We start from the raw sequence: 110905 nt of genomic DNA on the forward strand, positions 1-110905 counted from the left end.
AGTGCCTGGCTTGATCTGCCTCACTGCCCAGCAAGACCCCAAGGAAGGGCCCTCCTATGGTGCCTCAAGGACGGTCAGGGCCTTGGGTGAGAGACTGCCCACAGACCTGTGAGCAGACTCCTCATCTCTCAGCTGTACACTTCCCTTTGGGAGGTCATTCCCCTGCTCAGTCTTGAAGACAGAATGCTGATGGCCTGAGGTTTTGTCTTGAGAGAAGTCAGGAGCGGAAAGCTTAGCACCACCTTTTGACGGCCCAGGTGCCAACTAGAGATGGTATCTTGGAAGCTCAACGGGCTGGGACACCCTGAAGCTAATTTATATTCTTTGACAGGAGTTTGCCAGAGCCAAAGTAGTGCAGGCTTAGAGGGATCTCACATTAATCACTGACTCCTACCTTGAGGACTGCAGTGGATGGGCTGCTAGGTCTGCCCTGCATACCATCTGTGGGCTCTGATCTTTAGGGAATGGTGACCTTCACTGAAGTGAAAGTGGCAAGAAAGGGACCTCCTGCCTTAGCCTGGACAGGCTTCCCTAGCCCAAACTTTTGTCTTAATCACACTTGGGTTTGCAGGCGCTCTCCAACTCGGCACACAGCTATCTAAAAAGTAGGCAGTCTTGTATGCTGCTTATATAGCCTTGCTCCCGTCAGCAACCCCAACAGTTTGTGGGCCCCTCCTCATAAGGTGCAGGCCTCACAGGGCCCTTGTGCTGACTAGTTTTTGGTTTTTTTTTTTTTCCTTTATGTTTATGTCAACTTGACAAAGGCTAGCGTTAAATGAAAGGAGAATCTTGACTAAGAAAATGTCTGTTAAGATTGGCCCGACCACATATGGTGGCTCACACCTTTAGTCCCAACACTTGGGAGGCAGAGGCAGGCAGATCCCTCTCTCTGAATTTGAGGTCAGCTGGTTCTACACAGAGTTTGGAGACAGCCAGGGCTACAAAAGAGAGGTCCTGCCTTTAAAAAAAAAAAAAAAAAAAAAAAAAAAGCAGGCTGAGCAAGCCACAAGGAACAACTCAACCAACAGCACTCTTTCATGGCCTATGCTTAATTTCCTGCCTTGAGTTTTTGCCCCAACTCCCCTCAGTGGAGTGTGGTCTGAGACTTTTAAGCTGAAACAGACCCATTCCTCTTCAACTTTCTTTTGGTTATAGTGTTTTGGTTATAGTGTTTTATCACAGCAATCGACGCCCTAAGACAGAAACTGGTGCTGTGAGTGTGATATTCTATGTGTTTTAGGAAAGACTGTGGAAGGACATTGGAACTTGGGGCTAGAAAAGCCACTGAGCGCTCTGAGCTTAGTGAGCTACTGTAACTTACAAGATAATGTTGAGGGCAGTAGATGATGGAGGTATCTGGCTTGTAAAGTTTCAGAGGGAAGTTTGAGCATCCCTTAGGCCTATTTATCAGAGCTATTTGCTATTCTGAATTAAGAATCTGTGGTCTGAGCCGGGCAGTGTGCACGCCTTTAATCCCAGCACTCGGGAGGCAGAGGCAGGCGGATCTCTGAGTTCAAGGCCAGCCTGGTCTACAAGAGCTAGTTCCAGGACAGGCTCTAGAAACTACAGGGAAACCCTGTCTCGAAAAAAACAAAAACAAAAAAAAATCTGTGGTCTGGTCAGCTAGGGCTGTTGTTATTAACACTAAATTGAAATCTTTCTTCACTGGGATAACTAATACAGGTCAGCTAGGGCTAAAGAATCAGTTGTGATTAACAGACTGTTACTGAGGGAAAACCTTTTCAAAAGCATTTCCTCAGGGTCAGCACACCGAAGCTCTGATACCCAGTTGAACTTGGTAATATATGAGTTTCGCCAGGTGATATTGGTTATGAAGGCATGAAGGGTCATGAAAAGCAGCCGAGGCCGGGCACCTGAAAGGTCAGGAGATGCCTGCCACTGGTGAAAATGCGGCCTCAGCTGCAGTGAAAGCTCCAGGACTGAAGGGGTCAGAGAGAGAGGTTGAGGACTGTAACATGCAGCTCCCCAGAGAGCCCAGGAGAGGCTGCTAATGAGGTACAGCCCAGCTGCAGCAGAGAACCCAGCATTCGGGAGATACCAGGGCCATAGGATTATCACCACGGGCAGCAACAGGTGTGGAGGCCAGCCTGCGCCTGTGACACACGTAGCTGCGTGTGCTACGGATGGCAAAACCAGAAGGGGACTTGCCAAGACCCTTCCCAGACATGAAGCACTGAACTTTTTATACTCGTGGACTTTGCTTTTGCTTTGACTGAACCCTAGTTCTTTTCTCTTGAAATAACAAAGTATTTAACTTGCCTTTTGATTTTACAGAAACCCACAATTATGAGGTCTTGGATATTTTAGAGAAATTTTGAACTTTTTAAAAAAAAATGTATTATGTATATAGTGTTCTTCCAGCATGGATGCCTACATACCAGAAGAGGACAGCAGATCTCATTATGGATGATTGTGAGCCACCATGTGGTTGCTGGGAATTGAGCTCAGGACCTCTGGAAGAGCAGTCAGTGCTCTTAACCTCTGAGCCATCTCTCCAGCACCCCCCCCCCCCAAATTGGAACTTTAAAAGAGACTTTGAATTTTTGTTTTGTTTTTTGAGACAGGGTTTCTCTGTGTATCCCTGGCTGTCCTGAAACTCAGAGATCACCTGTCTCTGCCAAGGTCAACTCAGTCTCCCGCTCACAACTGGAAATCTGTCTAGAGACCTTGTGAGGGGATTTCACTCTGGTCCCTTCTTCGAGGCTACACTCCGTTCTGGGATCGCATTCCGACAATCTGCTTGCTGTACATCTCCCGTACCAACACAATAACCAGACAGCACCCAAGAGTGATGGGGAAATCTGGAGCTCTTTATTGTTCTGACAATTCCTAACTGGGTAGCAGTCCTTTGTAGTTCCTCTAAGAAGCAAGGCGCTGGCTCCTCAATCGTTTCTTCAGCTCCCCTATGTACCCAAAAGCAGTCCAGAGAAACTGGAGCTGTTCTGGATGGTGAGGACTGCCCCAGAGCTGTTGTCCACAAACACGGAGACATACTGTCCAGACTGAAGACATTACAGTGGGCATCATTACAAGTGGGTGGCCCCAGCCCAAAGATTTACCCACCCATGGGGATAGCATTTGGAGCCAATATTCCCACCCATACAGATCTAAAATCTTCCTGAGCAGGCAGCATCCTCCTAGGCACAAGGGTTCAGAGGTCCTGAGCAACTACTTGCACAAGGCTGTAAGACCCTCCCAGGCTAGAAGCCCACCCGCCTGTTCCCTGAGCCTACACCCTTACCTGTAGCTGCAACAGCCCCTGAACCTGCACTGTGAAGACCCTGCTGTTGCTCTCCAGACCTGATACAGCCTCCAGGGACCTAGGCATAGCACCACAGGGCAACAGTGTAGGGGCCACTGGCCCATGGTGCTCAGATACCCCTCAAGGTGGCTACTTTTGATCTCAGTCCAAGGACAGACCCCAGAGGACCACTGTGGGCAGCAGGACTGACTCACGTGTGTTGATGACACAGGGACTCAATACAGATGAGGACACGGATAGTGTCCCGGGTACGCAACCGGCCTCTGCCCTGTAGCTCACTGTGGTCTGTGGAGAGAGCGGTAGGCAGGGGCCTTCTGGACACTGCCTAGAACAGACTCGAGTGTCTGCCAGGGAGGAGGGTGGGTGGCATCTCTGAGGTACCCGTCACCCACACTGCACATACAAGCTGGCTCACCAATGTGCAGGCTGGCAGAAAACTGGAAGATGGCAGAGACCGGTGCTGTGAATCGGCCCAAGGCCAGGCTCAGGCCAGATCCCCGCAGGAAGGCACCCTGGGCAGTAGGCTGTAGAGATTAGGAGGTGACTGGCTGAATTTCAGGGCCTGGACCCTCACCATAAATACTCTAGCCAAGGGAAGTAGCTATAGCCCAACCCCAGATGGGTCTTTTCTGGGCCGCGTTCTCTTTGTGGAAAGGACAGGCCTGATCTGTGTGTCTACACCCATGTGGGCCTTAGAGCAACGGTTCTAGGTTCCAGGGAATAAACAGGACCCCAAAAGCTATCAAAGGAAGTGGCAACTCTAGGCCCCACTTCTGACTTAGTATAAGGTGAGGAACATTCAAACTCCTCACTGGCAAACGCTGGCCCGGATCCTCTACAATAGTATCACTAGGAACCAATACGGGCATGTGTCCAGCAAGTGTCCAGTGGTGTCTGTAGGCCCATCTTGCCAGTAGGTGCCCACCTCTATATCCCATCTCCTTGGTAGAGAAGCCCCAAAGATACAAGGACCACTTTGGCCCAGGCCCCCACTCACGGTCTGGAATCCTTGCAGCTCCACCAGTGTCTTCTTGTCCACCAGCACGGGACCTTTCAGGCGGCAGTGGAAGGCCTCAACCACCAGCTGATGGCTGGGTTCTTGGGGTAACAATGTATCTGGTAGCCCTGAGAATCGAAGTTTCGTGGCCTCTGTGGGGAGGGCCACTTTGGGTCAGGCCCCTTCTAGCCCTGAAAGAGCCTCCTGGCTTCTGAAAGAGGTAGGGTGCAGGACGCGGTCCTACCTTTCAGCATCTCCTGAAATTCCTGCAGCAGGACCTCTGGGGTGACTTCCATACCAGGGGAACCAGGGGGCCCAGGAGGGCCAGGGGGTCCCGGGGGCCCTGGGAGACCCGAGAGGCCTCGCTAGAAGAGGTAACAGAAAGTGAATCTAAGTAGGACCCCTAGTCACCCCTTTCCCTGGGCTTAGAACTTGAAGGGAACCCATAAGGGCAGGTTCCACTGCAGCTCAGGGGCTTACCGACTTCTTATTCCGGCCACGGCACCGTTTCCTAGAGGCCCCATCATCTGGCCGGCGGACAAAGTTCAGCCATGTCATGTGGGCATCTGAGAGTTCAGGTCCAGACACCTCTGGTGGCTGAAAATCCAGAGAAGCAAGGCTAGTGTATTGACTACCAGGCCCTTGGGTCTCTGTCCTGACATACTCCAAAGATATTTATGAACTACAGGTTAGTGGGGGGGAATTGGGGTACACAGTAAGATTTCACAGCATAACTCAAGCCACAGTCCAAAGGGACCATCCCTGGTGATCAAAACCTGGATGTCCCCATGGGTAGGGGATGGGGATAGGCAAGGTGAAGTCTGCGGCCTCTGAAAAAGCAGGAACCTGATGTTAAGAAGGACAGGCAAACACTGCTTCCCCCTTGGGTGCCACCCAGGGACAGAGACAAGAACATCTGGATACACTACAATTCTCTGTCCCCCCTGGAACTAAGGGTCACACACAGCTAAACCAGGGCAAAGGCTGCAGGGAGATGTGGAACAAGACCACCCCCAGCACCAACGTGTCTAATGAGGACTACTTAGGACTGCAGGAACTCCCACTATAAGGGGAACCAGCGTATGCCCAGGAACCAGCGTATGGCTTACACTCCCTCAGTTCTGCTCAGCCTATTAGGAAAATGGGGCCTTAGGCTTGAGATGTGTCGATGTGGACTGAGAGGCAACCAAACAGAGAGACACCCTAGGAAGGAGAGATGCAAGGGTCAAAGACTCAGAGCCAGAGGTTCCTGTTTGAGTAAAGGCTGTTTCCCTTCCTGTCCTGGGGGCCCCCAGGATGGCAGCAGTAGAAGCTTTGAGACTAATGCTCAGGAGAGATCCCTGTCCCTAGAGGACTCAAAGGACAGGGCGCGTTCTTGCCTGCAAGAAGCCCCAGCAGATGGGACTACCACAGGACCCCTGGGAAGCACAGGGGACAGGCTGGTCCAGGCGCACCATTTACCAGTCTGCCTAAAGTCCTTCCCCCACCCTCAACCTGAAACGGCAATTATACCTAATGGCATCCGATTACTGAGAAGCATCCTGAGGCTTCAAACAGTTAACTGTAGCCCCACCAGGCATGGTAGAGGGGGGCTCCCCACAGGCCAGCCCTTGTGCTGTCTGCAGCAAACTCTAAGCCAGGACCAGCAGTCAAGGTCACAGGCCGTGCTCAGGTTCTTCCCCGGGAAGAAAAGGAGAAGAGCTGTTGAGGTAGGGGGACAATCTAAGCTTTGAAGCTGTACTCACGCACCCATATGCGCCCCAGCACGCACCTACCTTGAAGGAGCCTGGCAATCCCTCGTGGTTGGGTGTGGTGATATTAGGGGACTCCACATGAATGGCCAGCTGCTGAGTCCTCCTGGGTTCCTGCCGTGACCCCGCTCCTGCAGTCTGCAGCCAGAGGAGGGCTGCTGTGGCCCAAGCCCAGGACCACATGGCTCGGTTTCCGCAGTCAAAGGCTTACAGATAGGAGCCCGGGCCAGTGCTCTCATGGGGGCGGCCGCATTCAAAGCCCCTGCGCGGGGGCGAGGCTCAAAAACGAGCCCGGCTGCCGCTGGTGCATGTCTGCAGGATGAGCCAGAGCACGGCAGAGAGCTACTGTCTCCACCAACCTCCCCTCCTGCATAGTACCCCTGCCGGTGCCCCACCACCAAATGAGCCCTCCCTCCTTTCTAAGCCTCTCAGGCTCCAAGGGGAGGGTTCACACAGGGCTCTGGAAGGCGGGGCAGGGCAAGGGCGGGACCCCCGTGACCAGTGATTCAATCACCCCTTTTAAAGAAGTAGGGAGGAGCAGGGCTGCATCTCCCCTGCACAAACAGTTCCCTGGCCTCTTTTCTGCAAGATTTTTATTTAGTTAAGCTAGGGGTGGGGGTAGGGATGCTGTCAGCATCAACTCTGTGGCATCTTTCATACCTTCAGGGCAGTGAATCCCAAGTGATTCATTCACTTCAGGAAGCTTTCTACAAATCTCCCAAACCTCCTCACACACTTCACCAGATGCAGCCCCTACTCTAAACCCCCAACACAGGGCATTGGAGGAGAGCATCCACCACCTGGTTGTCTGCCCCTCCCAGCCAGTGATCCTCCTCTACTTACATGAGGCCTACTGGGCTGATCTCTGCAAAAGCAGAGCAAGTAGAGGCTGCTGGTCTAACTTGTCTATACCGTCTGTCCCCAGGCCTCTCTCCTAAGTTAGCACAGGCACAGGTCATTCTGACCAGTGGAATTTCCCCCTCTAGTACCTGTGATACAGTGGCAGGTTCCCAGAGGAAGAGGTCTTCTGAATCACCTTCAGACTGCAAGTTGGTTAGCTGAGGCCAAGCCAAGTCAATGGTACCTTCACTTGAGTGACTGACCATGAGGTAGTGGCCCTTGTGAGACTGGGCCAGGAGTCCCAGTAGCCAGATGACCTTCCACTGGTAAAAGCTGTGGCTAAGAACAGTCACAGCCAGTGGATCTAACTGCTCTATAAAGAAAAGGAGCTGCATCCCCAACCCACACTGGTTCCAGTGGGTTTGGGTCCTGGTAATCAGAACAGAATGTTCTAGAATAGTGCCCCCTCAACTCCCACACCAAAAAAAGGTGAAAGGTAGCCACGCAAGCAAACACAGCTCCAGGCCACACCCAGTCAGAGAAGCCTAACAAAGCTAGGGTGGGGGAATGTAAAGGAAGTGCCTATCCCTCCTGTTTCCAGCCCCCAGGCAAATCGTCCTCTCCAGGAACAGCAGAGGTTAATCTTGAGTGTTAATATGAGTTTCACACATTACCGTCAATGCCTCAAGCCCTCAAAAGTGCCTTTGGCCCTCATATTTATTGGTGAGATTACTCTGAATGATGAGGAAGTGCCAGCATTCGAACTTGCAATGACCCGTACCTAGTATACACCTGTATGCCAAGAAAGACAGCCTCTATGGCCAGGGTCAAAGCTCAGGGTTGGGGGAGGGCAAGGGACCCCCTCATCAGATGAAGCACACTGCTCTCCTGGTTCACCTATACCCTGGTGGCCTAGCCCTTCTCAGTGTGACTGGTAAAAACTCCGAGTATAAACTCTGCCTTGCAGTTTATAGCAGGTAGGCTAGGAGGCAAGACTTGGCCTGTCACAGGGATACCACAGTAAGGACTTCATTTTATGGCTTCAATTTCTCCCTGTCACAAACAACTTGGAAAATAACCAAAAGGATTCTACTTTGGTTTACAAAAACCCTGACCAAGATGACCAAGGCAACTTCTGGCTCTCAACCCCCAAGCCCTGGAGAAAACAGCTTGACAGGAACCTACTGGCTCACTACACAAGGAGATTGCTCCCTCCCACCCATTCTATAATGACATTTCCAAAGGTCAGCCAGGCCTATAATCCCAGTACCTAGGAGGCTGCCTCTGCTACATAGTAAATTCAGGCCAGCCTGAGCTACATGAAACCCTATTAAAAAAGAAATTCCCAAAGGTTGCCTGGGAATTGTTTTTTTCTCAGGAGAGGAACAAGAGGTAGCAGAGCTGAGATGTTCCCTCCCAAGGGACCTCTCCCTAAACATCAATAGGACATGAGCTTTGTGAGAGGCTTTTCACCTGTACCAGGATCTAATGGAAGGCAGTCCAGGATGCCAACTGGCCCCTCCAGTGACTACTGCCAAGAAGGGTAACACACAAACAAGGCTAGACATGCTTGGTCCAATGGAACAAAGGCCATCTTTTATTTGGGGTCAGTGCAGGAACTCACTGTGGATACAGGGTCCTCTAGCACTCAAAGGAGCTGGGAGAAGGGCGAAGTCTTGGGGCTAATCTATCAAGCCTTCTCAGCAGGCAACTGCTACACTAAGTGCGACCCCTTGTGGTCAGAGAATAGGTTGACTTCTTCTACTTTAATAACAGCACTAAGATTTTCTTTCATTCTGGGCTGCCAAGAATTGAGATTTCAGCCAAACAGTGGTGGTGCCAGCTCTCAGGAGACAGAGGCAGGCAGATCTCTGAGCTTGAGGACAGCCTGGTCTACAGAGTGAGTTCCAGGACAGCCAGGGCTACACAAAGAAACCTTGTCTCAAAAAAATAAATAAATAAAATAAAATAAAATAAAGATTTCACATACAGAGAACACTACATGTTAAGTAAACTAACATTCTGCCTTATAAGAACTTCAGGAAACAAGGAGACTTTGGAACTGATGTTAAACAGTTACCCAGGTGCAACAGAGTACTACACAACCAGGGAAGAACTAAGGTCTAGTGCTAAAGGAAGTTCAAGTCTACAGGGCTCCACCTACTGCCACCATGCCATGCATAGACACATCTCAGCCAATAGCCGCAGGTTTCACAGGCCCAGGCCCAGGCTCGCCATGGATTATCAATCCACCTTTTGGCAACAGCAACATACCCTTCCCCCAAGCCAGCCGTGACTCTTGCTCAGTCTACCAGGGAAGAACATTAACACAGGCAGCATGGCGTTCAAGAATGAAGGCATAACTAAAACCTTTTCAGGAGAGGGTATATACTAATTGCAAATTACAGAACTAAACCAAAATGATCACACAGGTTACACCTCAGCTTCACCACTGGTCTCTAGTCCCCTGGTGATGACTGATGTCCTATACAATGTCACTGCCTCCATCTGGTACCTTACAGATAACAGCTTCCCACACAACTACTGCAGATACATTAAACACAAACATTTAAAAGGCAAGATGTTGGCCATAAGGGAGTCAAGCATCTAAAAACTAACAGGTATTAAGGTTGACAGTAACACCAGGACCATCCCCCACCCGCCCAAGCCTTCACTGTAGTCCTCAGCCACTGTTTTGAGGTCAGGGAGAGCAAGCTGACTCTTCTACCTTGACAAGAACAGAACAAGCATTTTCTAAAGTATTTTTCCCGTTCATAAGCAGAGTTTCTCTCCTAGACCGCAACTAGGGCTGTTCCCAGCCAGCCCGGCTCAGCCCGCTGGAGATGTGCAGCACGGCCCGTCATGAAGCCTTCACTCCTCCACTAAGAACACACAGAGTATTTATTTGATAGGCATTAAAGTTTTATATTTTTTAAGTGACGAAATCTAATAAAATGGAAAACAAAACAAACAAAAAAAAACAGGTTTACTAAACAGGTCCAAAAGACAACACAGGAGATAAGCAATAAAACCAAAGCGTGATTGGCCCTTGCCCACATCAGCCTTTGGAGGGAGGCAAGAACCTCCAATCTCCAAATCACACATTTTGGTTTTTGCTTTCTTTTTAAGGTTTTTAAAAAGTGAAGCCCAGGAGTCCAGCAGGCCATCCTGTGCTCAGCAGCATGTCCATTCCGCCTGCACCAAGCTCTGGCCCCTGCGTCCCTCAGCAGCAGCTGTCGACTGCGGCTCGAGCCTCACTCCTGTGCTATGCTTCTCAGCACATACTTGACCGTGTAGGCAAAGGCCGCAAACCCAACTATAACAAACAAGTTCGCCAAAGCGCCGCCCAGGAGTCCGTGATGCCTGTTGGCCTGTGGGAGCCCAGCGAGGTTCGGGACGGCAGCAGGTGCATGCCCGTTGAGGAGCTGGATCCCATTCTGGCCACGGTGCATCTCCCCATCAGGAACCACGTCTGGCAAGGGAAGGTTCTGGGGCCTGCTACTTAGTTCATCTTGTGCTTTCTGTTTCTGTTTAATTTCCTGAGAGAAAAACACAAGAACCCTCAGTTGTCTTAACAAACCTATTCCTTTGGGAGCAGCACTCGAGTTTTTATGAACCAGAGCTACCACCCAGAACACAGGTCAGCATTCCCCTGCAGCAGATCCTCACCCAATAGAGGATAGTTCCTGGTCCCAACTTTACAGGTGAGGAAAGAAAAAAAAAAAAAAAAACAAGATATCAAAATTACTATTCTGTGCCTGCACCAGGAGTAACAATGAGCCATCAAGTACTACACCACTGTCCAACCTGGTGCTTCTGCTCACTGTCATGGTCTCAACTCCAGGCCAAATCAGGGAACACTTAACTCCACATACCCATGTACCTCCTAGCCACAGCTGGTGGATCACCTGAGGGATGGCCTCTGATTGGCAACTTTCATGCCTCTGTAAGGACACTCAGTCCCCAACATTTATACATGTCTCCTAGGGTCTCCCCCATCCCTGGGCTCTGTCTTTCCTACACTGTAAGGACCTGGAGAAGAGGCATAGCCAACACAGACCCCTCCATGTCCTGCAACAACATGGAGGGCTGCAATTCCTCTCCATCTACAGGGAAACAGCGGTAGGCACACAGACACAGATTTTCTTTGGAAACAATTAAATCATAAGTGTTTTTAACATAGGGGAAGACAAAAACTGAGTTCCAACTTTTGCTTTCTTACCTCCACAACTTCAGGAAATAATTCACAAAAGACTTTATCTTTTAAATTAAACACTAAACTCTGTGCTGCCAGCTGTCTTTTCTAGGAAGAAAGAGAAGGGAAATATCAGCCAGAAAGCTAATTTTAATTTTTCTGTTGTTTTGTTTTTTTTGAGGCAGGATTTTTCTGTGTAGTCTTGGTTGTCCTGTAACTCACTCTGTAGGCCAGGCTATCCTCAAACCCAGAGAGATCCACCTGCCTCTGCCTCCCAAGAGCTGGGATTAAAGGTGTAAGCCACTACTGCCTGGCTAACTTTAATTAAAGAGGAGGAGGAGGAGGAGGAGAAGGAGGAGGAGGAAAAGAAGGAGAAGGGGAGGAGAAGGAGGAGGAAGAGGTTGGTGTTCTTGCTGGGCAGTGCATGCCTTTAATCCTAGAAGAGGTAGGTGGATCTCTCTGAGTTTGAGGCCAGCCTGGTCTACAAAGGGAGTTCCAGGACAGCCAGAGCAGTTACATGGAGCTCTGTCTGGGGGTTAAAAAAAAAAATTCTTAAAAAAAGAGATAGATATGATGGTTCACACCTGTAATCTCAGCATTCAGGAGGCCGAGGTAAGAGGATCACTACAGATTCAATAACAGCCTGCCCTACATAGTGAGTTCCAGACCACCATATGCTAATAATGAGACCCTAATGGCAAACAAAACAAAACCTCAAAACAGACTCCTGCAGAGTCAAGGATTATAGAAAGCATCCAAAATGCTTTCTCTTCTCAAAAATTATGTCTTATGAAGGCTTATTTATCTTTTTGTTACCAATTAACATCACACAATCATGATTCCTATCATCTAAACAGAGAACTGAAATGAGCAGGGAACAGGTGCTGTGCAGCCCCTTCTCAAGTCTTACAAAGTCTCCTGAGTGTCAGGGATTCTTAGCAAGGACACAAGCAGAGCTGGAGACAGAGATGGGCAGTGAGGCCATGGGCCATGTTCTGAGGCAGCCAAAGCAGAGATTTCTACAATGTGGCCAGAAACAGGGCAGAACCAGGATGAGAGATTGGAGAGCACGGTGCCACAAGGCCCCAGGCGAGGCGCTGCCACACCTCACCGTGAAGTCCGATGTCTCTATGCTGCCCAGGGTTGGGCCCTTCTCCACCATGAAGCTCAGAAGCCCTGTTAAAATGGTGGAGACAGACCATGCCGGATTCCATGTGTCTGGGTGGAAATCTGTGATGGAGAGACACAGCCTGAAAGAAAATGACTTTTGTAAGGAAGAATGTACATTTCCCATGTCCACAGACAGCTCAGAGCACTGCATCACCAGGAAGCTTACCTTGTGTTGCACTTAAACCTTCCATTGGGGGTTATCATGTAAATACTTGGAGGTTTAAATGGAAATTCTCTGGGAAAAATTAGTTTTCCATGATAATAGCCACCTATATCAAAAGAAAAATAGCCTTATTAGCCTTGTTAAGAGCCAGTGTGACTACTTTTCAACTCTTACCACCTTATCCAGTTTCCAGCTGGCTTCCTGAGCCAACAGTATCCCACTGCTCTCTCCATGCTGACTCACAGACTCAACCCACTACTACAGCCTGTCCCCCAGCTTCTGACTCTCCATCCATTACAACTGTGCCCACAGGAGTCTGTAACGATCACTTGCTCACTACAGCTACAGAACACCCCCTTCTCTCTCCAGACTCTTTATGTTCCTCCCTGACTGAGAACTGAGCCTCCTCCACTATTTGGTTCCTAGCACCAGCATTTGTGTGCAGGAAGAAAAAAAGACCCACTTGCATTTCAAAGAAAAGAGTCACATGAATGGATGTCAGGCATGAGCTAGGTGAAAGAGGAATCTATATAACATAGTGCAAATTATATAGGAAAACAGCAAGCTACTGGACATCAGTTAACTACTTGCGTTAAAGAACACATAAATGAGCCAGGCGTGGTGATGCACACCTTTAATTCCAGCATTTGGGAAGCAGAGGCAGGTGGATCTCTATGAGCTCCAGGTCAGCCTGGTGTACAAAGTAAGTTCTCAAAAAACCATAAATTTAAAACAAAACAAAACAAAACAAAGCCAAAAACAAAAAACAAAACAAATAAATGAAGGCTGGAGAGATGGATCAACATTTAGGAGCCTGCTACGCAAACATGAAGAGTCTGGATTCTAGAACCCATGAAACAAGACGTCCCATGCGTGGCTACAACTCTAACAGTGAGGGGAGGGAGAGATGATCACTGGAGCTTGTTGGCTGCAAGTCCAGGTTCACTGCTTCAATGGAACAGGGAGAACTGACACCCTCTTCTAGCTTAGCACACATATGTGCACACCCCTACCCCCACCCCCACTGAAATGTGATTTTTTGTGTATAAGTACACATTATTGACTGATTGGTTGTGCTGGGGATTAGACCTAGGGCCTTGCACATGCTAAGCACTCTACCACTGATCTCTATCCCTAATTCCAAGACACAGGTTAAAGAATACTCAGTGTTTGTGGGCGGGTCTCACCCTCAAAGCATGAAGATATGCCTGCCAGAGGAATGCTTTTACCAAAATGACTACAGCAAGACAGACCCTCTCCCCTGCAACCAAAGTCAGTTCTTGCCATGGAACACAATCAGCAAAAGGCTCCTCTACAAACCTAACCAAGAGCACAGAGAAAAGTCTATGATGAATGGGCCACAAGCATAACCTTGGCCAAAGTCCAGGGACAGAAACCCGGACAACAAAGCTAAACTATTTTGTCAGGCTATGTTTCCCTGCTGGTTTGTGCTCTGCTGACACCGACTGACCTGGTGATATGTTCTGTTTCTGGGCTCTACATCATGCTCTACCATCTGTTTTCCTGTACCACTGCTTGTCCCTCACTGCTAGAGCCACATAATGTACGGGAAACAGTGGCTCTTCCATTTAATTCTCCTTTCAAAGCATTTTTTTTTTTTAAATCTACTTTAGGTCCTCTGTCCTTTCATGTAAATTTTAGAGTAAGTCCTAACATTCCTAAAACACAAATAAGATCATATTAAATCCACAATTAGTGGTAAATTAGCAAACTTTCCATAGGAAGTCAGGCTTTTACTCTTAGGATGAGTGTGTCCAAGCGTACTAGGAACAGGACTGTCACCGAGCTCAAAATGAGGAGCTGCAGAGGAGCCATTAAGAAGGCCAGGAGGAAGGGCCAGGCTACCTCACACATAATAAATAAAGAGGAAGAGCACAGGAAAGTGGCCATCAACAGCATCATATACTAGAGGATAAAAACGAAGGACTAGCTGGTTGGTAGTGGTGCACGCCTTTAACTCTGTGAGTTTGAGGCCAGCCTGGTCTACAGAGTGAGTTCCAGGACAGGCTCCAAATCTATACAGAGAAATCCTGTCTCGAAATACAAAAACAAAAATAACAACAACAAAATAGAAACTGAGGACTGAAGAAATCCCTTAGACAAGACAATTTAGAGGATTCCTTATAGACTCTTGGAGAATATTATCCACAGCTACCAATGGCTAAGTCTGATTGAGTAGCAACAGCTGAGGAGAGGCAGTAAAGAGGGGATGACAAGGGTTCAGTAAATTGGCAGCTTGAGGGACAGGACCCACAGAACAACACAGAGGAGGATAAGGAGATGGAAGAACAGAGGATACCAGCACGAATGGATAAGACACTGGAGTTATACGTTAGGAAATAGGAACGGCTGAAAGCAAAGTGACAAGATCAGGGTTGAGTCTCAGGACTCTGCTCATATGCCCTTCAGGGCGACCCTCTTCTCGCCCCGTGTCCAGCCCATCCATCCCACATCAACAAACCTCAGCTGACTGAGTGCTAGGTGAGGTCTTGTCACACAGTGTTCAAACGCTCACAATTTAAAATTTAAAATCAGAATGGAGAGGTTCAGAAATTAGGAGCAACTGTTGCCTTTGCAGAGGACCTGAGGTTTGCTTCCAAGCATCCATATGACTACTCAAACTGTCTGTAACTCTAGTTACAGAGGATCCAACACCTCTATTGACCTCTACTAGCTCCTACATACACACGGTGCCACATACATATATGTGCACACATACACATATTTAAAAATTCAAAACAACAGCTAGGCTTTAGTGGTGCATGCATTTAATTCCAGTACTCGGGAGGCAAAGGCAGGTGAGGTGGATTTCTGTGAATTTAAGGCCAGCCTGATCTACAGAGCAAGTTTCAGGACAGGCTCCAAAGCTACACAGATAAACTCTGTCTCAAAAAACAAACAAAAATTAAAAACAAATACCAAAACCCAAAATAACTTCAAAACTTAAAATAGTTCAAGTACATCAAACACACAAAGTGTCTTTTGTTTTTTTGTTTTTTCTTTGTTTTTTTGTTTTTCAAGACAGGGTTTCCCTGTAGTTTCTAGAACCTGTCCTGGAACTAGCTCTTGTAGACCAGGCTGGCCTAGAACTCAGAGATCCGCCTGCCTCTGCCTCCCGAGTGCTGGGATTAAAGGCGTGCGCCACCACCGCCCAGCTCACAAAGTGTTTTCATATTATTTTTACCAACTGTTTGGAAGCCCATCTTTCACATCTATTAGGGACTAACCAAAAGAAGTATGAAGGGCTCTTCAAGACAAACAGCCTGTATGCCTCCCCTCTTTCACCACACCCTGCTGCTGTAAGGCTCAGACAAGTTTCTGGTGTCTGGTACTGCACACACCATCATCATGACGTGCACACACATTTATCTCCACCCCGCCCCAATAGACCCTGCACTCGTTATCCAAAACAAATCAACCCAAAACTTAGGATCTCTGGGTCAAAGAATAACCTGTTTAAAAAAAAGTATCAGTCAGGGCTGGAGAGATGGCTCAGTGGTTAAGAGCACTGGCTGTTCTCCAGAGGACCTAAGTTCAATTCCCAGCACCCACATGGTGGCTCACAACAATCTGAAATGAGATCTGGCGCCCTCTTCTGGCCCGCGGGCATACATGGAGGCAGGATGTTATATACATAATAAATAAATAAAATCTTAAAAAAAAAAACTTATTTAAAAAAAGTATCAGTCGGGCTGGAAAGATGGCTCAGTGGTTAAGAGCACTGGCTGCTCTTCCAAAGGTCCTGAGTTCAATTCCCAGCAACCACATGGTGGCTCACAACCATCTATAAGATCTGGAGCCCTCCTCTGGCGTGCAGGTATACATGGAGGCAGAATGTTGTATACATAATAAATAAATCTTTAACAAAAAAAAAAAACTTTAAAAAAAAAGTATCAGTCAAACTACCTGCAAAAGTTTGCCCTTTTTATTCTCAACCACGCAAGCTCTCAAACAAAGATGCCAAACAATACTCTTTATGCTGAGGGTGGAACCCAGTGCCTCACAGAACCACTAGCATCTCCTCTCTGAAGTGTTCCACACTAAAGTTAGGCCTGATGGTTGGAAGCAGAGGCACTGCCTACCTGGCCAATGCTCTGCCCTGGGCTTAACTGTGAGATGGTGTCAATCTTGTCATAGGACCCTAAAAATCTGTTGACAGTTCTAAGAACTAATTTGCCAAAATCACTGAGGGCCCTAGTAGTATCTGGTTACCTGAGGGATCGGGACACCAGGTCAACACTAGCAAGCAGTAAAGAAAGGTAAGAACCTGTTAAGTCCCATATCCTTCCTAAGTCTTACGTGCCTCCACTTAGCTTGGAAACAATTCTGAAGACACTAAAAGTACCTTGCACTAGCCAGGAGGTAGTGGCACACAACCTTTAATCCCAGCACTCAGGAGGCAGAGGCAGGCAGATTTATGAGTTCAAGGTCAGCCTGGTCTACAAGAGCTAGTTCCAGGACAAGTTCTAAGCTATGGAGAAACCCTGTCTCAAAACAAACAAACAAACAAACAAACAAACAAACAAAAACAAAAAAACATAAAACAAAAAGAAAAAAAAAGTACCCAGCACCAATTTTTTGACAATATTCCCTTTGGCCTTAGAAAGAGAAGAATGTTTTACTATTTATTCCAATCTGTTTTCCCCTGGGCTGGAAAGATGGCTCAGCAGTTAAGAGCACTTGCTGATCTTGCAAGAGGACCCAGGTTCAATTCCCAGCACTCACTCGGTGGCTCACAATCGTCTGTAACTGCAGGGTCTGACCCCCTCTTCTGTAGGCACCAGGCATACATGTGGTACACAGACATAAAGACAAGCAAATACCCAGACACACAAAATAAAATTTTAAAAAATCTTTTCCCCATCTCTAATCAACATAAGAGGCTGGGGGAATGTAGGTGATTAATTACAAACAGTCCAGAAATACCAAAATTAGCAAATATTTCTAGGACTTAAAGACTTACTAGGATGAGGTTCAGGTAAATCTGATTTAACTACTATATATCCAAACAGAAAGACTATTATTTACATTGACAGGAATGATTCATGTGTTTTTCTACTCACCTTCATAAGGAGTCATCTCAGGACCTCGGACAACGTAATGCCTGAGAGAGAGAAGCAAATTACTTGATCTGTAAACCACGTTAACTCTCTAAAACTATAAAGTTCTCACAAAAGGCCTGACTCTGCTGTTTGGGCAATACTCACCACTCTAAACAAAAAGGGGACGGACACACACATCATGGCTCATGCTAAATCCTTCTCTCCTAGGAGTTTGGTGTTTCAATGGGTGGCAGGCACAGGAGCCTAATGGCCACTCAAACAGAGCCTGGCACCAAGTATCTGACTGTCCAAGCTCACTGTTGGGGAGCTAAGGGTCCTCTGAGCAAACACCCAGTGCCAGGAATCTAGTTGCTTCTTTCTGCATTTCTGTGGACTTCACCCCATCTACCTCTTCCCTTTGATGCTTTTGGGTTTCCATTCTAGCAGATAGTGAGTGAGAGCTGGTGAGGAGGGTTAGTGAGCAAAGCACACAATCTGACGACCCGAGTTCAGTCCTAGGATCCCCTATGGTGGAAGAAAAGAACTGACTCCCAAAATTGTCTTCTGACCTCCGCATATACGTGGTGGCACACATGCACCCACTCCACAAACATAAAAAACACAATTAAAAAAACTACATTAATTTCAATCTCAAGCAAGTCCTTCCTAGAACATAATCAAATCAAAGGGTGAACCTACAGCCCTCTAACCAGCACATAATAAAGAGGAGTTTCCCACAAACCGGAAAAAGGTAAGCAAGCCCCTCCATGAATCTAGTCCCCACAGCAGCCAACTATACCCCAGGAACCACATCTGACTTTCATCACTGGAACAGGGTTCCTTCTGACACCAAAGAGGCCCCTCATGTGTTTCTTCTGTTAACAACATCTAATCTGCAAAATACTTTTTATTTTTAATTCAGGAAAATCTTCTCAAGATTTCGAAACCTCTAAAAGTAGTAATGTCTTTGTTTTTCGAGACAGGGTTTCTCTGTGTAGCCCTGGCTGTCCTAGAACTTTCTTTGTAGACCAGGCTGGCCTCAAACTCAGAGATCTGCCTGCCTCTGCCTCCCGAGTGCTGGGATTAAAGACACGTGCTACCACCGCCCAGCAGGAATACAGAATCTTACCATTCAAGAATATTTGAAGGGAGGGGCTCAGCACAGATGTAAGGCACCGGGTCTTTCTTAATTCGAAGGTAGTCCTGTTTCAACCTTTGTGTTGCTGTTGTTGGAGCTCTCTTATTGCTGTTATTGCTCATCTATTTAAAAGAAAAAGAAAAGCCATCTCTATTTACAGAGAACAGAAGAACACCGACAACTGCTGCCCCCACCACGCCCTCCCCGTCTCTTCTGTGCACCCCACTTGGTGCACACCATCACCACTACCACGCCCTCCCGTCTCTTCTGTGCACCCCACTTGGTGCACACCATCACCACTACCACGCCCTCCCGTCTCTTCTGTGCACCCCACCACCATCACCACTCTCATTTACCCACGTGATACAGATGCAAGGCAGGAAGACCCATGAAGCTGCACTTTATCCTCAAAGAATTTACAGACTCATTTACTCAAGTGGGATCTGGGTAGGCATGAAGTCAGGCTGTACCGGCTCCAAAGAGCAACTCCTCAGTAATGGGCATTTCACAACAGGAAAGCCACGGCCCTCTCCTGGCTTCGAAGTCTGTTTTTTTATCATCACTCACAAGTAACAGCAGTGGGAACAAAGAAATGATGTGATGTTTTCAGAGAATTAGATACATGTACTAGGCTGAAGGCATGTTCAGGGGAACACACTGGTTACCATGTCAGGCAGGAGCTCAAACACAGCGAAGGACAAAGAACAAGATTAGCCAGAGAGACAAAGCCAAATTTCTAGAATCCCAAAGTTTTAGACCCCAGCCCTAGGGTATACATGGTGGTTTGCGTAAGAACGGCCGCCACAGGCCCACTGCAAGCGGCACCATTAGCAGGTCTGGCCTTGCTGGAGGAAGTGGATCACTGCGGGGACAAGCTTGAAAGTCTCAGATGCTCATGCTAGGCCTAGAGAAGCATTCACTTCTGCTGCCTGTGGATATAGATTTAGAACTCTCAGCTCCTTCTCCAGCACCATGTCTGTCTGCATGCCACCATGCTTCCCACCATGACAATGGACTAAACCTCTGAAACTGTGAGCCAGCCCCAATTACATGTTTTGTTTATGAGAGTCGTCATGGTCATGGTGTCTCTGCACAGCAACAGAAACCCTAAGATATTACGTCAGGAACTTCTACTAGGAAGGTCTCTCTGGGGCCTCAACATAAGGCAACAGTGAAGGACACACACAGGCAGTGAGACCACAACAATGCTAAGAAGGGACTAGGGCTTTTGAGATGTCTCGGTGAGCAGGTAAAAATGCATGCCAAACAAGACTGCCAATGGCGTTCTGCTGTGTGATGATGCTCTTGTACACTGCAATGATTTGGCACTCGATTGCCCCCCCCCTTATTAGTTTAATAAAATGCTGACTGGCCAGTAGCCGGGCAAAAAGTATAGATGGGACAAACAGATTAGAATTCTGGGAAGAGGAAAAGCAGAGACATAGTCACAAGTCGGAGACAGAGTAAGCAAGATGAGAATGCCATACTGAGAAAAGATACCAAGTAACATGGCTAAGCATAGACAAGAATTATAGGTTAATTTAAGTTGTAAGAGCTATTTACTTTTTCTTTTGGTTTTTCAAGACAGGGTTTCTCTGTAGCTTTGGGGCCTGACCTGGAACTCTCTCGGTAGACCAGGCTGGCCTTGAGCTCACAGAGATCCGCCTGCCTCAGCCTCCCTGATGGGATTAAAGGCATGTGCCACCACTGCCCAGCTAAGAGCTAATTAATAAAAAGTCTGAGCTAACAGGCCAAACAGTTTATAATTAATATAAGCCTCTGTGTGTTTTTTTGCGACTGAATGGCTGCGAGACCCAGCAGGACAGAAACTTACATCTACAGAGTTTGATCATCAGAATCCAGATAGTGGAAGAAAAAGAACTATCTGCTTCAAGATGTCCTCTGACCTCCACAAACAAGCCCACATACGTGCACACTTATACACAAGCATGCATGCATTCACAAACAATAAATACATATAACATAAAAACTTTTACACATCTTTAATCACAGCACTTGGGAAGCAAAGGCAGGTAAAACTCTTGAGTTTGAAGCCAGCCCAGTCTACATAGTGAGACTCTGTCTCAGAAAAAGAACTGAATGAGGGACTCAGACCACTTAGCTCTACTCCAGAAGGAGGCAGTGATGGAGAGAATAGTGTTTCCACTGCCAGAGGTGTCAGAAGAGCTCCTACTTGTTCTCTTTTCTCATGATTTAAGACAGAAACACACTAACACAAATCTACAACTAAAAATAAAGTCTGAATACTAGTTGTCTAAAATACAATTGAGGGGCCACTTGGGGATATACAAATCAGAGAGATGATAACGGGCTGGTGATATGGTTCAGTGGATAGATATTTGTTGCCAAGTTTGATGACCTGAATTCAATTCCCAGGAACTATATGACAGGAGAGAACTATCACACACTGTTCTCTGACCTGCATGCACATGCTACAGCACACACCTCCCCACTACCAAAAATAAATAAATATATTTATTTTAAGTTCAGATGAAAAAAAGCAGGAAATGAGCTTGGCTACAAAAAGAGCAGGCTAGACATGGGCAGTTACAGATGGCCATATCTTATGATACTGAAGATCCAGGGTTTGCCCAGCACAGCCTCCACTTCTTCCTACCACTATCCCTAAACCATCTCAGAGTGCTGTCTGGTCACTTCAACCATGACCTAGACATCAGCGAACATCAAACATCAAAGCTGTGATTTCCCCATTCTAACTTCCCAAACTAGATAAATTTAAAGTCAACCCTACCCTAGTCTTGTCTGACTTATTCCCCGCAGACAGCCCAAGTTCTTTCATTCTCTTCAGTATTTGCATATTACTTGAGAGTTATCGACTTTTAGCCTTTGGCCTGGCTAATTTCTTGGTAGACACAATCACCTCAGACCTCTGCATTTGCCTCCTCTACCAGTATTGATACCTCAGGACAACCAGGGCTTGGTATGTACTTACTCTCTACCCTCAGGGCCTGCAGAGGGATAGTTCAGCCAGGGTATCCACCACAATCCTCTCATGTGGCTTCTCATTTGGGGAAGTGGGGATAAACCCTAGTCCACGTATTACTTGTTCACTTCCTTCCAATTCCAACAACCATAATGCAGAAACACATTACTTTCCTGTCAACCACAAGAACCGCCAATCTCTTCACACTTCAGCTCGTCGTGCACCAACTCAAGGCAGCTTAACCATCCACTCCCCACCAGAGACAGCAGATAATGGCAACAGCTTCTTCATCTGCCACACCCATGGAACAGCCCATCTAGACCCAGCTCTCACAGTACCTAAGACAGCCCAACCTTCCCAGCCCAGTTTGGACTGGTAGGAAACACACCTACATCCATCAGGGTCCTCACTGACTTCCCTAGTCAAATCAACACCTCCTTTTCTGTCCTTCTCAACCACACCACCACCACCACCATCACCACCCCCATGGTCTAAGAGTATAGTGCACAGAACCTTTCTGGCAGAATCAAGGGCTTTTGCCTGATGCTTCCAAGAATGCTCACACCAGGAACAAGGTTACAGTCCAGCATGGCCAAGAAATGCTTCCAGAAAGCATTGTCCCCAAGTTCTTGGCTTCAGAAGCCATGTGGGCCAGAGAGCTCAACTTGCCCAGCACCTAGTAAGAAACAAAGCAATAGCCAATGATCTACAAGCAGAACCACAAGACTTGTTCTTTCCCTTATGTTCACCCTTGAAGTTAATACTCCAACATATACAAAATTATTTCAGTGGGTAATTCCAAAACAACTGATTTAGATTCAGCTAAGTGATCAGATAGGATGCATAACCAAAGTCAGTGGACACACAGGAAACTAGCAAGGTTAGTTGTGCCAGGCTATAAATGTAACTCAGTTGGTTAAGTGCTTGCCTAGCATGCATGAAGCCTTGTGTTTGATTCCTGCACCACATTAAACAGAGCATGGTGGTGTGTATCTGTACTCCTACAACTGGATAGGTAGAGGTAAAGAATCATAAGTTCAAAGTCATCCTAGGCTATATAGCTTAGAATACCATAAGATCCTGTCTTTTAAAAAAAGAAAAGAAAAAAAAGTCAGGTGTGGTAACACACATCTTTAATTCTGGTACTTGGGAGGCATAGACAGGCATCTACAGAGTGAGGTCCAAGATAGCCAGAGCTACTAAGATACTCCAAAAAAAAAAAAAACCAATCTTTTTGTTTTGTTTTTCGAGACAGGGTTTCTCTGTAGCTTTGGAACCTGTCCTGGAACTAGCTCTTGTAGACCAGGATGGTCTTGAACTCACAGAGATCCGCCTGCCTCTGCCTCCCGAGTGCAGGGATTAAAGGCGTGCACCACCACCGCCCGGCTTCTGAAAACCAATCTTATCTAGTCAGTCACAAGACCAAGGTCCGTCTCATACTTGTTTTTGGTTTTGGTTTTGGTTGGGGGAGGGGGGGAATGTGAGACAAGGTCTCACTGTATTGCTCTGGCTGTCCTGTCCTGGAATACACCTTGTAGACCAGACTGACCTCAAGCTCGAAGATCCCCCAAGCCTCTCCCTCAAGTGCTGATATTAACGGAATGTGTCACTATGACTGGTTTTAACTTTTCTTTCTTTTCAGCACTGGAAATTAACCTAGAGCCTCACAGGAGCGAGGGAGGCAAGAGTTATATCACTGAGCTGCGTGCCCAGCTTCAAACTTGCTTTTAAACACAAAATCATACTTATGACTCCTCCGTTGCCCCAACTACTCCTTTGCCTCATTCTGAACAACACTTTCTTTCATGATTCTCCTAGGGGACTGCAGGTGACAGGAAGCAGCCAGTCACTAGCAAAGTAAGTCTCTTTTTCTCCCACATCACTGTGTCTCTTGGACATCTCTCCCACACTAGTACAGACAGGTCAGGTGATGGTGTGGAATGAGACCTTGGCCTGACACACCCAAGGCCAGGCAAGGGTTTCCAAGGAGCCAGGGGCTCACAGTAGCAGCCCGACGGCCACTTCCCCACACACACCTGAGCAGGGGGCTGACACTGAGTTCAGGAACACAGTGATGTGCAGACGAATGAGTGCGAGTCCTAGCACCTAGACCTAGCTCTGCCGGAAGCTCATACACAGGACTTTCCAATTAAATAAAATCCTAACTTTTTTTTGCTTAAGCAAAATTATCATTTCACACGCCTGGAATGAATAAAGCCTGTACCACTGCTTACAAAAAAGGCTACTTCTCTGCACTTGTTCGCTTACAATGGACCGTGGCCTTGCCTTATTTCTTCCTAGCTGTCTATCTGGAACTGAGAACTGGACTAAGCAATTAGGAGGCGAGGTCATCGGTTGAGGGTCTACAGTTAAAGTAAACAGTATCCCCACTGTCCTCACCCCGCCCCCCGCACAGGGCAGGGTCTCTTGTTCGGGGTCCAAGTCCCACTCTGACTTTCCCCGTGTTCTGTTACCTCCAAGGGCATAACGGTGGCCACGTTCGCTTCTGTCGGGGTTTACTAAGCAAGTCTGAGGTTCTAACGGCTGCCACCCCACCGCACGAACTTCCCGGAAACGCTTTTAAAGGTCGACCCTGGCTACTCCTGGAAGTATTTATTCCGAGTGCACCAACCAACAGGCCTCTCCGTGGGAGATGGTGCCGCGTGGCAAAACCCCATCTCTACCCTGCCCAAGGCACCAACCCCAGCTGGGAACCCCAGGGTGCCCTCAGTCACCGACCTCGTGTCCGCGAAGGGACGCTCCGGTCCGGGTCGGGGCACAGCAGGCGACGTAACGAACGGGACCCGCCGTGCGGAGTCCCCCGAGTCCCCGCCCGCCGCTGCGGCCGGCTCCGGCGGGGCGAACGAGCGGGCCCGAGGCCCCGCGCAGCCCGCGAGCGAGCGCTCAGCACCTCTCCCTGAGGCCGCCGCCGCGTTCAGCTTCGCCGTGGTCGACGCCAGAGCAGGGTGCGGAACAGTGGGGGCCGTTCTGGGAGCCGCACCCGCGCCGGGACTCGGCCCCACCGCACCTGCCGCAGCTTCTCGGCTGCTACCGCCGCTCGGCTTCCAAGATGGCCGCTCGAGGAGGGGGAGGTGGCCGGGGCGCCGCTTCCGCTTCCGGTGCGCCGTTTGCTAGGGGAAGCGCTTCTCTAGGCAGCTCGGTGAAGGGCTCTACTGTCCGTTCCCGGGTGTCCCGGGTGTCTCCTCTCAGTCTCGGAGTAAGTACGCCCCGCCGCGGCGCAAAGAGTTGCTGGCGCGTGCGCACTGGGAAATAGCTGGGGCGGGGGGCGGGGCGGGGGCGGGGCGAGGGTGGGGCGGGGCGGGGACGGGCGGGGACGGACGTGGCTCCTTTCTGTCTCAGAGACTTGGGCTGGTTGCTTGACTCGTCCAGGACGCTCCCTAGACAGGATACTGTCTGGCTGGCACCCCAGGAACAATAAGTGGCTGCAGGAATCCCCGCAGTGCTCCCGTCCACCAAATCTCGGGCCAGTCCGGGACGGGGACCCGTGAGTTCACCACGATCTGAGACGGCCACCGATCACCTGCCTGAGGATCCACTCGTCTGCTCTTAACGCGAGGGTTCCTTAAAGGTCATCCCGCTTGCTCTCGCTACCCCTCTAGCCATGAAGATCCCTGTGTACAGCGCAACTCATGATCACAGGCTTAGCCAACCCTGCGACAGCCTCCTAGCCCTGAGGACAGCCGTCCTCATAAAAAATAGTCCCTGTGTTTTTGTACCAAGCTTTCCATCCAGCTCCATGAATACCATCATTATGCTCGAGGACATTTCTCTAAGACGTGTTTTCCTCTCCCACGGTCTCCTTCCAGGCCCAGGGGAGGGGAGGTGTCACAGCTTGGTCACTTAGCCAGATTATCTGGCTGGGGCTGAGGCATGAGGCTGCCAGTGAGGATGTTCTGGGTACGAGTTCGGATCCTGGCAGCTGGAGAAGCTGGGCAGAGAGGCTGATAGATGTCCAGACTTCCTAGTCCCTCATGCTCACCTTCCTGCCTCACCATTGCATTCCTGGGATGCTCAAGTTTGTTCTTAGGTTGGTGGTATATTTGTCACACACATCCCATGTTCTTGACCCAGCACCTTCCCATTCCATTTGCCTGTGAACCCAGTGTGTGTAGGTTCCAGGAAACCAAGCTGGATATGGCAAGTGTTGGGACTCCACCTTGCAGGGCAAGGAAGGGCTGGGATCTGAAGAAAAGGACCCAGATGGTCTCACATCCTCTTTGGTCACTTGAGAAGCAGATGAAGACTGGACTAAGTGTCCAGTCCTTAGGGTGTCTTCAAGCTGTTCCAGGGATGCAAGTTTGGGCTGCAGAGAAGAAGCAGTCATTGGCAGTGCCTGGCCAACCAGATATGTAGGGCAGAACTGCTGTTCAACTTTAAGGCCTTGTCCTTCACCATGACCCTGACTTCTTCTGAGCATCAGCAGTGGGCTCACTGATTATTGACAATTGGTGGCTGAGATTCAGCACCATGAATCCAGCAGTGGCCATTGATTCATAATGCAGGTGGTAGATGAGCCCACCCACCTGAGTTGTGATTTGGGCTGCTGCAGCTCTGGGGAGTGTCCTGTCGGTCAGCCCACTGTGGCAAGTTAGCATTGGGAGATCAGTGGCTTCTCCCACTGTCCAACTCAGAAAGCACATCAGCATAGACTCTGCCTCTTCCTTCCCCAAGGTTCTGTGGTCCCTAATCAAGGTAATTTAGGCCACTTTTGTTGTTTTGTAGACAAGCCTGTCATGCATTTTCTTAATTTGTGATTGATATGGAAGGGCCTAGGCCATTGTGGGGTGTAGTCACCCCTGGGCTGGTGGTTCTCGGTTCTATAAGAAAGCAGGCTGATGCTGGGCAGAGTGATGTTTGCCTTTAATCCCAGCACTCAGGAGGCAGAGGCAGGTAGATCTGAGTTCCAGGCCAGCCTGGTCTACAGAGTGAGGTCCAAGACAGCCAGGGTTACACAGAGAAACTTTATCTCAACAAACAAAGAAAGCAGACTGAGCAAGCAGTAAGGAGCAAATCAGTAAGCAGAATCCTCTATGGCCTCTGCATCAGCTCCTGCCTCCAGGTTCCTGTCCAGCTTGAGCTCCTGCCCTGACTTCCTTCAGTGATGAACAGTGATGTGAGAGTGTGAGCCGAATAAATCCTCTTGTTGTGGTTTGACTAGGAATGACCCCATAGATTTATATATTTGAATGATCGGTTATTAAGAGGTGTATGTCCTTGTTGGGGTAGATGTGACTTTGTTGGAGGAAGTGTGTCACTGGGGGTGGACTTTGGCTCTCTCTCTCTCTCTCTCTCTCTCTCTCTCTCTCTCTCTCTCTCTCCCTGCTGCCTGCCAGATGTAGAACTCTTGGCTCCTTCTCCAGCACCATGTCTGCCTGCATGCCACCATTACTGTGGTCATGGTTTCTCATCACAGCAATAGAAACTCTAACTAGGACACCTTTCCTCACCAAATTGCTTGTTTTGCTTGTTTTTCCTGGTGTTTCATTACAGTAATAGTAACCCTAAGATAATTCGAATGCAAACAACAGCCAGAGTTTGGGTCATAGCCATTCTCCAACTCGCTTGTCCTTGTTGGAAGCACCAACATACCTACCAGGGTAGCGTGAATACCTAGTGCTCTTAATCACCCGAGTCATCTTTCCAACCCCTTTCGGTCTCTCTCAATAAGTAGTTAGTGAATAGTGACCACAGGGGCCTCTTGTCAATAATAGGGGACATTCTTACGCTACCCCAGCCGGCCTCCCCTTCACAGGACCAGGAGCACCTGGGGAAGCGAGTGTGGGACAGGCCAAGAAGGAAAGACATACACTCTGAGGCCCAGATCAAGAGTAAAACATGAAGCTGAACTTCATTGACGTAGGAGTGTTTCTATCTATCTGCTGTTTCATTGGTTAATTAATAAAGAAACTGCTTGGCCTGATAGGTTAAAACATAGGTGGGTGGAGTAGACAGAACAGGATGCTGGGAAGAGGGAAGTGAGGCAGATGCCTTGGGCAATTGCCCTGCCTCTCTTCTCTGGGACAGTTGTTGCCTTGAAGCCAGCTACCAGGTCAGACATGCTGAATCTTTCCCGGTAAGACACCACTTCTTAGTGCTACACAGATTATTAGAAATGGGTTAATCAAGATGTGAGAATTAGACAATAAGAGGCTGGAACTAATGGGCCAGGCAGTGTTTAAATGAATACAGTTTGTGTGTTATTTCTGGGGCTAAGCTAGCTATGCGGGAGCTGAGTGGGATGAAAAGCAGGCCTGCCTGCAGCCCCTCACTACACTTCATAGTGCCAGAAATTAGCTGTCCCTTCAGGCTTTCCCAGGAAGATGTGAAAGAGGCTGAATTAGAGGCCAGTCAGTGTTCCTTCATTCTTTTCTTCCTCCCTCCCTCCCTCCCTCCCTCCCTCCTTCCCTCCCTCCCTCCCTCCTTCCTTTCCTCCCTCCCTCCTTCCTTTCCTCCCTCCCTCCTTTCCTCCCTCTCTCTCTCCTTTCCTCCCTCCCTCTCTCCTTTCCTTCCTTCCTATCTACTATCTATCTATCTATCTATCTATCTATCTATCTATCTATCTATCTATCTGCCTTTCTTTCTTCCTTTCTCCAGCCCCAGCAATTCTGGGAGATATGAGTTGCTCTAGTTCAGACAACTTAACCCAGGCTCTTCCTCCTGCTGCTGAATGTCCATTCCCACTCCTCCCAAGGAACACTGCTGAGGTGTGGAATGCCACTGCCCACAGTACTATCTGCCTTGTCTGTTCCTGCCAGAACCTAATTAAGTCAGTATCCTGGGGGATGCCACTCCTGGGTGCCCTGGAGGTGCTCTGCTGGCAGCTTGTGATTCTATTAAAGCAGTATTGGAGCTACCTAGTCACCATGGCAGTGCCCATGCACTCTGAGTGCAAATTCTCCCATCTGTCACTCTATGTGACATGAACCCACATTGGTGGAGGTCTGGGTATTGTCAGTCTTGGGTATGGGCTCCCCAACATTTATTTCAGCCTGGGATGTCTTCCTGGGTTTGGTCTCAGATGATACCTCATGATGTCATTTCTCCTAATCCCTGTCAGGACCTAGTCAGGACTTCTCAGATCTCTCAGTGTCACTGCTAAAGGAACAACCAGACACTACTAGGAGCCCAGGGTTATGAGGTAAAAGGGAACTTTATAGGTCAGTTGTAAGCTTGGTTGTAGGGCACCTCAGGAGGAAGGGCCAAGTAGAATTCCAGGTAAGGAGTGGCTATGAGCCTGTCATGAGGTCATGTGACCCTGGAAACAGCCAGGCTGGGGACTTGACCTCAACTCTGAAGTTATGAGAGTTGACAGACCCAGCTTCTAAAAAAAATCTCTTTTTTAGAAGGGGAACAGACTTCTGTCTTCATTGGACACACAGGGACACTGAAGTCACATAGTGCTGGATCACCCGGATCCTTGTCATGGGGAACCCTACAATGATCTACCCTGCCTCCAGAACAAATGCCATACCCCAACATCTGAAAGTATGTGATGCATTTGCCTGGGAGAACACCTATGCTCTCACAGATTCAACATTAGTGAGGGCTGGGATGCCTGCTTTGCTAAAATACTCAGTTGTAAGCCCCACTTCCAGCTGGACCGTGGGCTTCATTTGCAGAATCTGAGTCATCTGGACATCCAGTACAAAGTGGACTTCAGACTGGTGAGTTCTGGGACTTAAGGAGGTGAGGGTACTGGTATGCTTCTGTGCTTCAGAAGGCTTTTCTAGCAGGGAGAAACAGTGGGCTGTGTCTGACCTAACCGTGTACTCTCGGTGTGATAGTATCGGTGACGACTGCTTCTTCTACTGTGCCTGCTCCTCGGGTATACCGGCTGCTCAGAAACGATATTTCTGCTACATGGACACCTCGGTCCTATTCCCCACTGCCTGGGGGTGACCTGGTGACCACTTTGTCTTGTCCTATCACTATGACAGTGAGGAGGTCCGGGATGGGTAAGCAGGCAGGATTGGTGGGCTGCTCCCCTCTATCCCACCAGCAGAGTGGCTTTATCCTGGGGTCAGGAGTTAGCTGCCCAACGCTGGCTACAGACAACTCATTGCACAATAGACAGGCCATGGCCCCTCAGGGCACACATGCCAGGGTAGAAAGTGACAAGTATCTAAGCCTGGCCTTGGGTTTCTGGCACTTCCCGAAGTCCCACCAGACCTATGGTAACTGCTATACCTTTAAGGATGCTGGGCTGCAGAGCCCCTGCCATCATAAATGGTGAGTGCTAATCCCCAGCAGGCATCTGCATGTTAACTATAAAGTGAGTTGGGCAGGTGTCCTCAACATCTCTTTCTTGGCTTCCTCAGGGATCAGCCTAGTCCTCAGGGAGAAAAGGCAAGATCATCTCCTTGGAAGGATTTCAGACCTTGGAGACTGGAATCAAGGTCATGGTTCACAACTACACACACCCTTCTAGAATGCAGTGGCTTCGGTTTCTGACCAGGGACACAGAATACCATTGGAATTTGAGAGGTAAGCAGGGTTATTGGACTTCCTGTCCAACCCAGGCACTGGGATAAGGCAGGGCCTCAAGATGCAGTGAGCATAATTGAGGCCCCTTTTCCCCAAGACAAGGTGCATTGGCTTGGAAGTCCCTTTGTCCTCTGCACGGACAGTGCTAAGGGCATGGATGCTATATAACACCCCAGACCCCATGCAGGGGAATGGGTGGCAAAGAGAGTCCCTGAACCGTGTGCAGGTAGGGCCCTCAGCTTAAGTCCTTGCTGTCTCTTCAGGCATGCCTGGTGGCCTGCTTCAGCAGCTTGTGACGGAGATCTGCTCCAGCTAGAACCCGGCTCTGCAGCCACAAGTGACACCCAGCGTTGGGGTGAGCCTGTCAGGGCTCTGAGGCAGTGACTCCTAATGGGCCCCGTCAGCAACCCCTCAGGTCACTGCTCCTACCCAGCCTACCAGCACCTGGAAACCCAACCCACTGGTTTTCTTTTATCTCCCACTGCCCCAGGCCTTGTAGGCCAGAGAGGATAATGGGGTTGGGAGTTAGGCATCAGTCTCCAAAGCACTACAGGATGACCACTGGTGCCGTCCCTCCCAGGGTGTCTGTACAGATTCTTCGCAGGAGCCAAGTCATGTGGGGTGGACTAGCCAGTGTCCCTGGTGCTCTTCACATTCCACTGTGGTACTGGAGCAGGGAGCATGTAGCTCTGCAAGTCCCTGTGCTGTGCTGTGCTGTGCTGTGTTGTGCTGTGCTGTGCTCAGAGAGTAAGAGACCCATGGAGCTAAGGCTAGAGCCAGAGCCGGAGGTGGGCGCACCCCCCCCACCCCCAGGGACACATCCTGCATCTCTTTTGCCAACACCCTTATACCTCTGCCCCTACCCTAGAAGCAGTGTGGCCAAGGTGAACATTCTCTTATCAGGAGCTTAAATACCATATTGAGGATGAAGCAACAGTATACTCAGAGTGGATAGACACAGGATGAGGGCTGGGTAGAGGCAGTCCCCTCCACATTCCTGTGTATAGGTGGGATACAGGAGGCCCTGCTGGACTTACTGCCCATCTGCCCACAGGTTCCACAGCCGTTGTGCCATAGGCAGCCTGTGGAGACTGTGGTTCAGCTCATCTGTCTCGTCCGTGCTGGAGCTGCTACTGGATGTCTCTGCCCTTGCCCGGCTGCTACTGGGTTTTCACTGGCTCTGCTGGGGGAAGCTGTCCTAGCTGGGAGTCGATACTGCTTCGGGGCAGTCCCACACCATATCAGAGGCCAGCCAGAGACCTCCACCCCAAGCTCCAGGGGATGATGCCAGAGGCCCAGAAGGAGATAACCCCACAGAGGTGCTCTCGGGGTCTTTGGAGGAAGTTTCAGTGTAAGAATTGGGCTAAATTCCAGGCCCTTGAGATTTTGTTTGTTTTTCGAGAGAGGGTTTCTCTGTAGCCCTGGCTATCCTGATACTTGCTCTGTATAGACCAAGCTGGCCTCGAACCCTAGATCCCCCGCCTCTGCCTCCCAAGTGCTAGGATTAAAGGAAAGTGCCACCACTTCCTGACTGATTTCTGAGACAGAGTTTCTCTGTGTAGTCCTGGAACTAGATATGTAAACCAGACTGGCCTCAAACTCTGAGATTCTCCTACCTCTGCCTCCCAAGTTCTGGGATTAAAGGCATGCACCACCATCCCTGGCACTATCTTGAGATCTTGACAACTGAAGTAACCCCAGCAGAGCTATCTGATCCCTCGGTCTAATGTTGGGAGCTGTAGTAGCAGTCAGTGAGCTCCCTAGTTGCCCAGAGTATACCAGACTAGCCATTTGAGGATCCAGAAAGCAGTACCATCTGACCCATGCAGAAACCAAGTATATCCAACACACCAGAGACTCTCTACCCACCTATCCCACCAGGCAGTGGCCTCTTGGGTTGAAGGGGATCCCAGGACATGGCTGGGTAGTATCCCCTCTCTAGACTCCTGGACTCTGGATATGGGCATGCGTGTAGAAGGTACTTCTACACAGTGGAGTCTATTTGGTTATCACATTTGTCTGTGCGTGTTTCTGACACATGTCTATATACATACATATATACACACACATTCATACACATATGTGTATATGAATGTGTGTGTGTGTATATATATATATATATATATATGTATGTATATGTATATACACATATCAGACAGAGCCTGCACTGGTTTTAAGGCAGCCTCTAGGTAAGCAGGAATAAAGGTAAATCCAAGCCAAGACACCCACTGACCTTGGGCTGTTCTACAGTAACGTCAGCCATTCAGTCTACATAGATGTGTCTCCCCAGTCACCTACATCAGGGTGAGCAGCAAACCTCAGAATCTAACTCAATGCCGCCTTGAAACAGAGCACAGCAAACACACTATGGGTGAGGGACACTGGGGGCAGATTGGGGACACCAGCCCCAGCTATTCTCACTGTGGTTATTCTTATTCCTGTCAAGGGATACAGTCTAATTCAGAGATGGACAGAGAGGAGAGGCCAGGGAACAGGAGCTAAGGATGTCAGGTGTCAGTTTTTCTCAAAGCACCGGGCCCCTGGTGGCCGGGTTATATCCTCTTGGGAAGGGACAACGTTGGGACTCTGCTTCAGGCTGCTCCCAGACAAACCTTCAGCTGAGAAAGAGCCAAGCAAGGCTTGATACAGCAACAAGCAGGCAGTGGATGCAAGCGGCAGAGGTTTATTAAGTGAGAGTGATCAGAGCAGGAAGGAAGTGGGATCCTGCCAGCCCGGAGGTGGCAGGGTAGGTGGTGGGCAGAGCTCAAGCAGGAGGAAGAAGCTAATTCTGCTCTTTAGGGCCGCAGCCATCAAGCAAGGGAGTCAGAAGCCCTGATCTAGTGCCTACCTTACTGCCCATGGATGCTCCCAGGGCAGTATTTGCATAGTGACCTAGCCAAGGGCTCCATAGTATGCAGAGGGGCCCAGCCTCTATCCTGGAACTCCTCCAAAGAAAAGGAAATTGAAGGCATTGGTGGGCCCCCCAAAGAAGGGACCACTGGACCTATCAGAGGCCCAGCCCAAGGACTGAAGCTTGGGGGCGGGGCAGGGGAGATCTATGTGGGCCTCTCCAGCCTCAGGAAGAGCTGGGATCAGGATGGTCCTTGAGAGTCCACAGAAAAAAAGACGCAGACAAAGTCAGAATGAGGTCGCTGTAGAAAATCCTCTCAGTCATTAACAAAGGACATTGGGCACACGGTGGAAAGTGCCAGTTGCTTTAGTTAGGCATGGGCTCTGGCCCAGGTAAACCAGACAGTGCCTCTGGAGAAGGCAGGGATGGAGTTAGGCCCTCAGGCACCAGGACCCAAGTGGCCAGCCACATGGCCTTAGGACGCCTGCGTCCAGCCTGGGTGGAAGGCCTGGGCCAAAGTTCCACCTCCCAGCACCGTCAAAGCCCAACCTGGATGCTGGGGTCACTGAGCGAGGTACTCAGGTTGATTCCCTGGGTGGGCTGCCGCTCCTGCCAGGGAAGGTGCTGGTGGCCAGCCACCAGCCCCAGGCTGGAGGGAGGGCTCTGGGGGTATGTAGGAAGGACCTAGCTAGCAGGTCAGTGTTCTGGGGCAGTAAACATAGGGGCACAAGGTGAAATAGGCCCTGAGGGCAGAGGGGTATAAGGTGACATGGACCTCGAGAGTGGTTTGTCCCATGGACAGCCCAGACCCCTGAAGAAAGGACCACCTGAAGACAGAGGTTCCCCAGGTGAGATGAGGGGCAACAGATGATGCAGCACCCCATCCCCCAAATGTGGGGCTTCAAAAAATTCAGTGCTTGGGTCCCTGTCCTCTGGCTGAGCATTAAAGTAGCCAGAAGGAGGGACGAGCAGGAAAGTGGGGACTCCAGAAATACCAAGGTACTGGGCTGTAGGGATGAGCCCACAGTTGTCACAGGCAGGGCTGTGGCTAGATGAGGGGCTAGGGTCTTCAGGGACATGCAGGATTTCTGGGCCGGGTAGGCTGGGGTCAAGGTAGGGGTCCCTCAGCTGCCCGGCCTGCCAGGCCCTAGCTTTCCTCCAAGTGGAGGCCAATGAACTCCTGGATGCACCTGCGGTACTGCAGCTCGGTAGGACTGCTTCCTGGCAGGGGGCCTGGCTGGCCAGGGGACGCCTCAGCTTCTCTCATCTCTTCAGCCATGCGGGCCAGGCGGAGTCTGGGGATGGGGAACAGTGTGAGGTGACTCTGTCCCCACATAGTCTGTGTCCCTTTGACAGTGACTACATTCCCAGGACCCTGCCCAACTCACAGTGTGACAATGTCAGCGTTCGCCGCTTGAATTGCGATGGTCAGCGGATCCTGTTGCTCCTGGTCCAGGGCATGCTGGTCAGCCCCCCGCTTCAGGAATAGACAGACCTGGCTGAGGGTAGAGGAGCTTATTGAGAAGGCCCCAAGGTGAGGGGATGGTAGCACGAGAGAGACCCATGGAACTCACCCAGTGCGGCCCAAGAGTGTCGCATGGTGCAAGGGTGCCCGGCCAAGGCTGTCTCTTTGGTTCACATCAGCTCCATTTTGCAGAAGGAACTCACAGACAATCAAGGAACCCTAGGGATCCAGGGAAATCACACTGAGCCAAGACAGGACATTGGCAGGGCCCATGTACCCTGACCTCCTGCCATGAGCACCCCCAAAACAGGATCAAGCCTGTCTCTAGAACAACAGAATGAACATGTAGGCATGCAGTCTTGTGTGTAGACGCCCGTGTGTGCTCACCCCTAACACAGCCTGTACCAGTGGCGTCTTGCCCTCATCTGCTGCATCAGCCCAGTTGACTTCAGCTCCGTGGGCCAGTGCTGCAGCCAGTGCAGGGAGATCACGAGTCCGTGCTGCTTGGTGTGCCAGTAGCCCAGGGTGCAGTTCACGCACATCTGCCAGGCTCCAGGCCTCCGCGTCTCCATCTGCCTCACTGTTGGACTCCTCGGACTCAGCACCCTCTGTGGGAAGGTGCAGGATAGGGAGTTGAGACCCTCAAAGGTGCTGGGATGACGGGCTACGTGGAGGCAGGGAGGCACACACCTACCTTCCTCGGTGACACTGTCCACCACGGAACCTGTGCCAAAGGCCAGGACATCTGAACTGCCATCAGAGCTGCCTCCGAGACCACTGTCACTGCTTAGACCTGCAGGGCCACAGGAAGGGAATCTTTAGCACTGGGGGTCCCAGAACACCAGAAGAAAGCTGGAGCCTGACCCACTCTTCAGTGAATTCTCCCCTTCAGGAGCAGGACTAGCCCTTACTAGGGGACACCATGGGATATTGCCCAGGCTGAAAGGAAAGGAAACCAAACAATATCTCAGAGGCACAGGAGGAGCCCTCTATGTCCAGACCTGGAGTGACCCCTCCCAGCCCTCTAGGCTTTAAAGTCTTCGCCCTGAAGTCACAGACCGGGCAGCAAAGGAAGGAGCCCGAGAGCCTGGCTTACGGCCAATACTACAGCGCCATCTGCTGTCATTCAATCTCATTCGTGCAGGGACACACAATTGTTCCCTACCTACATTCGCATCTGTGTGCATACACCCCACACTTTACACTATTTTTCCTGACACACCATTGTTCCCTACCTACATACGCATCTGTGTGTATACACCCCACACTTCACACTATTTTTCCTGGGTCTTACAAACGTACCCAGGCTGACCTTGAACTCACTATGTAGTATAGGATGGCCTTGAATACATTATAATCCTCCTGCCTCTGCCTGTGTGTGCTGGGGTTATAGGTATAAACCATTATTCCTGGCTTCCACATGGTACTCTTGACAGCTGTGTTCTCAGGCCTAGGTTGGTGGTCAAGATAACTCCAGCCCAGTGGTTCTCAACCTTCCTAATGCTGCAACCCTTTAATACAATTCCTCATATTGTAGGGATCCCCAACCATAGAAATATCTTGTTGCTATTTCATAATTGTAATTTTGCTACTGTAATGCACTGTAATGTAAATATCTTATATGCAGGATATCTGATATGCAACCCCAAAAAGGGGTCAAGACCCACAGGTTGAGAACTGCTCTCTAGACCCTTTGGATATTTTTCCAGTCTTGACCCTTCTGTGGCATCACCACCCTGTCCCAGTCTCTTCTTCAGGTTCTTCAGCAGGTGGCATCCCCGTTGTCTGCACTCCAGAGGAGCCTGAACTGGGACACAGAGAGCATGGGAAGGGGATCTGTCCTAGCACTCACTGCGTGGTCCAGCCCCAGCAGCCCCTGCATCAAAATAGGAGAAGAGGGAGTCCAGCTCATCTGGGCAGAAGAGGGAGTCTCGGCGGAACTTGCGCTCCACAGTGCCAGCTGCAGGAAACAAGGCACATGTTCAGATGGAGAAACCGAGACTTGGGATGGAAAGGCCTCGGGTTATTTAGAGTCAGTTGGAGCTCCGAGGTGCTCCTATAAAGCCCTGCCTCCAGCCTACCCAACACCACTGTAACAGAGGGTTGGTGGCTCCTCCCAGGGCTGCAGTGAGCCTGTTCCCAAACCTGCCCAAGTACATGAGCTCAGGTGCAGCTGCTGGCAGCCCTCCCACCTGAGGACAAAGCAGCGATGGAGGGCAGGACAGGCTCAAGCCGGACCTTGCGGCGGGTAGTAGGGGCGTGGGGGGAGCTTTGAGGGCGCTGGCACTTCTGTGCCCTCCAGCGTCTTGGGGCTTCTCGGGTTGGTGCAGAGGTCAGCTTCCTCAGAAATTTCTTTTCAACATATTTGTCCTTAATCCATGCCTCTTTGTCCTGTCTGGACCAGAGGTGAACATGAGACAGCATCCACAGACTGGGCTCCCATGGCTGAGCTGGCTGACCACACCTTACCTGGAACTGCTGGCTGTGGGTTTTCTAATGCCTGAGCCCTCACACTGGGCCTCATAGATCTGGTTCATGGTACTATTTCCAAGCTCACACATCAGCTGTGGGGTGCAGTGTATGTGTATGTTAGTCCAAGTTCAAAGACCTAGATCCCACCCTGCCTCTCTGGGGCTCCAGTGGGCTTCGTCTTCAGCCCTTTTACATACCTTTAGCAGCTCTGGCTCCCAGGAATCCAGTGTCAGGGACCGTACCTTAGAGCAGTGAACACCCAAGCTCCTGGAAAGAAAGGGACAGAGATGGACAGAGGCATGACTCTATCCAGAACCTCAGCCAGCCCTGTCTAGCCAGAGTCGAGAAGGACTACCTGTGGATGCCTGAGCACTCAATACAGAGCAGCACACCCAGGTTGATGCTGGCCCAGCGAGGGTCTGGCTGGCCACAGTCGCCACACTGGCTGTTGCCAGCCACGCTCTGAACACGCTGCAGCACGCTCTCGCCCTTGACTCCACGTTCCCGAGAGTCCGTGGTGGAATCAATGCTGCTTGTTGACGGTGATGCTGTGCGGTCCAGCCTCTGGTGAATGGTGGGAGGAGCCACTCAGCCCTTCAGGAGCTTGTCTCAACTCCCCAGAAGAACTCCAGTTAAGAAAAGTCAGCATAGACTGGGGCCCCTCAAACACAATTCTGCATGCATGTACACGTGCACACACTAGCTGCACAGGCATGAACACAGCCTACAGGATTGTTCTGGGGACACACAGATAGGTACATGTGGGAGGAGGAGCAGCGCACCTCACTATAGCAGCTGTCTGGACTTTCCCGGTAGGCGGAGGCAATGCTGGCCTGCACAGCTTGAACCCAAGCCTGTCTCAGCTTCTCAGAGTCAGCCTGTAGCATGCAGCTCCTACAGGGAGGAGCTGGTCAGCCTGGGTAAGTAGGGCTTTCCCCGACCCTTCCCGGGACTGGGCCTCCTCACTTGGTAGGTGACACAACTTCAAAGCAGAACCTCCGTTCAGTGTCCTCACATGGCTTCACAGAGCACAGACGCAGGTCGTCTACCACCACAGTGAGCGCATCCTGTCAGCGGACAGACTTGCCACTCTCATGTCCACCTTCTCCTTTCTCTTAGACTCAAGCAGCGTGTTTCTAACTCCCTGCTCCCCTGACCTTTTGCACTTTGGTGCCTGTCTGGGTCCTCAGCCCTGTGCCAACATCCACTAAGGAGCCCAACCCATAGTCTAGATGGGAAGGAGTCTGGCCAAGGGTGGCCCTGTCCCCCAGCACACCTTGAGTTTCTTCTGGTAGACCAGCTGGCTGTTCTGAATGGAGAACCATCGTCTAGGTGAGAAAAAAGGGGAGACAAGCGGTTAGGCAGAGCTTGCTCCACGTCTACTCCGCCCTCAGCCCTGCCTGAGGGGGGTCCTTACCGGTTCCACGTCTTGAAGGCATTGCTGGCTCTCTTAAAGAGGTAGCCCTCCATTACCACGCCACTTGGTGCATCCACATCAAACTCCACTTTTGGCTCATCGTAGGAAAAGTCCTAAGGGTAGAGCTGGCCCTTGGGCAGTGCCCATCCTTGAAGGGTCCCATCCCCTCTCAGGCATCCCCCAAACGAAAGCTAAGGTGAGGCACATGCTCGGGGAACCTCTGCCCGCCACAATTTCCTGACCAAGCAAGGCCCTTTGTCTAAAGACCCTATGGGAAGATCCCTTGTGTTCACAGCTGGTCCCGTGTACTCTGGCCCCCACGACTAGGCTTGCAGAAACAAGCAGGCTATGATCAGGAAGGAAACTGCACTCCCTGTCTACCCCCCACCCCATCCTGAGTGTTTCATGCACTTTGCCAGCTGGGCCTTCTCCAGCTGTCTGACAGAGCTCTATTCAGAAGCCAGAGAGCCTTGGGTGTCCTGTGTGTCCTGCTGTCTGACAGGCCAGGCCAGTAGAGAGCCTTGGGTGTCTGTGTGTCCTGCTGTCTGACAGGCCAGGCCAGTAGAGAGCCTTGGGTGTCCTGTGTGTCCTGTCGTCTGACAGGCCAGGCCAGTAGAGAGCCTTGGGTGTCTGTGTGTCCTGCTGTCTGACAGGCCAGGCCAGTAGAGAGCCTTGGGTGTCCTGTGTGTCCTGTCGTCTGACAAGTCAGGCCAGTAGAGAGCCTTGGGTGTCTTGTGTGTCCTGCTGTCTGACAGGCAAGGCCAATAGAGGGAAGAAGGCCTTACCACCTGCTCTCAGTCTGAGCAGGGGAAGGAAGACACACTGCCACCACTCCTGTAGGGGGACTGGCCAGATTCATCTTGCTGGTGCTACCAACTAGCTGGCCTACAGGTTCTTCCCAAAGGGCAGCAGGAGCACTGAGATGGGGAGGTGTACTCAGTGTTAAAAGACCCCAGAAAGATAGCATCTGAATAGCTCCATGAGTCTACCCCAGAATGCAACTCTCTTACCTGCAGCAGTGTCTGCAGCCCAATCAGGAAGGAGGGGAAAAGAGAAGAAAAAGGGAGCCAGTGAATGATGACGCTGCTCCCCAACACTGCCAGGCTCTTTTATCCCACCTGCAGCCAATCTCTGCCCCCGGAGGGGGGGAGGGGAAATGATGGATGGGACCACTGTCCAGCAGTCGAGCAAAGACTCCAGAAGGAACCCATGATTAGCTATAGGGGTAACCACAGCCTCTAAGGCAATGGTTCTCAATCTGTGGATCATTACCCCTTTGGAGGTTGTATATCCTGCTTATCAGATATTTACATTACAGTTTACAACAATAGCAAAATTACAGTTACGAAGTAGCAACAAAATACCTTTATGGTTGAGAGTCAACCATAAACATGAGGAATTGCATTCAAGGGTCGCAGTATTAGGAAGGTGGAGAACTACTGTTCTAAGGAGTGAAGTTCCAGGTCACAGCTCTGGCCCTTCCGTACATATATTAGGCTCACTCTATCTGAGAGTCAGCCTGCAGCATACAGCTTTGTAGGGAGGTGCTGGTCAGTCTGGGTAAGCTACGTTGCCCCTCCCTCTGCTGCAGACTAAGACGGCAATTGTTACAAGGCCTACTGGGTAATAAGTGGACAGACTTGGGAAGAGGGGTGGAGTTGGTGGATGTGTCTACTGGGGACCCAGGTCAGAGCTGTGGAGTGGTGATGAGGGAGTAACGCCCTTGACTGACATCCCCGCCTGTTCAGGGAGACGGGGCTGCAGGGCCTCACCCGTTGCTGAATGGCAGCATGCTTGCGTTCCATCTCACGCTTCTCCACGGCGGAGTCGATCACAAGCTGGTCCAGCTGTGGGGAGGGCATCACAGGAAGGCAGTAGACCCCTTCCCAAGCCCTGAACCAGGAGCCCCCACTGAAAGCTCAGACCCCAAGTCACTCCTGTAGGCTCACCTCAGCTGCCAGCTTCTTCATGTAGGGATCCAGCTGGTGGAGAAGACTGTATCCCTGCTGGAAGAAACTATACTGGGCATGCATAAAAGACAGCATCTGTGGGTGAGAGCAGAGCCCAAGTGAGACCCAGATCCCATCGTTCAAACCGTGCCCATGGGTACCTCCCCACACAAGCACTCACAGAATCTAAGATCTCAAACTTCTTCTTGGCCTGGAGGACATTGATCTGCCAGAGGAAGAGCAAACAGATGAGGTGTCCGAACCCAGAAGCCCATGGTCATCTATCTGGACTGCTTATAGTTCTAAGACACCCAGGTACTTTTTAGGTCTCTGTATGTTATTAGCTCCATCCTCCCCTGGGTCCAGTCTTTCCCCTTGTCTGAATATGAGGTTGCATCTGGATGAAACCAAGAATCATCATCCTTGCTTATGTCCCTAGAGGCTTCCTGTATAAGATCAAGGCATCCACCCCTACTGCTTATCTGCCTCCAGGCCTTTGCAGGAGGTCATTCCTACCCACTGGAGAAGATATATCTCCATTGCCCCACAGCTAACCTGGAGCACATAGTCCAGCGCCAAGTGGCGGAAGCACTTCCGGGTGAGGGTGAGGGCACCTGTGGCCTCCTCTACTTCATGGGGCCGGTGCCTTGGGGCTTGAGCATTCCTCACCAAGGACAACTCCATGTCCTCCCGCACTTTGTCAAACTGCTTCTTTGTCTCTTTGAACTTGCGCACATCCCTAAGTGCCAGCCGACGAGGGTGCCAAGAGCCAGAGGTCAGAACGAGAGTGAATGCACAGTAGGTTTCAGATATCCTGGGACACCACCCCGCACTGGCTCCTGAGAAGGGTCTTTTTTCTTAACTCCCTATCCGGGACACTATCTTACTTTTTCCTCCCTCCTCTCTGACCTAGGACCTCCAAACCTTCACAAGTTCACTCTACATCCGGACACAGCCTAGACCCCAGCCTTATCCCCACCTCCAGACCCATGTGGCAAATGTCAGCCTAGGACACGAGGATAAACTGCTTCCTCCACCCTACCCCGTCTGTCCCATCTCCTAGCCTTTGCCCCTGTAGCTTGAACCTCCTTTAAAAGGGCAAAGCCCTCTCACAGCCTGAAGCCTCAGCCAAGGACCTGCTGCCCTTCTTATCCGGAAGATGGAATATGGAATTCGGCTTCCACCATGGCGCTTAGCTATAGGGCTGGGCGCTTGGCTGGTGGCTCTGGTCACTCACTCTTTGACAAAGTTGTGGAGCTGCTGCCGCACCGATCTCTGGGCCTGGTCAAACAGGATCTGGGATGGAGGCAGGGTGGGGGTTATTAGGGTCACTGTTGACTGACAGGACAAAGACAAAGTCCAGTCCCCTACCAGGTGAGAACTGGGATCCCTGCCCATCTCTTTCTGGGCCCCAGCGCCCTCTACAAAGGACACTAGCTACGGAGCTTGTCATGTACTAGGGGGGCCTCTTGGGAGCCAGGGGCAACAGCTGTGGCCACCTGCTCATCTTCCTACCTGGCTCTTCGCCAGTCTGGAGGTCAATATGATGGCAGGCCTCTAAACTCCACCCTCACCATCTGCGTGGGCTACTTCAGGCCCATTGCTATCGGCAAGAGCAGGGAGTTGCCGCAGGCCCTGGCCTGGGGAAGGTGGTGGCTGACCGCTGGGAACTGGTCTAATTTTCACCCGCCATACACACCCCTGACCCACAGTGACACAGGGAGGAGGGATGAGCCAAGCCAGGGGTAGAGAGACAGACTAGCAGCTGCCAGGATGGGCCATCCCAAGCTGGTTTATGTCTGAGCTTTCCCTGGTCTGGCCGAGTAGGAACCCCTGTTTAGTCTGGGACTCTGACTCCACTGAGACTTGGCCTGTTCTTTGTGTCTGTCCACATCAGTATGGGGCTTTACGAGTCTACCAAGCCCTGCCTGGAAGGCAGTGAGGCTGTTACCCAGAAATAAGTTGGCCCAGGGCTGGGGGTAAGCTCTGCCCAGCTTTGGAGAGAGAAGAAACTTCCAAGGTTTCCTCACCTCAAGACACTGCTGCCCTCAGGTCTGAGCTGTGTGTTGCCTCCTCTGCCCCAGGATTTAGTCTAGCCACAGCCATAGACAGGGCAGTTCCCCCTGGAAATATCCCTCATGTTGCAGTGACTCATAGACTGGAGTGGCTACGATTTCCTTAGATTAAAGGAGCGGAACATAGCCTTTCTCACTCATGGCCACCAGTTCGACGCCCCGAGAGCCAGTCAACTTTGTTCTGCTCTGGGTAGGGTTCAGGAGAAGAAGTGAGGTGTGAACTCAGATGAAAGTAGAGACCCCACCTACCCCATGGAGCTCACCGTGTGGTAGTTGACCATCTCCTGCAGGCTGTCTCCAAACCTCTGCAAGCATTCCTGAAGAAAAGCATGGGGAAGACCACACTAAGGTGAGCAGTGGTCTGAGGATCTCCTTCAAGTCCATAAAGACTCCTCCCTGCCCTCGGGTTAGGGTTAGGTGTACTGAAGCAGAGTGCAGACACCCAGTGTTCGTGGTCCAGACACCCTTTGGGGGGCTTCCTCCCTTCCCCCAGTCCCACAGTGGCCCCTCACCGAAATGACGGTGTCACCCTGGCACTGCAGGGACAGGTCTCGGACGCCGCTCACGAAGAGCCTGTTGGTGGTTACATACGCCTTGCCAGCTTCGATCATGCCGCTGCACAGTTTGACCAGCTGCAAGTGGGACAGAGTGGGCAGGATGAGGGCCTGACAGTTTCTCTAAGCTGGTCACTCAGATCGGCCACAAGGCCAGGCCATACAGGATACACTTCCAGCCACGGGCAGCCAAAATTCAGTTCAGGCCCATTAGCATCCAGACATAGCTGCCCTGCTTCAGTTCAGGACTAGGGACAGATTATAGATTATCTGGAAGGAGAGGCAAGTGCCAGCTGAGCTTCAGCTCTGGACTGAAGGACTGGCAGGACAGAAAAACCTCAAGTAGAGCATACAGTGCTGGAGTATGGCCCCACAGGGTCAGAGGGTCAGGCAGCACATAGCCCCTGCCTCCCCGGCTGTGACGCTCCTTTTCCCCTTCCCTGTCCTTGTCCTTGGCCCCTACCCCAGTCACACTAGGCACAGAAAGAACAGCAGCTGTATCCCAACCAATAGGCATCTCCGACAGAGGCAGATACAGACTGGGCTTGGAGTGGGCCAACAATGCTGGGCCCTTTATGGACCATCAGGTCTGTCTCTTACCTTGTCCAGTTTAGCTTCGATCTCAACCACATCAGTTTCTACCTCATCAATGGTTGCCCTATAACAAGAATTGGGCAGTTAGGTCAACTGGAGTTTCATCTCCTGTTGCGTCTCCCCAGGGGTTTTGCTGCCAGAAGGGGGCCCCAGGAAACTGAGACTGAGAGGGGCAAGCACCCTGCCTGATGGGCAGAACTGGGACCCAGGTCCAATACTTTGGAGCTACCCAGAGTCCACCAGACAGGCTGAAGTCACCTAGCCATATCACTATCACATGGGCTGTCATGCCTCTCTCTCTCTCTCTCTCTCTCTCTCTCTCTCTCTCTCTCTCTCTCTCTCTCTCACACACACACACACACACACACACACACACCCTATAATAAGCAAGCATAGCTGTGATGTTAGTGCCCATGACAGTCCTCTCTGGGGGGATCAGAGTTGAACTTGGACACCACTTGGAGAGCCAGCCCCTCCTCAACTGGAAAGAGTCTGTCCCCTCACTCCTTTGGCCCAACTCTAGGTCACTTTGGCCTGCAGCTAAATGACACTAAGGAAGGCTGGTTGTGAACCAGCAGTTAAGGGACAACGCCTCAAACCAGCGAGGGACAGGCCTTCCATCTCCCTCAACCTCAAGACTCCCGGCTAGCTCAGTTCAGCTGGAAGGAGAGGTGGGTCAGGTCTCTTTAGAACCCATTCCCACCAATCCAGCCTGATAAAAAAGATGCCCTGGGGAGGGAGGAGTTAATGGTGACATCACCAGGAGAAGCCAGGGAGAATCCCGGAAGCCAAAGACAGATGGACCAGGCACGTGCCCCCCCCCCCCCCCAAACTCCAACTTGGGAACAGGAAATAAGGAAATAAGGGCAGGCTCCCAGCAGTCCCCACCTCAAACAATCAGCTCAGCTGGTGAGCTACGCCCTTCTGGCCTGTGTGAACATAATAGGCCAAGGGTTTAGACAGATCTGGCTTGGGGTGGGGTATCAGAGGGGATATATAGCCATATAGTTTAGCAGCTCCTTACCCCCTTTCTGCCCTGCTCTCTAGAAGGATAAGGAGAAAGATCTGTTCTAGGGTTTCTCCAGAGTAAAGGGCTTGAGAAACACACAGGACATAATTCAGTGTGGCCTCAATTAGGACCCTCAAAGGGTCTGGCCATCAGCCTCATCCCTTCCTGGGGAACAAGGCACTATGAATCCTAAAGCAGAGAAGAGGCAAGAATAGAGTGCAGCAGCTGATTAAATCGTTGGCAGCATGCCTCCAAAGGATACCCCACGGCCTGACCTGCTTAGGGAAAATGCCCTTTAGCTATGAGCCTAACACAGGCCACCACAGGAAGCTCTGATCCAGAAGTTCCCAGAACACAGATGTAACTATCTGCATAGGAAAGCACAATTCAGGGCATCCCCAAGCAGGCCCAACAGCCCAGACAGCTGCATGGAGAATTGCAGCTGGCCAGGGAGCTGGGAACGGGAGGAGCTGCACCAGCAGCTGACATACATACTCCTAGGGACGTGGGAACATGGTGGGCACTTAGCAGAGGCTCAGGGAGCCAACACTCTGTCCTAGGAGTCTCTCTGCACTCCCTTCCTCAGCCAAGGACTTGAGGCATCCTCTTCCTGCCCTATGCCTGTCTGGCCAGCCAGGGACTTCCTCAGCAGCTTGGAGGTTGGGGAGGAGCCCCCTCACCAAAGCCATGACTCAGCGCTTGAAGCCCCACCCAGGGCAGGGCTTGCAACCAAGGCTGGGCGGCTTCTCTTCCGGGGCTCCCCTGCACCCCCACCCACAGCTTCAGGGACTATGAGACATTCCTGAGGCTGCTGTCATAAGCCCTTATCCTAGGCTAAGAGCCCCAAAACAAAATTCCCACCATTTCCAGGTTAGGGTCTAGGCTTCGCCTCACTTCCACATCCTTCTGCCAGGCCCACCCTCCCCTATCCAAAGGTTCTTGCCCAGAAAGATCAAGTTATAACCTCAGTAACACCTTAGAGTAGACAAGGCACTCTTCAAACCCATCAAATCACAGCCCACCCAAAACCACCAAGCCAGGTTTCCATGGCACCAGAACCAAAGTCCAGAAAGTCATCTCCCACATCAACACCCCCTACACATGCACCAAAAGAAGCGATGTTAAGCCTAGCCAGCTGCCACACCTACTGCAGCCCACAAGTCCAACTGGCTGGCTATAGCAAAGAAGGCCCGGAAGTGAATGGATTTCTGCTAAGGCCCAAACCCCTCACACAGCAGAGTGGAGCCAGAGCTTCTCAGAAAGGGGTCAGGGGGCTTCAGCTGAGGCCAAGTGCCCGACACTGAGGCCTTGGCCATGCTTCCTATCAAGTCTGGATACAGAATTGTGGGGTATCTGAGTCACTCGATCATTCAGCGATAGAAAATAGGAACGCACAGATGAAGATTGCCTCAAGTTTCCTGCCTACAGTCGGTGGACACTCTTGGCTAACCAACGCGCCAAGGCTTCTTGTTGACTCTCTCGCACGGTGGTTTTGAAAAGAGCTGAACTGGAGCAGGCCCCCAGAGATCCAGCATGCATGTACAAATGTGGTCAAGCACATATGTGCAAAGGCACACATAGATATTTATACATAAATATGCATGCATGCACGCATGTAGTAGCACTGGGCACACAGACATGTGTGTTCCATGGGCACAGTGAACACATTGCATGGGCATGTGCACCCATGTTAAAACACACACCTGCATACATGAACATGTATCTATTAGCATGACAAACAAGGTTCATGAGTCCACAGAGAGGTGGCACATGCACATACATGTGTGCACCCTCACCAGGCTATGTGCATGCATCAAGCACACCAACCCCATGTGGCAGCTCACCTACACATTCATGTGCATGGACTGGCACCTCCTCAAAGGAGGGGCAGAGTGGCAGAACATGTTCCCCTGTGTATATGCACACACAGAAGTAGGGGATCTCATGAAGGTATGCAATTTCAAAGGGCACACAGGAGGTACTTCATTACTGTTTGCCAAATGTCACCCAGTGAAACAGATGTATATCTGTGTGGCCATGTGGTTCACACAGACGTGCACGACTGTACGTCCAGGAACAATAAAAGAAACAAACTCATAAGTGAACAAGGTCCATACCCTCCCACCTAAACCTGACAACTCCCGCCCCTCCAGGAGCCCGGGGTCACTCATACCACCCTTCACTTTCCCCAAGGTGTCCATCTCAGGCTCTGATTGCTCCAGCTGGCTGCACCCATACACTGCTCTGGACATATGGGCCAAGACAGAAACCAGGGACAGGCGAAGCAGGGCGCTAGACAATCCTAGCCAGAACTGGACTACAGGGCCCACGGGGAAGCTCAGTACTAGTGACATACGAAAGCACAAACACAAAGGAGAGTGGACAGTTCTAGAGGTGGCACTGAATGCGAATGCCCGGTGATACACGGCTGCCCAAGGCAGTCCGAGCACTCACCCCCCCACTCCCCGCGCGGGAGGTGATCAGCACAGACAGGGGCGTCTTTTGTTCCAGTCCCCCGAGGCCGGAGGCGGAGCTGCGCGGCTTGGGGACCGCGACTCCCACTCCGGCCGGTTTATCCAGGCCAGGTCTTCTGCTCCGTCCAGGTGGACTCGGAGCGGTCACGATGCTGGGCATCCCTTCCCCGCCCCCGGCACAAAGGCGGCTCCCCATCCCTGACGGTGCCCTATCCCAGGCCCACAGCACACCTAAAGCGCGGCGAGTCCTTGATGCATTCCTCGAACTCTACCGTCATGGCTGCGGCGAGCGGCGCTCACTGAACCGAGAACCACGACACGTCGAGCGGCATCCCCGGCCGGTGGACGGTCCGTCGCGCCCGCGCAGCGCTCCGCGCCCGCCCGCCCGCCCGCCTCGGAATGAGGCCGGCGCGCCGCTGCCCCGCCCCGCCTGTCACCGCCAGGGAGCGTCGCCAAAGTCCGCTGCCGCCTGCACCACCCGCTGTCACCTCCAGGGAGCGTCGCTAAAGTGCGCCGCTGCACCCCGTTGCCTGTCACCGTCCTCTGTCCTCAGCCACCGGGGTCAGGGAGCCGGGCCGGCCGCGGCGGTTGGGATTCGGAGAGGTCGGCCCGGCTGCGGGAAAGGGAAGGGCGCGGTTGTCTCACTTCGGGCATCCCTGTCTTGGTTAAACTCAGGGAATTTACAAAAAAAAAAAAAAATTTGGGAGCGCTCGGTCAGAACGCGTAGACAGACACATTCCGGGAGGACGGGACGGTGGCGGGGAGATCGGGAGTGAAGGGGTGAACAAATTAAGGAGGACACTCGTGCTGAAACAACCCGTCGCCGCGCCCTGTGAGGCCGAGAACAGTAAGCCCCGTCGGGCCCGGAGGACGGCACTTTGCACCCGCTCCCTAAGCTTGGCCCCGCCTCCGTTGCTCGGTCCCGGAGGCCGGGCGGGGTGAGCCGAGTGAGTGCGCAGGCGCCTCGCGGCGGGGCAGGGCGGACCGCGGGCCACGTGCAACGGCCCCGCCCACCAGCTACTCCACCATGGGTTCCTGCGGGACTGTGGGTCCTGTGCGCGCGCGCTACCTCGTGTTCTTCCAGTATTTGGGCACGGACTTCAAGTACGTTTCCCTGTCATCACCTCCGGTGTCTCCACTCGGGCTCGCGAGGGGGTGCGCGTCCAGGCCGGACAGCTCCCGCAGACGCTACCGATAAATAACTCCCTGCTGTATCTCTCCGCAGTGGGGTCGCCGCCGTGAGGGGTAACCATCGCGCTGTTGGGGTGCAGAACTTCCTGGAGGTGAGCTGTTTTCTCTCGGCTTGGGGACAATGGGGGGGAGAAGCAGCCGACAGCCCCAATCCCTGCCCGCACCCATTCTTGCCTGCCCGCACCCTGTCCCTGCAGGAGGCCGCCAAGCGCCTGAACTCCGTGGAGCCCATCAGGTTTACTGTCTCCAGCCGCACTGATGCCGGAGTGCATGCCCTGAGCAACGCGGCGCACCTGGACATCTGTCGCCGCTCAGGCCTGCCGCCTTACTCCCCGGAGGTCGTGACCCAGGCCCTCAACACCCACCTGAAGCACCGCGACATTCGGTGAGCCAGGAATTGAGTATGGTTCTGGTCTTTGTTCTTTTTACTAAAGTACCCCACACCCCACTGTGAAGGAAGTCTGAGGCCCAGAAAGACATTGTATTCTGGGCAACTTAGGAGTGGGAGATTTCCCGGGATGAGCCAGATCTGTTTGCCACAGAGTACTGAAGGCCTTCCGAGTGCCCAATGACTTCCATGCTCGCCGTGCGGCCACCTCCAGAACCTACCTATACCGTCTGGCCACAGGCTGCTCCTGGCCTCATCAGCTGCCTGTGTTTGAGCAGAATGTATGCTGGGCTCTCCAGACGAAGTGAGTGAAGAAAGAATGGGAAGAAAATGTTCACCATCATCTGGCTGGGCCCTCCTCAAAGCTTATCTGCCTCTTCAGATGCCTGGATATGGCTGCCATGCAGGAGGCTGCCCAGCACCTCGTTGGGACACATGATTTCAGTGCTTTCCAGTCTGCCGGCAGCCCAACCACAAATCCCGTGCGCACACTACAAAGAGTCTCTGTGTCTTCTGGTCCAGCCAGCCCATTTGTCCTCCCCCAGGAGAGCAGGTGAGAAGAGTGCTTTGCACTATGGTCTGCTGCTGATCTAGAGGCCACCAGGGTTAAATTAGTCCTCATAATAATCCCATAAAAGTGGGATGATGCCCTGGGTGGTGGTGGTGCACTCCTTTGATCCCAGCACTTGGGAGGCAGAGGCAGGCTGATCTCTGTGAATTTGAGGCCAGCTCCATTTACAGATCTAGTTCCTAGACAGTCAGAGCTACAAAGAGAAACAGAGAAACCCTGTCTTGAAAAAAACAAAACAGTAAAAACAGCAGGCTGATGCTAAACTGGTATACTGGTCATCCATAAGGCCTGAAGGGTGGAAGGTGCTGGCCACTTAAGAGATGAACTGGTAGCTTTCCTGTCTGAGGACCCTGCCATGCCCATAGCTCTTTGTAGCAGACAGATTTGGCAGTCACTGAAAAGGTTTCGTTGGAGCTGGTAGTTCCAGTCCAGTTTGACAGACTGTAAGTTTTCTGCTTTCCACCGGAAACCAACTGCTAACCTTGAGAACACTGCAGCTAACGCCAGCCTCCAGGAGAGGCGGGACTTGGCCAGGGTTCCTGTCTTGATTGGTGGGCTGGCTCTGTCCTACCTCCACACCCATACTGTGGCCTCTCCACATGAAGGAAAGCTCAAAGCCATTGCTATCTCCTGTGCACAGGCTGATGACTCTTACATAGTTGTTTGCTTATTTGGCTTATACAGACTCCAGGAAAAGTCATGCAGTACCCACTCGATCTCTGGAACTGGTGGTCAACTAGGCAAGAACCCACCCTGGATGGATGAGCCCTTAAACCAGAACTTCAATCTTTATCTTGTCTGAGGCCACATGGTGGGCTAGGATGGCTGGGGTTGGCCTGTAGCTTGGACATCAAAGCCCTTTGTGTTCCTAGGAAGCTGCAGTTCTGGACACTGGAGTTTGAAAGCCGGTCTTTTCTGTATCGACAGGTAGGCTGTACTAGACCCTCCCAAGATGCATCAGATAGACACCTGTGACCATCTCAGCTCTCTACTGCAGGTACGGAGGATGACGGCTGTGCTGGTGGCTGTGGGGCAAGGGATTCTGACACCTACACAGGTGAAAGCCATTCTGGAGAGTCAAGATCCCTTGGGCAAGTATCAGACTCGAGTTGCCCCAGCCCGTGGCTTGTTCTTGAAGTCAGTGCTATATGATTTCGGTAAGAGGGGATGGGATGGGAAAGACCTGGGTCCTCACTGAGGGGAGGGGCCTTTTAGAGGCAGTCAGACTCCCCCCACACCGTACTAGATGAGAATCATAGCACCTAGTGGGGAAACCAGTGACTTCAGTTGGGGGCCAGTGACCAAAAAGCATGGTGGCCTAGGTTGAGTGATCCGCAGGTGGGGTCTCTGGATGCAACTGTAGGCGTTCTGCTCTGACTGAGAGTCTATCTATAGGTCCTACATCCTGAGCCCTGTAAGGTCCAATGTGGAAACCAGCTGACTGTACCCTCAGTGGAGGCGAAGAGCCACACAGCAGACTGTCTGGCCGTCACTCAGCAGAGACTAACCCACAGCTCTGTGGGGCTCTGGTAGTCCCGCCTACCTTCCTGCAGCTCCTACCTCCCCAATCTGTCCACCGTGACATCCCTTTGTCACTAATGATGGGGTGCCAGGCAGGAAACAGCTGTAAGCACCCAGGTAGCTTCTGCTTTCCTGGGAGCCCCATCCTCTAGGGACAAGGGAGTAGGAATAAAAGGCATAGAGTAAAAAAGGCCTGTTTATTACTGTAGCCAGCCTATGACTCTAATCTTGTCCCTAGGATAATGAATCTGTCTCAGGGCACCCACTTCCCAAAGCCAAAGTCCTGATCCTTCTGCTGGGCAAACAGACAGAGTGGTGGGTTGCTGAGGTTGCAGGTCAGCTGGGCGCCTGGGGAAGGCCATTCTTGAGCAGTGCTGTGAGGAAGCTTCCCAGCTCTTCATCCTAGAAGAAAGGGAAGCACAGTTACCCACGGACAACCTAATGCCAAGGAAGTGAGGCCCCAGGCAAACCACTGACGCCCATCCTCCTTACCTGGTAGGTCCAGGAGACCAATAGTACCTTAGTACCAGGGTCCTCCGAGTGAGCAGCAGCCTGGATCAGAATGGACTCCACGGTCACAGAGCCATCAGGGAGGTGCTGTACACAGTGGTCCTTGAGGGTGCTGTAGAGAGGCATAGTAAGATCCCTGCCTCAGCCTGTCTGTAGGGTGGGGGCAAGGCCAAGGCGCACCTCTTGAGATGACTGTACACACGTAGGGCTGTTTCTTGCTCCTTGCGTGTGTCCTGCAGGTGCACACGACAGGTGAAGCGCAGTTGGTGCTCAGCCAGGCCCAGCTCTTTGAGGGCTTGCTCCGAGGATACCAGCCGGAAACTCTGTGAGGCAAGGGCAAGCTGGTCAGAGGAAGGAACGAATGCCCCCACCACCACTCTTTACACACTTACACTGTCTTTCATAATTAGTGTGCCATGCAAGAGCCGAGGTCTTTTGGCCTCAGGGAGCAGTCCTGTAAGGAAAGGAATACTGCAGTCAACACAAGCACCACCTACCTGCCTCCCTCGGTCCGTGCCCCAGTCTCCCCTTCATACCCTGCACCATCTCCCGCTTCAGCAGCCCCAGGGAGATGCCTACAGGAATGCTGGGGCTCGTGGGCAGTGTCACTGTCTCGCCATTGGCTGGCATGTAGCAGCTGACTCCTGAGGAAAGTGATACAGAGTCTCAGTCTAGGCTGTCAGCCTTGCCTGTACCACCCCACAGGCCATCCCTGACCACCAGCTGCCTACGAAATTCCTGCTCAATCTTCTGCCTCAAGAACTCCATCTTCTTGGCCTCGCCATGCACCAGCAGCACACTCTCCGGCTCTGCTTGTCCCACCAGCTGCATGATGCCCTTGGCATCAGCATGAGCACTGAATGACATGTATTCCACTTGCATCTTTACTTCCAGCTGTGGTGTCACAAGATGCAGGCAGTTAGCAGCAGCAGTAAAAGCCTGGGAGCCCTGCTGAGCCCAGGACAGGGAGGTACTCACCACCTGACGCCCTTCCATCTCCAGTTTTCTTTGACCACTAAGGATCTTGTGGCCCACGGTGCCTTGCACACAGTAGCCAGGCATGATGACCTGAAAGCAGAGGTGACCTCCCAACATAAACATTTCCTCTTGGGACAACCCCTGACCTGAATACTCAGGAGGCTAAGGGGCTGTCTGTGTTAGCAGGCCAGTCGCTCAGTCTGGGCTGCTGCTAGTAGAACACAGCAGCAACAAAGTCATTATGGGATTAAGAAACAGAAAGTTGAAGGGCCAGTCCTTCTGTACTCCAGTTCCCCAAGACAAGCCCCATCCACTGGGGACTGGCCCCAAGCCCTTACCATGTTCTTCTCATTTCCTGCCCACTTTCGGAAGATCTGCAGAGATTGGCCAGCATGCAGCATCCCAGGTGTGGCAAACACAACCTGCAGGATTGACAAGGGTCAGAAGAGCAGACCTTTCCTCCCAGGGCTGCAATAAGCACCAGGTTATTGCAGGAAAGAGGCTCTTTCCTGAAAACCCACGGGCAGGGATCCTTGAAGGCCAGATGAGAAGCTGCATTGGTAGGGCCTTACCATGGGACCTGGGTTGTCAGCAAATGTCCGGTCAAAGGCTTTGATGTGCTTAAACTCAAACATGTTCCTCTGGACAAAAGTCTTGCGTATCTTCTGGTTGGTCCAGGTGATAAAGAGCTTATAGTAGTGGTTGGCCTTCTCTGTCAGGCCCGTAGAGAAGTAGATGGGCACCTTCAGGTTCATGCGTTCCCTGTGTGTCCACCAGCCCAGTCAGTGCAGGGAGGACAGAGTTAGCCTGCAACTTGTAGCCCTGTGCCTTCCACTGCTATGGCCAGGGCTGAGTTCAATGTCCCTTGAACTCAACCCTGTGCTGTCTCTACCCTTATGACCACCAGGCCAGACCTCTCAGCTTATATCCTATAAAACAAACATGGGAGTGGTAGGGTTCCCCAGAGCTCATGTAAGGAGACTCAGTAGTCCATCCAGTGACAAATACAGCCCGCAGCTAATGTGATGTCCCAGTACATGCACAGCTCCACCCAGGACAGCAGGGCCAACAGTACTGTATCCTGGACATACAGTACCCAGTGGTAGTCACTGCTGCCTTGACTTCTCCACAGTTCCACTGTGCCTGGCAGTAAGAGGAATCATCTATGCAGAGCCTGTTCCATGCCTTCCTGCCCACCTTGGAATATTCCTGTTTGTACCTACCAGAAGGTCTCCAGCAGGATGCACAGCTCTTGTGCTCGGCCCAGCGCAAACACAGGGATCAGCACCTGAGGGCAGGTGAGGCTGATTCAGGTGGGAGCTACTAGCCACACTACCCTGAACACAGCAAGTAGCAATGCTCACTATATACACCCTTGCTGGCAGGCTGAATAATAGCATTTAGATACCATTACTGCAAAGGAATAGCCAGACATTTAAGAACTACAGGGTTTTACACACACACACACACACACACACACACCCCACACGTAGAGACAGCAGGAACTGTGAGAGGCTCCTGAACAGCTGTTCATGGAATACAAACATGAGAGAATAGAAGACTCTGGAATCTGTCATCTCAGCACCAAATAAACAGTAACCCCCACACCCAGAGACCCTGACCACATGGAGGGCAGTAAAGCCTGCTGGGAGACCATACTATGTGGCCAGAGCAGGCACACACCCAGAGCCAGCTACAGTCAGTACCTTCCCACCTCGCTCCACAGTCTCATGAACTTTCTTCAGGAAATCTCGCTCTCTGCAGCGTTTGGAATCCCGGATAGTTGTGGCATACGTGGATTCTGTGATGAGCAAGTTGGGGCGACACTTGTCAATCCATGCAGCCCTAAAACAGATAGAAATAGGCATGGTGAGTTGCTCATGGCTGCATTATTGGGAACAAATTGGACTGTAGTCCCATTACAGCATATTTCTAGATCACCCTGACATGAGCCCTCTACACGGCCCGTCAAACATCATGACAGCATACTCTTAGGGAGACAACAGGAGAAAAGAGCCTCTAGCCTAGAGGTACTTCCATATTGCATGGGAGGACCATGGAGATGCTGAGCATTTAAATGACCACTATGATGCCTCTTAGATTCCAGGAAGTTCCCACGGGGTGAAACACAGGCCTACTCACCCCAAATGCCGGTCTGGAGTCATGTTATAGTCACCCTGGCAAAGAAAATGACAATGAGGAAGGTGTCTTTCTGCCCAGCAGCTTCACTCAAGCCAAGGACTTCCACTGACCGTGTAGACCACAGACTCTGAGCCCACTTTAATCTGGAACATGGCTGCCCCCAGTACATGGCCTGCATAGTATGCTTTGATTTCCAGTTCATCATCCACCTGCAGAAGAAAAAATGGTCTCAGGCCTGCAAGGCAGGGAGGAAGCAGGAAGTAGATGATTACCTTAAGCCTATCCAGTCCATTCCTGTTTCTCACAAGTCTGGGGCTTAACCAAAAGCAACCACTCCTAGGGGTTGTAGCACAGTAAAAACAAAACCAGGTAAGTAAGGATCTAGAAGCCATTCCTCGACTAGACTAAGTATAGATAAAGCCACAAACACTACAAAAAAATTCTAAAACTAGGAACTACAGTAACCCAAATTAATTCAGTAGGTATGCACACCTTTAATCCCAGCACTTGGGAAGCAGAGGCAGGTAGATCAAGGCCAGCCTGGTCTACAAAGCGAGTTCCAGGACAGCCAGTGCTAAACAGAGGAACCCTGCCTTGAAAATCAAAACAAAACAAACAAGCAAAAAAAAAAAAAAAATTCAAGCCAGGCGGTGGTGGCGCACGCCTTTAAATCCCAGCACTCGGGAGGCAGAGGCAGGCGGATCTCTGTGAGTTCGAGACCAGCCTGGTCTACAAGAGCTAGCTCCAGGACAGGCTCTAAAGCTGCAGAGAAACCCTGTCTCGAAAAAAACAAACAAACAAAAATTCAATAGGTCAAGGTGGGTATTGTGGTACAAGCCTGTAATCCCAGCACTCTGAAAGCTAGGCAGGAGGACAGTATGAATTCAAGGCTAGTCTGGACTACACAGCAAAGTCCTACCTCAAAAACAGAAAAGAACTGAAATAGGATTTAAAACAGTGAATAAAGTCAAGATAATAAATGACTAAAATGTTGAGGAACTGCACATGGTTGCATACAACTGTTATCTCAGTTCTTGAGTTCTTGGCAGGCTGAAGCAGGAGGATGGAGAGTTTGAATCCAGCCTGGGCTGTGCAGTGAGACTGCTTCAAGAAAACTTCTTTTTAAAATCCAGTATGAAGCATAACACAAAGAGGGCAGTGGGGGACTTACAGTGAGAAGATCTAAAGTTACTCAGAGCCCAGGAACATAGGCAGCAAGAATCAGATACCAAGCTCCAGTACTATGCCAGAAAGTGGACTCAGTTTGTCCTGCATTTCAAAGCTGGTGGGGAGTGTCTTTTTGTATTTGTGGAAGAGGCAGTAAAACCATGAGAGTCACAGCATAAACTGCAGGGTGGCTGAAGAGTAGACTGACCAAGGTCCATCACAGCACAACCTGCCAAGGCCAAGGGAAAGCAGCCTAAACAAAAGGAGCAGAGAGTATCCCAAACGATATAGATAAGATAACTAGCATCCTGGAACTCTGCATCTCATGAAAAATGATCATGGAAGAGCTTCAGGGAAGACAAGACCACAGGAAGCAGAGGAAAGGGGGCTATGTTGGAGGGCATGTTCTTTGGAATTGGAACATTCCCTCCAGATTGAAACATTTGCTCCAGGAAAGATGAGCAGGCTCAGAGCCTCGTGGGTAAACAGGAGGTAATGAAGGATCACATTCTAGAAGAAGACAAGCCTGGAAGATTCTTTAAACCCCCCACCGACAGTGTAAAGGGGAGTGAACAGTTGCTGGGATTAGAGATTCACACTTTAATCCCAGCACTTGGGAGGCAGAGATAGATAGCACGTCTCTGACTTCCAGCCAATGTTTTTTGGGTACCGGCCCTCAGGGCATGGTGGGAGCTGATCAGCTGGAAGAAGCTGCTTGCTCTCTTGCTCTGGCTCTTGTTTGGCATGAGGGGAGACCAGGAACAGTGGAGAGACAGCGTGAGATCAGCGACGGTTTAGCCTTTCTCTGTATTTTGTGAGTTTGTCCCTTTTCATTGCAGCCGCTTAGGAAGTCAGCTCTATTTACCTCTGTGTGCTCACACATTACCGTCTACAGAGAGACTTCCAAGACAGACAGGACTACATAGAGAAACTCCGTATCAAAGAACAAACAGACAAACAAAAAACAGAAAAACACAGAAATCCCAGATGGATGAAAGAACAGAACCCAGTTTCTAAAATTCCAAAGGTGAAGCTGCCTGACCCTCAGCAGCATGCAGCTGGCTTAGCCCCAGCAGGCTTGGCTCCCATAAGGTCAGCAGCAGGGACAGCTGGTATCACCAGAAGGCCAAGACTTGGGGCAGCAGTTAGAATATATACTCCTGGAAGGAATAACTCAAAACATGATGGGACCAGTTCCTGGTCTGTGGGCCCCAGTAAAACCTCTGCCCATACCAGACACCCAGGCAAACATCCTGGCAGTTAGACCATAAAAATAATGTATGTAGGGGCTGGAGGGATGGCTCAGCGGTTAAGAGCATTGTCCGTTCTTCCAAAGGTCCTGAGTTCAATTCCCAGCAACCACATGATGGCTCACAACCATCTGTAATGAGGTCTGGTGCCCTCTTCTGGCCTGCAGGCACACACGCAGACTGAATATTGTATACATAATAAATAAATAAATAAATATTAAAAAAATAATAATGTATGTATCTCCAATCACCTCTAGGACTGTCAAAGGAGTTCTTACAGGAAAGTTACCATAGAAGGCAGTGTTTCCGTCAGCAGATTAGAATAAGAAAAGTTAACTGGAATGGTAGACACTTATAGTCCTAATACCCAAGAGACTAATATAGGAAGGAACATCACAAGTTTGAGGTCAGCCTCAACAATATAGTAAACCCTGGTCTGAAAAACACACCACCCACCGCCCCCACAAAGGAAAAGAAAAGGGAGAAAATTAATCACCAGGAAATCCACTGGCAGAGGAGAAAAGACCCCAAATAAAAAGTGAAAAACTGACCCTGTGGTAGTGGTGCACACCTTTAATCCCAGCACTGGGGAGGCAGAGGCAGGTGACCTCTGAGTTTGATGCCAGCCTGGTCTATAAAGCAAGTTCCAGAACAGAGCTATACTGAGAAACACTTCAGGAAGCAGAAGCTCAACAGAAGAATAAATTTATAGATAACGATATGCAGACATTGACTGCACCAAACATGAAAAATGGATTTATATCAGGGTTAAAAATACACTGATAATTCAAAGCTGACAAGATGTTCAGCAAGTAAAGGAGTTTGCTGATACCAAGCCTAGCGATCTGAGTTCTACCTCTAGTGTCCACACGGCAGAAGGCGAGAACTGACCCCATAAGTGGTCCTCTGACCTCTATGTGCTGTGGCAATGCTGCCCCCCATAATAAAAACTATTAAAAAGTTTATCTACCTGCCTGCTTCCATACCTAATGTCTTGGTTGGATTTTTTTGTCAACTTGACCCAAGCTAGTCATCTGAAAACCCTGTGGGTGCTGGGAATCAAACCCAGGTTCTGTGGGAGATCAGCCAGTGCTGTCTTACAGCTGAGCCTTCTCTCTAACCCCACTGTTTACTTGACTAATGACGGAAGTGGGGTGATGGGTCAGCCCACTATGGGTGGTGCCACCGCTGGGTTGTATTGAGAAAACAGGCAGCCAGGCAATGGCGGCACATACCTTTAATCCAAGCACTCCAGAGACAGAGGGATCTCTGTGAGTCTGAGGCCAGCCTGGTCTACAAAATGAGTTCCAGGGCAGGCTCCAAAGCTACAGAGAAACCTGTCTCAAAAAAGCCGGGCGGTGGTAGCACACACCTTTAATCCCAGCACTCGGGAGGCAGAGGCAGGTGGATCTCTGTGAGTTCGAGGCCAGCCTGCTCTATAAGAGCTAGTTCCAGGACAGGCTACAGAGAAACCCTATCTCAAAAAAAAAAAAGGATGGATGGTAACATATAAAGCAAACAAAAATTCTAATAAGAAACAGATAGGGCTGGAGAGATGGCTCAGAGGTTAAGAGCACTGCCTGCTCTTCCAAAGGTCCTGAGTTCAATTCCCAGCAACCACATGGTGGCTCACAACCATCTGTAATGGGGTCTGGTGCCCTTTTCTGGCCTGCAGGCATACACACAGACAGAATATTGTATACATAATAAATAAATAAATATTTTTTAAAAAAGAAAAATAGACAAATCCACTATTTCTGGGGAATTTTGCTAAATTAAACCAGTCACTTGGCCTTCATTCCTCCCTTGACCCATACATATATTACCGTCTGGTACTGGGTACTCAACCAGACAGGTCCATCTTGTCCTGTCTCTGCCTCCTTACCAAATGACAGGCCAAGATATCCAACAAGTTGCATACACCTCAGATCTCCCCCTTGGGAGGGGAGAGGGCAGGCTGGCTTATGGAACATTGCTTGGGCAGAGTCAGGTGGGAAAAAGCCAGCCTTGATTACATAGCTATGTGCACAAACATACAGACATACCACATATATTCTCCCAAGCTAAATGCCAGATATGGCCAGACACTCGCCCACTGCTGTTTCTTGGTGACTCCACACAGCTAGACAGAACAGTGAGTTGAGGTGGCCTGGGACCAAGGCCCTAAGGCCTTCCAGACTATGTGGAGAAAGGGCCAGGGATCCTGACCTGAACCGTCTGGTGCAGGTGAACAGCTACCACCTTCTTCATACAATCTTTGATCATCTGAGAAGTGAAGAAATTTGCCTCGCCCTTCTTGTCCACTGCGATCTTGCGGTAGTCTTCCAACAGGATGGGGCAGATGGCCTGGGTGGGGTGGGTCATATAGATGGGCCCATCGTAGCCCACCATCTCACTGAAGTAGGGGAGTGCCCCACAGTGGTCCAGGTGGAAATGGCTGGGGGAATGCGACACTAGTGAGCCTGGGGCCGCTCTCCCAGCCAGCCCACTTCTCAGCCCTGTGCTCATGGTCCACCCACTGACTGAGACCTAACATAGATCACTATCGTAAGATCTAAGATATAGATCACTATCGTATAGATCACTATCGTAAGTACAAGAGTCAGAAATGAATAAAACACAAAATCTACAGTGTCCTAAATGAGCAGTCTAAACACCCAGCAAAGCAATATGAAAATTAGTAATTAAACCTGAATCAGAATAGGCATGGTGCACATGTATGTAATCTGAGCACTTGGGAAGTGTAGGCAGCATTAGGAGTTCAAGCCAGCCTCTGCTACAGGAGACTCTGCCTTAAATTTAAAAAAAAAAAACAAAAAACAAAAAACAAAAAAACAAAAACAAAAACAAAACAGTCAGGTAATGGTGGTGCACGCCTTTAATCCCAGCACTCAGGAGGCAGAGGCAGGCAGATCTCTGTGAGTTTGAGGCCAGCCTGGTCTACAGAACAAGTTCCAGTGCAGCCAATGCTATACAGAGAAACCCTGTCTCAAAAACAAAAACAAACAAAGCAGCCAAGCAGTGGTGGTACAGGCCTTTAATCCTAACACTTGGGAGATCTCTCAGTTTGAGGCCAGTCTGGCCTCCATAGTGAGATCTGAGACAGCTGGAGCTAGTGAGACCATCTTGAAAACAAACAAATCTTAAATCAATCAATCAGTCAATCAGATGTTGGCAATTGAAACAAACAATAACAAAGGGTTGGGAGATTACTCAGTTGCTAAAGTGTCTGCCTCATAAACAAAGGACCTGAGTTTGATTCCTAGCACCCACATAAAAAGCTGGACATAGTAGCACATGTGCTTACACTACCTGTGCTGGGGAGGTGAAGACAGATACATCCCTAGGGCTTGCTGGCAGCAATCCTGGCCTAATTAGTGAACTCAGGTCTAGTAAGAGAGCTTATCTCAAAAAAAAAAAAAAAAAAAAAAAAAAAAAACCCACAAGGGCTAGCCAGGCATGGTGGTGCACACCTTTAATCCCAGAACTCAGAAGGCAGAGACAGGCAGATCTCTGAGTTTGAAGCCAGCCTTGTCTACATAGAGAGTTCCAGGACAATTAGGGCTGACACACAGAGAAATCCTGTCTTGGAAAAAGAAAAGAAGAAAAAACAAAAACAAAAAAACCACAAGGGGGAATAACATGTGAGATTGTCTCTAGCCTCCTGTAAATACATACACAAACACATCATCTGAATCAGACAGTGGCAAGTTGGTAAGTAAATAAAAGGCAGGCCAACAAATACCATACTAGGAAAAGAGCCACTATCTGTCAGGTAGTCAGGAAATCTTCCTAGTGGAGGCAAGAGAGAACTGAGACAGCTCAGGGCAAAGCCTGGGAATACCCTTCCAGAAAGAGTGGGCCTGTCAACCCAAAGCAGGCAGGTAGTAAGTGATCCATGTCTAGAAGGGACTAAACACTAGAGCCTGAGTTACCCAGGACACAGCTTACCAAGTCAGGCTGCTGTAGGCCAAAGGACACCCTGGCTAATGGCTGTAGGGTGGGTGTTGAGAGGGAAGCACTATAGTCAGAGGGCCCACTCGACTGTGAGTGACAACAGGGACTGCAAAAGGGATGGCCACTCGACTGTGAGTGACAACAGGGACTGCGGAAGGGATGGCCACTCGACTGTGAGTGACAACAGGGACTGTGGAAGGGATGGCCACTCGACTGTGAGTGACAACAGGGACTGCAGAAGGGATGGCCACTCGACTGTGAGTGACAACAGGGACTGCGGAAGGGATGGCCACTCGACTGTGAGTGACAACAGGGACTGCAGAAGGGATGGGCCTGGGAGCAGCTGGCAGTCATCTGGACAGACATAAAAATGGGAGCCAAGGAGCAAAGAAAGATGTCTACCCTTGCTCAGCTCTACCAGAAAGAGGTAGTAGCAATCTGGGGCTAGGACATCAGTAACGGCCAGTGAGTAACAGGGATTTGCACTCTTGTGACAGCAAAGAAACAAGAGAAAACAAAGTTTGGGAGACCAGAGTTAGAGGCTGGAAGGGGAGCAGAGCAGAAATACAGCAGATGTACTTAGCTAGTCAAACGGAGGAACTAGTGAGAGGGTGTGATCACTGCTGTGGGTGCTGCTGGGAAAAGGTCTCACAGGGTCTTCTAGGCCCCACACTTGGAAGGTGAAGGGCACATCTTGGCACTGACTACCCTGGCTAGGTCTCTACTTCCTGAGGCACCTACCAGGCTTTAATTCACGAGACTCAAGGGCACAGACTGCATGCACAATTATCTTTCTGGCTCTGAGGCAATAACGGCCACTTTGCAGAATGAGCCACAATGCAGCTTGGTTGTTAGCACAGTCTCTACAATAGGGTGTAAGGAAGGACATCACAATCCTGAAGAACCTACCTGATGATTACGCAGTCTAGAAAATCAGTCAGCCGGCCACTCTGGGTAATGTAGGAAAAGTCTGGGAAGCGCCTCTGATGAAACAAGAGAAGAGTTGGAACACAGCAGGCTACCCAGGGTCTCCACGTAGCAAGAGTAGTGCACCCCAGGGAGTGACCCCAGCAAACCCTTACATCAGTGGGTTTATTACTGGCCATTTGTAACCTCGTGGAAAGGTCAAGCTACTAGCTGACCTCACAAACAAATAGCAAGTAGTTAAGCCTAAAAGATCCAACAATCACCAGCCTCGAGGAACCTCAAGAGGCTCATCTCAGCTGGCCCTACTTTTCAAGCACCATGTGACAGGGCCACCTGTCCCCACCCAGCATGAGTATATCTGCCCAGCAATCCCCCCACTGCCCACCTGCCCCATTTGTCCCTCTCTAAGGTCCCAGGAGTCACATGGCTAGCTAGAACATGACTAGTAAGTAGGTTGTGGCCCTTGCTGCCCTCCGAACCCCCCCAAGTACTCACGTCATCATTGTAGCCCATGTGCATCCCACAGTCCAACATGACATTCTTGCCGGAAATGGAGACCAAGATGCAGCTGCGGCCCACATCCTGGCCAGCCCCTGCTCAAGAAGGGCAAGTGAGAGACAAGGCCAATGTCCCTCTCTCTTTTTCCCCAAGTTTCCTTCCCACACTATTGAAAGGACTGACCCCAACTGAACTACTTACTACCTTGGACTCTGCAGGCCCTAAGATACATGGAAACAGGCACTTTCCCGCGCAGGTACGGGGACTGCACAGTGGGGAGACACTCCCTTCACCATGCTTTCCTGCACAGCTCAAGGCTGTAACAAACTGCTAGCAGAGCAGTCAGCACTGGCTGTGGTCCCCAACACTGAACAGAAGCAGCCACTACTCTGTGGAATATCACCGCTGTTTCCCCAGACCTCAGTCCAGGCTGCAAATCAATGAGACTTTCTTCTCCTGCATTTCTTCCTGAAGAGGCTGTGGCCTGAATCCTGAGTTTTAGTGTTGCATGGTGCCATACCCATAGGGCCTCAGTCCAGTCATAAAGAATCATGACTCTGACCAATAACTGACCTGGCACAGATAGCCCACTTTAGTCAGTGGGCAGCAGAGGCCCCACACCACTGACCCCCTAGCTCAGCCTCAAGGGGTCTTGATGACTAAGTAACTTTCCCAACCGTTCAGCCCACGATACTGACCACACTGGACACAGCTATCTCCCCCACTTAATTGTTATCTCCCTCGAATTGGTTCATAAGGAGAGAGATAAGATCCACGTCTCAACAGGGGTCTGAGAACAACCAACAGTCTTGTTCCCATCTTGGATTCTAGAGTCTCCATCTGCCAATTTCAGGCACCAAGCACTATCAGTACCACAAACATCGGCCATGGTCCAGTCTTTTCCTTTTGTAGCCAGACACAATGAGGCTGGGGAGGAGTTGGTCTCAGGTTCTCCTGCAAGCCCATTCCTACCCCCTCAAAATGTGTAATCCCTGAGGGAAAGATCTTAGGGTCCCTCCCCTTAATACCTCCAGCCCTGAAGTTGTCCTAGACCCTGAGGCCCTTGAACATTTATAGCAGGGGAATGGCTGCCCCCTTACAGGGAAAACCTGACACCAAAGGAATCCACAATCACACAAAGAATGCTACCAGAGTATGCATTTTGAAATTATAAAGCCCAGTTCTCGGGCACTGGCAAATGTTCTTCCCAAAGCGACTTATGATCCCAGGAAAGAACAGAAGCCTACACTACAGAGTTGTCAGGCAGCAGAGGAGACAAAACAGAATAAAACAACAGATACTGCCTTGTCCGTACATCTCTGCACAGTGCAGACTTGCATCCTAGGGGAACGAGGCAACTAAGCATGGAGTATTTTAGGTGGAGATTAAACAAATGTGCCAGAAAACAAAATAAAAACTTCCCAGTGGGGGGTAGGAGTCAGGGAGCCAGATCTATGAACATGCTTGATCTTGTTTGATCATGTAATCTAGTTAGTTCTTAGAAGGGATGGGGTAGTCAGGATGAGAGGTTTGGGGAAACGAAGTTCTAACCAAGATGACCTAGGGATATGGATCATAGAATGAGAAGGTGCTTCCAGCACCCTGGCAACACATGCATGAAGAAAAGCCCAGGGACATTCAGGGAGGTTCTGGAATCCCAGATTTCAAATGGTTGTTTGTTTCCTCCTACACATCATACGCTGCTGTTAAGACTCTTAGGAACCTAGATTTTTATTTTCTACGATGAACAAACATACTTTCTAAAATTCGGGATAAACCAGACACAAAGACTGAACTGAAGGATGATAGCAAGCAATCGGGCACCATAAGCAGGTCGGGGAGGTGAAAAGAAAACCAGAAGGTGAGGAAGAAGCCCGAGCACAGGAGTCTTGAAGCAGCAATCCACACGCAGGACAGAAAAATCTCCAGGACGAGACCTGGGGCTGAATTTTAACACCACTGACAAGCTAAATACAAAGGCAATAATCAATGCCTGCCCATTTCACCTCACAGCCACCTTCAGCTTCTGGGTCTCATTCACGTCTCACTGCTAGAAGCCTAAGTACATAAGCTGGCCCTCCGCAACTCATATCGAACCCTAGGACCAGGAATCAACCCCAATCTCTCCAACCCCGCGTCAGGCAGACCTTGGGCGCACAGCTGATGGAGCTGATCGCTGGCTGTATTGCTACACTGCTATGTGGAGACCGGCCCGACTCGCCGGACGCCGCAGAAAACGATCAGACCCGGACTCACCCAAGGGCGTGACTCTTATTTCAGGCATCGTTCCCACAGCCCGCGTGCACCGCCCGCAGGGAGGCCTGAGAGCTCCGCGCGCTCGGTTTGGCGTCTCCGACCAGGCCTCCGCGCAGGCGCAACCGCCAAGACGCCGGCTTCCTGTCCTCGCGCCGGAAACGCGGGTCGGTCCGTCGGGTTCTAATTGGACGACCAGCAACCAATTGGGATGGCGCGGCAGAGAAGGGCGGGGTAGGGGCTGAGCCCCTGGGGCTGCAACTCAGGACTTGTGCCCAACCGCAGTCTTCGAGCTGCTTCCTAACAGGCTGCGGGCGTGGGACAAGCATGGGGACGCCCACCTGACACGATCCAGGCCGCGGAGTGCATCTCCATAGACAGCCGGAAGGGACGGGCAAAGACTTGGCTCCCACCGCAGCCTCATTGTAGCTTTCGTCAACCCTCTCCATCACCGGCCTCGGTCCCCCGCCACAGGAACCAGGTGAGATTTGCGGGCCTCTCTGAACGGCCCTAGCTCCCTACTACGCCTGGGTGTGTTTGCTGTGTGCTTGCTTATGGGGCCTTCTGCCGGGCTATCCACCCTGTCTAGCTTGATCTTCTGTAGAAGGCTTAGATGTGCCCTGCTTCACCTTCCGGAAACTGATGAGTCTCCCTCCATTCCCGTTCTTTCCAATGTACCACGGACAGCTCTAAGGGGCTACTTGGCTTCTGATTTAGGCTCCGGGCAAGAAGGCCTGGCTGTAGGATCGTTAGATGACCAAGAGATGAACTGTAGGGCGCCTCAGAGACTGTCTGCTCAGTGGACAGTGCAGACGCTAAGAGAGAGGTGTGTGGCAAGACTCTGGCTGTCGCCATCTTTCTGAGGCTGTCCCTGACACCTGAACACAAGGTGAGTCTATTTCCGGGCTCAGGGTCTGGAACTTGTGTCGGGCATCCAGTCCAACCCATGGGGTCATATCACCACTCTGACAGCCTCGCTCATGGACCGGGAGACATGCGGACCACATTCCCAGGACTGAGTCATAGGACTGTGTGGAGGAAAAAGGAAACTTGCACACAAATACCCCTGATAAGGATGGGGTTTTTTGTTTTGTTTTGTTTGCGGGAGGTGGGGGATGCTGATGGTACAGCGGTTAGGGCAGGGATCCAGCACTAAGGGACACAGGAACCGCCAGAACTGGTGGTGAGTGTTCACGCAGGACGTAGGTGAGATGCGACCACGTCTCACAGGGCTGGTCCTGGACACCAAGACAATGTTCTTAGGGTACCAGGGAAGGTGAGGGCTGGATGCTTGGAGTTATCCATTCAAGGTATGAGCACAAAAGGAGCATGGGGCACAGGCTTGTAGTTCTAGCTACTCAGGAAGCAGGAAGATTGAAAGTTAAAGGCTTGCTTGCCTAAGTTATTCTCTGCCCAGCATACAAGAAGCTCTTAAGCTCAGTCCCCACAACTGAAGATAAATGTGGGAACTATAATGTTTGCGGGGTGACTATTAAAAAGCCTGCAGAATCCAGAGCTCCCCCTTGCCTTAAGGCCTCTATCCTGGATCCCTTCTAGAATGTTCTCTGAAGCTAGTGGGAGGACCGATAGCAATCCTTCAGGTGTGGTAAGACCTTTGCCCCAGCTACCCTGTTGTTCAGGGATTACATACCATTTCAACATCAGAAGTGTCCGTCTGCCTAGCAGATGCCAGCCCACAGCCTCCGCTTTAATTTGGGAGATAAAACCTTAATGAAGGAAGGGAAAGCCCTGTCCAGCCACCCTTCCCACTCTCCATAGGAAAGAATCGCTTGCTTTTTAGAGTCCCAGTTTTTGTTTTGGTACAACTTCCCACCAGAATGCTGCCCTGATACAGTGAAGTCCAGGTGTGGCCAGGAGGACTGTGCCTACCTTTTGGCAACATTCCTTTAATGCGTGAAACAGGTGCTCTAGAAAGAGAAGAAACAGAAAAGCAAGAAGCAGTAGGAGCTGCAAACAGTGCGGCCAAGGAGTCTCAGGTCAGGAACTGACCAAATTACTAGCTGAAGGGCAAGGAACAGCTATGTCAAGATCTGTGGGTACAGGATCCATCAAGGGCACAACAAGGTCAGATTGGCTTACAGGAGGGCTGTCAGCTCCTGAGGAAGGCACTCAGGTAAAGGGGTGATTCTCAGCAAGCCGTTTCAGCACCTCACTTCTTCTTTCAAGTCTTCCCAACCCCTTCTTGAGAAAATGAGCCACACTGAGATAACCCAGCATGATGACTACACGTTCTGTGTAAAACTATTTCAGCTCGATAGAAGATGGGTGACCCAGAGTCAGATTTCAACCTTAAAGTTGTCCTGGTCAGCTTCAAGCAGTGTCTTACTGAAGACGGGCAAGTGCTGATGGACCATTACATCACCAGCTGGAAGGGGCTAGTCAGGTGCGTTTCCACGTGGGACCCCTGCATCCCACAGGGACAGGGACGTGGGCACAGTCAGCAGACAGTTTCCATAGCCTTCCTGCCCCGGTCTCCAGACAAACAAGCACTCTAGCACATCCAAGGTAACGTCTCCTGCACTACAAGCTGGCTGGCCTTCTAGGTAGGGCCTCACATTTATACTTCCTTGCACAGGTTTCTGAACAGCCTGGGAACCATCTTCTCATTCATCTCCAAGGACGTGGTCTCAAAGCTGCAGATAATGGAAGGTCTGAGGAACAGCCCACAGTGTGAGCACTACACCAGCTTACAGTCCATGGTCGCCTACGAGGTGGGCAACAAGCTGGTAGACATAGATCGCCGCTCCCGGCCCCGATACCCTAACTCAGGCTGCCGGACTGTGCTGCGCCTGCACCGTGCTCTGCGCTGGCTGCAGCTGTTCCTCGAAGGCCTGCGCACCAGCCCCGAGGATGCTCGTACCTCCACGCTCTGCAGTGATGCCTATAACACCACACTGGCTACCTATCACTCCTGGATCGTACGTCAAGCTGTCACTGTGGCCTTCTGCGCCCTGCCCACACGCAAGGTCTTCCTCGAGGCCATGAATGTGGGCTCTTCTGAGCAAGCAGTGGAGATGCTGGGAGAGGCCCTGCCCTTCATTGAGAATGTGTATGACATCTCCCAGAAGCTCTACGCTGAGCACTCCCTGCTAGATCTGCCCTAAGGGTGCTTCCCCTACTCAGGACTGGGCTTGGGGAACCTGGGACCTCTCCCACAGCAGTGCTTTCCGGATGCTGCTGTCCCCCTGAAAGCTGGGCTTGTCGAGGGCCACGGGCTGTGAAGAGAAAGGCAGCGGCGGCTGAACCAAGTGAGGTGGGTGGTGGCTGTGCTCTTGGTCCAGGACAAGACCATTGAACTCCATTTTCGCCCTCTGCTTCAGTTATGTGTGTGTTCAGTCAGGCCTTGTTGAAGGTAGATGGCACATGGAGACGGTGGGGGAGGAGGGCCGTGTTCTACCTCCCATGTGTGGAATCTGAATGGTATAAGGGCACAGGACCCTGGAACTGAGGTTCTGTCTCCCCCACAGTCAATATGCCCGGTTGATGCGTATCCTTCCTGTGCCCATCTTGAACCTAAGACATGGCATCCGTGCCAGACAAACAGCTCTGGGCCTACATGCCTGGGTCCCCTTCATATTCCAGAAGCTGTCCTTGGGTAAGAGGAGGCTCCTTTGGCAGTGACGTGAACACCGAAGACCCCTTTCCTTGCCCTTCACCTGCCTCCTTGTTAGCCTCTCTGCGTATCAAACAGGCCCTTGTCTCCTTGGAAATGGAGACCACTGAAACTGCTAGCTGAGACTCCCCAGGAAAGCGTGCTCCTGTCAGTGCAGCCTGCTTCACAGCTTCTGAAATACAGTATCAGCCTTCAGAAGGTGGCCTCCCCTAAGACTCTAAAATAAAATGTCAGTACGAATTGGCCAAACCACACCTCTCTCTAGCCAGCTTGCTGCTCCCGTCACCATGGTACTCAGGTGACTTAGATAGGACATGACTTGTGGAAGGGACTGGGCCACCTTGTCTAGCTGACAGATGGCCATACCCAGCATGGTTGACACCCAGTGCATAAGACCCTAACCTCTCTCCCACTGGGTCTTAATGTTAAACCCTAGGACAGTGTTCCCAGTATAGGTGATGTCTGTAAATGCAAACTTTAGGACCTATCTCTTTCCTCAAGAACTATGATATATGTAGTACTTACAAGATAAATTACACCTACATGATTGGGTATGGAATTCTAGGATGGGTCACAGGTGTGCCAGGTGCCTGATTACGTGGGGAGGAACCTAAAAGTACCTACCCATACGGGTGGGGAGGGACCAGACGGACTGAGGGCTCAAAGGGCAATGTGAACCAGGAAAGCATGGCACATGTCTAGCCAGCAGCCAGAACCACAGAAACTGCCATGCATTTGTCCCTGGTGGATCTTAGCTTGATCACACACATACGCTGAGATCTGTATTATCTCCATTTTACAGGTAAGAAAAGAAACACTTGGGTCATTCACCTTGAGGAGCTAGACTGAGAAAGTTCTGGAGATACCCAGGCACTGTGTGACAAAGCTGGAGAAAACTAGAGCTCCTTTGTACACAGTAGCCACCTAAATAAAGGGTACATGATGAGTGGTATCTTCCCGGTACGCCACCATACCACTCATCATACACTCATCTGCTTAGGCTGTGTGTTTTCCAGCTATGTCACACAGTGCTAGCCAAGGCTGATGGCTCAGCGGCTACGAGCACTGCTGCTCTTCCAGAGGACCTGGGTTCATCTCCCAGCACCCACACGGCGGCTCACAGCCGTCTGTAATTACAGTTCCAGGGGATTCAGCGCCCTCACTCAGACGCATATGTAGGTAAACACCATTGCAAATGAATCATTAAAAAGATTTCAAGAGACTGGCCAGAAAATAAGGATATAATAGCAGATGTATGTGTCACATACAGATTCATAGTATACATGTGTGTTCAGTATGTACGTGTGCTTTGTGGACATCCTTACAGGGCAGCAGGGAAATGCAAAGGTAATTTCCATAACATCTGCTGGATGCCATACGACATTAAGATTACCCAGGCACCTATTCAAACAAGAGTCAACAGCCTCCCCCATGTTCGGATGCTGGAAACCTGCTGTGTTAGCAATAGCTCCTTCACACCAGACTAAGTGGGGATGTCTTAGTCAGGGTTCCTACTGCTGGGATGAAACACTATGACCAAGGCAACTTGGGGAGGAAAGGGTTTGTTTAAAAGGCTTACACTTCACTTTCATATCACTGTTCATCGAAGGAAGTCAGGGCAGGAACCTGGAGGCAGAAACTGATGCACGGGTCATGAAGGGGTGCTGTTTACTGGCTTGCTCAGCCTGTTTTCTTAAAGACTCCAGGACCACCAGCCCAAGGATGACACCACCTACAATGAGCTGGTCCTCCCCCCATTAATTGCTAATTAAGAAAATGCTCTCCAGCCAGATTATATGGAGGAATTGAGGTTCCTTCCTTTCAGCTTGTGTCAAGTTGACATAAAACTAGTCAGAACAAGGGAAGCGTCTAAGAAGGAACTAGTGACTGCATACAGACACACACCTGGCCCTGGCAGCTGCAGGAACCTATTTGTTTATGGCCTCTTCTAATTTTCATGGGCCAGCTGCGAGCACTCTGCTGCAGGAGGTACCTACACGCCTGCCAAAGCAGGAGTGCTTGCTTACTCCAAGGATCAGCAGAAAGGGCAAGGGTCTCTACAGCTCTCAGAACCCCAGCAGGAAAGCTGGAACCCTCAATGAGTCTGCCCCAGGACCGAGACAGGTTAGCACACCCAGGAAACTCAGCTCCAGCTCTCCCTACCCCACCTGAAGGTTAGGGCCCTGGCTGACCAGCTGTCTACTGACACTGAGGGACTACCTCTGCAGCCCCTGCCTATTGACAGTACTGCCTCAAGTCAGAAGCCAGAAGATAAAAGGTGTCTCTGTGCCTACAAGTATAACCCTAGTGCCACTCTTATTCCAGTCAAGGGAAACCCTGGGACCCTGAATGCTTGCTTCTCCACCTTCCCTTTTACAATCTGTCCGGCTGCTCTAGGAAAGAAGGGTGCCGAGGGGCTTGGGCATAGGCAAGTGACAAGAGCACAGTCGGTGGTCACAGTTGGCATGCTGGGGCTCTCTTGAACAGACAGCACATTAATGCTATAAAGATGAGTCCAGTATGCACAAACTATCAGGTCTGAGCTATTGAGCATATCACCGGAGCCCCTTGGGGGCTTGGCAGCCAAGCAGAGCAGAAGTTTTGCTAAACAAATTCTCTGCTCTCTCCCCCTGGACTCAGTATATCTGGGGCTCCAGCACACCCTACGGTCTCTACTGGAAGTCTCTACCTACCACCATGCCACACCTGGTTGCTCTATGCCTCAGCCTGGCTGCTCTCCCGGGCCTTGGGATGGGGGCCTCCTTGTGCCTGTCACAGCAATTCAAGGCAAAAGGGGACTACATACTTGGTGGGCTATTTCCCCTGGGCTTAACTGAGGATGACACCCTCAACCAGAGAACACAACCCAATAGCATCTTGTGCACCAGGTATGGAGGATAGCAGCTGAGGTGGGGGTGGGCTTAATGCTTGGCAGACATGGGCCTGTGGTACTCCCAAGCTTGGGTTAAGGTGCTGAGCACCTGCAATCCCATGTGGCTTCAGGTTCTCACCCCTTGGTCTGTTTCTGGTCATGGCTATGAAGATGGCTGTGGAGGAGATCAACAATGGATCTGCCTTGCTCCCTGGGTTGCGCCTGGGTTATGACCTATTTGACACATGCTCAGAGCCTGTGGTCACCATGAAGCCCAGTCTCATGTTCATGGCAAAGGTGGGCAGTCACAGCATCGCTGCCTACTGCAACTACACACAGTACCAGCCGCGTGTGCTGGCCGTCATTGGCCCCCACTCATCAGAGCTTGCCCTGATTACAGGCAAGTTCTTCAGCTTCTTCCTCATGCCACAGGTGAGCCCACACCCTTTGCCTCCCCTCAGCCAACTGTGTCCTTGAGCTCTCACGGCAGGAGGTGCTTCTCCATCACCACAGGTCAGCTATAGCGCCAGCATGGATCGGCTCAGTGACCGAGAAACATTTCCATCCTTCTTCCGCACAGTGCCCAGTGACCGGGTGCAGCTGCAGGCTGTTGTGGCTCTGCTGCTGAATTTCAGCTGGAACTGGGTAGCTGCCTTAGGTAGTGACGATGACTATGGTCGGGAAGGTCTGAGCATCTTCTCTAGCCTGGCCAATCCACGAGGTATCTGCATCGCCCACGAGGGCCTGGTGCCGCTGCACGCCACCAGTGGTCAACAGCTGGGCAAGGTGTTTGATGTTCTACAACAAGTGAACCAAAGCAACGTGCAAGTGGTGGTGCTGTTCGCCTCCCCCCGTGCTGTCTACTCCCTTTTTAGCTACGGCATCCATCAGGGCCTCTCGCCCAAGGTATGGGTGGCTAGTGAGTCCTGGCTGACCTCTGACATGATCACGACACTACCCAATGTTGCCCATGTGGGCACTGTGCTTGGGTTTCTGCAGCGAGGTGCCGAGCTGCCCGAATTCTACCATTATGTGGAGACCCACCTTGCCCTGGCTGCTGACCCAACATTCTGTGCCTCACTAAATGCTGAACTGGACCTGGAAGAGCAGGTGATGGGGCAACGCTGTCCACAGTGTGACCATGTCATGCTGCAGAACCTGTCATCTGGACTGCTGCAGAACCTATCAGCTGGGCAGTTGCACCACCAGATTTTTGCAACCTATGCAGCTGTGTACAGTGTGGCCCAGGCCCTTCACAACACCCTACAGTGCAATACCTCAAGTTGCCCCGCATCAGAGCCTGTTCAACCCTGGCAGGTGAGGGTAGGGTTTTTGCTGGGTCTATGCCTGCTCATTCAGGAATACTGAACCACCAGGCAGAGAGAGCTAAATCCTGTCTTGAATGGAGAGGCTCATGGGTCAGCCTTTCCCCCACCCCAACCCACAGCTCCTGGAGAACATGTACAACATGAGTTTCCGTGCTCGGAACCTGACACTGCAGTTTGACGATAAAGGGAACGTAGACATGGAGTATGACCTGAAGATGTGGGTGTGGCAGAGCCCTACGCCTGCACTGCACACCGTGGGAACCTTCAACGGCACCCTTCAGCTGCAGCACTCCGAGATGTACTGGCCAGGGAACCAGGTAAGGACAAGACAGGCAGAAGCCATGGTGGGTATAGGCTTGGGGTTGTCTGTGCTAGCCAAGGGAGCCTAACCCAAGGCTCCATGTCCAGGTGCCAGTGTCTCAGTGCTCCCGGCAGTGCAAAGAAGGCCAGGTGCGCAGAGTAAAGGGCTTCCATTCCTGCTGCTATGACTGTGAAGACTGCAAGGCAGGCAGCTACCAGAAGCATCCAGGTGAACCTCCTTCCCTAGACAGTCTGCACAGCTGGGCTGCGGGGCAGAGGCCTGGCAAGGGCCTTCCCCCCAGGCTAATGCTGAAGGCAAGCACCTGTCGGGGGCTGGGCTGGGGAATTCTGGCTCCCATCACCAGACCCCACATTGCTTTTTCTTTCTTTTACTATAGATGACTTCGCCTGTACTCCATGTAATCACGATGAGTGGTCCCCAGAGAAAAGCACAGGCTGCTTACCTCGTAGGCCTAAATTCCTGGCTTGGGGAGAGCCAACTGTGTTGTTACTACTCCTGCTGCTTTGCCTTGTGCTAGGCCTAGCACTCGCCTCCCTGGGGCTCTTCATCCACCACTGGGGCAGCCCTCTTGTTCAGGCCTCAGGTGGGTCACGGTTCTGCTTTGGCCTGGTCTGCCTAGGCCTCTTCTGCCTCAGTGTCCTTCTATTCCCAGGACGGCCAAGCCCTGCCAGCTGCCTTGCTCAACAGCCATTGGCTCACCTTCCTCTCACAGGCTGCCTAAGCACACTCTTCCTGCAAGCAGCCGAGATCTTTGTGGAATCTGAGCTGCCACTGAGCTGGGCGAACTGGCTATGCAGCTGCCTTCGGGGACCCTGGGCTTGGCTGGTGGTACTGCTGGCCATTCTTGTGGAGGCAGCACTATGTGCCTGGTACCTGAAATCCTTCCCACCAGAGATGGTGACAGACTGGTTGGTGCTGCCCACAGAGGTTCTGGAGCATTGCCGCATGCGTTCCTGGGTCAGCTTAGGCTTGGTACACATCACCAATGCAATGCTGGCCTTCCTCTGCTTCCTGGGCACATTCTTAGTACAGAGCCAGCCTGGTCGCTACAATCGTGCCCGTGGTCTCACCTTCGCCATGCTAGCTTATTTCATCATCTGGGTCTCTTTTGTGCCCCTCTTGGCCAATGTGCAGGTGACTTATCAGCCAGCTGTGCAGATGGGTGCCATTCTGTTCTGTGCCCTGGGCATCCTGGCCACCTTCCACCTACCCAAATGTTATGTGCTTCTGTGGCTGCCAAAGCTCAACACCCAGGAGTTCTTCCTGGGAGGAGGCCCCAAGGAGGCAGCAGACAGGAGCAACAGTGGAGGTGACAGTTCAGGGGCACAGTGAGTGAACCCTGACCCAGTGACCTCTCCTTTAGTGAGCCCAGCCGACAACCCCCAGATAGTACATCAACCTGAGACTTGAGCCGCTTAACTACAGACTGACTCTAAGTCGTCCACTGAACTTAGTCCCACAGTGACCCCCTCCCAGGCCTGCAATGTGCAAGATGGATCCTATAATCCCACCTATCCCCCCCCCCCAAAGGCAAGATCATCCTTGATCCTGTTACGCCCTACCTAAGGCCTGCCCAGGTGACTGAGATCCATTATCTTAGAAAGCGGCCCACAGAGTGTTCTTTGGGACTCCATAGCCATATCTTGAATTTAGGAATACCCCAAGAAGACCCTGAGAGGCAAGAACATACTGCTTGCTTGAACATGCCCAGCCTAGGGCCCTCAGCACCCTGACCAGGCATCTGGAAACAGAAGGCTGGTCATATGTAATGTACTGGAACAAAACAAGAAAGCCAGCAGGCAGAGGGCACTCAAGAGGTAGGCAGGCAACATCCAGCCTCTTCTTCCCTTCCTGATCCAGACCTAGCCGGTAGGAAAGAACCAAGTCACTACTAGCACCTTGGACAGAGCATAAGCAAGGGTCAGGGTCAGCACCATGGCCAGCACCAGCCACCCAGGACCCCTGGAGTCCTCCTAGTACCAAGGACAGAAAAGTTGCCTACAAGACCCCTGTTACTGGCCAGCACCAGGGACAGAGCCACATGACTCAGTGGGAAGAGACTCCAGGCAGGCTTGGACCTGGGTCAGTTCTGGACTGGCCCCCACACCTGAATACGGAAGCAGCTTAGCTGGAGAAAAGAGACGCAGGCCACACATCAATCCCATAAAATTAAACGCTTTTTAGTGTTTAAAATAGCATTTACACAGAAGCAGCATTTACACAGAAGCAGCGTTTACACGTGAACTACCCAGCTGCTCAGACTTCGACACCGTATCTACAGTGCAGAAGTGTGGGGCTGCCAAGCCAAGATGGCAGTGGCACATGCTGGTGGACAGCCACCAGGGTAGCAGCGACAGGACAGGACAGGACCCCATCTCTGTAGCTATTGTGTGCGCTATCGCCGTGTAAAGGTGCACTCGGCATCCTCCACGTACTCCCAGCACAAACTGTTGTCATGGGCTGAGTACCAAGGGGGGAGAGGGACATGCACCTGCCCCCATTGGGTAACCAGCTGCCACCCTCAGAGCAGGCAGGCTAGCAATAAATAAATAAGTTAGATCCCACGTGGGCAGCCAGAGAGGTTTAAAGGCTCTGTCTAACCCCTCAAGAACCCTACCTTGGCCTGACAGGTGAGGCCCATGAACTCAGTGAGAGTCAGTCTGGGCCACTGTGCACAGTTCTGGAAGAGTTTTTTTTTTGGGGGGGGGGGGGAACGTGCACAGAGCCCAAGAGAGTCTTTCTTATCCTAAATGGAGGTCACTTCCAAAAAAAGGAACCAGGAGGTGGTCCCTGAGACTTATGCTGAGGACCTAAAGACAGACATCTCCTCACAAGACTCTACTTGAGCTGCACCACACAGCAGGCAGGATGCCAAGCCCATATCAGCCCTTCCTCTGCAGCCTGCTCCCTCTGCCCTGGCCCAGACCCCACAGCTGATCTATCCTGGCTGGCCACCACTAAGGCAAGTCCATAGAGATCCTGGCACAGCAGGACCACAGACTCTTGCCACAGGCAGCACTGAAAACACTGGTTGATGGTCACATAATGTCCACAAAGAACTCACAGGGGTTTCCCATGGCCTTTTGGAAGGACTGGCGGCTACCTGTAAGTTCTGGAGGAACAGCAGCCAGCTCCCGGACAGGTGGCCCTCCAGGTGGTCCGCCCACTACTGCATAGGCCTTTGTCAGGGGGTGAAGTGGGGGGAGCCCTGGAGCAACAGCTGAGGCCTGACTTCGAGGGCTACTGCCACGGCTAAGCTGGCTGACAGGACGCTCCCACCAGCCAGTGCTACCAGACCCACTTGGTGCCGTGTGATCTGATTCGCTGCCGCTACCCCCAGCTCCGGCTGCCCGGCGCTCCTCTCGGCCTGGGGTCCGATGGCTGCTCCTTGTGGACCCACTGCTCTTGCTTCCTGGGAGAAGGGAAGGGACCACAGAGTCAGCACCAGGCCTGGCCATTTCCAGGACCACCAGCTGCTCCCAGACAGCCAGGGCAGAACCTGGTGAGCCTGGGGGTAGTAGGGGAATGGCAGCCATGCAGATACCAGGAGCAGATGAGAGGCAAGGAGCTAGGGGCAGTTGCAGACAGGAGGGATAATGAGGGCCAGCTTGGCACCCCAAACCTAACCCCAATGCTTGAACCAAGGTTGATTTTGATGTTACAACTGAAAAACTAAGATACCAGTGAAGGCCCTGTGTGCCCAGCATTCCCATTAGCCATCCTGGGTTCACCACCCGAAGACCCACTGACCACCCAACCCCAGGGCCCTGGTCAGCTAATTTTCTTAGCTTCTGTCCTGAAAGTAGTGGGAACCTGAAAACACGTGCTGGCTGGGGACATGCTGAGAGGGACACAGGGGGACCTGGCTTACCGGCCCGAGGGTCCACTCTGCTAGTCCTTCAGTCTAAGGCTTGCTCAGCACAAAGCAAGGGATAGCACAAGTCACACACCAGTCCAGTGCTCACCAATGGTCAACTAGGACTATTGTGGGCCAAGCTGAGCTTGGGTGCATGCAAGGGCCTATCCAGGGTCAGTAGTCACTCAACAGCTTCCCCTTGGGCATTGCCACCCTCCGGCCCAACCTCTCCTTTCTCCCATCCTACGTTCTCAAAGCTGACTGTCTTAAGTTTTTTTCCAGACCCTGTAGAATGGCTGCTGTGCCCCACTCTGCCTAAGACTCTGCTTCAGCGTACCTCCTCCTCAGGGACACCCACACCCACCCTCCCTAAGACGATACACTCTCATGGCACTCTGCTGGGCTACAGGTACCACAACTGATAAAGCCCATGCCTTCCTTATCTCGGGGCCTAGAGAGTAAGAGTAACCCTACTCGATGCCCTTGGCTACACTCGCCCTCATTCTTGCCACATCATCTCCTGGCCTCTTGCCTCTGCCACCTGGAATACCAGGCCTGTTCCCACCAGGCAGTCTTCCTATTCCCAAAGGCCTCTACCCACAGAACCAAAGTGAGTCCCCACATCAGCCCCTTCCCTGCCCGACACTGACTCCTGAAATGGGACCCACCGGGACCCAAACACACAGCAGGAGCACAGAGGACAGCAGCAAGGCCAGGCAGAGCCAGGGAGTGGGAGTGGAGGAGGGGCTGGCATGACTCTCACCTTCACTCTGCTGACTCCCAGCACTGCCACTGCCGTAGCTGAAGCCAGGGTCCTGGTAAGCAGGTGGGAAGCAGGGCGGGGGCCCTGGGTACTGGTAGGGGTAGCCTTGACCCAAGGGCCAGGGCACGGATGGGTGGGGCAGTGGGGCCAGTGTGTCCTGATCTGAGGCTCCACTGGAGCCACTGTTGAGGTTCAGGGATGCAAGGTCTGGCAGGAAGGGAGGGATGGGTAAGCGAGGGCAAATGGATGAGCCCCACAAAAACCCCCACCCAGCGACCCCCCCTACTCACTACTGCACAGGTCCCCAAAGACATAGTAGCATTGCTCAGAGAAGGTGATCTTGTTGACCGTGTGCCGCAAGAAGCCGTGCTTCAACATGCTGCTGGCATACTTCCTCGCCTCCCTGCGTTCTTTGAAGCCCTCCACGTGTGTGTACAGCCAGTCCACCACGTCCGCCCCTGGCCACAGGCCCATCAAAGTCAGGGTAGCTGAGCCCTAGGAAGCCTCACCAGAATGAAGAACAGACTGGGCCCTTCCCATACAGCCAGGGACTCACCAATGACAGCATTGGCAATAGTGATCTTAAGCCACATACGGTCCCGGATCTCCAGCCCTGAGTCCGGCAGCTGCATGACCCGGACAATGGCGCTCATGTCGCTCTTCACGGTCAGCGGAGCCTCCTCCAGCTCTGCAAGGCACCGTTCTCTGAGCCCAGGCAGGCAACCAGCACGCAGGGGCTGAGCTCCGTGGGGTTGGGAGCACTGGACAGGATCAAACGTTTATCTCCCACTCTTAAGTGGTATCTCATCAAGATGTGAGCTGAAACTGGGATATTCCCCCAGTCCCACAGTCCAAGACTTCTGGGTAAGCCAGTCCCTTTCCCTCCCACAGGGACACCTTCCTGGAGAGCTCAAGCTGTTAGTTATGTTAGGCAGCAGGAAAGCAAGGCGGAGGCTACCATGTGTCCTCCCAGTCCGCAACACAGGCCTGGCGGATCCTTCAATGCATCCAGATGGCCAGTATGGCTGAGCTATGAGAGATGTGTACATGTTTCTTGGTGTACACATTTGTGAAGGTGTTGAGGACAGACACATTATATACAATGGGCCCCAGGAAGAGCTCTGGTGAACCCTTGTCCTTCAGCCTCAGTTTCCTGCCGGGGCTCGTGTAAGCTGCCACTTACGTGGGGCGCCAGGCACTGAGCTGGTTAGTGAGGAAGAGCTGGTGCGAGTAATGGCACTGGAGCAGGGACTCGTACCATAGCGGGGCAGAGCACCCGCCAGCGCCGCCGTGTGGGACAGCCAGGCGGCTGGGTCGATGGGTCGCACTGGGTCAGCTGCACAGTTACCGCACGGCAACAGATGACAGGTGACAGAGGCAGAGAAGAAAGACCCTTCAGACTGGGCCTAGGAACCCCACCCTACCCCACCCCTCCATGGGGTCACTAACCCCTTGGGATGGTGAAGTAGCTCCGAGGGGTTGGGTCCCAGCACTTGGCCACTGTGAGGCTGATGGGCCTGTATGTAAAGTTCGACAGATCACATGGGTGAGGCCCACACAACCCCTTCCATCCCATACCCTTCCCATCCCCACACGGATCCCCCCTCACCCCGTTTGGGATACGATCTCCCGAAGTACCCGCACAGCGTCATCGTTGCTCATGTTCTCAAAGTTGACATCATTCACCTACGGGGTTTGTGGGGTCAGGGATTGGTGGTGGGAGGGGGTGCATCTTGTCCCCATAGTCCCCAATGGCTCCCACCTGCAGCAGCATGTCGCCTGGCTCAATGCGGCCATCAGCAGCCACAGCCCCGCCCTTCATGATGGATCCAATGTAGATGCCGCCATCACCCCGGTCGTTGCTCTGGCCCACGATGCTGATGCCCAGGAAGTGGTGCCTCTCTGCAGGAGGGGCCGTGAGCAGGCCCCAAAGGCTTCTAGGCGTGCACCCACCCCCACCAAGCACCCACCAGCCCAGAAGGCCTCACCCATGTTGAGAGTGACGGTGATGATGTTCAGGGACATGGTGGAGTCGGTGATGCTGCTGAAGGAGGATGCCTGTGGAGGGACCCAGTGAGGGGCTGTGTGGAAACCATTCAGGGCCGACACCCCACCCACCTGCTGCCTACCCGGTCTGTCTGCCTCAAGCGCTGCTTCCGCCGCCGACATTTGTGCTTGCGAATCAGCCGAGAGGAGGTGCTCTGCTCTGTAGAGCTACTCAGCCTGGAGCAGGAGACCAGAGGCGGGAACGAGAAACCACAAGTCAGATAAGCACGAGGCACAGATATGTACAGCCAGCCAGCACTCATAAGCATGAATCTCTCCAGCACACACAGACATATGCACATGCCACCTACCGGCTTGTGTTGTCCTCCTCATCTGAGTCAATAAAGCTGCTAGATTCAAGCTCACTGCTCAGTACGGTGGATGCACTATCTGGAGGCAGTCCCAGATCCCGTCGCCGGTCCCCCCTCGGGTGCCCGTTCGTCCGGGCAGCTGTAGGGACAGTGGGGTGGGGGCTGATTGTGGGACTTCAGTCAGCAGTCACAGAATGAGAATGGCCTATGCATTTCAAACTTATGCAGGGACTCTGAGGCCACAGGGGATAGAAATACCAAGTTGGGATCTCTACCCAAGGATCACTGATTGAAAGAATGTGTGGAGTATCTCCAGGGGCCTAGAGTATACTAAAGGGACACCAAAGGAAGCGTGGGGTCCAGATCTGGGCAGACACAGCCACAGTACCCTCATCACGGTTGCGACGTCGGGCACGCTCTCGCCGATGACTGACCATGGACTCTGTGCCTGTCTCGTTGTCCATCCCATCACGGCTACTGGCAACATTTGGACTGCACAGAGGAGAAGCAGGTAGAATTGGGCAGACCAAGTTGCTGGCAGCCAGTATCTCAAATGTTTCCCAGTCCCCAACCCACCATGTAGGACCCCAGTTCTAGAAGGTCCCTCCACCCAGCTGGAGTCCCCTCCTCTGTTGTCAGCTTCACCCTTCCCAGGTGGGTCTTGGGTAGCAAGTACCCAGCAGTGGCAGGTCTCCGCCCCTGCTAGGGGCCTTACTGGAAGGAGGGGGGCCTGGAGTCCCCAATGCCGCCTGTCCTCTCGAGGGGTGGGGGCAGGTCCGTGTGGCTGTCAGTGCCCTGGGACCCTGCATCCGAGTGCGCGCCCTCAGCCAGGACCAGCTGTGGAGGGAGAGTGAGGCCTTGGATGTGCATCTGCTTCACGACCACCCCCACAGGTACCAGGGCAGATGACAGCCACCACCCTACCTTTGTAGTTACCCAGATCATTCTGGTGGGGCCACCCATAGACTCACCCAGGAAACCACCCGGCCATTGAAGCAGGGCAACTTGGCATTGTCATCGAAGATCTCTTCTTTCACCACCCTATAGGCCAACAAGACCCTGAGGTTACCTCACCTCAGACCACCAAGAACACTATGACATCTCCTACCCTTGGGCCCGGCAATGGGATACCTGCCAGGCCACAGATGTTATAACTGAGGGTTTACATAACGCATTCTCTTCTTAGCAACTCTGCTGCTCTCCATTGGCCGCAGGCTGCGGACGCTCAGCACTGGGGTAGACAGATGTAGAGGGGTCACGGAAGGACAGGCTAGGACTCCTGCTCACTTCCAGATCAGCCTCTAGCCCTAGACAAGGTTAAGGGTTCCTGGGAAAGACCCTAATTCTTCGGCTTCCTTGGCACCAGGATTTCCCTCAGACCTGTTTCTCGTTATAGATTCCTGGCATGGGGACCCAACAGTTGCCTCACCACAACATATAACACTTGAGGCTACTCCTTACTTTAGGGAGTAGCCCTACCCATCCAGGTGCCTGGGAGAGCCTATGGTCCACTAGTTCCTGTGTTCATCAGCCCAGCACACACCCTCGGCCTCTCTGGAGCAGTCATAAGCTCTAGTCAGTATGATGTGCATCTCATGGGACCCCGAAGTTCCTTCCACATCCCCCAGCCCAGAGTAGGGCCTCGACCACAGCAAGCACAAAGACTCCCTTGTATAGACGTGAGAGAGCCCAAGGATATCAGCTCCTGCTGCCCTCAAAGTCGTCTCCCAAACAGAAAGAGTGGGCCCCATGCACAGCATCAGTCCCAGCTCTCAGAGGAGACGGCTGGTTTCTCTCTGGGAAGGGGAATTCAGGGACAGAGCTAACCAGCCCATGGCTGTATCTGACCACACCCATCCCTGCTTGTCTTAATGCTGAACTAAAAAAGAGCCAGCCTCACCTAAGCAGGACACAAAGGGTCAGGGAATGAGGACTGGGAAGGAAGCCAGAAAGCCTGGGGTCAGTGTTCAAAAGGCATGATCAGCAGCCGGACAGGTCAGAAGGGGCAGCTGTGAAGGAACAGGCCTCCACCTATGTCCTCAGGCCCCAGATTCCCAGCCCCTCACCCTCATCCCAGAGCTCAGCTCCACCTAGCACAGTGGGATTTTCCATACCCAAAACTTGAGTTCTGAAACCAGACTGAGTTGGGAAACCAGACTGGTCCTGGAAGTGCACCTGGCAGGAAACAGGCTTGTGGCTTAATGGGCCCAATGCCAGGGGCAGGGCCACCTCTGCCTACTACTCTAGGTTCCCTGGTCAGCAGCAGATTGTAGGAAGCCCTAGCAGATCAACTTCCCATCCTCTCCAGGGGCCAAGACCCTTGTCCATCCACTTGCTGGGTAGAGACCTAGGGCTGCGGGGACGGCAGAGGCAGGGCAACCTGAAAGTGAAAGTGAATTCTGACCACTTTTCTAGTCTCCACTGCTTCCCTGTGCCTACGAGAGCTCTGAACTAACAACGCAGGACCCAACAGCCGATACAATCACTCCTCAGAACCCCTAATGTCTGCTGCCACCAATCACACGTCACAGTTCTGGGGCTGGCTCCACTTACAAGCCTGAGCCAAGGCAGCCACAAGAGAGGCTGTCATCACAGGAAGACCTGGGCTGCCCAGGGTAGGGTGAAGTTTCTCTTGAGGATGGCAGGGCTCTGCCTGTGGTAGCTGATGGACCAGGTCCTGCAGAAAGCCTGCTGTCTCTGAGTAACATGACAGCAAGAGACACCCAGACAGGAATCCTTACCTTAACCCCAACCTCAGCCCCAAGTGGACCCATCAACAGCCTTCCTTTCCCCTGCCACACCCAAGTTCTAAGCCTCTCTGACTCACGCATGAAGAGACATATGAGCAACTTCTAGCACCACAGTAGGGCCTACCTGGATCCCCAGCAGGTACTGTGTCCCATCCAGAGCCAGAGCCTAATCAGCCAGACCCTTAAGGCGATATGGCCAGCTTGAGGTCTTTGTGCCCTCCAATTCCCACCAAGACACCCTTCTCCTTACCTTCCCAGCCTGAGCAACCCAAGTCCTGCTTTCTACCTAGTGGTCAGGGCAAGAAGAAGTGCCAGGTGTCAGAATAACAATAAGAGGATGGCACTTGCCCCAGATCCCAGAGATAACCCTGGTCCTCCCCACCTTGGCGAGGCAAGGGGTAAACATCAAAATGCCCATGGTAGAGACAGGAATGGGCACCACAGGTATGTGATGCTGCCCACACTATAGTATAGCCGCCTAGGCACTCTATAATAAGAACAGACGAGGAACAGTCAAACCTCTGTACCACCCTGAGCCATGAGTACCTAACCTCTCAGGAGGAAAGCTGACCTCAGTGTGTCCCCACTAACTCTCTGTACAGCTACTCGGGACATCCCTGCAGGCATTTTGCCATAACCTCAGAATTCCTAGACAGATCCTTACAGCCTTCTGCCTGTCACCCCCAGAGACCTACCCCAAGGAAGAATCTGCTCTAAGGTAGGATCTTTGGTGCCCAGCACAGCTTGGCCAGAAAGGACCCAGGGTTCCTGGAGGTCACAATAACACATAGACAAACTCTAGTGACACAGCCCTGAGATGGCCTCTTTCCAGTTCCTATACACACAGCCAGGCAACACTGGCAGAGCAGGCAGGCACAGGCCATGGTGATACCTTGAGCTTCAGGGCTTGTATGCATGTCACCGGGAGCAAGGATCCAACTCCTGCCAAGTATTGGTGTGGACTGGGTTCATGGCCTAAGAAGTCTTACTACCCATGGACTTGAACTGGTAGCTATACAAAGGCCCCTGACCATCACTGGCCACTCTGCTAACAACCCATCCCATGAGCACTGAGCCCCAGAACATGGGTTCCCTTCCCACAGGTCAGGGAATGCATTAAAATTATCTAGACTCTCGCAAATAAACACTAGAGAAGCACACAGAACACAGAGTCTAAATCACTAACCCCAGGCAGCCCTACCAGGCACAGGGAGCCCTCACAACATCTGCAAACAGGCAGAGGATCCTAGAGCCTATGGGCTCCCAGCCCTTACCCTTGCCTGTCTCTCCCCAGCTCAGGTACTTCTAACTCAGAGATCGAAATGCTGGGGCAACTGTCTGTCAGGCTGATGAGCTCACTATCATACCTGGCAAGCTGGCAGCAGCAATACATTCTTAGGAGCAGGGACCAAGAGCCAAACGAACTCACTCCGCTGCCATAGACCAGACCCTCCATTGTCACCTGATCAAGCACCAGACACTTGCACGGGACCCACCAGAAGCCTAGAAGTCCGGCTACTAAGCCTTGGTGGTTCAGGGTCAGAACAACCACAAGCTGCACACAAGTGGGCATGAAACAAAAACCTTTACCTCATTGGCTAGAGATACCTGTCGGGAATTGAGCCCTGCCCAGGGCAGACTCTCTTTGGTTTGGAAGGAGGCAGAAAACCTAGACTCACGAGGACATTCCTCATAGACTCTATTCCGAGGCCACCTGCCCAGCTCAGCCACCCCTGCTGAACTTCCCTCTCCCAACATTAAGCTACTTTATCCTGGTATCCGGTATCCTTGGAGTTCTGTAGGTAGCACTCAGGCAGGGAGATGAGGAATGAAGTTCTGTGGGGGGAGGGGCTGCCTTTCCAGGCTCCCAAGGCCACTGTGTCGCCAGAGTTCCAGGTCACAGTCAGGGTGAGGCCTACGGATGAGTTGTTTGTGTCTTTCTGTGTCCTCCTAGCCCAGGCTCTTCCTCTTAGCTGCCCTGCCTCCTAGTCCTTCTACACATCCAGGACATCCGACTTGTACCTCTGAGCTCTCTGCTGGCTGGCTCCGTACCACATGCCCTAGCCACTCCCAATGCACCCAAAGGACTGACTCCTGCTTCAGTCCCCAGATCTGCCGCCCCACCTCCTCAGTGAGGGCACCCGCAGGTCCTCCTGCACACGGGACCCATGTGAGCTGATGCCGGGTTACTACGCTTAGCACACCCTACCCAACATGGATATCAAAGCAGAGGAACGAGTGCCCTCAGGAGACACCCAGAACACACAGCGGATGACAACCAAGGTCTGGGTCTCTCTGCTCCTACCACACATACCAGGGGCAGAGTTTGGGAGAACATTTGTGACTTTGGTGATAAATTTAATCCGGAGATGCCCTGTCCCTGTGGTCAGAGACCACAGAGATGGCCCAGTCAGGAGAGCTGGGGAGGCCCAATCTCCAGAGCACGACCCTTCAGCCTCCAGGCAGATGGGGAGCACCAGCCTTAAAGCTGTGGGGGACATGCTCCCCTCTGCTTTTTTTCTAGGTGGTTGGGGCACAGGGAATGGGTACGCAAGAGACTTCAATTGTCCAAACCAGGTTCAGCCCTGCCTAGATGTGCAGGGTCAGAGAGAGGTCCCTGCCCAGGGACCCTGCAACCACAGAACCCAGGAAACAGTCTCAATGTCAAAGCCCTAAGATGCAGCCACACAAGGGCACCAAGCACACCTGCTCCACCCACAGGGCCTGAGCATGCATGTCCCTGCCTCAAGCCCTGCCAAGCCACGGACTCAGGTTTCTGTGGCTGTGCCCTGTCAGGCCTCTGTTAAACTGCCAGTCCCTGGCTCACTGTCCCAGAGGCCCAGCTCAGCTCAAGTAGGAAGTTCCTTTCCTGAGACAGCAGCCACATCAGTGCAGCTAGGAAACACACTACCTTAGAAGCCGGCTCGAGTCAGAAAATAACCCGAGCACCTCCCAGGAACACAAATGCTGTGTGGTTCAGAAAGGACGGAGGCACAGGAGCCTGGAACTGAGGGGGCAGGTTACTGTGACCCTTGACCTCTGACTTGACACGGGGACTTTGGAGGGGCTACAAGGAGTCTGTCTTTAGGCTTAAGAAACTTTTCTAAGCTCTAGAAAACAGATGGATGCCTATGACTCACCCATTCCAAACTACTCTATTTCAACTGGAGGATCCACTGGGAGCCACAAACCTCCAACCCTTCCCCTTGATTCCAGCCCCCATAAACTGCACACCCTCCAGGGCAGCCATGAGCCCCGGGTCTCCACCCACAGAGGAGAGAATGCAACAGGCTCTGTGTGCTTGACCAGAGAGAAGGGGGACGGGTAGCTTTGAGGGTGGCCTTCGGCACCCAACCTGGACCAGCTGGGCACAGGGGCATCACTGGATGGCGGTCAGGAAGCCTGGGCCCTCGCCTGTCCACCAAACAACACTCTGTGGCCTACCTAGAGGGTAGTCAAGGACTCGGATCCCCAGCTCGCCACGGACAGGTGAGTACACACACCAAGGGTCACCAAGGCGCAGAGACTCTACCTACACCTGCTGTCGACGTGCGGCAGAGTGACGGTCGCCGGGGGCGCTCTCTGACGTCCCCAGACCCCAAAGCCCTGTCCGCGCAGACAGGTGCCAGCCCGTGCCCGCGCCGGGGGGGCCCGGGCAGTCACCGCACACGCGCGGGAAAGGGCCAGCACTCCCGCCCAGGCCGCGCGGCCCACTGACCCGAAGTCCTGGTCCATAGACTTGAAGAAGAATTTGTAGGCGTGCACCGGCCGGTTGCTGAGCACGTTCTTGAAGTCCGCCAGCGTGACGCGCTCCGGAGCTACGGGCAGCTTGACCAGGTACGGCGTCTCTTCCTCGTCCATGTGGTAGATGATCTTGGTCTCCGCCATGGCGCGGCAGCGGGGACGCGGAACCCGCGCAGCGTCAGGGCCCGGCTCACCTCTCGGACGCGGGGCGCCCTCCCAAACCGCCGGCCCGCGCCCCGCCCGGCCGCCCCGCGGCCCCTGTGCGCGCCCGCCCCGCCCGGTCCCGGCTCGCACCCGTTCCCCGCCTGTTGTCCCGCGGCCCGCGGCCGCCCATCCGCTGCCAGCCCCGGAGCGGGCGCGAGGAAAAGCAGCTCCGAGGGTTACTGCCGCCCACCGCCCCCTCGGGCTGCTCCAAGAACCGACTGGTGGGGTTGAGCCCGCGGCCACCGGAGGGCGCGCCAGAGCCGGTGACGTCACTGGACGCCCGCAGCGCGAGCGGGGCGGGGCTACGCACGCGCAGGGTGGGATAGGGGGGCGGGGCGGGGCGGGGCTGCGGCTGGCGCACAGGCGGGGTAACCCGGACGGGACCTGGCGGGTTCGGGAAACCTAGCTGGTTTGCAGTACGGTAGGGCGGAACACTTGAGTTCTCCCCTCGCCAGGCGCGGAAAGCCCTACCCTGCGCTCGCAACAGATTTCTAATAGGAAGGAATCCGTGCGGCGTCTGGGTCTGGGATGGGTGTGCAAATAGGCACACTCAGCTCCACGAAGGCAGAGAAACCCTGAAGAGGTTGCACCCTTTGAGCCAATAAAATCTGCCAGGGAGCAGAGGAAAGTCGTCCAGCTAGGCTGGTCTGGTTCTCCCGACCCAATCCCTGTGCCCGGAATCCGGAGGCGCTGGCCACTCTCGAGGCTTCCGGTTGCTCCACAAGAATCTGAAGATACCTATGTCTAGCCCTAGACAGCGAGAGCCTTACTGCGCCCCATGCTAATGCTGAACTCAGTTCTTATGCCTATTGCCTTATCCTATTGGATTTCCCAAGAAACTCAAATGAGTAAATACTAGTGGGGACACATGTGTGCACACAGATGTCCAGGCGAGGCCCAGGCCCAGGAAGACCGGGATGCCCCTCAACCTGTAGAGTTGAGCTACTTACTGCCTTGCTAGGCTGAAGGCCTCTCCTACTCCAGGATGGCCTAAAGTCCTTCGCTAGCCAGTAATACTGGTCAGTGATGGAGACAAGGGGTGCCTATTGTAACCTGGGACCATTCCCAGACACTACGCCAGCACAAGGAAAGACCCTGCCACTGGGACAGAAGGCAGTGAATGTATACTAAAGGCCTCTGAAGTCAGCCTAAGCAGAGTCCTTCCCTTTAATCCCTTACTCCACAGGGGCCAATTATCCTGGGAACCCTTTTGCCAGCAGCTGGTCCTCTTCTTTGAATCTCTACAGAAGTAACCTGAAGGAGCCAGGCAAGATGGCTTCAGCAGGTCTGCTCAAGGGGGAAGGAAGACAGTCCTATTCTGGGTGCGCCTCAAGCTAGACACAAGTTATTGCCAATCTATTTATTGGTCAGTAGCACTCATAATCAAGGGTCCCCACAGCCCAGCTGCTCTTGGTTCCTACCTGAAACTCACCCCAAATTATAGGAGGAACTAGAAGCCAGAGTCCTGGTAGGAGTCATGGTACTGATGCTGATGCTGATAGGGGCAGGTTGGGTCACCGTGGAAGAGGTGGATGTGAGGCCAGAGCCTGTGCCATTCTAGGAGTGGTCTTGTCTAGTAGCAGTGTGACCACTGATGGGACCAGAGGCCACAAGCATGAGGTCACCGAGGTCCTTGTGGGAGATTGCCGTCCCTTCCTGCCCTCATTATTCTTGGGAGAGCATTGGAGGGGAGCAAGAGTTAATGGGAGCAAAAAGATGGCTCAGCTACTTAAGGTGCCCACTGCTAAGTCTGATGACTTGAGTGTGAACCCCAGGACCCACATAGTGCAGGCTGAAGACCACCTGAGGAAGTAGAGAATAGATTTCTGCAAGTTAACCTCCATGTTCATACCATTCATTTATCTACAAACATTCACACAATGTAAATGAAAAAAAAAACGATAAAGCAGGATATGACGACATGTGCTTTAATCCAATCCCAGCACTAGGGAAACAGACACAGATGGATCTCTGTGAGTTCCAGACCAGGCTATATAAGTGAGACCTTGTCTCAAAACAAACATCTGGGCCTCCACTGCACACATGTGGTACACAGACATGCAAGCAGGCAAAACACCCATATACATAAAATAATATTTTAAAACTTAAGATATATATATATATAAAATTTATTTTTATTTTATGTTCACTGGTGTTTTGACTGCATGTGTGTCTGTGTAAGGGTATTGGGTACCCTGGAACTGGAATTACAGAAAGTTATGAACTGCCACATGGGTGCTGGGAATTGAGCCTGGGTCCTCTGGAAGAGCAGTCGTTGTTCCTAACTGCTGAGCCATCTCCTCAGCTTTAAATTTTTTAATTTTTTAAAAAAGATTGGTGGGACAGCTGGAGGGATGGCTCAGAGGTTAAGAGCACTGACTGTTCTTCCAGAGGTCCTGAGTTCAATTCCCAGCAACCACATGGTGGCTCACAGCCATCTATAATGAGATCTGGTGCCCTTTTCTGGCATGCAAGCATACATGGAAGGAATGTTGCATACATAATAAATAAATAAATAAATAAAATATTTAAAAAAAAGATGGGGGGACAGCTGGAGAGATGGCTCAGAGGTTAAGAGCACTGGCTGCTCTTCCAAAGGTCCGGAGTTCAATTCCCAGCAACCACAGATGTCTATAATGAGATCTGGTGCCCTCTTCTGGTGTGCAGACATGTGTGCAGACAGAGCACTGGGTACGAAATAAATAAATAAATAAATCTTTGAGAGAGAGAGAGTGAGGAAAGAATCCTGTGTCCTCTCTTAGCTGCTTTTCTTTTTTCTTCTTTTTAGATTTATTTATTTATTAAGTATACAGTGGTCTGCCTGCCTGCATGCCTGCAGGCCAGAAGAGGGAACAAGATCTCATTACAGATGGTTGTGAGCCACCATGTGGTTGCTGGGAATTGAACTCAGGAACTTTGGAAGAGCAGGCAATGCTCTTAACCTCTGAGCCATCCCTCCAGCCCTCTTAGCTACTTTTCTACCTCTGCTTCTACTGAGGTCCCACAGCCAGTGCCCAGTCATGATTAGCCCCAGGAGGCCGGTACCTGAAAACCAATACCTGCTCCTGTTGGTCAAGCCCTGCCTCTTGCGGCTCTTTCTGCCCAAATCTCCTCAGACTTGTATCCTTGGAGAGCCTGCCTGTCTATCTTTGTTTCTTCTTTTTAATCCATCTTAACATCTGCTTCTCAAAGAACTGGGCCATTTCCTTCTATGTCCTATCTCCCCCACTGCCATTGTATACTCCCCCGTCTTTCCTGTCCACACACAACTTGGAAAAGGGATCGAAAGTCCTTCGCCATGGAAAACGGGTTCCTGTGTCACAGGGCATCAGATCCCTAAGAACCCAGTCATAGAGCTTCCACTCAGTGGGGTAGGGAAGAACTCACGTGAAGGTTATGAGAGCCCTGGGGGTTCCCAAGGCCTGGGTATGTCCTCCCTGAACAGAAGGGGAACAGCAGGGCCAAGACTGAGAATCAGGTGTGTTTTTTATTATGACATGAAAACTTCCCCAGTAGGAGCTGTTTGATGTGGCAGCACAGGCCACTCGGAACCTTCTTCCCCCATCTTCAGCCAAAACAGAGGACAAGTACAGCCCCAATCCCAGACTCCAGCAAAGGGGGATGTCGAGCCCAAGAGTCACACGGTATCCAGTAACTGCTGGTGCGACTCTTGGAAGGCAGTCAACAGAAAGGGATCCGAAGCAGAAAAGGGGCAATGGGCCAGCTCCAAGTGGAGGGCCTGTGACTCAGAACATGTGACAGCAGGGCTCTGAGTGATGCATAGGCGTAGTGCAGTCCAGAAAGTTCCTGGGGGCTCCCCAAGACAATGGCTAACATGTTGAACGGTGACTAGGAGTCTAAATGTCTTCCTGACCCTAGCAGGAAGAAGCCACGAGAGACTGTGCGTTTGGTGGATGTTGTGTCAAAGTTGGGAGTACAGGTGACTGAAAGGCAGCAACCATACTATACCAGCGTCTCGAGGGAACCCACAGTTGCTCACCAAGATGAGGGTGATTCTTGGAAGAACAAAGTGCAGGCAGCTGCTCGGCCAAATTCAGGCCAAGTTTCTACGAAAGCGGGACCAGCCGCTGAGAAGAAGCCGAGAATGCCACAGGAGGTCAGGGAGACATCCTTTGGTATAGAGCTGCTGGCCCAGCCAGAAGCTCAGGATCCTTTTATTTGCAGTACTCCTTCCTGAACTCTGGAAGCCAAGAAAATGGCTAGTATCTGCTCTCTGTTCCTTAGTCCCAGTGGGAAAGTCAGGGAAGATATTTGGCATGACTTCCAAGGTCTTCTCAGAGAAGAGAGCAGGAGTCTCCTATCTACAGGGTCCTGGAAATGGGTAGACTCGTGTGTGGGATGGGGGGTGTTGGGTTCTCCCTTCACTGCTCACCTTTATCCAGATCCACATTCTTGGCAGGCAGGGGACTGTGAGCCAGCTCAGCCTGCTCCTTCAGGATGTTGTTTTTGTAATCTGGGTAGAAGAAAAGAGTAAGTACCACCCAAAAATGTACTTCCCCTGGACCCTTGTGGCCTTCACTCCTACCTAGCTGGATGTCCTCAGTCCTATAAGGGGCCTGGTCCCTTGTGGCCGCGGCAAACTCCATCATATTCACATCTTTCCTAAAGGGAGATGGCAGGTTAGGAGGCCAAGGCAGGGCAGGTCCGGAGAAGGGTTGGGCAAGCAAACTCACCCCTTGGATTTCCCAGGATTTTTGCCTGAGGTCTCGCATCCTGTGGAGAGAGGAGTATTGAGTCAGTCTCACTATCCTTGGTTAACCTGGGCCCCTCTCTTTCAAGGGTCCCGCCTCACCTCCACGGTGACGATGGCGTGTCGCCAAGACTACAGTGATGAGCAGCAAGATGAAGAGCAGCAGGGTGGCCAACACATAGCCCAGTTGCTGGAAGAAGTGTGCGTGGCTCTCTGGGACAATGACGTTGATGACGCTGTGGCCTCGGGATCTACTTACCAGTGTGGGATCTACAGATAAGTAGCAAGCATCAAAAACCCTACGCATGCTGTGGGAGTGGTGGCGCATGCCTTTAATCCCAGTACTCAGGTGACAGAGGCAGGCGGATCTCTGTGAGTTTGAGGCCAGCCTGGTCTACAAGAGCTAGTTCCCGGACAGGCTCCAAAGCTACAGAGAAACCCTGTCTCGAACAACAAAACAACAACAACAAAAAAAAAAAAAAAAAGGAAGGAAGGAAGAGAGAGAGAGAGGGGAGAGGGGGAGAGAGAGAGAGAGAGAGAGAGAGAGAGAGAGAGAGAGAGAGAGAGAGAGAAAAGAAAGAAACCCTCCGCAGTACCCTCAGCACCCTAGGTGACACTAGGGCCCCTACGTCACACTAGGGCCCCTTCTTGGGGCAGCAGGCTACAACACACCTGGGCTAGGAGCAGTGTTGTGGCCAGACCCATTACCGGGAGAGGCAGGAGCAGGTGGCTCAAAGGCAGCTTCAGTGACCTGTAGGTGGAAGACTCTGCGCTCATGCAGGCCGCAGTAGTGGTGGTGCAGGTGGCAAGAATAGATGCCCTCATCAGCCGGCTCGAGCGCATCTATGCGTAGGGAGAAGTCGCCGCGTGCAAAAGCGTCAGCGTTTACTGCCACGCGATCACGCAGGAAGGATGGTCCGTAGGCGCGGCGCTCGCCAGATGCATACAGGTCAAGCAGGCGGTCAGCGCGGTCGTGTGACACCCCAGGCAGCTGTCGGTCCCAATGCACCACCTGCTGCGCCTCCTCTAAGTGGCGGTCCGTCCACAAGTGCGCACGGTTCACGCAAGTCAGCAGTGCCGGCGCGCCGCGGGTCACCACCATCACTTCCTTCTCGCCGTCCCAGTACGCGCGAGCTAACAGGGCTGCGGGTGCATAGAGAGAGGCAGCCAGATCACAGCCCGGCAGAGGTGAGGAAGGGGAAGACGGGCTGCGGCAGGGATGAGAGTAGCAAAGGAGGGTGAGGGGCGCACTCACGATCGTCCGTGACTTCGAGGCGCACGGCCAGGCTCTCGTAGAGGTGACAGTAGTGGTGGTGCAGGTTGCAGGTATACACCCCTTCGTCGCCCTCCTCCACAGCTGCTCCGCAGAAGATAACCTCAGCTCGTGGGACCCATCCTCCTCCATAGTCCCTCCCCTAAAATGGTTCTGTCCCCTGCATGGTCCCGCCCCTCCGAGTTTCCACCCTTCCACAGGCCTCGCCTCGTCAAAGGTATGTGTCCGCCCCCCTGCCAAGGTTTCAACTCTTGCCAAAGTTTCAGCCCCACCACGGTTCCACAGCGTACCACGGATGAGCAGTGAGAAGTTGCCGTCGTGGAAGGCAGAAGGCGACAGCAAGAGGCGGCCGTGGTCGCGCGGCTCGTACACACGCTGTTCACCCGCAGAGTACATATCCACGAGTCGGCGCCCTTGGCTGCCCGGAACGCCGCTGAGGTCCCAGTGGACCACGCGCTGGCGGTCGTGCAGCCGGTCTTGGGTCCACACCATGCGCGGGCTCTGGCAGCGCAGCACCGCCTGGGTCCCAGCTGCCCAGCTCACCACGGACTCGGACACCACAGAGCTGCTGGCTGCTGCGGTCCCTGAGGGTCCTTGTCAGGAAGGGGGAGTCAGCCGCAGAATGGGTTGGGTGAGAAGGGAACCCTAAGGGGGCCTGGCCCAGAGCTGGGAAGGGGATACTAACCTGAGTACAGAAGGACCGCGGGGCCTGTAAGGAGAGGGAGAATAAAGCTGTCAGCATTCTTTGCCTTTGATCCCAGGACCCACAAGCTGGAAGGCCCCTTGGGGCCTCCTGGCAGTGTGTTGCCATGATGCCCACTTAACCAGTTCTGGTAGGGAAGCTGCAGGTTAGGCCCTTAGTGTCACATTTCTGGCTATACTGACAGCTTTGCTAAGTGAGAAATCGGAAATCTGGCCATGAGCTGCAGGGGACTGCTCCAGCCTGGCACCGGGACAACCAGCAGTAATATCTGCGTCTGTGCCGGACCTTTAGGACCCAGTCAGACCTCAGTCTTCCATAGTCCTGTCCTATACCTCTTCCAGGCGGTATGGCGGTGCCAGTCTGGACCCCTGCTACAGTCCCAACAGGTGACATGGGGAGCAAATCCCGATCTGCCACCACTGGCCCAAGAGATTGCTGTGGGGAAGTGGCGTAAGAGCCAAACTTCTAGGAAAAATGTGTCTGGTCAGCAGGCCAGAGTGGGCAGGCCTGGGGGCCCTGAGGAAGGGGTTAGAGCAGACGCTGTTGGTCCCTTAGCTGTCAGTCCCACTGACTCCCCTCCCCACATCTGGGAGGACTGAGTCCTGAGCAGCTGACCCTGAAGTCACACAGTGGGCACAGGAAGCACCCTTGGCTACATCCTCCCCATTTGGGCCCTCTGGGATTTCTGTGAGAGTACATGAAAGCTTCATGAATTGAAGGTGAACTGCTGTTTTGAGGCACCCAGCCCAGTCTCTCTGCTTTGATGAGTGCTCCCTACTCCTCCCAGCCTCAACACAGACAGCTCATCCACTCACTGTCCCACGCCCAGTCCCACCCTCTCTCGCACTCACTCTGAAGAAGCACCAGTTTCCACAGCAAGACACAGGACAGTAGTTCCATGGCGCCTGCGGGGACCGCCGCTGTGCTTTGTCTTACTCGGCTCTAACTCTCCAGAAAAACAGCCGACCCCCTCCCTGCCAGCACCCGCTGACATCACGGAGCTGTGGGCCGGGTCTGTGTCCCGCCCACTGCGCCGCTCTACAGCTTGGCCTCCCCCAACCTCGGCTGGCCTGTAGAGTCGCAGCCACCACATCCAGGCCCAGAAGGTGGGAGGGTCTGAGCAGATGCTTGGCCAGTCGCTGGTCAGCCCTGGGGAGGGGCAGTAACTCGGTCTTAGGACAGATGAAGAGGCCTGAGTGTGAGGATTCCTGAGGCCGTGTGGGTGCCAAGCATCTGGTAAACTTTCTGAACTGCAGCAGAACTCGTGTTTGAATGTGCATGGTCTGCATCCTCTGCTTTGACATTCTCCCATGCCATTAGCCAGGCCAGGGAACCTGAGCTGTTTTCTCCATTCTTATATTCTCCCTGCCAGATCAGGCGATTCTTCCAGCTCCAATTTAGATAAGGGTGATTTTACTATGCCCTTCCCTGGCACCATGGTGGGCTGCCTGGGGACAACACGATGGCATTATGGGTACAGTTAGCTTTTAGGATCAAGAACGGCGAATCACCCAGCAGGCACAGTGGCCCACACCTTTAATTCTAGCACTTGGGAGGCAGAGGCAGGTGGATCTCTTTGAGTCTGAGGCCAACCTGGTCCTCCTAGTGAATTCCAGAGCAATCATGGCTACACACAGTGAGACCCTGTCTCAAACAAAACAAAGAACAGCCAACCAGGGAGGTGACTGGTAGGACATCTGGACACCGAGGACAGAGTGCATGTGTGGTCAGATTTTCCTCACGGCCTGATGACGGGGGCGTCCACATCCATAAGGCAAACCCAGTCCTGAAACCAGGGCTGGATTACTATGATCTGGGAAACCTCCACTTGGAGGAAAGGGGAGTGGAGTGCTCCAAACAGAAAGCATAAATTTGAAGCCCTGGGAAAACAGAGTCGTATAAACAAATGGGAAATAACAGAGCAGCAGTGTGTACCAGCCCACTCCTACTAGTTAAGCAAACCTCAGAACAAGAAAGGAAAAAAATCCAAAAGACCTCAGAAGCCCTTAAGCAGGCTAAGCCTCTTCTTTAGATAGTAATAGGTACAGGCCCTATCCCTGGGGGCTGGGGTGGGGACCCCAAGTCCTCAGACAAGCCAAAACCTCAGCCTAGATGGCTCTTGGAGAGGAGGGGGGAAACAGGGAGGACCAGCAGTGAGGTTATAGGAAGTCTCTCAGGACCTAAGGGAGCCAGCCATCCAGGATCTGGGCCAGGCAGAGCACGAACTTGGCCCCCAGCTCTTCCCTGGGCCTTTTATTCTGGAAAAACAAGTCCCACCCAGCAGGCCATCTCCCAATCCTCCTGTTCTGGCCTTCCCTTCTGTTTTTCTAAGTGGTGTTGATGTCTGTCTCTACCCCACACTCTGGGGGATTGACTTCTGCTGTATCTGTCTCCCCTCCCCACTCTCCCATGGTTGTCCCAGGCTGCCCTGTTTCTCTCCAGGGAGGCAGAGTGTTCAGGAATTGATGGAAGGTTACAGAGGTGGCCCAGGCCTGATTCTAAGTATGAGAGGTGACATAGCTCCAGGCAGAGGTGGAGAAAGAGTGCATTAGGAGGGGCACCTGTTCTGCACCTCTGCTCAGATCTTCCCTGTGCAGACTCCTGGCCTCAGGGCTCCACTTGAGGTTTGGGGAACTCTCAAACTGCAAATCCCAATAACTTACTTCCAGGTCACAGGCCAGATGCTGGTATCTATGGGAGCCTTGACCCCCCCCCCCAACCCCCAAGACACACACGGGAACAGATGACCCTTGGCCAACACCTTCTTCCCCCATCCTAAACTCTACCGTAGGCCAGAGGAGTCAAGATGGAAAGCAGAAGTCTGCCCTCCTCCCAGCCCCCACCACCACATCCTTAAGCAGGAAATAACCACAGACAAGAACTGGAGCCAAGCAGGCAGCCTGGGCTGCTAACCAAGCCACCTGCCCCTCCCACAGTCAAAGGCCTGAGCCACTCCAGCTCCTTCCCAGTCTGTACTGTGGAGCCCCCAGCAGAAGACTCTCCCACATCACCCTGCCCCTTGCTTTCCAGTCCCACCTAGAATCTTTGTCCCTCTAGAAAAAGAACAGAGCAGGACAAAGCAAAACCACGGGCCTCGTAGTACTTTAGCCAAGCCTCAGCCAACCCAGAACCCTAGACCTATCTCCCCTTCTTTTAGGAGTGTGGCCAGCCAAGGGGTATCAGCCAGCCCACTAGGCAGGCACAAAGACTAAGAATCTAATGCTGGCTCCTATTCTTGGTGACTCGGACATTCCAGGCAGCCCGGCTCATTGGGAAGAAAAACCACAGGACCAGAGATTCAGTCAGGCTCAGCTCCCCCGCCACAGGCTTCTTGTGGTCCCGAGGAATATATACAGACCAGACACAGGCACAAACCGAGAGCTGCTTATGCATCCACTGTTGCTCATCATAAAGACCCACATCATTGGTCTTCATTTACCCAGCGGTTACTGCACACCCACTGTGTACCAGACACTCAGGACTCGGTGCTAAACTAGATGGATGCACCAGTCTGTCCTGTGGACAGACCAGCACACTTATCTTTTATAATCTATTAATTAGTTAACTTATTTATTTAAGACATAGCCCTGGCTACCATGGAAGTCACTATATAAACCAGACTAGACCCAAACCTACAGAGATCCACCTGCCTCTGCACACCAAGTGCTAGGATGCAAGGGGTGCTCCACTACACCCAGTTTATGATCATTTACAAATATTTATATGTGGGGGCTGGAGAGATGGCTCAGCAGTTAAGAGCACTGGCTGTTCTTCCAGAGGTCTGAGTTCAATTCCCAGCAACCACAAGGTGGCTCCCAACCATCTGTAATGAGATCTGGCGCCATCTTCTGGCCTGAAGGCATACTGCAGACCGAACACAGTATACATAATAAATAAATATAAAAATATGTATTTTTTGTGTGTTTATGGGTGTCTCACCTGCACATGACTGTGTACTACCTGAAGTGCACTCTGAGGCCAGAAGAGGGCATCATATCCTCTGGAACTGGAGCTACAGGTAGTAGCCACCTTTAGGGGCTGGGAATTAAACCTGGGTCCTCTGTAAGAGCAACCAGTGCTCTTAACCACTAGGTCATCTCTCCAGCCCCTTATGATCACTTCTAAATGACAGGTGGGATGGGCATGGTGGCACATGCCTGTTACCACAGCATTCAAGAGGCTGAGACAGGAGGATCACCATCAGTAAGAATCTGTTTTAAAATAAATGTAACAAAAACAGATCTGGGCCATCTGACTAGATTGGCCTGATGGCACACAAAATTACTAAAGTGGTTTTTTTTTCTTTTTTCTTTTTCTGGTTTTTCGAGACAGGGTTTTTCTGCAGCTTTTTTAGAGCCTGTCCTGGAACTAGCTCTTGTAGACCAGGCTGGCCTCGAACTCACAGAGATCCGCCTGCCTCTGCCTCCCAAGTGCTGGGATTAAAGGCGTGCGCCACCACCGCCCGGCTCTAAAGTGGTTTTTAGAGCTGCCACAGACAGACAAGAAATGGAGAAAACGGTCCCTATCAAATCCTCACGGTGAGTAAAATTCCAAGAATTCCCAAGACTATGGCCATTTGGGGTCTGCACCATGAAGGCCTCTGCGTGAGTGTGAGTGTGAGCAGCACAGTTACATGCACACTAGATTAGGCTGCATAACATTAAAAAGTGAAAGAATGTCCCGCTGGGCGGCAGTGGTGCACACCTTTAATCCCAGCACTCGGGAGGCAGAAGCAGGTCGATCTCTGAGAATTTGAGCCCAGCCTGGTCTACAAAGCAAGTTCCAGGACAGGCTCCAAAGCTACACAGAGAAACCCTGTCTCCAAAAACTGAAGAAAAAAAAATGAGAGAATGTCCCTGCTCTAGTGACAAAGCCTCTACCAGAGCAGATGCAAAGAGCTAGTCTCGCCAATACAGGGGAGCAGCTCCCTAGAATTAAGAATCCCACTGGGCCCGGCAGTGGTGGCACATGCCTTTAATCCCAGCACTCGAGAGGCAGAGACAGGAAGATCTCTGTGAGTCTGAGGTCAGCCTGGTCTGCAGAACAAGTTCCAGGACAAGCCCCAAAGCTACAAAGAAACCCTGTCTCGGAAAAAAAAAATAAGAGTTCCACTGGGTGGGCAACAGAACAAGGTCTAAGGGTGGCCTTTGGGAGCTGAGATAGTCCTAGACCACAGCCAAGATAAAATGTCTTCATCCCTACAGCGTGGAGGAAGCAGATTCTGTAGGCGGTTTAGAAGTGGGCCCCCAGTCTTTGGAGATACTCTGACATCAGGCTTTTGAGACTTTTGAGCAGGGCTAGACCGTGGAACTATGAGGTAATAGATGTGGCTACTTGTACAGCAGAGAGGGACCAACACAACTCCATGGTAGCAGTGTTCATTTCATAAAGAGCGATTTGCCGGTTTCCACAGCCCCTGGATTCTCAGTAAGGACTGGGTATGATGTATGTTGGGGGCCAACAAGGACAAACTGCTGGGCCAGAAGTCCATGAGGATACAAGAGGTGGGGGATATGGTCCTGGTGCACTCCAGACTATGACAACCACCATTCTACCCTCAGCCTGGTGAGGGAGATTTCTGTGAAGCAGTTGAAACCAAGCCCTTGCACATCAAAGCAGGCACTTCACCACAAACTGCGCCCTTGGAATGTGTTCTGAGTTCTGACCCACTTTCTAGAAATAGTCACTTGCACATTTGTTGGTTCTCCTAGGGATTTGTCCCATTGTGCTTCCTACACTGCAGGCAGAGTGCTCTGTGGACCCCATTCCAAAGGCCTGGAGAGATCCAGAAGCCACTGGGAGAGAATCAACACAGTAAGACCCTGGGACTAGAAAAACGAAACAAAAATAGAAATGTTATTTAACAGACCACTCTATACTTCTTTGTTGTTATTTTTTTTGTTTTAATTATTTTTAAAAATATTTACTTATTATACATACAGGGTTTAGATATGCAGGGCACCAAATCTCATTACAGACGGTTGTGAGCCACCATGTGGGTGCTGGGAATTGAGCTCAGGACCTCTGGAAGAGCAAGCAGTGCTCTTAACCTCCAAGTCATCTCTCCAGCCTCTTGTTTTGTTTTTTGAGACAGGTTTTTCCTCTGTGTAACAGCGCTGGCTATCCTTTGTAGATCACTTTGTAGATCAGGTTGGCCTCAAACTCACAGAGATTCGTCTGCCTCTGCCTCCCAAGTGCTGGGATTAAAGGTGTGTGCAACTGTGCCTGCCTGAATGAGACACTGTTATTTATCCTCAAGACCAAAGGTTCCACCAGTTAAGACAGACCCTACTACTACCACCCAGTAGTTTCTGCCTTAGTGGCCTCTGCCCTGTAAGTCAGTGAGGCCAGTGGATGGTGCGCCAGCATCAAGTGCAGGCAACTATGCTTCCACTGCCTCCTGCTACAAAATATATATTCACACAGAATCACCAGTTGTTTTAAAAACGTTTATTTACATGGGCGTTTTGTCTGCATGTGTGTATGTGCACCCCATGTATGTCTGGTGCCTGTGGAGGCCACAAGAGGGCGGCAGATCTCCTGGAATGGAATTACAGACAGTTGTGAGGCACTGTGTGGGCACTGGGAATTGAACTGAAGTCCTCTGGAAGAGCAGCAAGTGTTCTTAACTGCCAAGCCATCTCTCCAGCCCCCATTAGTTTTATTATTGTTGTGTCAGGTATGGTTGGCATACACATTTAACCCTCGCACACAGGAGGCAAATCCAGCCTGGTTCGCATAGTGGGTAACAAAGCAGCCAAAGCTGCAAACAGAAAGCAAAAATCCAGGCAATGGTGACACAAGCCTAGCATTTGTCACAGGCTGAAGTACAGTACAGGCTGGAGGTGTGGATCAGTTGGTAGGTGCTTGCCAGACACACACAAAACCCTGGATCTGAGACTCGGTACTCAAGGGATGGAGTAGAACTTCAGTGTCCAGTGTGATGGTACAAGCCTTTAATCCCAGCACTCAGAAACAGATCTCTGAGTTCCAGGATGGCCTGGTCTACAGAGCCAGTTCCAGGACAGCCAGGTCTACACAGAGATGCCATGTCTCAAAAAACCAAACCGAAACAAAACAAAACCCAACCAAACAAAAAAGGAAGTTCAAGGCCAAACTGTGATTAGAGGAGACCCTATCTTTTTTTGGCTTTGTTTTTTTTGAGACAGATTTTTAGCCCAGGCTGGCCTTGAACCCACAGAGATCTACTTGCCTCTGCTTTCCAAGTGCTGTTATTAAAAGTTTGTGCCACCACATGATGAGTTCCAGCCAAGACTACATAGAGAGACTCTTGTCTCAACAACAACAAAGATTTGGGACTGGGCATTGTGGCACATAATTGTAATTACAGCACTCAGTAGGTAGAGACAGGAGAACCACCTAAAATTCAAGACTATCCTGGTCTACACAGCAAAGGCCAGGCTAGTCAGTGTCACATAGCATAGCAAGACCCTGTCTCAGAGAGGGCAGATGGCAGGGAGACGGATGGCATAGTGGGTAAAAATGCTTGCCATACAAGCCTAATGACTTGAATCTGATCCCCGGAACTTACCCACGGTGGAAAAAACCAGTTCCCAACTGTTCTCTATTTTAAAATTGATTGACTGTGGCCAGCAAGACAGCTCACAAGGTGAAGGTGCTTACCACCAAACCTGAAAATCTGAGTTCCATCCCCAGACTCCACAGTTCTCTCTGATCACATGTACACTGTGACGTGTACAGCATGATCACATGTACACTGTGACGTGTACAGCATGGCATAGACATCACATCATACACACAAATAAAATAAATTGATGGATTGGTGGCGTGTCGGTATTCAAGTGCTTTTGGAACATGTTTGAAGCCCTGGGTTCAATCTATAATGCCTAGAAAATAACCTGCCATGTAGTCCAGGCTGCCCTCCAGCTCATAAAGATCTCTTTGCCTCAGACTCTGTAGCCCTGCACTTAGAACTGATCAGTTCTGCTAGGGAAAGTAGATTGGAGGAAAACCAGGTCACTGCTGTGGAATTTGGAATATCACTTTATGTAAAGGTGTGTTGCATTTGTCTATTTGCATTTGTTTAACTATATAAAGATGTGTTGCTATTTTCACCTTGCCTGCCTAAGGCACCTGACTGATATAATAAAAAGCTAAACAGCCAACAGCTAGGCAGTAGTGGGGTAGCTGGGCTGGCAGGTGGAGAGAATAAGGAGGAGGAATCTAGACTGGGGGCAGGGAGAAAGAAAAAGGGGGATGTCATGCATTGGGATATTGCTCTTGTACACTGTAAAGATTTGTCACTCATATTGGTTTAATAAAACGGTGATTGGCCAGTAACCAGGCAGGCATTATAGGCAGGGCTACCAGACTAGGAGAATTCTGGGAAGAGAAAAAGCAGAGACGCAGTTGCCAGCCAGACGCAGGGGAAGCAAGCTGAGAATGTCTTGCTGAGAAAAAGTACCAAGCAACATGGCTAAACAAAAATAAAAATTAGGAGTTAATTCAAATTGTAAGAGCTAGTTAGTAATAAGCCTGAGCAATAGGCCAGTTTACAATTAATATAAGCCTCTGTGTGTTTATTTGGGACTGAACAGCTGTGGGACTGGGCAGGCAGAAACTTCCATCGATAATACCAGATGCCAACCAGCCATGGAGGAAGCAGGGAAATAGAACATATAGAACGAAAAGTAAAAAAAAAAGACCCCGAGGCAAAACAGATGGAGAAAAACAGGTTAAATTATGAGCTAGTGGGACAAGCATAAGATAAGGCTGATCATTCATAACTAATAAGTTTCTATGTCATTTGAGAGCTGGTGGTCTGAGAAAGCCTGATACAGCCAGCAACCTAAGTCCTAGACAAAGGTCTATTTTCTCACCTTCCATCCCTAGTCCATGTCCTTGCCAAGACAGCCCAAGCCATGGACTAACTCAATGGGACCATCCTCCTCCAAGTTCTACTCTATATAGAATATATCGTCCTTGCCAGTCACTTCCCTGACAGTGTGAAGGTCAGACTTGCTTCAGTCAAATGTACTGTGTCCCACACTGGAGCGTGTGTTGGCAGTGCCCTGACGAAAGTTCCTTCGCAGAGCTAGGAATTCATGTATGTGGAGATGCTGCACATTTACTGATTAGGAGACACATTCGGTATGCAGATACTCTCTGTGTAGGCATGTGTTGGGGTAAAGTCACAAAAGGCCACTCCGAGGTAGCTATTAGCTTTTAGTCTTGGCACAAAGGATAGGATACCCACCATGGGTTAAAGACTACTCTTAGCAACCCTGACTATGTTAGGAGGGCCAGGTTGATCAGTTAGGAGCAGAACCAAATCACAGGCCTTCCTTCACAGCATCTTCCCAGAGAGAGATATCAGAAAGGGCTATGCATTCCAAAAGGCAGGAGGCAGGGAGGAGGCCTTACAGGAAAGGATGGCCACTTGTGGCCTTGGAGGAGCTGCAAAGACAAAAATATAACCCTCAAATTGTCTGCTGAGATCTTGAATGGGTAAAGCCTTCCAAACCATGGGCATGGTGGAGATTGGACACGGCTGACTCGTACATTGACACCAAGACAGGCAACAAGAAACCATCCTCAGCACTGATTCTGTGTGGGATTGTGCTGTAGGGTATTCCTGTCTTGTAGGAGTCCAGCAATAACTGTTGTCTTCTCAGATTCACTCAGAAACACTGGTGGGATTGTGTGGTAGTGTATTCCTGTCTTATAGGAGTCCAGCAATAACTGTTGTCTCTAATCCCCATTCTAACAACCAAAAACATCTCCAGATATGATTCAGGCAATATTAAAAACCACTGCCCTGAGCCAGGCGGTGGTGGTGCACGCCTTTAATCCCAGCACTCGGGAGGCAGAGGCAGGCGGATCTCTCAGTTCGAGGCCAGCCTGGTCTACAAGAGCTAGTTCCAGGACAGGCTCTAGAAACTACAGGGAAACCCTGTCTCGAAAAACCAAAAAAAAAAAAAACAACCCACTGCCCTGGGGCTGGAGAGATGGCTCAGAGGTTAAGAGCATTGCCTGCTCTTCCAAAGGTCCTGAGTTCAATTTCCAGCAACCACATGGTGGCTCACAACCATCTGTAAAGGGGTCTGATGCCCTCTTCTGGCCTGCAGGCATACACACAGACAGAATATTGTTTACACAATAAATAAATAAATAAGTAAATAAATAAATAAGTAAATAAATAAAGAAAAGCATCTTAAAAAAAAAAACACTGCTCAGCTTGGCAGTGGTGGTGCATGCTTTTAAGCACTTGAGAGGCAGAGGCAGGTGGATCTCTGTGAGTTGGAGGTCAGTCACGGAGAAACCCTGTGGTGGTGGGGATCCAGTGCCCTTGGGCCAAGCAAATGATGCTGCATGGCTTTAACCTCAGTACTCAAGAGGCAGAATCAGATGGATCTCTGAATTTGAGGCCAGCCAGGTCTACATAGTGAGTCCTAGGGCAAGCTATTAGAGAGAGAACTTGTCTCAACACACACACACACACACACACACACACACACACACACACACACCAACCAAAAAGCCATTATTCTGTAGGAACCGTGAGGTGAAGTAGCCCAGGGCCTCTTCTTTTCTATCTGACTGACATACAGGGTAGAAGCTAGCATGGTAGCTGAACCACCTGGGTCTCCTTCTCTCTGCTAAGGATCTGGAAGCTTAGCTCCAGTGAATCAAAACGCCACTTCTCCTCTTAAAAGGAAGTGTGGGGTGAGCCACAGGGCAGCCCTTGGGCAGGGCTGGAAGGAAATACCAGGAGCAGCTGTGGATAGCCAAAATTGCCAACAGAAGGCAGGGGGCTGCAGGATTTAACTTGGCCAGAACTGGCTCAAAGAGGGCGTGCTCCCCTTCACCAAGGTTCAGTCTTGGAGGCCCTGGCCCTAGCACACCTGTTCCACTCCCCACAGGAGGCCAGATTCAGGAAGAATATCACAGCTGGAGTCCTGAAAGGAGCTTTTAGCCAGCTGCTCTGGTCCCGCGCCAGGGTCTATGGGATGCCAAGAGTCTGACTACTGCCCCCTTATGGTCACTAGTAAAACAGCCACATTAGAGGTTTTTCGCACTCTGTCCAGTTCAGTCTTTCAGCAGAGACCTCAATGCCGTTTTGGACGACGTCTTTCGGAAACCTCTTCACTGATTCACATGTGTTAGGCAGGGGCCCATCCGTGTACCAACGGACATTTGGTTTTCAGTATCTACCCTAGATTGGTTAGCTCTGACGACAGATACGTATCAGAGATCAGAGTAGACGAGGAGGACGGCTGCACAGTCCAGGTTCCCCTGCTTATACCCAAGGCCAGGGTCCCTCCAGGCCTTCGCTATTCGGAGTATACATCCCTCTCCATGCAGGGATATTGGAATCATAAGAGTCTACTTCAACCTCAGACTCTAAACAGCATCTTCCTCAGTAAGCCCTCAGCACTGAACTTACCAAAACACACTGTTCAGGTAACCAACCTGATTAGTGCCCCCAACCACACCGAGGACTCGAGGACACAGCAGAAGTTGAGGAGCCAAAAAGAGGCTGGAGCATCCGGGAAAGCTGGTACCCATGCCAATACCCTGTCCTCCTGGCCAGATGATACCATGCTGGCCAACAGAGCAACTTTAAAGGGCTCATCACCCATAGGGGACCATGGGCTTATTTGAGAAACCTGGCCTTTTCTGCTTCTCTACCTTGCCCTCTCAAACCATCTCTTACTTTATAATCTGAACACCACTCCCCCTAGGCCAGGTCCCCTCGGCTCCAATGCCACCCAGACCATTCTACCTCCAGTATTCACACTGAGGCCCACCTCCCTGGAGCTGTTCACAGTGATTTGCACGAGGCTGTTATTTCAGAAGGTACAAATTAGTCAGCCTGGAGGATAAGGACCAGTTGGGATACAGGCAACCATTAGGTACCCTAGTCTCTGGGTTTCTATGATGGAAGTCTGTTTTTACCACAAGAGAACTCACACCAGACCAAAGACGCCTAGAGCCAGCCCGGAATAACTGAGTCCTTCCAACGTTTATTATAACAGGTCAGCAGCAGCCAGAGGGCCAGAGGGATGGGACTCCAGACTCATTTGTTCTTCATGTAGATCTTTGGGGTCTGCCAGCTCTCGGGGGCTTCCTTCAGGCCTGCCTTCAGCCAGATGCGCTTCAACTCTTTCTCAAACTTGATCTGCGAGGGCAGAGGGGGGAAATCGACACATTCTCAGCAAAGCCAGGCACTCTCAACCACGGCCAATCAAGGTCCACGGGAGGGGCCATATTCACCTGCTTCCTTTTCAGACGTCCCTCCCGGACTTTACGCCGCTGAAACCGCGTCCTCTTGATCAGCTTACGGTACTTGTGATGGTTCATCTTCCGTCTTCGGATTTTCAACACATTTTTGCACTGCATTGGAGTGGCGTCCCTGACGCCCTGCTTGGCTTCCTCCTCCTCCTGGCTGGGTGGACACTTGTGGAATCGGGAGGGAACCACAGTCATTGGGACCCCAACATCCAGTTTGGGCAACAGGTATCTGGCGGTAAGCCAGCTCTCTAGCGGACTGATGGACATCTTCCTGGGGACCAGGAACTCCTCAAGCTCCAACTGAGCCCCCTTACCAGGAAGGGATGCGGCCCGAGTTAAGCTTGCAGACTGCAAACTGTAAAGGGGTCGAAAAGCATGGCTGCTGGTCACCCCGGAGCTTGGCCAGGAACGACAGAAACCTGGGGGAAACAACAGTCGCTACTGGTGAGACCACACCATATTAGAGCACCACTACTACCCAGGCTCGGGTAACATGTACCCCCAAACCGGGGAGACCTGGCCCTTACTCCGGTCTAAAGCTGTGATGTACCCCTCATATTACACCGAAGTTCGCAGGGAAAAGTGTGTGAACAGAATCCTGCTTACACAGCAAGCTAAGACTGCTGAGGGCAAGCTGGGCTGCTCTGATTCTTATCCCCAACCCAGGCGTGGACTCCGCGTCCACGGGGGCCTCTTACCTGCCCAGGGAACAGCCCTGACCAGCTGTGAAGTCAGGCGCGCAAGGAACATGGTGAGGGGATGGCCAGGCCACAGATGCTCAGAGCTGGAACACAGGTACCGGCTGAGGTCAAGCGGAGGCGGGGGGCTGAGCCTGTGCCCTCAGCCGCCGCCGACCGGCCAGGCCGCATGCTTCACAGACCCCACCACCCTAGATGCCCCTGACCAGCCATGAGGCATCTTCCAACGTCGCTCTCGGCTAAATTCCCGTCTACTAATCTGCACCAACGTGATCCCCGCAAGCTGTTCACCCCACTGCTTATGCTCGGACACCCGAACCCACAGCGCGGGATGGAACCGACGAACGCACCAACAGAATCAGGGCAGCAGCTACCCGCGGGCTCCCATCTCTGCAGCTCTTTCAAACTTCCGACCCGCAGACCCAACCCCGGAAGTTACTGCGGACCACCGGGCCACGGACCGTAAGGACTTCCGGTGCGTAAGCTGGGGACGAGGTTCCGCCCCAGCGCGATCCTACCCGGCGCCCTCTGGCGCCCGACTCGGCGTCGACGCGTTTCCCGGGCGCCTGCAAGCCATCCCTCCGCCCCAGTTCTCCAGCAGTACGTCAGTTCCGGGCAAGAAAGCCACCGAACACTCTGTCCGTCCGCAATCCCCGACGGTGCTCTCTGCGCACGCGTGACCTCTAGCAGTGTTTTTGTTGCTTCGTCTCCCCCGGGCCGGCAGGACCGCGGAATTGACGTAAGGCAGCGGCGAAAGTGTTTGGAGCTGCTGTTAGGGCTGGAGATGGTTTAGGAACATGGTCGCAGGGCTTGGTGCTGTTCCTGAACATACTGCCTCATCCCTTTGACAGCCACCTCTTCCCACCAATCTCAAGTTAGGTCCTAAATCCTATATGGACCATTCCTAAACCAAACAAGCTCCAATAGTGTACTTTGGTTTTGGGGGGAGGGGAAGGCTCTCACGTTAATTGCTATTTTTCCAGACAGGGTTTCTCTGTGTAACAGATCCCTGGTTGTCCTGGAACTCGCTCAATAGACGGGGCTGGCCTCGAACTCACAACGCTCCGCCTGCCTCCTGTTAGCTCACTTGTTTACTTTTTACCCCAAAACCTAAAGCAGCCTCTGTGGAATATGGGTGCTGCTTCCCACAGCGAGAGTCTAGCATTCCATACACCTTCCTCACCCAGAAAGGCTGGTTGGCCCTGATAGACAGGGGCACCCGCTTTAGGAAAGGTCTGTGTAAGACTCAAGAACTCCTTCATTTGAGGAACTGCTTATGCTTTGCATGAGGGGATCTCTGGGTAATATTAGCAAGAAGTGGCCAAGTGTGTCTTCCCCAGGTACTAACCTAGCTTATAGTTAGTGGTAGGAGCATAATAAACCAACGAGGGCAGAAAAGGCAGGTTCTAGTCCCAGCTCCGTAACTGAGGTCCAGAGGCGATGCGTGAGATAGGAAGGTTTAGTCATTTCTGATGGTGCTGAGGGAGAGGAGGCATACTGTGCACACATGCCACAGCACACATGTAGAGATCAGAGGATAACTTTGTCGAGTCTGCTCTCAGGGACCTGATTCAGATTGTCAGGCTTGTGTGGTAAGCACTTAACCCACTGAGCCATACGCTGCACTAACCCAAACACAAAGGTTTATGAACATCAAGAGTATCTTCAGGTCCCAGCCTCTTCCCTGCCTGGGTTTAGCCACAAAGGGCAAAATGGTGCCCTCTAGACTCCAGCCTTCATCTTGGTGCGTCCACGCCTCAACATGGCCAACTGTTTATTTCCCGCACTTTATCTAATTAGATGAAAACGGAAGGCCTAACCAAAGATCCATTAGAGAGGTGATCATGTTGAGAACAATCCAGATGAAGACAGTGCCTCCTAGGGGTCAGGGACCAATAGGAGAAAGGGCAAGATCAATTCCGACCATCTTCTTTCCCCATTCCGAAGTTGGGTGTCCTTCTGTATATGTGTTGCTCTTATTGGTTAATGAATAAAGCTGCTCTGGCCTATGGCAGGGCAGAATATAGCCAGGCTGGAAAAGATCTAGAGGGAGAGTAGGCAGAGTCAAGGAAAGACCAAGAAGCAAGAGGTAGCAAAACCATAAGCCTTGTGGTAAAATATAAATAGAAACGGGTTAAGATGTAAAGTTAGTTAATAAGCCTGAGCTAACATGCTAAACAGCACTGTAGTTAATATAGTTTCTGTGTGATTATTCGGGTCTGGGTGGCTGGGAAATGAACAAGCAGTCTCCACTTATAAAACTGGTCCTTGGTGATGATGGTGGTGGCGCAAGCCTTTAATCCGAGCACTCAGGAGGCAGAGGCAGGTGGATCGCTGTGAGTTTGAGGCCAGCCTGGTCTACAGGAGAGGCACTAAAGTTACAGAGAAACCCTGTCTCAAATCAAAACAAAAATACTCTGCTCTTCAGGGAGGTGAGAAATGCCAGACTTTTAAGATCCCTATGCCTCAACAGGCCCCAGGCCAAAACAGAAGGGGCCAGGTCAGGGTAGGACAGCTGCTTGGTCATGGTGGCATTGAAATATGGGTACATATCTGTGGTACCGTGAGATGGTACTGTTGGGATGAGCCAACTGGAACCACAAAGATCAATTCTTCACAAAAATCTGAAGAAAAAGCACTGGTGGTATTGAAGTTAAGAGCACCTCCTACTCTTCTATAGGATTTTAGTTTGTTCCCAACACCCAGATCAGATAGATCACAGTGTGCCTTCAATGCTAGCACTCAGCAAGCAGAGGAAGGTGATCTCTAAGTTCTAGGTCAACTTGGTACACAAAGCAAAACCCTGTCTAAAAGAAAAATCACTGATAGAAGATTTGGGGGGAGGGTGTGTGTCTTTGTTTTCTTTTAGAGAATAGAGGAGCTTTAAGAATGTGAGTGGTCAAAGGCAGGCCCACAGTAGGGCCTGCCTGTATTACAGCAGTTAAAAGCACTGACTGCTCTTCCTGAGGACCCGGGTTCGATTCCCAGCACCCATATGGCAGCTCACAAGTATCTGTAACTCTAGTTCCAGGGGACCCAGCACCCATGGCAAAATATCAAAGCACTGTAGTCAGAGACTACATTTGTTGCTCATTTGTTTCCTGGCCACCAAGACCCAAATAATCACACAGAAATTATACTAATTATAATACTGTTTGGCTTATTAGCTCAGGCTTCTTATCAACTAACTCTTACATCTTAATCCATTTCTATAAATCTGTGTATCACCACGAGGCTGTGGCCTACTGGTAAGTTTCCGGTGGGGCATCCCCGACTCTGCCTTCTCTCTATATCTTTTCCAGCCTGCCTACATTCTGCTCTGCCATAGGCCAAAGTACCTTTTTAAATTAGCCAATGGTAATAAAACACATTTACAGTATACAGAAGGGAATTCCACATTAAAGCACATAAAGTTAAATTAGAAAAATTAAAAAGTAAAACAAACAAAAAACCCCCCAAACAAACAAAAAAACGAGCCCTAGTATTGGGGCGCAGAAGCCCCAACCTGTATCTTTTTTTGGTGGGTAAGGACGGGGTTCAAGATAGGTTTTTTCTTTTTGGGGGGGGCCTCTCTGCAGCTTTGGAGCCTGTCCTGGAACTAGCTCTAGTAGACCAGGCTGGCCTCAAACTCAGAGATCTGCCTGTCTCTGTCTCCCGAGTGCTGGGACTAAAGGCGTGCACCACCACTGTCCAGCTAGAAACCCCTTCTTTATTTTTTTTAATATTTATTTATTTATTATGTATACAGCGTTCTGCATGCCTGTATGCCAGAAGAGGGCATCAGATCTCATTATAGGTACCTGGGAGGCACCATGTGGTTGCTGGGAATTGAACTCATGACCTCTGGAAGAATAGCTAGTGCTCTTAAACTTCTGAGCCATTTCTCCAGCCCTAGAAACCCCTTCTTAATTAAACTCAAGGGAAATATTCTAAAACAAAACATACTGTTATGTGGTTTTTCTTACTATTATGTAAGATCTAAATGTTACTGGAATATTATACATGATGAAAAAGCTGAAGTGTCTCCTGCATCAAATAAAGTGACCACTGCACAATAGCATCACTGTGCCTGAACCATAGGATTCTTTTTGTTTTTTAAATACTCTTAAGTAGAGGTGGGTCGATGAGAACAGAAGAATTCTGGGAAGGAGGAAGCCCATTCCACCCCAGTCCTGTCCAGACATCGAAGAAACAAGATGTGGCCTGCCCTGCTGAATAAGGTGCTGAGCCACATGGCTAACACAGATAAGAATAATGGGCCAATCAGTTTATAACTAAATAAAATAAAATACTCTTTTAAGATTGATTTATTATGTATATAGTGCTTTGCCTGCATATATGTCTGCAGGCCAGAAGAGGGCACCAGATCTCATTATAGACGTTTGTGGTTGCTGGGAATTGAACTCAGGACCTTTGGAAGAACAGTCAGTGCTCTCAACCGCTGAGCCATCTCTCCAGTAGCAGGCAGGAGGATTCTTTTTTTTTTTAAAGATTTATTTATTTATTATTTATTCAGTGTTCTGCCTGCATGTGTCCCTGCAGGCCAGAAGAGGGCACCAAATCTCATTACAGATGGTTGTGAGCACATGTGGTTGCTGGGAATTGAACTCAGGACCATTTGAAAGAGCAGGCAAAGCTCTTAACCACTGAGCCATCTCTCCAGCCCAGCGGGAGGATTCTTAAAGAGTATATGAACAAGGTAAACAGTGGCTTTTGTACCCTATGTTACATGGATTCCCTTAGAACAGTGATTCTTAACCTTCCTAATGCTTCCTAAATTCCCTTTAATACAATTCCTCACATTATGGTGACCCCAATCAAAACTATTTTTATTGCTACTCCAATGGTCTTGTGTGACCCCGTGAAAGGGTTGTTTCACCCCAAAGGGGTCGCAACCGCCTTAGAGGGAGGGATGGGTTGATCATACCACCCTCAGATAGGGGCTACCAGGATGAACTGTTTTCTCTTGTCAAGGGTCCACAAATACCTTGCTGAAACTGTACTGGTCTCAATGGTCACCATGACCGGGGAGCCACTGCAGTAGAGTTGACCCACAGGCTACTTGTGAAGTGACAGGGAACCAGGAAGCTGGCCTGAGCAGGATTTGACTAGCCAACAATGCTACTCAAAG

General features: G+C 51.5%; 10 protein-coding genes and 1 long non-coding RNA gene across 24 annotated transcripts; 4 read left to right on the forward strand and 7 right to left on the reverse strand.

The window, feature by feature from the left end:
- Positions 1 to 2810: 2810 nt before the first annotated feature.
- C1qtnf12 (C1q and TNF related 12) lies at positions 2811 to 6486 on the reverse strand. Its single transcript, XM_038335477.1, has 8 exons — positions 6056 to 6486; positions 4761 to 4877; positions 4525 to 4645; positions 4281 to 4432; positions 3699 to 3807; positions 3478 to 3568; positions 3263 to 3341; positions 2811 to 3023 (listed from the first exon to the last, which is right to left on the reverse strand). The coding sequence occupies exons 1-8, from the start codon at positions 6212 to 6214 to the stop codon at positions 2925 to 2927; spliced, it is 927 nt and encodes a 308-aa protein (XP_038191405.1). The 5' UTR covers positions 6215 to 6486; the 3' UTR covers positions 2811 to 2924.
- Positions 6487 to 9754: 3268 nt separating this feature from the next.
- Positions 9755 to 24766, reverse strand: Ube2j2 (ubiquitin conjugating enzyme E2 J2). Of its 2 annotated transcripts, XM_038334885.2 has the most exons (8): positions 24305 to 24766; positions 22079 to 22241; positions 18592 to 18722; positions 17484 to 17524; positions 12403 to 12505; positions 12178 to 12316; positions 11094 to 11174; positions 9755 to 10410 (listed from the first exon to the last, which is right to left on the reverse strand). In XM_038334885.2, the coding sequence occupies exons 3-8, from the start codon at positions 18720 to 18722 to the stop codon at positions 10126 to 10128; spliced, it is 780 nt and encodes a 259-aa protein (XP_038190813.1). In that variant the 5' UTR covers positions 22079 to 22241; positions 24305 to 24766; the 3' UTR covers positions 9755 to 10125. The 2 variants fall into 2 exon arrangements, with proteins under 2 accessions (XP_038190813.1, XP_038190812.1); XM_038334884.2 differs by lacking the exon at positions 22079 to 22241 and having other exon boundaries at positions 24305 to 24765.
- LOC119817567 lies at positions 24418 to 31544 on the forward strand. Of its 2 annotated transcripts, XR_005285917.1 has the most exons (5): positions 24418 to 24782; positions 28930 to 29250; positions 29905 to 30070; positions 30334 to 30425; positions 31125 to 31544. It is a non-coding gene; the product is annotated as an uncharacterized LOC119817567 (long non-coding RNA). The 2 variants fall into 2 exon arrangements; XR_005285916.1 differs by having other exon boundaries at positions 30334 to 31544.
- A 1659-nt stretch (positions 31545 to 33203) lies between these two features.
- Acap3 (ArfGAP with coiled-coil, ankyrin repeat and PH domains 3) lies at positions 33204 to 47307 on the reverse strand. The gene is made up of 24 exons (XM_038334745.2): positions 47162 to 47307; positions 43454 to 43511; positions 42812 to 42931; positions 42563 to 42616; positions 41462 to 41520; positions 40780 to 40963; positions 40406 to 40450; positions 40225 to 40320; positions 40048 to 40122; positions 39286 to 39297; positions 38276 to 38388; positions 38135 to 38186; positions 37825 to 37925; positions 37641 to 37752; positions 37214 to 37422; positions 37056 to 37125; positions 36856 to 36950; positions 36579 to 36781; positions 36239 to 36346; positions 35081 to 35179; positions 34774 to 34994; positions 34496 to 34605; positions 34310 to 34420; positions 33204 to 34216 (listed from the first exon to the last, which is right to left on the reverse strand). The coding sequence occupies exons 1-24, from the start codon at positions 47206 to 47208 to the stop codon at positions 34069 to 34071; spliced, it is 2502 nt and encodes an 833-aa protein (XP_038190673.1). The 5' UTR covers positions 47209 to 47307; the 3' UTR covers positions 33204 to 34068.
- Positions 47308 to 47949: 642 nt separating this feature from the next.
- Positions 47950 to 54758, forward strand: Pusl1 (pseudouridine synthase like 1). Of its 7 annotated transcripts, none has more exons than XM_038333855.1 (8): positions 47950 to 48034; positions 48156 to 48213; positions 48319 to 48506; positions 48664 to 48813; positions 48892 to 49062; positions 49765 to 49820; positions 50078 to 50237; positions 50476 to 54758. In XM_038333855.1, the coding sequence occupies exons 1-7, from the start codon at positions 47958 to 47960 to the stop codon at positions 50230 to 50232; spliced, it is 855 nt and encodes a 284-aa protein (XP_038189783.1). In that variant the 5' UTR covers positions 47950 to 47957; the 3' UTR covers positions 50233 to 50237; positions 50476 to 54758. The 7 variants fall into 7 exon arrangements, 6 of the variants coding, with proteins under 6 accessions (XP_038189783.1, XP_038189782.1, XP_038189781.1 ...); XM_038333854.1 differs by lacking the exon at positions 49765 to 49820 and adding an exon at positions 49953 to 50007 and having other exon boundaries at positions 50065 to 50237; XM_038333853.1 differs by lacking the exon at positions 49765 to 49820 and adding an exon at positions 49953 to 50007.
- Positions 50785 to 64424, reverse strand: Ints11 (integrator complex subunit 11). The gene is made up of 17 exons (XM_038333850.1): positions 64287 to 64424; positions 62028 to 62125; positions 61515 to 61588; positions 58857 to 59085; positions 54342 to 54440; positions 54232 to 54266; positions 53796 to 53934; positions 53313 to 53377; positions 52662 to 52851; positions 52428 to 52511; positions 52090 to 52179; positions 51843 to 52005; positions 51648 to 51755; positions 51504 to 51565; positions 51292 to 51434; positions 51094 to 51223; positions 50785 to 51003 (listed from the first exon to the last, which is right to left on the reverse strand). The coding sequence occupies exons 1-17, from the start codon at positions 64312 to 64314 to the stop codon at positions 50938 to 50940; spliced, it is 1803 nt and encodes a 600-aa protein (XP_038189778.1). The 5' UTR covers positions 64315 to 64424; the 3' UTR covers positions 50785 to 50937.
- Positions 64425 to 64517: 93 nt separating this feature from the next.
- LOC119816794 (ceramide-1-phosphate transfer protein) lies at positions 64518 to 68166 on the forward strand. 4 transcript variants are annotated; one of them, XM_038333757.1, is made up of 5 exons: positions 64518 to 64764; positions 64971 to 65172; positions 65389 to 65466; positions 66555 to 66687; positions 66880 to 68166. In XM_038333757.1, exons 4-5 carry the CDS (start codon positions 66566 to 66568, stop codon positions 67406 to 67408), a joined length of 651 nt encoding a protein of 216 aa, XP_038189685.1. In that variant the 5' UTR covers positions 64518 to 64764; positions 64971 to 65172; positions 65389 to 65466; positions 66555 to 66565; the 3' UTR covers positions 67409 to 68166. The 4 variants fall into 4 exon arrangements, with proteins under 4 accessions (XP_038189685.1, XP_038189684.1, XP_038189686.1 ...); XM_038333756.1 differs by lacking the exon at positions 65389 to 65466; XM_038333758.1 differs by lacking the exon at positions 65389 to 65466 and having other exon boundaries at positions 65001 to 65172.
- A 2330-nt stretch (positions 68167 to 70496) lies between these two features.
- Positions 70497 to 73954, forward strand: Tas1r3 (taste 1 receptor member 3). The gene is made up of 6 exons (XM_038333366.1): positions 70497 to 70805; positions 70921 to 71221; positions 71303 to 72106; positions 72237 to 72434; positions 72526 to 72646; positions 72816 to 73954. Exons 1-6 carry the CDS (start codon positions 70615 to 70617, stop codon positions 73769 to 73771), a joined length of 2571 nt encoding a protein of 856 aa, XP_038189294.1. The 5' UTR covers positions 70497 to 70614; the 3' UTR covers positions 73772 to 73954.
- A 644-nt stretch (positions 73955 to 74598) lies between these two features.
- Positions 74599 to 86300, reverse strand: Dvl1 (dishevelled segment polarity protein 1). 3 transcript variants are annotated; one of them, XM_038333363.1, is made up of 16 exons: positions 85884 to 86300; positions 80387 to 80456; positions 80131 to 80252; positions 79804 to 79907; positions 79416 to 79554; positions 79188 to 79281; positions 79047 to 79116; positions 78821 to 78960; positions 78668 to 78744; positions 78508 to 78575; positions 78242 to 78394; positions 78017 to 78088; positions 77615 to 77746; positions 77349 to 77516; positions 77059 to 77265; positions 74599 to 75851 (listed from the first exon to the last, which is right to left on the reverse strand). In XM_038333363.1, exons 1-16 carry the CDS (start codon positions 86051 to 86053, stop codon positions 75478 to 75480), a joined length of 2160 nt encoding a protein of 719 aa, XP_038189291.1. In that variant the 5' UTR covers positions 86054 to 86300; the 3' UTR covers positions 74599 to 75477. The 3 variants fall into 3 exon arrangements, with proteins under 3 accessions (XP_038189291.1, XP_038189293.1, XP_038189292.1); XM_038333365.1 differs by lacking the exon at positions 78017 to 78088 and having other exon boundaries at positions 78317 to 78394; positions 85884 to 86295; XM_038333364.1 differs by lacking the exon at positions 78017 to 78088 and having other exon boundaries at positions 85884 to 86293.
- A 3281-nt stretch (positions 86301 to 89581) lies between these two features.
- Mxra8 (matrix remodeling associated 8) lies at positions 89582 to 93791 on the reverse strand. Its single transcript, XM_038333710.1, has 10 exons — positions 93652 to 93791; positions 92783 to 92806; positions 92388 to 92690; positions 92080 to 92181; positions 91497 to 91967; positions 90927 to 91094; positions 90808 to 90847; positions 90660 to 90736; positions 90507 to 90587; positions 89582 to 90314 (listed from the first exon to the last, which is right to left on the reverse strand). The coding sequence occupies exons 1-10, from the start codon at positions 93698 to 93700 to the stop codon at positions 90289 to 90291; spliced, it is 1341 nt and encodes a 446-aa protein (XP_038189638.1). The 5' UTR covers positions 93701 to 93791; the 3' UTR covers positions 89582 to 90288.
- A 10997-nt stretch (positions 93792 to 104788) lies between these two features.
- On the reverse strand, positions 104789 to 106293 carry Aurkaip1 (aurora kinase A interacting protein 1). The gene is made up of 4 exons (XM_038332590.2): positions 106125 to 106293; positions 105775 to 105860; positions 105059 to 105495; positions 104789 to 104963 (listed from the first exon to the last, which is right to left on the reverse strand). The coding sequence occupies exons 2-4, from the start codon at positions 105824 to 105826 to the stop codon at positions 104862 to 104864; spliced, it is 591 nt and encodes a 196-aa protein (XP_038188518.1). The 5' UTR covers positions 105827 to 105860; positions 106125 to 106293; the 3' UTR covers positions 104789 to 104861.
- Positions 106294 to 110905: the final 4612 nt, after the last annotated feature.

This window comes from Arvicola amphibius, chromosome 6 (genome assembly GCF_903992535.2).
Source record: "Arvicola amphibius chromosome 6, mArvAmp1.2, whole genome shotgun sequence".
Classification (NCBI taxonomy): domain Eukaryota; kingdom Metazoa; phylum Chordata; class Mammalia; order Rodentia; family Cricetidae; genus Arvicola; species Arvicola amphibius.

Coding starts and splice junctions, on each gene's coding strand:
- Tas1r3 (XM_038333366.1), top strand. CDS start 70,615: ATGCCACACCTGGTTGCTCTATGCCTCAGCCTGGCTGCTCTCCCGGGC. Junction 72,107..72,236: donor AGCCTGTTCAACCCTGGCAG/GTGAGGGTAGGG, acceptor CCCAACCCACAG/CTCCTGGAGAACATGTACAA. Junction 72,435..72,525: donor TGTACTGGCCAGGGAACCAG/GTAAGGACAAGA, acceptor CTCCATGTCCAG/GTGCCAGTGTCTCAGTGCTC.
- C1qtnf12 (XM_038335477.1), bottom strand. CDS start 6,214: ATGTGGTCCTGGGCTTGGGCCACAGCAGCCCTCCTCTGGCTGCAGACT. Junction 4,433..4,524: donor ATTTCAGGAGATGCTGAAAG/GTAGGACCGCGT, acceptor CCCTCCCCACAG/AGGCCACGAAACTTCGATTC. Junction 3,024..3,262: donor AGGGGCTGTTGCAGCTACAG/GTAAGGGTGTAG, acceptor TAATGTCTTCAG/TCTGGACAGTATGTCTCCGT.
- Ube2j2 (XM_038334885.2), bottom strand. CDS start 18,722: ATGAGCAATAACAGCAATAAGAGAGCTCCAACAACAGCAACACAAAGG. Junction 17,525..18,591: donor CCTTCAAATATTCTTGAATG/GTAAGATTCTGT, acceptor TCTCTCTCTCAG/GCATTACGTTGTCCGAGGTC. Junction 12,506..17,483: donor TGAGATGACTCCTTATGAAG/GTGAGTAGAAAA, acceptor CTTTTGATATAG/GTGGCTATTATCATGGAAAA.
- LOC119816794 (XM_038333757.1), top strand. CDS start 66,566: ATGGGTGACCCAGAGTCAGATTTCAACCTTAAAGTTGTCCTGGTCAGC. Junction 66,688..66,879: donor AGCTGGAAGGGGCTAGTCAG/GTGCGTTTCCAC, acceptor TTCCTTGCACAG/GTTTCTGAACAGCCTGGGAA.
- Pusl1 (XM_038333857.1), top strand. CDS start 47,958: ATGGGTTCCTGCGGGACTGTGGGTCCTGTGCGCGCGCGCTACCTCGTG. Junction 48,214..48,318: donor GGGTGCAGAACTTCCTGGAG/GTGAGCTGTTTT, acceptor CTGTCCCTGCAG/GAGGCCGCCAAGCGCCTGAA. Junction 50,015..50,045: donor TCTGTATCGACAGGTAGGCT/GTACTAGACCCT, acceptor TGCATCAGATAG/ACACCTGTGACCATCTCAGC.
- Dvl1 (XM_038333363.1), bottom strand. CDS start 86,053: ATGGCGGAGACCAAGATCATCTACCACATGGACGAGGAAGAGACGCCG. Junction 80,457..85,883: donor TCTATGGACCAGGACTTCGG/GTCAGTGGGCCG, acceptor GTTGGCCTATAG/GGTGGTGAAAGAAGAGATCT. Junction 79,117..79,187: donor GCTTGAGGCAGACAGACCGG/GTAGGCAGCAGG, acceptor GTCCCTCCACAG/GCATCCTCCTTCAGCAGCAT.
- Mxra8 (XM_038333710.1), bottom strand. CDS start 93,700: ATGGAACTACTGTCCTGTGTCTTGCTGTGGAAACTGGTGCTTCTTCAG. Junction 92,807..93,651: donor GAAACTGGTGCTTCTTCAGA/GTGAGTGCGAGA, acceptor CTCTCCTTACAG/GCCCCGCGGTCCTTCTGTAC. Junction 90,848..90,926: donor ACGCCATCGTCACCGTGGAG/GTGAGGCGGGAC, acceptor CTCTCTCCACAG/GATGCGAGACCTCAGGCAAA.
- Acap3 (XM_038334745.2), bottom strand. CDS start 47,208: ATGACGGTAGAGTTCGAGGAATGCATCAAGGACTCGCCGCGCTTTAG. Junction 36,347..36,578: donor CATCGCTGCTTTGTCCTCAG/GTGGGAGGGCTG, acceptor TGTTTCCTGCAG/CTGGCACTGTGGAGCGCAAG. Junction 34,217..34,309: donor AACGCTGACATTGTCACACT/GTGAGTTGGGCA, acceptor CCCCATCCCCAG/ACTCCGCCTGGCCCGCATGG.
- Ints11 (XM_038333850.1), bottom strand. CDS start 64,314: ATGCCTGAAATAAGAGTCACGCCCTTGG. Junction 52,180..52,427: donor CAGGAAATGAGAAGAACATG/GTAAGGGCTTGG, acceptor CTCTGCTTTCAG/GTCATCATGCCTGGCTACTG. Junction 51,224..51,291: donor GTGTACAGTCATCTCAAGAG/GTGCGCCTTGGC, acceptor GCCTCTCTACAG/CACCCTCAAGGACCACTGTG.
- Aurkaip1 (XM_038332590.2), bottom strand. CDS start 105,826: ATGTTCCTTGCGCGCCTGACTTCACAGCTGGTCAGGGCTGTTCCCTGG. Junction 105,496..105,774: donor CAGGGCTGTTCCCTGGGCAG/GTAAGAGGCCCC, acceptor TGTTTCCCCCAG/GTTTCTGTCGTTCCTGGCCA. Junction 104,964..105,058: donor GACGTCTGAAAAGGAAGCAG/GTGAATATGGCC, acceptor CTGCCCTCGCAG/ATCAAGTTTGAGAAAGAGTT.